The sequence below is a fragment of the Hoplias malabaricus genome, chromosome 3, assembly GCF_029633855.1.
Source record: "Hoplias malabaricus isolate fHopMal1 chromosome 3, fHopMal1.hap1, whole genome shotgun sequence".
Taxonomy (NCBI): Eukaryota; Metazoa; Chordata; class Actinopteri; order Characiformes; family Erythrinidae; genus Hoplias; species Hoplias malabaricus.
The window spans coordinates 67,600,250-67,722,145 of NC_089802.1; the positions used below are offsets into that span (position 1 = coordinate 67,600,250).

Below are 121,896 nucleotides of genomic sequence, written 5' to 3' on the forward strand. Positions count from 1 at the left end.
GTTCCGTCAAATTTAATTAAAATTCATTATAAAAGGTTTATTTGAATATTCAAAAAAATTGAATGGCTTGCGAATGGAAGTAAAACAAAAACACTAAATTGCATATTATGACCATTTGCTTACAGAACATCTTTATATTTTCCATTTTATGTTGAATAATGTGATACCACTGAGATGTTCATTCATTCATTCATTATCTGTAACCGCTTATCCAATTCAGGTTCGTGGTGGGTCTAGAGCCTACCTGGAATCATTGGGCGCAAGCAGGAATACACCCTGGAGGGGGCGCCAGTCCTTCACAGGGCAACACAGACACATTCACTCACACCTACAGACACTTTTAAGTTGCCCATCCACCTACCAACGTGTGTTTTTGGACTGTGGGAGGAAACCGGAGCACCCGGAGGAAACCCACACAGACACGGGGAGAACACACCAACTCCTCACAGACAGTCACCCGGAGCGTGAATCGAACCCACAACCTCCAGGCCTCTGGAGTGACACTACCTGCTGCGCCACCGTGCCGCCCCACTGAGAAGTTAAAAAAAATAAAGTATTAGTCAGACAATACATGAGCTATGAGGTGGATTAATATTTGTGCCCAAAAACACTCTGTCTGGAAGTTAGAGACTCATTTTATAGAACTGCAATTGTCTCAAAACCAGTAACCTTTTTGTTTCCCAGCAATGTAATTGGAGCTGTTAATTTTTTCCACATATTCCAAATATTTTCCAGTATTATTTGTCAGCAAATCAACAAATGATATATATTTCCAATATGCACTGATTCTCCATATTGAACCTGGTCATTCAGTGTTTTTCTTTATTTAAATCAAACACTAAGTGCAGCAAGAGTGTTACTGAGGTCACATTTTTATATGGGCTGATTATGTTGATTGGTTCATAAGATTTATACAGGCACGGATTGGCTGGCCTCACATATCCTCCAAGTTCAGACATATTTCTGTGACCATGTCTTGGTGTTTGATGCAGGATGAGATCTGAAAGTATGATGAATGCTCTATATTATAGCACACTTCTCATTCTGACATGTATTTATCAGCAGTTATCTTGATGGATGAGGTGTAGATTTGATCATAAATTTTCCTGTTAGTAATTTCCAGTCACTAAGAAAGATAGTAAGAAAATATTCTTCTTTACTACATTTCATTTACTGTTTGAACTGTGGTTAAACATTAGTATATGTGAAAGGAGCTTTGGCTAACTAGGCACAATATTAATATATTGTAAAAATACCAATTGTATAAAAACAATGTATTGTGGATTACAATATTGATCAAAATTATGAAAATGCTCACAAAATAAAAAAAGGTCATTAAATATGTTAGCTTAATAAAAATAGGTTATTACCTACATTTGTAAACACTTTTGCTTAAGCTTTTCTTCCCAAGTCAGACAAAGCATGTCTAATCTCTACCACTTTGAGATTTAAAACCATATTTTCTTTAAATTTTACCTCAAAGTAATCCTTTACTTAAAGGACAGTTTTACCAAATACTACTGTACAGGATAAGGGCACTTATCTACACTAAACTAACCTGGGAATTTTGACCAGGGAAGTAGCAGGATAACTATAGCAAATACATTACATATAATAATTAAATTAGCACTGGGTAAATCTACATTGAATATTCACAAAAATACAAGCACACACTCAAAAGCCAAAACGTATGTGGTATCACTTTAAAATGAAACTACACTCATTAATCTTTCTCTTAAATGGTTATTAATTAGGTTGTAAACTCCTTAAAAGTTTAATAAATTTTGAAAGACATATATAGAAAACCAACATTGACATGATGTTTATATGTTAAATAGTGAAAGTGGCAGAAAATTAACTAAAAGATCTAAGTAAAAAATCCTCTGACACTTGAGAATGTGAATTCATTAATTTCGTATGTTAAGGTGCCCCACATTATTATTAGTGTCTAAAAAGACAAATTTGTTGGTGGATCATTAAACCTGGTGGATAAATGGTTAAACTTATCAATACTTATGTAAGGAATCTGACAGGCTTAATGTTAACTGATGAAGAAGAGAAGAAAGGTATGTATTCTGTGAGATCTGAAGTCTAGCAGTGGGCTCACTATTTGGCAAACAACAGGTCACTGTTGCCCTTTCTATGTGTTGTGAATAATTATTAATAACATTTAATGTATTTTCAACATAATTACTAAGCATTAATAAACACATTTTGCACAAATTTTGCACTTTTATAAATGTAATCTTATTCTAAAGTAGTGCCCAGTATTCCTATTCACAACACATAAATTTAAACAGAACAAAGCTATAGTGAATGTAATTTATCAAAACAGCATTTGAGAAGCAAAGAAAAAAAAACATACATAGACTGTAATACTGTTACTACTACTAATAATAATAAATAAATAAATAATAAACTAAAATATTCACAACCAATTTCAAATAACCAAGAAAATATAACAATATCGCGGATTACAACACAAAATGCAGTTCAGGTTAAAACAGTGGCTCATATATGTTGGCATCAATTTAGGCTGGCTGTGAGGAGCTCAGGGAGTGGGCTTCTATGAATAAATCCTAGCAAGCCACAGCCATTGTCAAGAGATCTCTTGGTGTGTTGTTTAATATTTTTATTGTTTTGCTGCAGAATGCAGTGTGGAGTTGTGTTTAATTTGTGATATCATGTTGTTTGGTGTGCAGGGATTATGGTTAACCTCTAAGTGGTTACCCCCCCTTTCCCTATGTTTTGTGTTGTTCACCTGCTAGGGTGGAGACTTTTGTGAGCTCTGTTGGTGAAATGGCCATACAATAAAAAGCATTCTGGCTAAAAGCACCATGTTGTCATTTGATGCTGAAAAGGCTTTGCTCTCAGAAGTGGGAAGTCTCTGAAGAGATCGAAATTGCATTATATATGCTATTACTAGGGCATATTATCTGTGGTATAAACGTGGTATAAACTTTCACTGCTATGTCAATAACACACAATATATTGGCTTAAATAGGCAATTAACCCATTTAATTCATTATGACTAAGTACTGTGTAGAATATAATAAAGATGGAATGTCATCTGATCGATTCAGAAAATATACCATAAAATATATTTATGTTAGTTCAAACCATAAATATTTATTTTAGTTCAAAATCATATTATACATTAGTCAAGAATTTGTTGGTATGTCAAAACAGTGCTATGTGAATTTAACTGTGAATACTAAAACTATATAATGTTTCTGGTTAAATTCCTCTCCAAGTAAACAAAACAATTAATTAATAAGTTGTGTGGCTCCAAAATTTTCAAAGGGGAAATCTGGGTACCCAAGTCTTTTCTTACCATTAATCCAGAGACTGTAACATTTAAATCAAATGTTACTTATTGAAAATATGCTGTTTCTTTCCATTCTCTTTTTCAGGTTCAATTTAGCTGGTTCACCATCTCCCAAGGAGTTCCAAAAACCTAGCCAAGGAATATATTTAATATGCAATAGAAACTGCACAGTCTGCAGTGATGTGAAATTATTCATTTTGATGTAATTGTTTATTTCATCTTCTACTAAAATCCTGATTTATCTTTTGTTTCAATCAAAATTGGGACCCTATGTAAAAGGTAAATGCAAACAAAGTGCAATGTTCAAAAGGTTTACAACATTTCCCATTTTGAAACAGGAATTTGATTGTTTTTTGGAAAAATATATGCCTATTTCGAATTTGAGGCTAGCAACATGTTTCAACATGGGACAGGGGGATTTACCACTGTTTTGCATTACCTCTCAGTTAAAAAACATTTTGTAAATGTTTGGGAACTGAGGACATATGTTGCTGTAGTTTTCAAAGTAAAATGTATTCCTATTCTTGCTTAATATATTATTTCAGCTGCCTAAAGGTTCAGGAGTCTCCTTTGTAGTATTCTTCATTTCATTATGCTGATTGCAGGCCAGTTTAGATCCCAGACTCTAATTATGGAGACATACTGTTGTAAATCTTGCAGAATGATGTTTGGCATTGTCTGGCTGAACTAAACAAGGTATTCCCTGAAATAAATGGCTCCTGGAAGGCAGCATGTTGACCCAAAACCTATGTACTCTATATCCTTCAGCATTAATGTTGCATTAACAAATGTGCAAGTAATCCATGCAATGTGCATTAATGCACCCCAATAGCATCAAGGATCCTGTGTGCTGATAACAAGTCAGAGGGTCCCTCTATTATTTAGCCTGGAGGTATTTGTGAATGCAGTGATGAACTGTGTTCGCAGACAATAGATTTCAGGAGGGTTCCTGAGCCCAGGCAGATTTCAGCTACAGAATATTGTCTGATTTTATTGCAGTGCGGTCTGAGGACTCAAAGGTCATGGTCATGCTGTATTGGATTTCAGCCTTGATTCTTTGGATACAGAGATTCCCCTGTTTTCTCTTAAGATTCAATGATCGTATGTTCCATGATGAAATTCCTAAGTTCTTTGCTGACATTGAGAAACAGCCTACGGATTGATACAGCCTCATTATTTGGAGTGAATCAAGAACAATATCTGGGTACTTTTAGCATTCTTGCTGCTTGGAGCATACATTCAGTGGATGCAAGAACACACCAGAACCCTTACTGAGAAGCTTCAGCCTCTCTTAGATGTTCTTTTAAATGCAATTATGTCACAAACCTGTAACCAGTAGTTTTTTTGGTGGTCCTGTCCCAAACTTTTTGAAATGTGTTGCAGGCATCAAATTAAAAATTCTGAATGATGCATACAAGTTTTGGAACTACATGCTGCCATTCAGACAATGTTGTCAATGGAGTAGGCCTTGCTTATTTCAGTTTGACAAAGCCTGTTCGCATTTTGCATGGATGTTAAATAAGTTCACACCTGCCACCCATTGAACTGTGACTGCATTATGAAATGAAAAAGAGTATAATGGAGACACTGAGCTGTTAAGCAGCTGAAATCCTATATCAAATATAGTAAAAATGGGGGAAAGATTAATTTTCAAAACATCTACAGAATGAGTGTAATAAGGTACCTTAATCCTGTTTCAAACGAATGTCCTTTTTTTTACTATGAAAAAGATATGGTCAACTTTTGTAGGGCATACTTTACAAACTGCTAAAAGTCAGATGAGATGCAGAAGTTGGCAGATCACTGAAAGGGAATACTGTCCCACTCAGTGTGAGAGTCATATGACATTATACTTAGCCTGCTTTGTCCAGACAGACATGTTACTAAAACCTCCCAGGATCTGATCACTGTTGAGAGGAAAGAAATGTGGTTTCAGCTTAAAACTTAAAGGTCACTAAGTCCAAGGCTATGCAATGACCAGACAGAAGGGGTCATAAATGCCACTAAAGCTCTGACCCCACTCTTGGCGGCTTAGTCTTGCATTCACATAGAGTAAAATAGTGGCAATTTTATATCTACTATGTTTGGGCCATGACAGTTAGAAGGGAAATAGTAACAAATAAGGTCAAGCGAAAACAAAATGAAGAACTATATAGGCCAATAATGGCTCAGTGATGTTCAAATGGTAGAAACTGACAATTGTGTGTGGCAAAGCCCAGCTGGATATAACTGCACAATGTCTGGCACAGAGACGCCTTTGAAGAGGGGCAATAAAAAAATGATGGATCCTCTGATGAAATGCTCTGAGACACATTAAGTCAAGTTAATGATTTCAGCAATCCCTGGGATATGATGGCAACACTCAAGTATAAAAAACTTAAACCTTCAGGACAGTGCAGGAATATGAGTCGTGTTCTCAAGTCATGCCCAACAAACTGCAAATAAGCAGAATGCATTGATAAAGCATGTAACTTGCAAAAGCCAATGTGAGCAGGTGTGCAAAATCACTACTCAAAATGGTTCTATAGGCAGAGCTGTCTTTAAAGCAGAAGGAATGTAATTGGTTAACAGCTAACAGGCAGGGATTAATATGATTAATAACAGTTATTTTCAAGTGCTAAGTTGAGTTCTTTGAAGTTTCAGTTCCACCTTTAAAAGCTGCCACAACATTCACACAATCACACTATCACTAACACAAACAGCGAAGCAGTTATAGGTGCCTGGACAAAACTACTGCATCATTTAAAGTGACACAAAGCTGCAAGCTGGAGTATAAACAGCTACATATGCTTCTTACTCTTCTATTCCACCTTAAGGATTGCAGCTGTTACAGAATCTGACTTGGATGCTGGAGGGTTGATCACAAAGTTAATTATGTTAAAACTGTGTATTTATATGTTGTTTGTTGAATAAATATTGTTTGTTTACACCTCATTTTGTTCTATATGTATCCTTAGCTACTCGCATCAAATTTAAATCACTAATGATGGCCTTCAGAGTATTCACTGGTTCTGTTCCCATCTACCTCAATAGACTCTTAAAACCATACGTTAGCGCCCGCCCTCTCCGTTCCTCAAAGGAGCGCCAACTAACACGGCCAACCCCCCGTACAGGTCAGTCGAGGCTATTCTCATCTCTGGTACCACGCTGGTGGAACGAGCTTCCAAGCACTAGCAGAGCAACAGGAACCCTCTCTGCATTCAAGAAATCCTTGAAAACCCAGCTCTTCCGAGAGTATCTTTTGCACTGAATGTCTTTCTTTAATGCACTTATTACTTCCTGGCATATTGCACTTAATGTAAGGCATTTTGTATAATTTGGGCTGTAGTTCGAATGTTAGATCCTCTTTTGTAAGTCACTTTGGATAAAAGCGTCTGCCAAATGCATAAATGTAAATGTAAATGTAAATGTATGTGGCTGGCTGTTTATTCTTAAGCCAAAAAAGGAGGGAGAGTAGTGGAGAGTCAGGTGCAACTTTCAGGTAGGAGGGCCCCTTATCAAAAGTTTACTTAGGGCCCCAGGAAAGTCTGGACCAGCTCTGGTGGTAACAATTCTTCTGCCTCAAAGGCAGCGCTGCCTTCAGAAACATTCTGAGTAGTGATTTTTGCATACCAGCCCAATGTGAGCAGTAAGATTGTCTTAAAAGTGAAAACATACAATTCCATGCTCTCCAGTGGCCCACATTGTACCCATTATGGTATCAGTGGTTTGGAGGTTAGATGCAGCTTGCCTGCACATCTCAGGAAGCAGCATATTAATGGGAGTTTACCTTTAACGGCACATCAAAGTCCATAGGACTCTATGAAACTGAGACCTTGGAGACTTTGATAGCGTCAGATAGACTGCCGTCAACTTCAGGTGCTCACAGACCTGCATAACAGAAAAGGGTCAAGGCTCCTTTTACAGATATTAAAAGTAATTTCTCTCAGCCACAATCTTTCTGAGTAGCACAGTGCGACCAGCAGGAGTTACAAACCATTTTCTTGCACTCTGCCCTGAAGCACAATGGTGTACACACATAGAGGGGGAGTGTTCCATCATGGATGGTTGAATGCATCCAACCCCAGTGGGGCATTTGTAGTCTGTTAGTGAGAATAACAGAGGGCAGTGTATATTTTCATGTGAGGCAAAGAGATGACAGCTCTGCCGTGTCTCTCCCAGATCTGCCCACATGGGATGGATTTGCCACTCTCTCTACAGGGTGTTCCCCCATTGAGAGGAAATCTACACCAACATTCCTGTGGGTTGGAACATGAGTTGTGGGCATGCAATCTTGTGTAACTGGAGGGAGAGGAGACTGCCTTGGAAATGTATGTAGGACATGATCAGCATGGTGAGAGAGCACAAAGTGTCTCAGGTCTAGAAACACCCCCAGCAGATCGAGGAGGTTTATCTGCTTGCAAAAATTATATGGCCAGTGAGTACAAAGTACAGGTCCTGAATGGGACTAAATGTCCTGTTGAAAAGAGATACCTGTACCTGAAAGACAGCAATCATAACTCTGACAGAATGGCAAGAAAGAAACAGAATTTATCTTTTGCCCCAGATAGGTGACCTTCAGGCTGGAAACTAAACACCTCTTGGAATGTTTTAAATTCTAGTTCAAGCTCAAGGGACAAAACCTGAATATCTCTGACGCCTGCTCTGCCTGTTTCTAAGCAGGGGAGCAGAGCAGTTGTCTATATAAACCAATAAACCGAGGCCTACTTCCAATAATGGAGGCCACACATTTGGTTAAAAAAAAACATGAAGTGAAGTCCAAAGAGAACCCTAAGAAACTTGCAAAAGCACATCCTTTTTAAGACAAACCTCAGGTAGATTCTGTGGGTTGCATGGACGTCTATGAAAATATGCATCTTCAGTGCAAACAGAACCACACTATTCTTGGGAGTAAAAATCCTGTGTAATTTCTCAAGTGTGTGTTGAGAACAGTCTTTTTTTGAAATCCAGTCTTTTTTATTTTTTTTGCAATGAGGAAATAACATGGATAGAAGCAACCCTGCTTGTCTTCTGTGGCTTAAGAAGGAGAAAATTTCCACTTCAGCCACTGGAGACATCAATTCTTTGAATGCAGGGAGGCAAACTGGCGTTTGTAACCATAGGTAAATAGTGACCTATTCTTGGAGTGTGCACCACACGGCTTCACAAGCAGAAAGAGTGAAGCTCTCACTCTGACTGATGGGGACTGGTGCCCTCTGTTGGGCTGAGCTTGAATAAACTCAGGTTCATTTTGTACGTTTCTGGCTTCAGACTGGTCTAACACCGTGGGATGGGGCATTTTGTACTGCGAGCATTTGTGGCTCATGGGGCATAATCTCTAGGTCACTTGTGTCTTCTTGAGGTAAGTAGCTGGTGGAAAATTTGCATAGGTCATATTATCTCTAGACTTCTAGACTGACCTGTCTGGCTGAGTGGCATCTTCATCCATCTTGTGAGCCAGGTTCACAGCAAATTCACCACTGTTAAATCAACACTATTAGTTTTAACTTAACACTGAGAGTGTTAAATTATTACACTAACAGTGTTAATTTTACACTAATAGTGTTGATGTAACACTGGTGAATTTGCTGTGTTCCAGGGTTTGGTGGGACTCTCAGAGGAGCTCCGTAAGCTGGGCCTTGCATGTGTTGTTGCCGCTAGGCAAGGAGTCAGGAGGTTGATGCATTCAGAGCCCTGAACCGTAGGGTAGAAGATTTCTGTAGTACACTTAGAGGAATACAGATTTCTCTCTTGCCCAGGAGGTACAGGAGAATCCCAGCTCCCCCATGTTACAAATAACCAGCTTTCACACAGTGGGAGAAATGCTTGTCCAATATAGATTCGTTACTGAAATGCATGCTGGAAGTACAGGGAGAAGGTGTTTTGACTCCTGGGCTACCCTAAATGGGCCAGTCAATGTTTGGATGAACCCCTACCACTTGAATCAGGGTTTATCTTGCCCCTTGGAGCTGAGTTAAAGTTGTAGATGTTAAAATATTCCCCTATATTCATCATAACAAAATATAGCAGCGCTTTAACGGTGCTCTGATGCTAATCCGCAGTGATGTCAGAGCAGTGCTGCCAGACATTAACGTAGTTATATTTAAGGTGTCATATGCCTTCAAAATGTTCAACAATCCTATATTAACACCCAATCCAAACGCGCAATGATATGAAGCTGAATTCAACTGTTTATTCAATGGCCTTTTGTTCAAAACTTCCTGTTCCACCTGAAATGTTGCAGTAGCCACAGGTGCTAGAATGTAATTGCTTCACTGTTTAAGATAGAACTGGAAATTTACTAGCTAACTACTGAGACATAGGGCACGGTGGCGCAGCAGGGAGTGTCGCAGTCACACAGCTCCAGGGACCTGGAGGTTGTGGGTTTAGTTCCCGCTCCGGGTGACTGTCTGTGAGGAGTTGGTGTGTTCTCCTCGTGTTTGCGTGGGTTTCCTCCGGGTGCTCCGGTTTCCTCCCACAGTCCAAAAACACAAGTTAGATTAGCGACTCAAAGGTGTCCGTAGGTGTGAGTGAATGTGTAAGTGTGTGTGTTGCCCCTGTAAAGGAGTGGCGCCCTCTCCAGGGTGTATTCCTGCCTTGTGCCCAATGATTCCAGGTAGGCTCTGGACCCACCACGACCCTGAACTGGATAAGGGTTACAGATAATGAATGAAAGAATGAACTACTGAGACATTGGTATACTACTAGTGATGTTTTATTTTTAAAGGAGAAAATACTGGGATTTGCGGCTTTATTTGGTCACATGCGTGGCCATATTTCCAGTGATTTACAAGGCGTTCTGACATTTATTTGACATTTGAGCATTCATTTCACCAACAGAATTGTAAGCTTTCATTAGCTTTTGTAAAACCATTAATTCCAACATTCATTCATTCATTCATTCATTCATTCATTCATAGTCTAACCACTTTATCCATCTCAGTAATAAAGGATCTGGAGCCTACCCAGATTCATTGGGCGCAAGGCAAGAACTCACCCTGGACACCAGTCCATCACAGGACATTATACATTCACTCACACTTATGGACATTTTGAAAAGCCAATTCACCTAGCAGCATATGTTTTTGGACTCCCATGCAGACACAGGGAAAACACACCAAACTTCTCACAGACAGAGACCCAAGGTAGGGTTTGAACCCACACCCCAGAACCCTGGAGCTACAGTCATTCTATCTGCTGCGGCACATAGTAAAATTACCTGATGGAAAATATTGTTCCTGTGCAGTTGAGATAGTTGAAGTTTAGAAAATGGGTTAAAATATGAATTTTAGCCGGTTCTAGGAGAAATGTTGTGACTTCATGGCCATTAACGTTAAGAACTGTGGCAAACTGGTTATAAGGAGCTGTATGACAGGATATGGAAAATTAATCTAGAATTGTCTCTTGCTCCCTCTGGTGGCTGTTTTCGAAACAACATTTAACCAGACGCCTAATTCTCACTTAATAAATACTGTACAGATATGCTGATTCTGGTCTTCTATTCCTAGGATTAGGCTTTGATCTATGGACAGCAGGTCTTTTATTGTTGCATTAATGTCTTTTATCCTTCCCTCCCTGGACCCCTACCAATTTGCATATCTGTCCAATCGCTCAACTGATGATGCAATCTCCACTGCCCTCCACTCAGCCCTCACACATCTACAAAGGACTCTTATATTAGAATGCTATTCATTGATTTCAGGCTGCGACTGAGTACTACTTTGTGCAGCTGGCTGTTAGATTTCCTGACTGGAAGACCACAGGCAGTAAGTGTTGGCAATAACACGTCCAGCATCATCACACTGTACACGAGGGCCCCCAAGGACATGTGCTGTGTCCCCTTCTATTCACCATGCTGAAGCACAACTGAATACCAATCTCTTCAACTTCAAACTCTTCATCAAGTTTGCAGATGACACCTCTGTGGTGGGTCTCCTCAGCAACAATGATGAGACAAACTATAGGAGTGAGGTGAACCCTCTGCATGGCAGGAAATCCTTGGTACCCATTACACAGCTTCTTCAGCCTTCTGCCATGAGGAAGGAGACTGCGGAATCTCTGGTCTAGAACCAGCAGACTGAGGAACAGCATCGTCCACTATGCTGTTAGTTTGCTCAGAACCCCCTGTCAGTATGTACATATTAAGAGTACACTCTTAATTGTATAATACATTTTAAACTTAAGCAGAAATACGAAGATAATCCCATACATCCTGCTAATACAACATTTGAGAAAGGAAGAAAAGTATTGTTCTGGTCTCTTAAGATTTAGCCATCTGTATCCAACAAGGATCTGATTTGTTCCGACGCTAGAGGTCAGACTAGAGATATCACAATGAATGGAAGCCTGCGGACCTTTTTGCAAACATGTCATTTGTAAATGGTTAATCAATACCGTAAAAACAAATGCCAAAAAAATCAGAGTAGAAAATACATTTCTAAATGAGTTTCATCTTCAGTTATATGACTTTTAGAAGTGTATTATATAGATTCATGACGCCAATATTTGCAAACTTTATTGATCCACTTATTGCTCTACTCAGCCTGCCAACATACCACCACTCATTAGCAGTATTGGAAGCTAATGGTATATAAAAAACAAAGAAGGAAGGTCATTTGTCTTTTGTGGTAAACTATTGTGCACAGACTATTGTCATTTCAATCAAGTACAACTTAAAAAAGTACAACTTAAACCTTTGTAAGCAACATTAAAGAGGAGAAAACAAATATTTAAAATAATATAAAATAATAAGTTTAGTATTTAGACATGCATTATAGGAGCACTATGTAAGGTTTGGTGTTTTTGCTTCTGTGGCTCCCTGTTGTGTAATTCATTTTTTCAGCACTGTACTGAAATCAATAGGGGAGTATCCTACCCTCCCTATTACAGATCAGTGGAGCATCACAATGATTTTGAAGCTGTAATTTTCAAATATTACATACTATTACATACTGTTATATTAAAGTCCTGTTTTTCACTTTCTTTCTTTCCACTTTTTCAAATGGATCATCTTATGTCTAGTTCCTAAAGTCCCTGAATTTTTTTTTTTTTATCATTGTTTATGGAAATTTAAAAAATGAAGGATGTCTCTGACTTTTAAACAGTTCTGTGCATTAAGTTGCTTTTCAAAATTAAAGGAAATTCCACCATGAAACACTAGATAAACCTTAAATCAAATATTCAATCTCTTTAGCTCCATTTTTTCCCATTCTCTGAGGACTCGCATGCTTCTTGGTGTTTTACAGTCATGTTTATGTTATAAGGAAGGAAACGGAAGTGGTTGTGTCCAACCTAATGTGCAGTGGACTTCAGATGGCACTATCTGTGCCATCTGTAAGCAGAGCATTTTAAACCTAATGTAGGACAAACACAATTTCCAGAGAAGTTGGGACATAAAATGCCATAAAAACGTGAATTTCTGATTTGTTAATTCCCTCTTGTACCTCTATTTAACTGACAATAGAACTGACAATCTTGATTGTATTTTTGAAATGTTTATAGATAATTATTAGTTACACTGTTTTGAAGCATTACACTATGAACAGGTAAATGTAAAAGGTATAAACGGAGCATTCACGGAAATGTGTTGCTCCTCAATTTATGGCAAACTTCATGTCAGTTCACACCAAACGTTTTTCAATGCAAGATTGCAAAGAACTTAGTTCTTTTACCATCTACAGTATCTAATATCATGAAAAGGTTCAGGGAGTCAGGAGAAATCTAAGTGCACAAGGGCCAAGGATGGAAACTGCTGTCTCTTTTTAGTTTTCTTTAATTTGTAATGATCTGTGCAAAAGCCTTTCTGAGGTGTTGGATATTTGGAATAAGTTGATTTTATGTTTGAAAAGTGCTATAAAAATATAATGTATAATAATCATAATAATTATTATTATTATTAATATTTCATAGTAATAATACATTATATAAATATGGCTTTAGGGTTCTTAATCTGCCTCTGCTGATTACACAGAGCCTGTAAACAGATAAGGCTTACACTCTGTGGAAAGTGGAAAATGAATCAGCCGACCTTCCGTATTCATCAACACATCAAAGCTACAGGTCAGTTAAACAAAGGACATGCCTTGTTCATTATTATTATTATTATCTTTAGTAGTAGTAGTAGTAGTAGCAATAGTAGTAACAGTACACCACCAAAATATTTATGAAACGTCCACTTTTTCTGTCATTAATGACTTTTGTGTGTGTGGTGCTGGCTTTCCATTCTGTCTTTCTTCATTTAGATCTGACCTCTAAGTAAAAATGGTAAAGTAGGGCCCTGGACCATTACAAAGGCATGAAGATTTTAGGGAGGCATCATTATTAATAGATACCAACACAGATGTACCAAAACAGGCATAGGAGGTGTTTTTATTAAATTTCTGGTGGAATCCAATGCACAAACAAGAGAGCGGGCAGTGAATGGTCTCCAGAGGGTGTTGACCCGAGCCAAATACACCACCCATCCTTTCCCTGTTTTCCAACATCCTGCTCAGAGCCAGGTTTCAAACACAATCGTCATGAAGGTTATGGAACTGGTGATTGCAATGGATGGTACTTTTGTCAGTTGTGAGTAAGAAATTAATATTAAAATGAATGAGTGAATGAATGAATGAATTATTATTAATTAATAATCAGTTTAGTTTTAATGCTGTCTGCACAAGTAAAAAATTATTAATATAATATTACACCCTCTGAAATTAACTGAATTTTCATTCAACCAAATGAAAAATTAAACCCAAAAATTACTTCAATAATGTCTCAATGGTTATACTTCTATCTGAATGAGAATCCCCTAAGTAGCGGTTACATGGCCTAATTAAATATTTTTATACATCAGTGTCCTCACTTTAGATCCCATAACCACTGGAATGGCACAGTAGGATATCCTTTTTTTTCAAACTAATCATTTACAATGACCAGCTAAAGATTACAGCAGAAACTATGCAATGCTGTCAAACAAAAAAGCATTGTCATGAAAGCTAAATATTATGGAAACAGATTTAAAGAAGGCAGAAATATCTGTTTCATTGTCTGTAACAGCTTATCCTGTTCAGGGTCGTCATGGGTCTGGAGCCTACCCACTCTCGATGAGGTCACCAGTCTTCACAAGGCAACACACACTCACATCAGGCCCGTCACTAGAGCTTAATAATTAGGGAGGTCAGATTTAACCAGGGGGGTCTGGGGTAATTGCCTCATAGCATTAAGTGTCTTTGATGAGGTACAGATTAAGTAAAGTCACATGGAGATGCTGCCTTTACAAAAACATTTTTGAATATCCATCTACAGGTGGGCGGCACGCTGGCACAGCAGGTAGTGTCGCAGTTACACCGCTCCAAGGTCCTGGGGTTGTGGGTTCGAGTTCCGCTTTGGGTGGCTGTCTATGAGGAGTTTGTTGTGTTCTACCTGTGTCTGCGTAGGTTTCTTCTGGGTGCTCCTGTTTCCTCCACAGTCCAAAAACACGTTGTGATAGGTGGATTAGCAACACAAAAGTGTCCATACGTGTGTGTGTTTGTGTGTATGTTGCCCTGAAGGACTGGCGCCCCCTCTAGTGTGTGCTCCTGCCTTGTGCCTGGTGATTCTGGGTGGGCTCTGGACCCACTGCGACCCTGAAGTGGATAAGCAGTTACAGACAATGAATGAATTAATGAAGAATGGATTCACACCTGCGTTTCATTAACTTCCTCTTTAACCTCCTCTTTTTTGTGACCTAACATTACATGGTGTTTTTGCACCTAGTCCTGTAATACACAACCTTTTGAATTGCGATTTTTCATTGGAAGGAAGATCTCTGTCTGGAAAACTACCCCTAAGTGTAAATTGCCAACTGAGGTTACAATATATTTAGATCTTTTCTCAGTGGGAGATGAATACTGAAAAAAGTATTAATTTATCGTTGTATGTTACTATATTTAATAGGAATCAGCAATTTATTGCAGGAATCCAAGTAGGTAATGTCCTTGTGATGTGTATATATATTAGTATAGTGACTATACATTCCCCTCCGCTACTCAAACAAGGGCTTGGTAAATAATTGCCTGTAGGTACAGCCTCATTTAGAACTATTTTTCATCTAATCCACATTTGCATATCGTCTCTGATATTATCATCTGTTCTAATTTAACTAACTTTTAACAATATTTCTCTTACTTCTGACGGCTGGAGATGAATATCATATGTCTTTTTATTGCAACAAGTTCGGTATAATTTGCACAAGAATAACTTTGACATAGCCGTATTCATATATAATAATAATAAACAATTATATAATGTCTAACACAACCCCACACCATCCCCCCTCCACCAAACTTTACACTTGGCATGATTCGTCACTCCAGAGAACACATATCAACTGCTCTAGAGTCCAGTGGCTACGTGCTTTACAGCATGGCATCCAACATTTTGCATTGCACTTTGTGATATAAGGCTTAAATGCAGCTGCTCTTTCATGGAAACCAATTCCATGAAGCTCTCTATGGAATGTTCTTAAGCTAATCTGAAGGCCCTGTGAAGTTTGGAGGTCTGTATCGATTGTCTCAGCTGAAAGTTGGCAACCTCTGCTCACTATGCACTTCAGCATCCACAGACCACATTCTGTCATTTTCTGTGGCCTATCACTTTGTAGCTGTCGTTCCCAATCGCATCCACTTTGTTATGATAGCACTGAGATTTCACAGACCGTGGAATATTTTGTAGCACGTAAATTTCACAATTGGATTGTTGCACAGCATTGTACCATGCTGGAATTCTCTGAGCTCCTGAGAGTGACCCATTCGCTCACAAATGTTTGTAGAAGCAGTCTGCATGCCTAGGTGCTTGGCTTTATACACCTGTGACCTTGGAAGTGTTTGGAACACCTGAATTCAATTATTTGGATGTGTGAGTGAATACTTTGGGCAATAAAGTCAATTTGGGGAACATTACAATTATAGCCTAAAAATTCAACAGAAAGTTCATTTTTGGATTATTTACAGTCTTGTTACTTTACAAAGTCTCTTGTTCAGATTATTTTTAACGCCCTCTACAGGCGACAGAATGTAATTGTGGCACATTTCAGGCAAAATGCAGTGTAAGACTTAAATCTTTCACTGCCTGACCACCGGAAAAACATGGGGCTGACCAATTGCTTGTGTGTATCAGCAGATTGTGCACGACTCCTGTGGCCATACAGTAAACTATAACTCTTTTCACATATGAACTTTGGAGAAACTCTGGGGAATCAGGCCCGTATATGTTCAATAGTTGTCCTTTCACACATGTAGTGCAGTGGGAGACTGTCTTTGTCAAACAAAGTCTTGCAGCTGGAAAAATTCTGCACACTTTAGACATGGGACTCCATTTTAATACTAAGACTTTTATTTTGCTGTAAAACACAAAGTGTACATTATAAAAATTTAAACTCAAAAATATGTCCATTAAGTTAAAGGCAACATCTATGATTCTGGTGGACTGCTGCTCTAATCTGATTTGTTTACGTTTAGAAGCTCCACGTCTTTTAAGGTGGAATGTAATGTTTGAGGGGAAAACAAAGATTGTTGTTTGTACGTGGCTGAAGTTGAACTTTTCTGTAAATCTTTATTCACTGCTAGAATTATCACTGAAACTTATATGTAACTCGAGTTATTTAGTTTTGTACTACTTTCGGTCTGAGATTACTTTCATGTAGTAAGCACTCTCCCGAATTTACAGTAGAGCACATATAGAGCAGGAATAGAGCATCCTCATCTTGGTTTATGCTTTTTACAGTTTGAAGGCCTCTTCACTGTCTAAACACCTCCAGATTGCCACAAGCAGAAAGAGAAAGTCTAGCATATCAGACAGAGACCCCTTGTTTTTTTTCACCATTTATTGACACCAGGTTCCAGCACACAAACAAACTGGAGAGATAGCAAATGATGAGGAAACACCCACAGAATTTTATGAAAAATTAATCAAAATTGTGAACATTGCCTTTAAATGACACCCAAGAAAAAACACACACACAATAAACAACATACAACACTTGCCAGGGGATTGCAGGCCCTCCTCATAGACCCACACAAACAAACTGCCAATATGTATATATTAATATGTGGTGTATTTTTCCTTAGTGTATTATTCAGTTTATTGTCCAGTGGTGCATATTTTTATTCATATATTTATTTATTTTCAATAAATTTAAAAGGATAAAAAAAGACGACGGTTTTGGGAGGTTTTGGCACGTTTGGCCTTCCATAGGCCCCTCCCAGTAGAACTTGCGTGTTACGTAGAGCGGCTCCGTTAGCGAAGTCGCTAATGCATTTTCTTCAAAACCGCTACTGATGTCCGCCTGGCTTCATGGAGTAAAAGATCTCTATCAAAGCGAACGTGGGACATCCTCCCTTTTTACTCTGCCAGTAACCGAATTCGGAGTAGCAGCTTTCGCCAGCACATCGAGCAGTCCACGGCAAGTATCAACACTAGAGATCCACCCAGATTTCTCCAGTAGGTGGTTTTGGATGGAACATGTGGGGGTAAAGGACGAGAACATAATTTATTTGGTCCATATACTTATCGGATTTTGCGGCGCTGTAGCATAGCAGCAGTGGTCCAATGCACAACCAGTAGGATAAACGTAACGTTACTTCTTGTATATGCCTACACGGTACCCTTGTTTTCCTGCAACTTTCTTCTGCGTGATAATACAATCCCCTCTTCAACATGCAACTACTTTTTTTTTGTTGCAACATGTATTGGTCCAGCAGTTTTAGAAAATGATGTGGCGAATCGTCGAGGAGTCGCAGAGCAGTACTAAATGTTTTATGATAAATGTTTCGAGATGTGATAAGATTCCTAGGCGAGTGAAGGATGTGCCGGATGTGCTTTGCTTCGTGTTAGTAACATCACGGTTCCTAAGTTGTTTTAATGTCTCCGGCGTGCGGATGCGAATTTGTTTTCAGCGTTCAGTTTATTCTTAGTAACAAGACCCGCATATTTAGCCTACATTGTGTTTACACAAAAATTGCATGTGTTGTGCATTTTCAAAACACAGAGGAAACTTACACCCACCTAGGATTATTTTACAGTGTAATTATAGTTTTTTATAAAAATACCTGACCTTACACTCGTTTAGTACCTTGATGAATCATTGGTAAAACATGCTCAGTTGCCCATATTTACGTTATTTGATGAAGTTTATCTCTGAGCTTTATTTTGAATTACACCGAAAGGCCAAAATGTCTTATGACATGCTTTAACATCATCATAAATGTTATGTTTCTAAGTTCAGGTATAAATCAGAATGCTGTATAGATAGAAACTGATATGTATGCAAAAGGGACATTTATAAAAGTACAAATTATACATCAGAATTGTTCTGGCCATTTGTCCTTGGAAACTGCAGTGGTGTGGACAATAAAGTTTTAGTGTTTTGTGACTCTCCATGCACTGTAAATATTTGATGATGTGTGCCTCGGTAAATTAAGGTCATTTCTTGCTGTCTTAGAGACTTACCTTTAATGAACCGAATAATAATTGTGTGAGTATTCATCACATCACACACAGGCACCCTTGTGTTTGCAGAGATTTCCAGAGTAAAATTTTATTTTTGATTAGATTTATATAGCTGACCAGCAACCACAGGCAAATGCATGTCTTGAACATATGAAAATAGCAGATCACTACCCTGACCTCTGCAGATTTTGGATAAAAAAAAAAGACATCTTTCTCTTGCTTCTTTGGCAATGAGATCTGTTTTTTTTTCCTTTCTTTACAGTGATATGAGAAGAAACCTGGCTGCAGCTTTGCAGAATAATTTGTGCCCTCTCTCTCTCTCTCTCTCTCTCTCTCTCTCTCTCTCTCATGTTCTATAATAAATATTAACATTAACATTCCATACACAGCTTAGAGGCAGATATTCACACAAATGTCATCAACTGAACAGGACTTTAGATAATTAGAGCATGCCTTGTTGATTTTTTTTTTTTTGATGGCAGTTTACAATATCACTTTCTCATATCTATAATTCAGTCAAGTTCTTCAATGACTCAGTGATTTATTTTTTTTAAGTTTTTAGGGAGATATATCAGTAGTAGGCAGACCTCCAAAAAGCAAACATACAGCACAAGTTACAGGAAGTGATGTCACATGACTCTTCACCAATGTGGGGTCTCCAGGACAGGAAACTCGCTCTCTGTGTGTGTGTGAGTGAGTGTGTGCGTGCAAGGAAGTCAGTGCAGCCTGGTTACTCTTGTGTGCTACTTTCCTTGCATTGTTAGAGAGTGAAAATGAGGATAGTGAGTTGTAGATTCAGCCAACATACACAAAACAAAACTTGCAACAAACTTGCCTGGCCTTTTCTTTTTCATGGTAATTTGTGCAAATTTGTTGAAAATAGTTATGAATGCAATTACAAGATTGGATTTGGTGATTGAGTTTTCTCCTGTATAAAATAATACAATTTAGACTAGAAGTATTACAATTTGGTGGCACACAGGTTGTAGGGTCGCTGTCACACAGTTTAGGGTTCTGGGTTCAAACCCCACCTCAAGTCACTGTCTATGAGGAGTTTGTGTATTCTCCCTGTGTGTGTTTGATTGAACGTTTGAGTGTGTGGTGTCCTGTCCAGGGTGTATTTTTGATCTGATCCCAGTGATTCTGAATAGGCTCCAGACCCACCGTGACCCTGAACCTGATTAAAGATTACAGAATAAATGAATGAATGACTGAATGAATATAGGCGGTATACGGAATACGGTGGTGCAGCAGGTAGTGTCGCAGTCACACTGCTCCAGGGGCTTGGAGGTTGTGGGTTCGATTCCGGGTGACTGTCTGTGAGGAGTTGGTGTGTTCTCCACGTGTCCACGTGGGTTTCCTCCGGGTGCTCCGGTTTTCTCCCACAGTCCAAAAACACACGTTGGTAGGTGGATTGGGGACTCAAAATTGTCCGTAGGTGTGAGTGTGTCAGTGAATGTGTGTGTGTCTGTGTTGCCCTGTGAAGGACTGGCGCCCTCTCCAGGGTGTGTTCCCGCCTTGCGAACAATGATTCCAGGTAGGCTCTGGACCCACCGCGACCCTGAACTGGATAAGTGGTTACAGATAATGAATGAATAAAAAAATGTTTATTGATCATTTTATATCAAATTATTTTATATTAACTCCCGTTTTTGAAAAGTTGAGATCTTTTTATATTTTTAAAATATATTCAGAACATTTTCTAACCAGTTACAAAAACATTTTGGAAGAAAACCGCATCAACTTTACTGTAAATTCAGTATAAACGCATTTGTTTGAAAGTCTCTACTAGGGTTAATTTGTCCAGCTTTCCAGTCAGGCAGGTGACTGGAAAGTTCACTGTCCCAATCCAAATGTTTACTGCCCCTTGAATATATTTGTATATTACATTGTTATTCAAATATAAATATGCACACATTAGCCATTTTTTTTATTTATTTTTTTTAACATTAGAATAAGTTTTGTGAAAATATATTTTATTTAGCTGTTAATAAGCAAATGTTTAACAAAAAAACATTTCATAGCAATGGTTTCACAAAGTTTTAATAAATAACAAATTTCACTTTAGTGTTAATTTTTTATACATGCAGTGTGACAGAGATTTGTTGTGACACTTCAGCAACCTTTTTCCAAGTTGTACTTTTAGCGGCCTTGTTAGGACATTCCCTAAAAGCTTTATACAAAGTCTCAGGTACAGGTCAGCACAACTTTCTCTGATGTCATTTGCCAACTGATAATATTGGTTTATTTTGAATTGATGCATAAATGGATGAGCGGGAGAAGCAAGCTTGGGACTGATAGGTTGCGGGTTCGATTCCCAGGAGCAGCAGGATGAGCTGGGTTATGGGAGTTAAGGAACAGCGCTGCCCTTCTCCGTCAATCCACAGCCCTTGAGCAAGGCCCCCAGCCACCTATTCCCTTGGCAATTGTTGTTGTTGAACCGTGCTCTAGTATAAAATGAAACTTCTTTGGAAACCTCTTTAGAAATGTTGAACTTCATGCACAAACATGTTCATACTAAATTGTGAATAACCCGTTTTTTTTGTTTTTTAAATATATCTCAGCAATAACTTTTAGGGATGACCACCTTTTTCAAGTGTTCCAGAATTTTCCACAAATTTGTTGCACTTTTAGGTTGCTTTGTTTTCACCCCTTTGACCAATTCATTGCTTGATGGTGTTAACATTTGGAAATAGTGCTGGCCATTTTAGGATTTGAAGCCTGAATCTTGTTTTTGTCTTCTAAGGTAGCTTTGACATAGCCTGGTGGTGTGTGTTTGGCTCATGGTCTGCACAAAGTGGAAATGTGTGGGTCAAGAGGAAGGACAATGCAGGTGTGTGTTTTTTCTGGAGATGAGTGACCAGACTTTTTCAAAGATTAACTTGAATTTCTGTTGTTGTACACAAAGGAATGACAGGAATTCTGTGTCCCAGTCTTGACTTCTCTGTTGGGCTCAAAAATTCCTCTGGACAGTTGTAGCACTGACCACTGACCCTTTTCTCTGCCTATGCAGATGGTTCAATGCATGTTTTAAATGTTTATTCTCAAGGTTTGAGTGCGTATTATACACTAGTAGTAGCAGGTGAGAAACCATGTTTACAGCTGGTTAGAGGAAGTAAAATGGGAATGATGTGCTGATGTGCGTTTTACACAAGAAAATATAATCCGATCTGACCTGGGGTTCGTATCCCAAAAGCATAGTTGCTAACTACATTAGCAGCTTACATATTTGGAATGATGCAGTTGCGATGCAAGTGTTTCTCAAAACAGTCGTTGGAACTATCGAGGTAACTACGTTGGTAACTTGCATAGTCCGAACCATCGTTAAACGGCACAGGTGTTTCTCAAAACCGTAGTTCAACCGAACGTTTGCAACACTGTTGTTAAATTGTGTAGTTGGAACTACAGCTTCAGACCTGTGGTTAGAAGCTTAGTTCCTGGTGACTATATATATATATATATATATATATATAAGTTTACCTAAGATTAATACAGTTCCGAGTTTTAAACTATGAAATAAAAACAATATAGCCTATACATAAATTAAATGTTATTATTATTAATGTTTGTTTGTATTTCATTTAATTTGATAACAATTATAAAAATGTTTGAAAAATGTATATAAAAAAACCCTGGTATTAATACACAGTCATCATTTAAACCCTCATTTTAAAAACCTCATCATGAAGAATAAAAGGAGGGTGACGCGGTGGTGCAGCAGGTAGTGTCGCAGTCACACAGCTCCAGGGACCTGGAGGTTGTGGGTTCGATTCCCGCTCCGGGTGACTGTCTGTGAGGAGTTGGTGTGTTGGTGTGTTCCTCCCACAGTCCAAAATTATTCTGTGGTCCAGGGGACAGCCCAGCCCTGGGGGAGAAACGGTTCTCTATAGAACCCTAAACACTTGAAGAACCTTTGTAAGATTAAATATGATTACAATTTGAGTAATTGCGGCCACAACTCTCATATTTTCAAATATACAAAGTATGACGGTTTGGAGAAACGGTCGGACTTCAGATGTTGGTTAGTTTAACAATGCATCGTACCACATTAGTTCAATGCTAGCTCTGTCGTTGTACGGGAAACGCACCCCTGGTCAGGCTGGAGATGTAGTTCAAAGACAAGTGTAAATAAAATCCAGTCAAAGTATACCTAGATACTATCTGGATACAAAAACAAATGTTATGGACTAATATCAGAATAAAGAAGACATGTAATTTTTACTTATTTGACTTTTTTAAGCAACATATTTACTCACCAACTTCATTGATTTCATAAAACAGTATTTTATTCAGATTTAGACACATTTAGACACACACAGTAAGAAATGGTTCAGCATATGTTTGTCTCTGGTATTTTGTTCCCCCACCTGTCGCACCTTTTACACTGAGGACAGCTGGCTTCCACTGGAGGAGTCTGGTATCTCTGGCTTTAGTTTACCAGTTTACCTCTATAGATTGTTCACAGTGGGGCTAGGCTATTCAATGAATATTATTTAAAATCAGCATTCAGACATTCATATTCAGTGTTCATGTATTATCCCCTTAAAACCATACTCCTGTACTTCTAGTCACATGATTCTTTCTCATCTGGTTTGCCACATGCAAGCAACATGGAGCTTATAAATAAATTAAAATGTTGTGTCTGTCATTTGGACTTGTTTTGGCTTTTAGTGAAGACGACACTGAACATAAAGAAGTCCAATGTAAGCACAGACAGAAGCAGTTTCAGTGACCCAAGTTAATACTGACAGTCTGCTTCAAAACTTGAAGCACAATCACATTGTGAAATATGAACAGTGCGTGGCTCAAAAATTAGAGGCTAATCTCCCAGCAACATTAGGGAAAACATATACCAGATTTAAAGCTTTAAGCAAAAGTCTTGTCATTGAACTGTAAGTGCAAATAACAAAATAATCGTTCATTAACCGTAATTAAATTAAAATATCACGAAGCACATATTCACAGTGACAAACTGTGAAAATTCAGCTTAAGAAATTAATGTAGTTAAATGTTTATCACCTCAAAATTTATTGTGTAAACTTTGACACCGCAGTTTGTTTGTATGACAAGTTTGACTCCTCGCACATTTTATGGTTTTGGCATTTGGCAACTCTAGATGACAAAATAGTGGATCTAAATGTGTGCTGTTTCATGACATGACCATAAAATGTGAAGTGGTACTTTTGATACATCATTAGAAAATTAATTGAAAAACGAATAGAACATTATTACATTTAAAAACCCAGATGGGTGGCACGGTGGCGCAGCAGGTAGTGTCACTGTCACACAGCTCCAGGGACCTGGTGGGTGGGTTCAAATCCCGAACCAGGTGACTGTCTGTGAGGAGTTTGGTGTATTCTCCCCGTGTCCGCATGGGTTTCCTCTGTATGTTCCAGTTTCCAAAACACACTTTGGTGGTGACTCAAAAAGTGAGAGTGAATGTGCGTGTGTTTTGCCCTGTGAATGTCAATGTGTGTCTTGCCCTCTGAAGCACTACTGCTTCGGACCCACCGCAAGCCTGAACTGGATAAGCGGTTACAGACAATGAATGAATGAAGATCCCAGATGTAGGCAATTAAATGTTTATAAATGGATTTGTAAAACTGACAGCTTTCAGTGTCAATGTCCCTGTCATACTTTGGTGTCCCTGTCCTGATGGTTCTTAGCAATTAATTTTTTTTATGGATGGTTCAACAATAACAATTGCCCAAATGACTAGGGCAAATAAACAGCGATGTCAGGACAGCAGCACGAAAAATCCGTTGGAGTTGAGGGCAATAGAACAATGTAACTGAGGCCAGCTCTATTTATATGAATGTTTAAGCACTCGTTATGCAAAAATGGTCTTTTCCATTCACAAGTCCAGTCATACCAACTAAAGATATTATCTAACGACAAAAAAAAAAAAAAAAAGAGTCAGAGCGAGGTGCACAGGAATATTTTGATGTAGCGCGAATATGAAGCAAAGCAAGTCCGAGGAAAGTTGTCTCAAGTGTGGTTAAATTTTTCAAAACCTGACGCAGACAAAGGTCTCCGCAGTATGTGTAATGCAAAACTGTTGCGAAAGTGGCATGTTCCACGTTTCGCTTTGCTGTCATTTTGCTATAGTGTAAATTTGGAATTGGAATCAGTTCCAACATAAGTAAGAACCACAGCAAAAAAAAAGTAAATAGAGGAGGAATAGAACATCATCCTCATCCCTTTACTTTCTTTTTAAAGTTTGGAGGTTCTTCCAGCACCCAAATGCCTTCATAGCTCACCCAGCACAGTGAGTCACATTGATTCCCCACATAAAGAGTTAGGGATGTGTACAAACACCTGAGGATTTTCCAGCATGCAAACTGACCAGAGAGCTAGCAAGTGGTGAAGAAATATCCTGAGAATTGTATAAAAAGAGATGGTGTTTATATTTAGGTAGCCATATGGGTTGTGCACAAGTGCAGAAAAGTGGAGCATATATGACAAGTGTGTTTTTATTTGCAACACCTTATTTTTAAACTGTTTAAGACCCAAATTTGATGCCATAGTCATGAACTTAGGCATAAAAATCAGTCTAAGTTGAACTAATTTGTCTCTGTCGTCAGTTGGCAAAGCTGTGAGAAAATAGCAATTTGTTGTAGATGTGTGGTCATTCTGTAACAAAAAAAAAAGAATTGCAGGAATCATTTAAAGCCCAGTGCTTCCATTACGTTTTTTTTCTGTTATAATTGTATGCTAACTTTTCACCACAACGAAATGAAATTCTGATAAGTTAGGGTTGGTAATTTTATTCTCGATTGACTTCCAGAAACAAGACAACTGAAATAAAACTTTATTCACACCCATTTCCTTGACAGCGGTGCACTTTTGACACTCCCAAAAAGCCCAAATTACTCTATTTATTTATTTAAATATATCTAAATATTTATATAATAATTTAACACTGCGTGGGTTTTCTGTGGGTGCTGCAGTTTTCTCTAACAAGTCAGAAATACATGTTTGTATGTCAAGTGGCAAATTTTCCACAGGTGTTAGGTTGAGTGACTGGGTGAATGTGTGATGCCCTGCTATGAACTGATATCCTGTCCAATGTGTTCCTGCCTCGTACCCTGTGGGTCCAGATTCATCGTAATCCTTATCAGGGTGAAGGGGTTACAGAAAATGAATGAATGACATATATTGTTGAACGATATTACTGAGATATTATTTGTGTCATTGTTTTTAAAGATTTTTGATGGTTAATAAAATATTTTTTCCTCATTTTGTAAGTTACCATTTTAAATAATTATAACCTAAGTATTGTGCAAGATAATAATGATTTTTCTTGACATTAATAAGTAGACTAAAGTCTATTAATTAAGAGATTATGTCCATATGTTAACTCTGCTATAATTTGGCATGCACAGAATCTTTGAAAAATGAACACACTGTACTTGTGTGTGTGTGTGTGTGTGTGTAGTAATTCTGGCATGTGGTTGCTGATCTTCCAAAACCAAAATGGTCATACATTTTTCCTGTATCCCATACTAGCAGTGTCAGCCTGTTTTTATTTCCTGTTAACCCTACTGAATTGGATCTATAATTATCATATTTTGTGTTAATACATGTTTGTCACATAAAAAATCATTTTGACAGTATTTTCCTCATATTATCTCCATTATCTTACTAATTAATGTTTAATTACATTCTAAACCTCTGTCTAAATAGCCTTTCACCACCTCTTTTGTACATAAGGTTGTTCCTTTGCTCATTTCATTCACTTGTTCATTCTGCGACTTGCTGTAACTGGCCTGGTTTAAGCTTTTAACAGGGGAGACAGTGACCTAGAAAGAAAAGTGACAGAAGGCATTTGCGTTCTCTCTCTCTCTACTCTTTGTCCTCTTTCTACCTCTCTCTTTTTCTCTCTATCATGCCAAATAGGACAACTAATCCACTGTGAATTCAAGATTTCATAGGATGTCTGAAAAAAGGATAAAGACAGAGGTATGAAAGTTCCCTCTTCCAAAGTACAGAGAGTAATGGCATATTCGCCACATATGGTTGTTGATCTATAGGTACTTTGGAAAAACATTCAACATTACTTGAAATATGTGTCTGAATTAGTTTGGTTACTGCTATAGTTTCATCAGTACTCATTGCCACTGCATTATCAAAGATCATCTAAAATAGAGAGTTAAATTCATTTAGGTATCAGATGCAAGGGAAATATTTTATTTTTTCCAAATTTAATTTAAAGAGGTTTATTTATTTATTTATTTATTTTAAGTTGGGGTGTAAACAAAGCAATGTCAAGGCTATAAAAGTTATCCTTTTCCCCAAAAAATAAGTGATAAGGCCTTGAAAAGATGCCTCAACATTTTGAACTCTGAAATATTTAAAACAAATCTTTGAAGCTTAAATGGCTGGCTAGACAGGCATTCATATAAGAAATGTGAGTAGATGGTGATGAACAATATTGTGATGAATATCTGCCACTGCTGATGCATTAACTTTTATAAAATGTAGAACCCAGTCTAAATTTACCTGGATTTGTATAATAACAATAGCATAGTCTTTAAAAAGTGCACTCCTCCAGAGTATTATAAATATATTTTCAGATGTATTTTCAGATGCACACTCACAGACAGACTTTTCTTAATCCTTGTTTTGCTTTTTGTTACTCATGCAAAATTGCAGGAAATACATAAACCACTACCTTCCTGTGTATCTACGTCTGTTGTTATTCAATAATGCTGTTTCTAAGTCAGAGATCCCCTGTTTTAGAGGCTACACAAAGGCGCAGCATTTGATTATCAAAAAGTCGAGAAGTCATCTCACAAAATCAGCACAGAAAAGACTTAAATGTGTCATCTGCCATCATGGCCTAACAATATTTATGTGTATTTTTTCAAAACCTTATATAATTCCTAAATTGAATGTTGTGGAGGAAAAATTTAAACAAATGTGGCAAAAGTTTATCTATTTGTTAATATGTCGGCCTCTAAAGGTTTCTTCAAGCTAGCTGGTATTTTCAAGCTAGCTCTTTCCCTTTATGGAATTCTTTTGGTTGGTTCATAAACATTTTTAAGTTGTCTTGCATGCACAGCATATTTTAGGATCTAATCACAGATTTTCAAAAAAATTTAGTCTGAGGGTAGTGTTGTTCATTTCAAAACCTAAAAAAATTGCTTCTAGGAAATGTTATTATTTATTGGTATAATTCTTCCCCAAAATAAAATATTTCTTGTGCTGCTGGGTGTCACAACACCAAAGCATATGCAATCAAGTATTGTTCTTTTTTTATTATTTTCCCCATAAGACCACTTTAATAGATTTCTAAACACCAGGCCTTTAGTTTTTGTTGTACATACTTCAAATGTTGACTTGTGATAGAATCTAAGTTGTTTTTCTTCAAATAACATTTTCATATGTATTTGTTTGTCAAAGAAAACTGTACAAATATCCAGTGCATCACTATTATAAAGTTAACCCATATAGTTACTGAGTGTATGCATTAACACCCTGAGCGGTTTGAAGGGTCACATTCTTGTTATCACTCAGTGTACAGTACAGGAACACTATTGCCACCAAATGTGTTGTAAGACAATTTTTAAAGGTACAAGAGTTCTGTTTTGTTCCCTAAAGGTACATTACATTCTCTTCTTCTGAAAGAGAAGTGAATATAGCATAAAGAAATATCTGTCAACAAAACTTTTTTTTTTTTTTTTTTTTGGCTGTTGACAGTTTTTCCAGAGTGTGGGATCATACATCTGCCTTAAAGGGAACGTCTACCACTGTGGGGCGAAAAGCAGTTCTGAACTTTGCGTTTTTTTTAATGTGGAACAGTGTGTTTGGGGGGGAAAATGCTATTTGTAGTTTTACATGTCTGTAAATTTTTATTTACTGTTTGAATTACCATAGAAACTCATTTGTAACTCGAGTTGTTTGGTTTTGGTTTGTGTTTATTTTCATGTAGTTTGTGCTCTGCGAAATTTAGTCAGAAAATCTACAGAAAAAATAATGAAATAGGACTTTTGGCTGTGTCCTGAGATTGGAGATATTTCCACTTTAAGTTATCCAAAACAGCCAAAAAAAAGCTAATATTACCAACTAATGGAGCAGGAATGGAACAATCCTCATTAGGTCTGTGCTTTTCAAAATTTGAAATTCTCTCCATTGTCTAAAAAACACCAAGTGTCTCTTTCATGAGCAGAGAGAGAGAGTAAGAGAAAGTTTAACATCATTCTGGACCAAGACGGTTTGTTTGTTTACTCATTTACAGACACTCTCAAATCAAACAGATTGGAGAGCTAGCAAATGGTGAGGAACCACATATGAGTTTTTTTTTTATTACAATAGTAAACAATACCTATAAACATGGGTAGGTGCTATTGTAGAAACCAGGACGTGTAATACAGGGTACGGTTTTGAAAACAATTTCACTAAAGAAGTCCCACCTGCTACTTGCAGTCCCCATTCTAAACCCATTCCCCTAAAACACAGCTTGATTAATCACACAGAGCAGCATGTCATTTTCAAAACCAATGAGGGCCTTTCTCTGCCCTCAGTTTCCTCCACTGTTGGAAAACTACACTGATGGTCACTCTTGTTTGCTCTCATTTTCCAGCCTTTATGTTTTTTTTTGGAAGCATTTCCTACCTCCATCTTTAGTCTCTGCACGTGTGCAAGTGAATACACATGCAGTGAGCATGCATATGTTCAGGTTATGTATGTTAGTAGACATGTGGCTAAGCTGTCCTGAGCTGTATTGTTTGGTCCAAATGAAATAATTTGATGGAACTTTTACAGTTCTGTGATCTATACAAAAAACTGACTTTTGCTATTTATGTTGTTAGAGCATTTCATTTACTGTTTGATGTTGGGATGTAAAGAGTATTTTAAGAAATATTACAAAACTTTTTCCTAAGGCAAGTCACACTACTCTGCCTTTAAATCAAATAATGCTAACTCCAGTAGGCGCTGAGACAAACAAATAAAACTGCATTGGACTTAATGTGAACATCTACAACTGTGGGGAAACACGGCTCTAAGCTCCACGTCTTTTAAGGTGGAACAATATGTTTGACTGAAATGGCGACTTTTTGTTTTTACGTGACTGAATTTTAACTTGTCAAAGTTTTAATAGATTCTTTGAATTACCACAGAAACACATTTGTAACTCAAGCTGTTTAGTTTGTAGCACTTTTGGTAATGCAGTTAGCCCCCAGCATTTTTTTTTCATATGAAAACCCACAACAATAATACTTTTAAAAAGTTGAAGAGATAATGATGAAAATATATCACTGTGCCAGCAGTTTTTAACAGTCACATCTCTTGACTAAGCTGAGACACTTAGTTTTCCTGTCCACCACATTACCAAATGGTCGAAACTAGGTCTGTGACATATAAAATTAGCACACTGTGCTTGTAAGAGGGTTTAACTCCAGAATGCAACCATGAAAATCGAGCCAGAAGTCTCATTTCTATTCAGACGAGAGATAGACTTAATGTTCTTTCCTATTTGTGTTTAAATATTCTGCAAGAAATGCTGTTAATCAAGAATGGATGACTAAATATTAATTAACTGACTTTACCAGAACATAAAGGATAAAGTCTTGGTAATGTCCGGTATAGTGCTGGGCGATATGAGCGCAAATCACAATTAACTGTACATTTTACCACAACTGCAATTAATGGATGTTTTTTTTTTGTTGATTTTGTATTTTTGACCCTCATAGTTAAGTGATGAAGCTTGTACTGTAAATATGCTCCAGTATTAAATATGGGATATTTTTTCTAATGTTGCTGGGAGCTTGTTCCTCTCTTGTTTTCTGAGCACTGTTTATATTTGGTGTGTGATTGTGCTTGGGTTGCTGAAATAGTTTTTTATCAACATTTACATTTGACTTCTTTTTGTTCAGTGTTGTCTTAATTATAGTCAAAACACAGCACATCCAAACCACAGGCACTGTGTTTTTCTTTGGTACGAGCTGCTCACATCGCTTGGTCAGCCTCAATGTTTAGGTTGCTTCCATGTGTCAGACGGGAAGAATCACGTGACCACAGCTTGGTAGTGTGGTTTTAAAGGGGCTGTACATGAACACACAGTGGGGACATAACATAATAAAAAAATTGATGTAATCGATATAAACAAGATTATGTCAATTAGAAGTACTGAATGTCAGTTCTTGATTAACTGCCCAGCTCTAGTCCAGTACAAATATAACAGACATTTGCATTATACACATACAGCTCCGAAAGATGTGGCGCTTCTGAACGTAAACAAAAAAACAGAGGGCAGTTGTTCCCCCAGAATCATAGACATTGCCTCTACACACTGATATGAGTGAGTGTTGTCAGATTATAATAAATTGTTTGAGCAGCTTAGTGCACATTTCTTTTCAAGCATCTAGTAAAACATAACATTCTTCACTCCTAAAAATAAAGGTTCTTTTAAGCTCTAAAAGAAACATTTTTGCTTATATGTTTAAATGGGTACAGAACCTTAAGATTGAGTGATGGAATTTTCAACCTTAAGGTTCTTCCCAATTTCTGTAACTGAGGATCAGAGGACTGGCAGACTGGGGTGGTGGTTCCCCTGTTTAAGAAGGGGGAACGGAGGGTGTGTTTCAACTAAAGGGGATCACACTCCTCAGCCTCCCCGGTAAGGTCTATGTGGGGGTACTGGAGAAGAGAGTCCGACTGATAGTCAAACCTTGGATTCAGGAGGAACAGTGAGGATTCTGCCCCCCGGTCATGGCACACAGGACCAGCTCTTTACCCTCGCTAGGATCCTGGAGGGTGCGTGGGAGTTTGCTCAACCTGTCTACCTGTGTTTTGTGGATCTGGGGAAGGCATTCAACCCTGTCCCTTGGGATATTCTGTGGGGGTTGCTCTGGGAGTAAGTGGTTCTGGGCTTTTTGCTACGAGCTATCTGGTCTGGTCCGTATGGCTAGCAGTAAGGCCGACTGGTTTCCAGTCTGAGTTGGACTCCGTCAGGGCTGCCCGTTGTCACCGGTTCTGTTTATAATTTTTATGGACAGATTTTCTCGACGTAGCCAAGTGGCGGAAGGTGTCCGGTTTGGTGGTCTCAGGATTCCATGTCTGCGTTTTGCGGATGATGTGGTCTTGTTGGCTTCATGGAGCCAGGACCTCCAGCTCTTGCTGGACCAGTTTGCAGCCGAGTGTGAAGCGGTAGGGATGAGGATCAGCACCTCCAAATCTGAGTCCATGGTACTCGGTCACAAAAGGGTGGAGTGCTCTCTCCAGGTTGGAAGTGAGATCCTGCCTCAAGTGGAGGAGTTAAAATACCTCGGGTCTTGTTCACGAGTGAGGGAAAAATGGAGCGGGGGATTGACAGGCGGATTGGTGCAGTGTCAGCAGTAATGCGGGCTCTGTACTGGTCCGTTGTAATGAAGAGAGAGCTGAGCAGAAAAGCAAAGCTCTAAAGTTACTTTTCAGTCTACGTCCCAACCGTCACCTATGGTCACAAGCTTTGGGTAGTGACCAAAAGAATGAGATCGCGGGTACAAGCAGATGAAATGAGTTTTCTCCACAGGGTGTCTGGACTCTCCCTTAGAGACAGGGTTAGGAGCTTGGACATCCGGAAGAGACTCGGAGTGGAGCCGCTGCTCTTCCATGTCGAGAGGAGCCAGTTGAGGTGGTTCGGGCATCTGGTCCGGATGCCTCCTGGACGCCTTCCTAGTGAGGATGGCTCCCCGTGTCCAACGGGGAGGAGGCCCCGGGGCAGACCAAGAACACACTGGAGAGACTACATATCTCGACTGGCCTGGGAATGCCTCGGCATACCCCCAGCGGAGCTGGAAGCAGTGGCTGGGGAGAGGGAGGTCTGCGTTTCTTTACTCTGACTGCTTCTCCCACGACCCGGAACCGGATAAGCGGTGTATAATGGATGGATGGATGGTTCTTCCCCACTCCCACATCTCTTAAACAAAAACGGTTCTTTGTGGAACCTAATGTGGTCCTTCTATGGCACCGTTCAAAGAAGCCTTTGTAGCACCTTTAATTTTAAGAGTGTAGCATTAAATGCATCATTGTGACTATCACAGTACATTGCTTTGAAAGAAGCAGTGAATTATACCCTTTAAGAGAAATATGTCCTAATTCTGCTCTAAAACATTTCATGCCTTAAACTTTTTCTCCCCTTTGGATTGCCTTTTTACAACATTATAAAAGTGCACACTTTACAAGCCTGAGGACATGGATTGTGACTCCAGTGTACATTTGTGAAAGTGGTTTTTCTATTCTCAGGTTTATGAACACTGATCTTTGTGTGACGTCTTGCACTGACCGAGGAAGTGGTCAGGTTTGCTTGTAAGTTGATGGGTGTTTGGTGGAAGCGAGTAAATATGACATCCTGTGACAAGATGTTTTTGGCCTTTCGTGTACAAATATTTCATTTTGGGTTTGCTTATGATTTTGTCATAGTAAAAAACATGCTTGGGCTGTTTATTAAAAAGCATAAATGATTAAACATAAAAATCTACTGTTGTAGATAATGAAAAGTTTATAATTTCTAACCCTCATCTGCTTGTGGTTATTCTTTTCTCTTTTTTTCTCCATAGAAGAGAAATGGACTGTCAAAATTTATCATCCTGTTAAGAATGTGGCAGGATGTGTCAGGAGAACGGGATTTCCAGAGAACTGTGCATTGGTACAGTTTACTGTGAACTCACAGCAGACGTGATGCGTAAGCACAAAGTAAGTGCCTCCAGTGAATACTGCTTCAACTCATTTTAGATGGTAACAGAAGCACTTTTTACTATTAAGCTTTCTCTTTAAACAGTTTTGTCTTGGTATCATCATGTCTGTATTGTCTGTGCTCTGAAACTAGTATTCCAGCAAAACCATAATGTAACAGTACACTATAGAAGATGTTTCTCGTATTCTAATGCATGTTCATGAATCTTAAAATGCATTTTCTCATATAACTGCATTGAAACTTGTTGACAGTTGAATTCTGTTTGATCAATAGAACAATATTTAGAACACAAGCAGGCTTACAGAGTGCTCTTTTTGCATTTCTTGATTGCATGTAGCATCTACTTAGCTCAGCACGGATCAACACACTTTTTCCTGGAAGTTTTTTCACTACCACAGCCCCCCTGCAAAATATAGCCTGTGTCCTGTTGGAGATGCGACTTTGCAGCATCACTGGCTTCATTTCGCTGGGGAGCTGTGCTACTGTGAAAACTTTTAGCTAAAAGCAAGCAGATCCCATCCAGTGCAGTGGAGAAGCACCTTAGTACCTACTAGGTTTTCTTTGAACTGGCAGCGAGTAGAGAATTAAAAAAGTACCCAGTTCCATGTACCATTTGCCTAATGGTAGGAAAAAAAAAACAAGCCAAGCCGAATAGATAAGATGCAGTGGAAAAGCACCGTTTAGAAAATGGTCATCAGAAAAGCATCATTCATTTATCATAATCGAAGTAAAAGTTTAGTTAATCATGATATTTTAAGTCATATCACCCAGCACTAATACATACCTTCTATAACCACATGTTATGAGTATGTTATGAGGTAGAGTGAAATAGCTGAACAATGAACAGTTCTAGTTAAAATAAAAGCCCAGTTAATTTATGGCATAGAATTTGAGACACTTTGGCAAATGCAGATGAATCTGTGATCAGTGAACAGGAAACCTCTAATCTTGAAGCTTGTTTGGGAGGAGGTTGTGGAGGGTGTATGTGCTGCCCTGTGGTCAAAACAAAACATAAAATAAACAACAGACTGAATGTTTCAGTTGTGATGTCTAAAAAATGTTTAAGAGATGTGATATAGCCAGAAATGATAAAGATTTAGGCATGTCTGTGTCATCAGATAAACATCAGATAAATGGTTAGGAATGACTTGTAACTTGAGCTGGCTACAGACTGCCAACATTTTCAGTTGTTTTTAAAGCTTTTTAAGCAGCTAATAGAATAGATGCTAAGTAATGTGGCTCAAATTAAAACAATGTACTATAATGATAGTCAACAATTACTCAAAACCTTTGTGTTAAATGTGTGCATAATTAAGTTCCTTTTTTACACAGCTCACTTATCTATATTTATTGTCATAGTGCACTGGCACAATTTGACCAGTCATTGGTCTGTATTGTCATTAGTACTGTACATGTATTATCAATACACACGAACAAATTGGTAGTAAAAAATAGCAGCTTTAATTATGATCAGTTGTACAAACAATCTGGTGAACTTTGGCTGGATGTTTTATAAATTGCCTCTGTTTTGGAATGGTATAATAGTCTTTGTACAGACATGCCTTATACACTGTTTGTTGTAATATTCCTGGCTGGCAGGAAAATGTGACAATTGAAACTTAATATTAGCACAATACAAGAGCTTATTTACACTTAGAAATATAGGAAATGCACACTTTCTTAAACAGCATAAGTTTTTAAAATTGGTGAGACCAGGACAAAAATAATTCTTGTACTTGTGCTTTGCAGTGAATGCAGCATCCAGGAAATACTTGTTCCTTTATTTTAATATAGTCCAGGCTCAGTTCTTTGCTAAACATTCTTTAGAAAATAATCCATCAGTTTAAGCACCGTGACATGTTGTAGGACTTTTAAGTGTTTAAAACACACTCTGTATGTTGCATGATATCATCAAAGTGTTGAGGGAAATTGGAATTCTCTGTAAGGGTCTGCAAGCAAAATATGGATTTGAAATTGCAATTATATTGTTGGTCAGAAAAAAAAAACAGATGTTTTTCAAAAAATGTATTTGTCAGTCAAATCATTTGATTTGTCAGTCCTTGTCACACCATCTGCTAGAGTGCTTTCAAGTTATGTGGTGCTAAGCTTGCAGTAAGCTGTTAGCTACTTGGTATTTGAAACTATGCAAGTGTCATATTGTGCTGAAGAGGTGGCAAAATGATGCAGCATATAAGGTGCGAAAAAAAAAATCTCAATAATACAAAGAGTAAAAAAAAAAAGGATGATATCAATTTGCATAATCATGTAACATCCTCATATTTAAAAATTTAGGATACTGTGTAAGTAATGTGTCTGTAAATAAAAACAGAATGCAAAGATTTGCAAATCTCATAGACCCATATATTATTTAAATTAGAACGTAGAACACATTAAATTTTGAAATTGAGACATTTTACCATTTCATTAAAAATATTAATTCATCTAGAACTTGATGGCAGCAACTCATCCCAAAAAGTCCTCCTCCAGCATAATTTCCATTTCTTCACATTTTACACAGCGTCCCAATTATTTTTGGAATTGGTGTTCAATTTTAAAGCCATTGGCGAAAAAATATTATAACAAATGGTATCAGTGTGCTGGTGCGACCATCCCTGCAAACTGTCATATATTAATATGATATAATAATATATCTGATATATTTTCTTGCCACAGTACATGTTTCACATGCATTACAGGGTTAGCCTCCAGTAGGGTCCAGCACTGAATACAGAGCAACTGTGAATGGAGATATCAGAACAGCAAACTCTGTCTCCATCTGACCATTCAAACCTTGTCAAACTAAAAAAAAAAACTTTTTAGACTATTTTCTGATAACTTTTTTTTTTTTTTTCTCTTATCCCTCTCCATACAAGAATGTAGGGAGACAGAAGTTCCCTGGGCACAGCTGATGCCATAAAAAGCATAGAGCACCTGTCATAGTAAAATCAACCTGTCAAAACCCAAAACAACTCTCTGGTTACTAAATTTAAATGACACTCAAAAAGGATCATTTAAATAGGAAAAGTAAAAGAAAAGATAAAAAAAAGTGGTGCCTCGTCCAGGGTTTGTCCCTGCCTTGCGATCAATGATTCTGTGTAGGCTCCTTGAACACATAAAAGCAATTATGCATAATAAGTAAATGAATTAATGGAATGTAAAAGATATTTGGATACATGGATATGCATGACAACTGGCAGGACGTTTGTAACTTGGTTTTCTCCTGTTATTCTTTCTTTCTGTTCCTGCAGGTAACGTATAATGGGTGAAAGCTTGACAGCAGGAGCTGCCCACACTAGTTTATTCTTATTCTTCAGTTTCAACATTCTGTCTGTGGTCTCAGATTTGTAGCTCACCATGACCAGTCAATTCGAAGTGTTGACTGAATTGCAACAGCTGGACAAGATGCCCAGTCTGGAACGGCTGCGAGCAGCTCAGAAACGGCGTACCCAGCAGCTCAAACGATGGGCTGTCTATGAAAAGGAGATGCAAAGCAAGAAACGGAAGAATGAAAAACGTCGTGGAATTGTAAACCATAGGAATAGTGCAGCGGGTCATAAACGTGTTTCCTTTGCCACAAATGTGGCATTATTGGAGGCCTCAGCCAGGAATGATTTGGATGAAGGTAAGAAAGTTGAGCACTCATTGAAATTAGAATGACTGTCTGTCATTGTTCAAAGCTGTGTAAAAACAGATTGTAAGGATGCTCACTAGTAGTGCAGCTGTATAAGCGGTAGACCTATCATTCATAGATCACAAATTTGATCCCCTGGGATACCATGTGTAGCCCTTAGTCCAAGACAGGTTAAAACAGATTAAATATTTTTAAGTTAATTTAGTTTATTTATTAATTATTTTTTTAAGTATATACAAATATTATTATGGTTATAGGCCAGTTAATTTAGTAAACACAAAGCTCAGCAGTAATGAAAAGTTTGAAGAGTGAGTGAATTTTATATAATGGGTACAATACATACACTACAAAATCATTTAAAGATACACTTAGTCATTGCCTCTGTTATATTCAGTAGTGAGCTCTGTACAGCGTGCATACAGTTATTCATCTTTAGTTTAGTCCATCAACTAAACACAGTAGCTTTGCATATTGTGTGAAAATTTCATGTTGAATGGACCAATAGAAATGCTTCAAAATTACCTGGTAATAACATTGACTTCCGTTGAAGGTTAAGGTTTTTTTCTTTCTCATGTACTTACTACTTTGGGTGATGCATATTTGGATCGGACAGCAACGATATATTACAACCAAATTAAACAAGGCACCCCTTTGTTCATTCCACCTTAAATTTTATAACACATCATAATGACCTGAAACAACCACACACAATGTTTTCCATTCAACCTTACATGAACGGAAATACAGTGGCTTGAATTTACAAACCTATTTTAAGAAAATGTGGCATACTGTATTGCATTACATTTTCTTCTACCTACTTCTTTTGACAACACTCTGCAAACATTTGGGGAATGAGGAGATCAATTGCTGTAGGTTTAAAAGTGAAAAGTTTTCCAATACTTGCTTCGATTTTAGCAAATATTAAAAAAAAAAAAATAAACAAAAAAAAAAAAACAATTACCTTTCTCATATTCAACATTTAAAATATTGGTTTTTGTAGTATTTTTAATTAAATAGAGGGTTTAAGTGATTTTCAAATCATTGCATTATGTTTTATTTACATTTTTCACAGCATTTCAGTATTTTTGGATACGTGAATTGTAAAGGTCCCATTCAACCTTAAATAACACCAGAGAAAACGGGTATCTGATCTGATGTAACCACTTTGTCATTTCTTCCAGTTCACCCTAAATTGTATTACAGCTCTCAGAATGAAAGGAAAGGTGAAGCTGTTTCATTCAAACTTAAATGCTGCAATGGGTCCAGCTTATTTTATTTTATTTTTTTTTTTAAATGCAGCAAATTAGTGTCTATGGCATTGTTGGTGGCAGTTAAAGCCTCAATATGAATATTCTGTCAGGTCTGATCTATGGACAAATGTTTAACTGTAAACATATAAACCACCTGTACCTAGCACACCTCTGAGTCATTTGAAATGCAGTTTGAACATCATGTCATGAATAGGTCTTTGATAGCTTTGGCATGTGTATGTAAACATAGAGAAGTGAAAGAGGTGTCAGGTGGAAAAATGAAACTGAGTAAATTACCTCAAGTTCTCTTTGCAAAGTATAAAGTCCATACTATCCTCTTCTAAACACCAGGAACTGGTCCACAATATTTTTTTTCTTCTTTATGGAAAACAAATCTGCTAGGCAGCACACTTGGTGTGTCTATAGCCATGATTGGCAGTTTTTGACCCGCCTCCAGGTCCGTGTCAAATGTGTAGTGTTGCCAGTCTCAGAATCGGATCCCTGCATTGAGTTCCAGTTTTACTACTTGAAAAAGAATTGAACTAAATATTTATCTATTCTTATTACATTAAATCAAGGAATAGAAATAAGTTGAATATGCACAGTTGGTCAGAGACTTGGCCCTAAAATCCAGCCATCCATTATCTGCAACCGCTTATCCAGTTCAGTGTCACGTTGGGTCCACAGCCTACCTGGAATCATTGGGTGCAAGGCGGAAATACACCCTGGAGGGGGCGCTAGTCCTTCACAGGGCAACACACACACTGTATTTGGACTGTGGGAGGAAACCCACACAGACACGGGGAGAACACACCAAACTCCTCACAGTCACCCGGAGTGGGAACCGAACCCACAGCCTCCAGGTCCCTGGAGCTGTGTGTAACTACCTGCTGCGCCACCGTGCCGCCCTGCCGCCCTGGCCCTAAAATATTTCAGGGTATTTTGGTGATGATAATATTCTTGACAAATAATAATATAATAATATCCTGACAAAACACTGAAAAATAATTGTATTAATTTCAAGTACACACTATTGAGACATTAAATTGTTTTTGTTTTAAATTAATAATTATTTAATGTATAAATATAAAATTGTAAACATTTGCTTATTTTGTAAACAATCATCGCTATCAAGATTCTGACATTCTGGGGGCTGAGGGGCCCTTGAGCAAGGCATTGGACTTTGTACAATGAAAAATAATTGCAGAAACTAGTGCAGAAAAGTTGTGTGCGCACTTTATCTAAGGTAAACAATTATATTAAAATAAATACCCTTAAAACTTCATATTAAATAACAAAACAAATACAGAATAGATGCTAAGCTGAGTCAGTATGGTCTGTCTGCTTGTGTTAGAGCTCACATTGTCTGTAGAACTCTCCCTGTGGTATTTTTGAATTTCCTCATACTCAGCTGGGTGCTTCTGCTTGAGGTGGTATAACTGATTAGTTGTGTTTCGCCATTTTGTTGTTACAGACTTCTTTCTTATCTTAAAATTATCATAGCTTATTGGACATCTGATATTCTGTATCGAAACCATTTCCACAGTACTGAAGTCACTCTTCTTTTGGAGCAAATTCTTCTGCCGCAGAGCAACTTTCCACCGTATATGTCACTGTGCCTAAATGAATCATGTAATGAAAGTACGTCATGTTAAGCACAACTGCATGACATCATTACGTTAACAAGTCAGAATAGTTTCACAATATTGATCATGAATGATACAATATGCCCTTCTGTATTATTTAGACTGTACTTCCAAACAGACATTAATATTTCTAGTTAATTTAGCCTTAATTTCTTTTGTTTTTAATTAGAAGGCACAAGTTATAATTGTATTAAGGAGTTAGCTATTATTTAATAGCTTTATATAAATCAGAGCAAAAGGTTTTCGCCCAGCATTAGTTAGTTTTAGAAGTTCACAAACTTGGAATGTTATTAATAAGTTTGTAGGAAAAGAAGTGATGATCTGATACTGCCATACTCTGTAGGAGAGTGAGGGTTTATTTTCCACTGAGAGCAAGGTCCAAATTAAGTTTTCAGTAGTGAGTGGACCATATTACTTTTTGATTAAGGTCAGTAGGTGAAGAATAGCTACAAATGTTAGTGGATACTGTTTTTATCAGGATAAATATAAAAATCTTCAACCTTTTATTACTTTATCAGTGAATGTTAATCATTCTGATAGAAAGTCAACATAAACAACTGAGGAGGACCTCTTGACTGTTGTTGGTAGAGTGGGGCCTTTGGGGAGAACTAATTGGGGACTTTTGCTCTAGATTTTCATTCATAAAAATACCATTATTTCTTCTTTACAAATTTAAACATTTAATATGTAATTCCAGGCATTCACACAGACATTGACCAAGACACAATGCAGGATTGGTGATGTCACCACTCCCAGTATATACAGATAAGTGGCAGGGCACGTGTGTTAAGCTTAAAATAGTTATTTCCTTAATGCTGATTTTCATACATTTATTATCCAGAATAATGTTATGCAAAATCATGTTTTTATCGTTTGAGAAACAAGTATTCTAATGAAAATTCTTGCAACCTTAATTTACACAATCCTTTACAATGGGCATAAACCATTTCTGGATAAATTAGGTTACTTTTTTTTCTCAAGTCACCTTTCATTTTGCTGCACACCTTTTCTAGAAGTGGCCAATGAAGGTAGTCATAGTGTAGAGTGTGGTCTCCAAAAACCTTCTACAGTGTTGAGTTTCAACATTTTATTTTTCTCTCTATCATTCCCTGTCTTGAAATATGACTAAGTGATGGGTGTGGGGGGGCTCTGCTTCCTACATCTGATTGTTGGTTTATGTTTTATCTTTCTGGAAGCATCTCTTGTCTCCTCCCGACATTGGCATGAAGCTGCTCCACCCAGGAAGTTTTTTTAATCTGCAGAATTTTATGGAATGTGTTTTCAGTCTTTTATGTCTGTTTAGGTGGGGACATTGCAAAATCTGATAAAGTCTGGTGGCCTTTTTTAAATTGATGTCCATAAAATTAGACAGAATAAATGGTTAATTCCTAAATAAAAATCTTAATTATAACAACAATAAAATCAGCTTGATATAAAATATTTTCCATGCCTCAAAGAATTCAAACCTGATGAAAATCAAGAAATTGCTAATTAATTACAGATTATTTGCCCTCTTATTAATCAGCAAAAAATATGCCATTAGGGTGGCACGGTGGCACAACAGATAGTGTGTCGCTGTCACACAGCTCCAGGTTTGTGTGTTGAGAACCCTGCTTTGAGAAACTTTCTGTGAGGAGTTTGGTGTGTTCTCCCTGTGTCCGCTTGGGTTTCCTCTGGGTTTTGATTGTTGTTTACACCCATGGTCCATAAACACACATTGGTAGGTGGATTGGCTACTCAAAAGTGCCCATAGTTGTGAGTTTGTGTCATCCTCTGAAGAACTGGCACCCCTCCAGGGTGTCTTCTGGCTTTGTGCCCAGTCATTCTGGGTAGGCTCTGGACCCACCAAGACACTGAACTGCATAAAGCGGTTACAGAAAATTATTTTATTTAGTTTGTTTGATGTATCTTTTGCAAAGTCAGGTATTAAACAAATATTAATTAGTGTGTCATGTCTGTAATTTGTTTTTTTCCTTGGGTGATTCCATAATTTTTGCCCGATATAGTAGTAAGTAATTTTGAATAAAGAGATGCAATATATATTTTTAGTTTTTAACTACAGTATACAGTTATCTATCTACATCTACAAAAAAAAGATTATGTATTTTTACATACTTTTATCAGTGAGATTCCATGGTGCTGAAGATGAACCCTGCTGCAATATTTGCTGCTGTTATTTGTTTCACAAATATAAGAAAATGAAGACATCATAGAAAACCTGTTGAATATAAATGACAGTACTGTTGCTTTGTTATATTGTGATGTATGCCCATGAAAATGCAGTTTGTTCACTGTACTCAGGCATTTCTCCCACTTACTCCCATACACTCAGTCATTTCTGTGGATTCCCTGCTCACACACTGTTATGTCATTTACACCGGGGGTTGCTGGCTCGCCCTGGCCCAAGATTAGTGGTTAGGCCAGTACTGCCACCAAATCATCATGGGTCATATTACAGGTTTTAGGCCTGTGCTGGTTTTAGGAAAATGGCCACTTCTTGAATTATACTGTAGAGATACATTTCCCAAAATTTTCAAATCACTGCTAATTCAAAAAATATTCTAAATTACAACATAAAAAATGTAAATGTCGCACTTGAAAAGAGCTTTTGTCAAAATTGGAGGACAGTAATTATTGTCTACAATAGACCAGAAATACAATTTTGAATATGCCAAACAATTTTGTGGATTGTCTCTCTCTGTCTCTCTCTCTAATCTCTCTCTCTCGCTCTCTCTTTCTCTCTCTTCTAGTGAGATATCTATTGAAGAACAGTGTTAATCCTGATCTTTGTAATGAAGATGGCCTCACAGCAATGCACCAGGTAAGACTTTCAAAATGTGACAAATTTATCATGTGGCTTTTTATGCAGTGAGTAATCTAGGTTGTAATACATGATGGCCAGTGTGACCTCTTTATAATCATTGCATTGCATTTCAACCTTGCCGACAATTAGAAATTCTGATGTGTTACTCTACATATAACAATATAATAATGAATTTCTATCAGCTACTTGCATAGTTCACATTTTCTGTGTTTATACAGGTATATTGTAGCAATCAGTAAACTACATCGGCAGTAGATTAATGAAAAACCCTGGTCACGTGCTGAAGACATGCAATGATCAACTATAATTTTATACCCAATTAATTTCTCTCAGTTCCACTGACCATGCAAGAGCACTTTGTAGTTCTACAATTAAAGACTGTAATCCATCTAGAATTAAGGGCTAGAGTCAGTCATGTCCTAGTCTCACATTGCCAGACTATCTACTCTCACAAGTCTGCTATTTTGGCATGGCATGTAGAAGGAGGCAGTCTCTATGATTCAGCCAGGACAAAAGGAAGTGTGTATATGCATATGTACAGAAGGCCAATCAGAATGTAACTGGAATGCATAATATATGTGAATGTTCACATTCATTATGCTAATATTATTATGCATAAAATAACCTAATGATTTGCCAAGTCACTGTGTTCTGTGTATTGATTTGGTGATTAGTGAGTGGGTTTCTGCTGTTTTTAAGGTTGTTCCAAACCTGTAGCATAGAAGTTTATGCTCATTGTACTTCCTGATAATCCACATAAACTCTTAGTCTCTTGTCTTGTACAGTGTAATATTTCCACAGGGCAAAAAAAAACCCGTCAATTGTTGCCTGACCTTCCAAAACACCACATTTTGAAGTTGGCATGTTGTGTAAAACATACATAAAAGCAGAATACAATGATCCTTTTCAAACTATATTCAATTGAATACACTACAAAGACAAGATATTTAATGTTCAAATGGATAAACTTGTTAAAAAATTTTTTTTTCCAAATATTCACTCATTTTGAAGAAGTTTTACATAACGTCAACAACTTCATTGGAATTGGGGTTGTATAATGACTGAGCTTATAAGGATGTTTAAGGCATTTGACAGACATTCTTATTCTGAGTGACTTACAAAAGTGCATCTCTATGCACTTAGAATATATCCTTGTTTGTATAGGCTAGAATTCAAAGGTTAGATGCTGTCATATACAAAATCATTATGGTTAGCTAGATACACAGTGCTTACGTGCTACAAAAGGTTTCATATTTAATAAAGTATTAAAATATTAAATAGTATTAAAATTAATTCCAGTGGAGTCTGGAAGCAACAGATGTATGTGTGTGTTGCATCTGCATAGTGGGGTACTGCAGAAAATGTTTGCAAAAAAAGTCGCTCAGATGCTGTTCTTATTCTATAAACAATAGAAATTATAAATTTTCCAGAATTTGTAGGTTTTAATCGTTGGCCCTTGCACTTAGCACACTTATCCACTTTTTATTATTACTGTTTCTGATCCAGTTGTACCATCACAACACTCATTACCACATCACCACCACATCAGGGTTACTGCAGCACTGATAATGATTCACCACCCAAATAATACATATTCTTTGGTCCAGTGGAGGTTCTGACCATATAAAAAACACTCTCTTTACCTGTCTGTCTTTCTTTCGCTCTCCCTCCCTCTCCAAACTAGTGTTGTATAGATAACTATGAGGACATGGTTCGGCTGTTGTTGGGTCGAGGTGCGAATGTCAATGCTCAGGATAATGAACTGTGGACACCACTTCATGCTGCAGCTACCTGTGGACACAATGGTCTTGTCAAGATCCTCATCCAGCAGTGAGTGACTATTTTCTTTCACACATGAAACATTTAGGTGTAATTTTCTATTAAGGAACTGTTTTTAAATATCAGCAGATCATACCTAACAATTTGATAGCTGAAACAATAGATGTTTCTATTCAATTCCGAGATAAATGTGTGCGCTCTGATTCTTCTCACATTATAAATGCGGGCTTGAGTTCTGTGGTATTCGTCACAAACAACTTTCAGATGTCATGGGGAGTCCACTGGTCTACTTGCACAGACAGAGATCATGCCCCTTGGACTCCAAGGATCTCCTGTGGTGTGGTGAAATTCGGGGGAGAGAGCAAACGCTCGGAAGTGCTAGAAACGGGTCTAATATCTTTAAGAAGCCCAAGTGCTAGGCTTTCTCTCTCCCTAGACTACAGTGATGACAAAGATGTTTTTGTATTTCTTTAATTCTTCATGATTTAGTATGACCATTTACCCATCTTCACCAAGGATGATAATGATTAAGCTGAAGGTTTTTATCTGTTGTTTTTGTTCTTTATTGCAGTGGTGCTGACCTTTTAGCTGTCAATTCTGATGGTAACATGCCCTATGATCTTTGTGAAGATGACCCCACCCTTGACATTATTGAGACAGCCATGGCCAACCGGGGTGAGTTTTGATTGGAGTGACATGATAGCAACCTAAAATCCTGCTTGGTGTCGCACTCTCTGTGCAAGGGATGACGGTGCTTGGAAACCTTACTGCTGTTGCTAGAATTTTTATTCTTATTATTACTATGTTTATTAGGGGTTCAGTCACACAATCCTCAAACCCAGTGTAAATAATTTGAATATTTACAGAATATTTATATTTGAATTTAAAAAAAATGTAAATAGTGGTAAAAGTCAAACTTTAATTTTTTGCTCTTTTTTTCTTATTTTAAGACCTAAGTTGAAATCAAAGAAGATAATTTAGCAACATTGGCTATTAAGGCGATTGAGGACATGACTTTATGTAGGGCTGTAACACATGGCCAGGATGTGTATCAAAATGTATTTCTTAATTTCCGTCTATGATATATAATTAGTCAGCCTGTGAAGGACTGGCGCCCCCTGCAGGGTAAGTCCCTGCCTCGTGCCCAATGTTTCCGGGTAGGGTCTGGATCCACCACAGCTCTAGTTTCCTCCCATAGTCTAAAAACACGCTTGGTAGGTGGATTGGCTACTCATAAGTGTCTATAGGTGTGAGTGTGTATCGCCCTGTGAAGGACTGGCACCCCCTCCGGGGTGTGTTACTGCCTTGCACCCAGTGATTCCGGGTAGGCTCCGGACCCACTGTGACCCTGAACTGAATAAACAGTTTCAGACAGTGAATGAATGAATATATAATTCCAAAACCAATATGAACTACATAAAAGCCACAAAAAACTGCCAAGAAAAAACGAAACACCATCAAACACAATCCTTGAGATTTATCAGTATTAATCATTTTAAATTAACTTAAAAATTGAGTACAATTAACTGAATCTTCATAATTTAAATAATAACCAATAATAGTACTTAATTAGCTTCAAAAGGGAATGAGCTTTCCTTTAATTTCTTTAATCTTTTATTCAGTAATGAACAGTTTCATGTCATTTGCAGGAATTACACAGGAGATGATTAATGAGACACGAGCAGCTGTGGAAAGGAAGATGCTGGAGGATATTCAGAACATTCTACTTAATGGAGAGGACCTGAATCAGCATGACTTACATGGAGTTACTTTGGTAAACCTCAGTTGCAATCATAAACACAAGAAAACTTATTGGCTGTATGGAAGTAACATGATTTTCTGTAAAATCTATTTATCATACACGTACGATTATATGTATATGCCATGGAAGCACTAGGCTCTATTTATGGGCAATAAAAAATATCTTTATTACAAAAAGTGTTCACAATTTGATGCATAAAATTAAATTTACTGAAGGTTTTCTCAGTAATGTTTGTATCAATTTAATGAAAATGAATGTATTGATACTAAATTAAAAAGGGGTGGCACAGTGGTGCTACAAGTAGAGTCTTTGCCACACAGCTTCAAGGTCCTGGGTTTGTGGGCTCAGTTCCTGTCTCGAAACTCTGTGAGAAGTTTGGTGTGTTCTCCCTGTGTCTGGCATTGTTTTCCTGTTTCTTACCACAGTCCAAAAGCACACTTTTGTGGGTGGATATGTAATGCAAAAGAGGCCTTAAGTGTGTGTGTTTGAATTGCAAATCATGCTGCCTGGAGATTTTATTGGCCGATTTATGGTTTGAAGCCTATTGGTTATGTCTTCCAAGGTAGTTCTGACATAGCCTGTAGGTGCTTTTTGGATCACTGTCTTATTGTAGGAAGAAAAATTACCAACTAGGTATTTCATGGCACTGCATGTTGTGATGACCATTTTGATTCAGGATTCCAGTCACTCACTGCACATCAATGACCCTGAATCTATCAAAAGAGCCCCAGTTCCTCAGACCTCCACCTGCATGTTTGATATCTGATGTTACATATTGGAGTCATCATGTCGCCCACTCAGTGCTGTACAAAATCCTTGTGAGATGGATATTAATTTTGATTAATAAGTTCTTTCAGTCTTAAGGTGTTCTACATGGTGGTGCTATGTGGCCCAGCCTCTTTTTCTTATTTTGTCTGATCTCTTTCAGTTTTTGTACTGTCAGTCAATCTATCAAAGCTGCAACTCTTCACATGTGAAACTGAGACTTGTATACTTTTGACATCCTGGGAGCTGCCTAATTTGCGAGCTCTCAACTTTCAGATTCAACTTTTAGATTTTTCTGATTCTTTTGTGACTTTGTGATTGGTGGAATGTCAGACCACTCCATATCAGGTTGTCCTCCATTTTCCAGGTGTCTTTTGATATTGTGAGACATAGTACACCCTGACTTTATTTATTTAGTTTTGCAGTTTTTCTAAAGGAAAGACAAACTTGTAAGAGTTCAAATATTCTGTCTTTCTTCCTTTTGTTAATCACGTTTTTCTTTCCATTATAATAAAATATTAAACTCTGCAATCCAATAGGACCCAAAACTTCCCAAAAGGCAATGCAATGGCAACATTCCACTATTGCTTTTATACAGGACAGTCATTTAAATGTAAGCTGCAGGAGTTGGGACATGTGTAGGAGTTTGCATCAGTCCCCATTGCTGCAGAACAGCTGTAAGTTATTAACCAATGAAAGATGCCAGAGGACTGGGCTGTTTTACAGGATTTGGGTGAGGCTCTGTGGTTCTTGTGAAGGGTTATATTAATGCTACTACATACATAAGGACATTTTAGACAATTATAGGTGTGCAAAATTGTGACATGAAGCAAGGTTCATAAAGACACAATTTTACCCCACTGAAGACCTTTGGAGTAAATGTAGATTTCCACACCTTCTCGGCCATCAAAATTGCTTGACCTTAAAACTGCTTTTTTTAAATGATTATATAGAATGTCCTACTTATTAGCACCCAAGGTTTTGGAATTAGCTGTCTAGGCAACTTTCACAAAAAGGTTTCCTTACCATTTGTCAGCTCTTCTGTATGTTTGTATGCTCTAAACTGGTCTAATTTGTTTATGAAGTCCCAGTGTCAGTAAATAAATAAAGTGGCTCGGTCAAAACATGCTAGGCTTCTTCTCTCAGCTTATGGAAGAAAAACAGCAAAGAGCCCTCCAAACAGTGAAAATCATGAAAAGAGATTAGGATATTGCTTTATTCCTGCTCCGTAGGTGAGTTATGTTGTTATATTTTTGCTGTTTCAAATTATTTACGTAGGAACCCACTCTAAATTTGGTAGACTACTAGCCGCATGAAAGTAAGCACAGACCAAAAGTGCTACAAAACTAAGCAACTCGAGTTGTAACATCAGATATCAAACATGCAGGAAGTCTGAAGATCTGGGGCTCTTTTGTTACATTCAGGGTCCTTGATTTGCAGTGAGTGACTGGAACCCTGAATCGAAAGAGTCATCACAACATGCAGTGTCATGAAATACTTAGTTGGTCATTGTTTTTCCTACAATAAGACAATGATCCAAAAAGCACCTCCAGGCTATGTCTGAACTACCCTGGAAGACATAACCAACAGGCTTCAAATCATAAATCAGCCAGTTAAATCTCCAGGCATAATGGTTTGTTATGAGCTGGAAAAAATTGTGAAAACAAATCAACCTAACAAAATAACAATTTAAGCTCAAAGAGTAATTCAAACACTCACACATAAAGCCTCTTCTGCATTACATATCCACCCACAAGGTTTTTCTCCTCAAATCTACCGTTCTACCTTACAAGACACTGATCTTCTAAACATAAATAAACCTGGGATAAATGCAGTTCACCACAATCGTCTTTAAAAAACGCCTTTAGCCAGTAATGCTGAAAATTGAGGCAGTTTTAGCAGGTTAGCTTGGTTTATTTGATGCATGTGAGATATGAACTGTCATAGTTTACATAGATTTAGCATAAAACGTTAAAATAACTCACTATGCCATCACAATTGTATTTCATCTACAGTAGAATTTATACTTGGAGCACTAAGCTCCATATCATGAGAAACAGATGTTTCCATGGCTGAAAGTTACAGCACAACAGTCTCATGGGATCTGAAAGAAAAACTGGATGAAAAATGGAAAAAGGAGAGAGGGAAAACAACCAAACCCACCTGAAGTATGACTATGAAAAAGACTGTTGGAAAAAATAGTTTATTTAAAAAAAAATATATATATATATATATATATCCATTATCTGTAACCGCTTATCCAATTTAGGGTCGCGGGGGGTCCAGAGCCTACCTGGAATCATTGGGCGCAAGCACGAATACACCCTGGAGGGGACGCCAGTCCTTCACAGGGCAACACAGACACAAACACATTCACTCACACACCTACGGACACTTTCGAGTCGCCAATCCACCTGCAACGTGTGTTTTTGGACTGTGGGAGGAAACCGGAGCACCCGGAGGAAACCCACGCGGACACGGGGAGAACACACCAACTCCTCACAGACAGTCACCCGGAGCGGGAATCGAACCCACAACCTCTAGGCCCCTGGAGCTGTGTGACTGCGACACTACCTGCTGCACCACCGTGCCGCCCATATATATATATATATATATATATATATAAAAAGCTAATATAATATATAATAAAAAGGCTGAACTCCCAAAACTGAGAAATATTTGCTTAATTGGTTATTAAAATCTTTCTGGATATTTCTGGTAATTTTATTCATGAGTGTTTCATAATTTTGTCTGTTGATGTGTTATCTATTTTTTTGTATGTGCATCTTTTTTAGCTCCACATTGCAGCAGCTAATGGTTATATGCAGTCAGTCGAGTTATTACTGGAGAGAGGTGCCAGAATAGACCTGAGAGATTCTGATGGGTGGCAGCCGTTACATGCTGCAGCTTGCTGGGGACAGGTACCCATAATCCCTATATATATGTCATTGAATGCATTTTCTAATAAACACGCACACATGCACTGTCAATTTTTCTCTTTCTCTCTAGATGTATGTAGCTGACCTGTTGGTGTCACATGGGGCGAGTCTAAATACCAAGACCTACATGGAGGAGACACCAATAGGTATCAAGTTATTTGATGTTCCCCTATTACTGCAACTCTAATCTACTTTTTATAGCTCCACAAAACAAGTATATCAATTACATAAACTCTTTTTGTATTTGGTCATCGCATGATTAGATCTATGTGAAGATGAGGAATTCAGGAATCATCTTCTTGATTTGAAGCACAAGCACGACATTATCTTGAAGTCACAGCTGAAGCACAAGACCTCACTGTGTCGCCGCACAAGCAGTACAGGAAGCCGTGGGTATGCTTTGAGATGCATTGGTCTTTACAGAAATACACAAACCTGTTCCTTTGTCAAAGTGAAGAAACTTTTCTTAAATAAGAAAAGATTGACAGATAATTTGATGAGTTTAATTATAATGTTTTTATACCTGCTCCAGAATCTCTACCAAAACCTACAATGCATGTAAACAATTCAATAATAGGCACCAGTTAATGGTTTGTGATTGGGGAATGTATTGTGGAAGCTTGTGTCCCTGTTAATGTTTCTGTGTCTGTGTGTGCATGTGTTTGTCTGTACAAATGTTCAGTAAAGTGGTCAGGAGAGCTAGTCTTTCAGACAGACACAACCTGTGTCGCAAAGAATATGAAACGGAGGCTATTGTATGGCGAGGAGGGCGAGAGGAAGAAGAGGAGAAGGAGAGGGAGTCTGATCAGGAAAACAGTAATTCTGTAAGTTTTTGTCTGCTTTATTTAATTGTAATTAGAAATGGTCCTATTAAATGGTCCCATAGTTCTTATACAAAACACGACTAAACTGGTCACAGTCAAAAAGAGGTAATAGTGGTATAATGGTTAGAAAAATGGTTAGATGCTTTTTGAGCAATTACTTATGTAGCAAAACAATGATACAAGATAAAGACTAAATTAATTTCTGAATTGCTCAAATTAGGTCAAGTTTATTAAACTACTCCCTTTAAAAGAATGCTATATTTTTCTTGACCTACTTTGAGCTGCAGCTTTTATATGTAAAAATATTGTCCAGCTTCTACTGTAATACCCATATACTATCTGGCTTTTTCTGTTTAGCTCATGTTCATTTACCTTGTTCAGATTTTTTTCATCTGTCATGTTATCCTCCACTCATTTTTTTCTCTAATCTGTTGCTCTCCCAGGTGAAATCAGTGAAGCATCATGGGGAACCTCTTTTTGTAAAGGATAAAGAGCTGCAGAATAATTCCTCCACAGCCTCAAGTACGCCTCCACCCAAGTTTAATTGTGAAAACCCCTTCCCTACAGAGCGTCCTCAGACACTTTCTGAACTCAAAAAGCAGCGTGCTGCAGCAAAACTTCTTCTCAATGGTCATGTCAGCAATGGTTCTATGGCAACAACAGAGACTACTGACATATTTAAGGACCCATGTATGCCATTCATGTCATCTAATGGCACTACAATATTTTTTACTCCTGCTAGTGGCGACCCCCCTCTTCTCAAATTCAAGCAGCCTATTGAAGAGGAGGATACCAACACCAAAAGTCACGGATGCTGCTGCATATCATAAGTCAATAGTTGCCATGCCATAGGATTTATGAGCACCTAACTGGTTGGGCACCAAGGAGAGGACAAAAAGGCTAGCAATAACCTCACCCTTAAATTATTTCACTCATACTGGGATCATTGTCTTTGGTTCATTCTTTGTTTTGTTTGCTGGCACACCTTCCAGGTTAAGTCCGAACATTTACCAGTTTATACAGGTTTTTTTTTTTTGTTTTTTTTTTATGCAGTTAGTAACTGTATCTTATCTGTTCCTATGCACAAATGTCAGCCACACCCCACCACTTAGACACTCGTCCACTTCTTGACTGTTAGGCCTTGTTAGCATGTTTAAGTGCTTCCAGCTGAAGCCAAAAGAAATTATAGAAGTCAAAACGAGTAAATTGACAATATTTTGTTTTTTATTGGTACTCCAAACAGACACACACAATAATTTTTGATGCTATTAAGCTAATCACACATCATTCAATCAATCTCAAAATTACAATGCAAAAATAAAGACATAGTATTTGCAAGATCTACTGTAGAGCTGCATATGAGAGGCACACAGTCAGGATAGTACAAAAAACTGAGACACATTTGCAGCAAATCAAATATCTGCAAATTTAGGAAATCTAATTTTAGATCTCTAAACATATAATACACTTGCAAAAAAAAAAAAAAACCACACAAATACAGGGCCATTAATATACGCCTGTGTTCACTGATTCTTTCAAACAGACCACTGCTGCACAGCATGCAATCTAACCTTCAGTGATTAACCTGCATGGAAAATGTCCACATTTTATTTGCCACATTGCTCAGTGAAGATGATTTTAGCTGTGAAGTAATGTGCAAGGAAACTGTAGAACAATTGCAATAGTTGTAGTTTGAACCATGAGGCCCCCAAGTGTTCAAAATCATAAGTTCATCTCAATAATTTCTAGGCTTTATTAAATGCAGCCTTGGTGATTAAAAACAAAAAAAAAAAAGAAAGTCTTGCAGGGGAAAAACTCAGTTTTCTTCATTATGGTGGATCTGTAGCATATGATATTTATATATTTATGTTTTGAGAAAAATATTCTCAAGTTATTCCCAAGAAAAGAAAGGTTATAAGTGCAGGTGCTTTGCATGTTGATTAACATTAGTTAATTTCAGTCCACACGGATACGGATATTTTTAACAAATTTATGTTTTGTCTGTGTTTTGACCTGTCCACACCGAAAACTCACTGAAAGTCATTCTCCAAGGTGGAGATTTACTTTTTGAAAATGCCGTATTCACTGTTGCCCTCGTGTGGACGAGGGAAAGAGCGTTTCGAAAACGCTGACGTCACACAGCGTGCTGAAATTCAAATAACTCCTCACTCCCTGTATAGTGAAGTACATGCGTCATAAAACTACAATGTACACACACAGATAGCACTAGATTTCCACATATAAATGGTGCTGTATTAGAAATATATAATGCACTTTTAACATCTACATTCTTAAAACTGAATACTTACATAGTGCACTACAGTACCAGTATAGTACTATAACCCCCTACAGGACTGATATGATATTGCATCCATTTTTCGTATTTGTCAGGACAGGGATACATGTTCAAAGACGAGGGGAGGAAAATCTCAGTTTTTACAAATATCTGGATCCGTGTGGACAGGGCCTTGGTCTTACCGTAGCCAAAAATACATTAATTCATAGAAAGTTACTCGTATGATTGTTAAATATTAAATACTGATATATGCTATACAAGGACTTTTTCTAGTCATAACTTTTTCACATTAGGTGTTAAACACCATATTCAGTGTTTTTATTGCATTTGTTCTGTACAGTATTTATTTAGTTATAATTATGACTGCTGTGAATATAAATCAGTGTTTGGGAAGATGTGACAATATTATAACTGAATTCCATTATTTTTGGAAAAGATCCGACACCAGAAATTGGATTCCCAAATGCAACATATGTCATTTGTACCTTAGTCAGAAATATTATATGACAGTATTATTTACAAATGTGTCTCAAATGTGCATGTGAGTATGATTTGTTTATTAAGGCCAAATTCTACTTGTAATGATTCTTTTTTTTTTTTTTTTTTTTGTTTTTGAGAGTAGAATATCATTCTGAACAGAGAAAATTTACTGTATGTTTTTGTGTATGGATGGAAGATAATTAACATTATTCATGTTATGTCTTTTGGAGCCAAGAACATAGTAAAAATAGAGGAAAATTTATACGAAAATTGGAACCATTATTTCACAAACACTGATAAGCCATAATGTTAAAATGACCTTGTTTTAACACTCCATTTCGTAGTTCTACTTCATAGTTCTACAGTTACAGCTTTGTAGTCCTCTTTCATCCTGTTCTTTGATGGTCAGGACACCCACAGGACCATCACAGAGCAGGTATGATTGGGGTGATGGATTATTCTCTGCACTGCACTGGTGGGATGATGTCATGTTAGTGAGTGTTGTAATGGTAAGAGTGAATCAGACACAGCAGGAAATGTTAAAGAACCCTAATGTCACTTCTGGATTGAGAACAGTCCACCAATCAAAAAATATCCAGCCAACAGTATCCTTGGGCACCGTCCTGTCTCCACTGAAAAAGGACTAGTCGATGACTAACACAAACAGTGCAGGAACAATGAGCTACTGTCTCTATACAACAGCACAACCCACACAAACATGCCAATGCCCCGTCAGTGTTACTCTAGTTTTGAGAATGATCCACCACCCAAATAACACAGCTGCATATGGGTCCTGGCCATTGGAGGAACAGGAGGAAAGGGAGCTAACAAAGTATGCAGAGCAACAAGTGGACTACTGGCTGTAATTGTAGAACTGCAGAGTGCATGTATATGGAAAATGGAACTGATCGAATTCATGATAAATTGACCAACACCTTTGCAAACTTGTATGTTGGTAAGACTGTAATCGTGTTTGAATCACCAATAAACCTAAACCCTTATAACTTATGTTCTTAATAGGTCCAAAGCAGTCTTCCAGTCAAGACTTGAATTATGAATTATGGCAGACTGACATAACAATCATTAATTTATTTTTTATTAATTTATATATTATTAATATTCAGAGACGTAATGAAAAAACTGTAACTGTATTGTCTTTTTTTATATATTTTTTGTCCTAATAATAACATGCAATAAATTACTATGTGTGTTGCAAATACTGTGAGACAACTGCTTTCTAACATTGTAAAGCCAGAGACCAAATAAAATTTTTGGCACAACCACATGTACATTTTTAAAGAAACTGTAATTCACAATGCATAAAGCCAATGTATGTGTCATCAATCTTCCTTGTATTGTGGGTGTACTGCATTCATTGCTCATAGACAGTGAGCTATCATTTAAAAAATGAAACAGTTTCTTGGTGGAAATATGTTGGATACGTCATATATATGACCATTATAACTACTGATACGTGTTGTAAGATACAGACTGTTGAACTAATACCTTTTAAATAAAAATATTTTGCTTAGATAATTACTAATATGGATTTATGTTTCATATTGTATCTCAATTATTGCTTGTGTAAAGCATTGCCATATTTATGTATGAAAAATATTCTGAAAGAAATAAAATGAGGGTCAATTATCAGTGCACAGATTGAAGGAAGGACTGGCTAGTGTTTGAATTAAGTGCAGTGTTTAACTGACACATTTTGATAGATGTCTCTGTGGTAATGACCCCCAGTTTTAAAATTGTGGTGAAGACAAATTTTTTTTTATTATTATTCATATGTGCAAGTTCCAAATGAGAGGCCACATGAAATACAGAACAGAGGTTGCTCACGTGAATGAGAATGTTGTACCAGGCTGTCATCAGACTGAAGAATTCATCAGACATTACTTAAAGAGGAATATTACTGTAGAGTTGCAGTGAAAACTACATACTTGACAAATTCATCTCAGAATTTAGAGCTAAGCTTTAATTTACTTTGGCAACATACAATCAATTTTGGCAGTCAAATCTTTGGAAGTCTTTTCTTTGTACTTTTGTCAGTTAAATAAAGGTCTGATGGAACAGATTCTTGGTTTTACTCCATTTGAACAAAAAACAAACAAAAAAACAACAACAGTAACTTCTTTAAATATCACTATGTAGATCCCAAAGGAAATTGCAGCACTTCAGAAAAACAACATGGTGACATAACACAGTGGTTTCCAAAGTGGGGGTGGACATACTGTGGGTGGGGGTTTTGCAGCAAAGCATATGAATAAGATACGTAATGCATGTGATTTGTAATAATTCCACTGTATCTGTCCTCCCACAGTCCAAAAAAAAACCACATTGGTAGGTGGTGAGTGAATGTGTGTGTGTTGCCCTGTGAAGGACTGGCGCCCCCTCCAGAGTGTATTCCTGCCTTGTGCCCAATGATTCCAGGTAGGCTCTGGACCCACCACGACCCTGAACTGGATAAGTGGTTACAGATAATGAATGAATGTACAAAAAGTATAAAATGTCTCTTAAATATTAGCTATCCATAAAAGAAAAAAGCTAATTTCCAATATAGAAATAAATAAATAGCTTAATGTATTGATCACATTGCCCTGGACCTCATCACATGGGAACGAGGAAGGTAATCCTTGACCACAGCTTAATGCCCATCTGTTATGCTCATGTGGGTGACTGAATATTTCATCAAGGTTCCAAAACAAATAATATGCTTTTGTCCAAAAATTATGGAACCTATAATGTGTCATCCAAAATTAAATATAAATAAATATAATGAATCATTAAACAAATAAATAAAATTATACAAATATAAAGAAATATTGCAATATATAAATAAATAAATAACATTTGTCATGAAAAACTGCATTTCATTGAATATTCATATTCCATTGAAAATCATTTTGGCTTACTCATCTCTTTCCCACACATTACTAAGTTGTGACAATGACTTCATTATCTTGTTCCTACAACGTTTTATGTCATGGCCAAGCGTGGGCCACATAAGATTTAGAAAAAACAAGAGTGATTTTTTTAACCACTTGTGCAAGAGAGTGACTTGACCAGCTCACAAGCTACACATTATCAAGACCTGATATTGCATCACTAGTGGAATGACTGATACTTAACAGAAAACAAAAAACCCACAAATCATTTCCATAAGCAAAAAATAAATTAATATTAATAATAATAATAATAAATAAGCCCTATGAAGGACTGACGCCCCCTCCAAGGTGTATTCCCGCCTTGTGCCCAGATAAGCGGTTACAGATAATGAATGAATAAATAAAGAAAGAAAGAAAGAAAGAAAGAAAGAAAGAAATATTACAAAAATGTGCCAAACTCTTACTTAAAGGAAAAATACATAGTAAAAGGATTGTTTCTTTACCTGTGAAATGACTATGTAAATGAAGGACAGACATGCAGTGTCTTTGCCAAATAATGTAACATTACACCTTACTGTTACATTTATTAGAATCATACACATTATAAGATGTAAAATATCCTAAGCCAATCCATTAGAGCATCACATAGGGCCCATGCCACTCTTCCTCCCTACAGCCACAAAAGTTCTGTTATCACCCATTTGTTCAAATCCTACACCTATAGGTTGCTGTGCCTGTTATGCTAGATCAGTAACCAACTACCCTTAACCACTATGGTTACTCATGGAACCCAAACCACCCACAGCATCACTAGCTCTTCTCAGAGGTCATCAGAGATAGTTCTGTACTGAACGCAGATACTTGACTAAAATTTATATTTGATGACGTAAAATATAATTTACACAAAGACAATACATTTAAACACACATCAATGTCACACAGCTCCAGGGGCCTGGAGGTTGTGGGTTCGATTCCCGCTCCGGGTGACTGTCTGTGAGGAGTTGGTGTGGTCTCCCCGTGTCCGCGTGGGTTTCCTCCGGGTGCTCCGGTTTCCTCCCACAGTCCAAAAACACACGTTGTGTGTGGTGGATTGGCGACTCGAAAGTGTCCGTAGGTGTGAGTGAATGCAGGTGTATTCCTGCCTTGTGCCCAGTGATTCCAGGTAGGCTCTGGACCCCCCGCGACCCTAAATTGGATAAGCGGTTACAGATAATGGATGGATGGATGGATTCATCCTCCTGCCAAATCTCTCGGGGGCCAATTGTGATGACGGCTTGTTCAGTGGGTAAATAAAGAGCTAGCCATCTAGACAACTGGCACATTGCCCTGTACAAATTAATCATGTTATCTAACTTCACAGCGTCATCTAACGTTGAAGAGTTTTATTTCTGTGGTCACCTCATATAGAAATACCACCGGTAACCACTAGATTCATAACGCTTTCTCTTTATCTACATACTGTACAGTATTTATGGAGAGCTTCATCCAGGAGTTCATTATAAAGGTCTTCTTTAATAAAGTTACCTATACAATGACTGAAAAATAAAACTACACGGCTCGTGCTGTTTTTATCCGTACAGGGTCATGCCCAAAATTAATCAGTGCTCTATTCACTATATACTTCACTACATAGTGAGCAATGTAGGGAATAAAGTAGGGGGCCATTTGGAACACACTTCAGATTGTATATGACGAAAGTATGTTGGGGCGAGCCCTCCCGGGACCCACTGAGAATGTTCTGAAAGCCCTACAGCTCGAAAAATCATTAGAGTTTATTAAAGAGGTCTGTGGCAATTTTCCACCATCTTGAAATTGCCCATAAAAGATGCGGGACTGTGCGGAACAAAACCTAACGCTGATTGGACTGTGATACTTAGAGGTGGGACAAACCGTCTGGCAGAGCTTGGTTAATACAGAGCCTTGCGTTTTTACTGTAGTAGAATGTAAATCAATCACTGTTGAATTTAATTGAATGTTTCAACAGTTAAATATTTAAATTTATTATTATTTATTTATTTATTATTTATTAGGATATCTGCAATTGCTATTATAAGTTCACTCAGTCTGAATGAAGCCACACGTTTTACCTTATAAGCGGAATAACCAAATAAACAAGAATTTTTTTTTTTTTTTTTTTTGCTTATGAGGATTGTACTGGGACAGGCGCCGCTGCAGGCCGCTTACTAGTAGTGGATGAATGCGACGTACAGGAGAGCAGGCGTCACACTCTCTCAGAACTCCAACTCCCAGATCCCCCAGCGCTAATCAGCACTAACTGGGTGAACCTGCTAGGCTCTGTATAAAGGACCATCCAAACAGAGGCTTGGCGTCGACCTGCAGCCATGTTTCTTATTGTGCCTCATCCAGTCGATTAAGATGTAATTAAAAACCTGTGTGTTTTTCATAGGTAGTTCATTTGCATACCGGATTTTGATTGGTGACTCCAGTGATTATGAAAATAAGAGGCGTTCCCAATGGAAACTGTAGTGTGCTGAGATGTTTGCTCATGCTAATTGTGAAAAAATTAATCATTTTGGGATTTTGCATAAAGAAACCTTTATTATGTATTAATTCTGATAGTGTCTGTCCTACTAAATATCAGTTTTTAGATCTAGATTTTTTTTTATAACTTCTAGCATGCAGTATATCTATTGTATGTAAATGAGCACATGTATACAGAGACGTGAGTTCTGTTCACTTGTGCTGCAATATATTTTGTTTTTTTTTTCATGGTCGATAATGAATGGACTTCATCGAGAGCCCCCATGAATATATTCATTTGCATGGAGGTAAATCTCATACACACTGTAAAAACAATTATAAAATATATCCATATATAACCAATATATAAAATAAAAAAAACAATTGTTTAGGGTTTAAGAAGAGTGTTATTTCCTTACATTAATTCCCTCCTATTGATATTACCTCGCCATCTAGTCACGGGACAGTCACCTGCAACAAGTATAAACGCATGTGCATCTTAAGTGCACTCTTACCTACAATGACATCTTTGAATATAATTCACTGCTTTATACATTTAAAGTATATATTTCATGTCATTCTTGTAACAGTGAATGTTTTAAATTAATAGCATATATGCATTTTTATTGTATTTAAAATATACTATACGGTTTTTTTTCTCATCGGTGATTTATTTGGTTGTTGTCCCAGTAAACAATTAGCCGTTGATTCAACGTTGAAATGACGTAATGACTGCCGTCTAATCAACGTTCTCTTAAGGTTGAAAATGAAAGTTGAAAAGACGACCAAACACAGACATTGAAAAGACGACTATTAGACGTATTTTGGACGTCCATTGACGTTAATAATTGATCCCGAAATAAATTACTTGTATAAAACGCGTTTTGGACGTCCACTGACGTTATCGATTGGTCACCATTTAACTAACTTATTAAGATGGATTTTGGACGTCCATTGACGTTTAAAATATGTCCTTGACGCACAGACTATTTTAGACCTATTTTGAACGTCCAGGGACGTTCCTTGTTTACTGGGTTTGCTTTCTTACTAAAAAGGGAAAAGGGTTATACATTTTTAGATGGAAATCGGGAACCTAAAATGTGGATCTATGGTAAGATTCCGTAATACTAATGACATCTACGTAGTGACGGAGGTTCTTAAATTAATTGCATCATATCCACTATATATATCCTACTGGAATCTAAAAGATCATTGAAAGCTCGCTGTTCGAATTGTACTCTGTTAAACTGAGCAGGCTTGTCACAGAGAGAGGCGTGTCTTCGCCAAGTGGAATAGCTTTGGAATAAGGAAACCGCTTCCATTCCAGGCCATGACTTGCAGTTTTATTATCACAAGCTGTGGGGAGTCTATGGTGTGCTGTTCCGTCGCCATTAAAGATAGGACGCGAAGCGACAATGTTTCTCAGTCGAGGAGCGAGATCTACCGGGTCTCTTGCATGCAGATTTCATTACAACGTGGCGAGAACCGCAGAAGTTGGAACAAACGTACAACAGGACGTTGCGTGGTGGGACAGAATACAAAGACTATGTTACGCTCGTGTATATGAAAGAAATAGCAGAGCTGTATGTCAGGCTAATGAAGCGCAAAAGAATAATTTTGTCAAAGGCACTGGGTGCAAATTTAGTTTGAATCCGGAACAAGTGTCCCGGGCTCAGTGGACTTCGTTGTTTACCTTGCAGTCGAAGTCAATGTCAACACCTGAGTTCATTTTTCGTTTTCCTTGGATGAGCAAAGAACGCAAAATTAACAGACTATTTGCAACAGAGTACGTTTGTCCTACAGAAATGTGTACTCCCCATTTCAGTTTGGTGCTATCAAGAGCTTTTTCCAGTGCTTCAAATCAGGAACAGTCGAAGAGAAATCCAGCCGCTGAGGTGGTAAAGGTAAACTAGTTTTATATAAACATTGCCTATGTTACACGTTTGTTTTCACTTCACAAATCATTTGTTAAAATTAATTTACTCTGATGTTCTGTCAGTGTTGTGCTTAAAGCTTCTTTCCTATCTCGCTGTGCGGGACAGTTGAGTAAAGGGTGTAACTTGACCCCAGTGTTGTGTTCGTTGCATGGCCCTAGAGATAAAGGCAAAGCTTATCGTATTATCAATAACTTAAAAAACAGTAAGTAGTAAAACAGTGGTAAGCCTGAATAAAATGCCAGTTCAGTTTAAGCTCCATAATCAGTCACTCTCAATATAAACTGGGTTTACCCCTCCCACAAATGTTTTTTTGTTTGTACTGTGCGCCTATATGAGAGGGGTCACTGCCTTTTTAATGTCAAAATAAAAAAATTACTTAGTCCTACCCTCAACAGATCCATACTGATCGATAGAATGTGTAATTATCTTTATATATGAAATAAGCAATTACTGAAATCATAAGTATACATTAAAATACTTTGTTACTTATATTAAATATTATGCAAATTATAATTTGTTCATTAATAAAAACATCAACAACTTAGTCTTAAAGAACACATTCTTGTGTGGGTAGAAAAATACTTGGAATGTGGAATGAGAGCCTTAAGTCAATGTTTTCTGGAAACTGTACTACCTTCTCCAAACATGAGTGACTCTGGTTTCTACTGTGAGGATTTGGACTAACAGCATTGCAATATTCTGTACTTCTGTATGATGGAGATACATATTTACATATTGCTGCTAAATAGCATTGTTTTAGATATGCATTTTTTTTTTATTACAGAGGTTTAAAAAAATCATATTTAATACACTTTAATTACTTACAATAGGTTTGTGGTGTATTAGTATGAAATAATAAGATTATATTTGTGTTTAATAATATTACAGGAAAAAGATTAGGTCTTGAATAAATAGTTTTATAGCAAACATAGGCATTATGTTGGTTTGGGGGAGGTCTTCAAGACTGAAGTCTTAAAATATTACCCTGTAGTATTTAGGAGTCAAATTTTGTAAGACTTGGAAATGCAAACTTTCTTAAAAAGCTTGCTTAGTTAGAATGCACCTGGGTTGCCTTTCTCTAAACAGTAGAATAGTTTCTTGATCTAATTCATGATGTGGCTTCAAGTTTCCTACCTGTAGCAACTACCTCAGATAATGTACACATGTTCATTTTGTTTCCATACTCTAGCCGTCTTCCATTTTAGCAAAAAATAAGATCTAAAAAGGATGCCATTTAAAGATGATAAAATAATTTTTAGGCACAAGTATTTTCTGTTCTCCTAACTGGCTACCTGGCCTGTTTATTGTTCAAGGTATTGCCCTCATGGAAAAGTGTAACAGCAGGTTTCATGAGGGTTGGCCATTAATATGATGGCAGCATACACAGTTGATCACAGTCATGCCATTTTCAATATGCGAAACGCAGACTCTACATCTACACTAAGAATCTACATGTGTCTGTGTAGCTGTGTAGGGCAGAACATGTACAAACGTGCAGGCAGACCTGCTTCTTGTGAAAAATCATAGATATTTGATTACCAAAAATTGTTGTTCATGTGGTACGAAAACTAAATTCAAGTGTGTGCAGGTCAGAATTATGAGAACTGGTTTTTACTTGCCCACTTTTTCAGTTTACTAAGGAGGAAAAGCCATTAGTAAGACATCTTAACTTAGGAGAGCATGCTCTGAATCAGCCCAGCTTTGGTCAAAAGAAGATAATTCTGGGTCTAACTCAGTAATATTTGTATCTTGAATTTTCTTGGCAGTGCTTATCAGCATTTCTTATTTATATGAGGCAGCAGAGCTGAAACACTAAACATGCGAAAATGGAAAAAAAGTGTATTTATAACTCTAAAATGCTACAGGGTCCTAATAATTGAATTAAAATAATAGCAAGTTACTGAGCTTGTCAAAACATATATATTGTTCAGCAAAGGTGGTCAGGGATCTGAATAATTTTCAGATTTGGGAAATGGCTTATCAAGCAGCTAAATACGACAAATGTTACAATAGAGATACTGGGTTTGGGCTGCTATAGGAACCTGTCTGGTCCTGACACTGTGAAATCCCCTGTTAAACAGACTAAAGTGGATAAGAATGTGGATTTAACTTCTCTGCTAGTTTCCCACATTATCTCTCCAGGTCAGTCAGACATGGTTTTAAATCCAAATGAGCTCAGCTTGGTGTATACAACACTACACACAAAATGTTGACACTGCAAAATAACTACATTGGCAGCTATTTTGGAATCAATGGGTGCAAGGTGGGAATACACCCTGGAGGATGAGCCAGTCCTTCACAGGGTGACGCACACTCACATATTCTCTCAAACTCACACTTATAGACATTTTTGAGTAACCAATCCACTTACCAACATGTTTTTGGACTGTGGGAGGAAACCTGTGCACCCGGAGGAAGGGGAGATCACATCAAACCCCTTACAGTCACTCAAAGCAAGGATTCAACCCACAACCATATATAGTCGCTCTATCTACCTGTCTCTGACTTCGACTGCGAGGTGGTTTTTCCCATTCCTCCATGCAGAATTCTTTCAGCTGTGATATTTGAGTTGTTTCTTGAATGCACAGATCACCCCACAGCATCTCAGTAGGATTAAGATCCAGGCTCTGATTTGACCATTCCAGAACTTTCCATTTCTTACTTTTGAGCCATTCCTTGTGAATTTACTGCAATGTTTTTGCTCATGGACATGTTGCATGGTCAGCTTCTTTTTTCCATCGTTGTGTGTGTGTGTGTGTATGAGAATATTCTCAATTTCAGCATCAATGCAGTAGTTTTAAAACTGCTCATCATTTTTTAGCATTTTTCTGAATATTCACATTTTTGAAGAGAATCATATTCCCAGTCAGAAATTATTTTAAAGATGAGGTTAAGCTGTGCGTAAGACAAGGATAAAACCCCCAATGTATGGGTAAAAATATTCTTTTCAACATGATTCCTCATCTTTTAATCCAATCCTTTCTGTGTCCCAGTTGCAGTCCTCCTCATCAAGCTCAAGAGAACTTAGTCAAAGAATGACACAAAGGAAATAAAAATTTTCAGGCAAAGGAACTACATAAGATTAAATATTAGGCTGACAGTCCTACAACACGTACCACAAAACCAATGAGATTAGATCTCAACAGAATATTTTCATATACACGAAGAACATCTTGTTTTGAGTGCATGTAAAATGAAGATCATTGGTTATAAACAGGATGTGTCTCACAATGTGTGAAAAATAAAAACACTAATAGCACATCCTGTGTGAGCAACATCTTTCTACAGCAACAGAAAACTACCCAAACCAAAGCACAAAGCACTGTGAATACAGAAGGTTTTATTCTGACATTCTAACATTCAAGCACAGATAAATGTGTGGTTTTTTTTCTTTGGATGGGGATAAAACAAATAAATGTGTAGAATGGTATATAGGACAAACTGGTTAGAGGAAACTGTCCTTTTTACTTCAGTATAATATTTCAGTGTAGATTTTATAATATTTGAATTAGAATCTCTTAATTTTCTGAGTGAATGTTTCAGGGAGAGAGAGTTATCAAATTATCATCAAACACAGCAAAGCTCGGTTGACAGTATGTAAAAACAGAAATGTAATCTACCTGCTGAACTCAGCAGGAGCAACAAAATCACCTAATCCGCTAAAATATATCACTAGGCTTGGTAAAATAAGTGAATTATGGGAAGAAGTTGTGGCCAAATTTTGTAAAATTATTCATTTGTATAAAAAGTAAATAATACATATTAACATTAGCACCTTCACAAATAATTGCACTTCATTAACCTATGTTAATTAGAACAGTTTTACTGGACTTCCAACATAAACCTAACTTCTGCTGATGCCCTTTAAGGAGCTGTTTTTGTGCTGCAGAATAGAGTCACTGATAACAAGAGGTTTGCTGGTATGATCCCCACAACCGACAGGGAGCATGGCTAGCTTGTATTAGATCCTGCCATCTTTTTCAGGATCAATAATATGTAATCTTATCTTAGTGTTAGCTTTTGCTCTGCAATTATGTCACTGAGCCCTCACCATTTGCCCCATATACTGCCAGAGTCAATGGCCTCCGTGAAGCAACTGGATCTTCAGCATTGTAACTCTGCACTGATCTTCAATTGCAGTCAGTTAAGAGAAGGAAGTAATGGTCTGCCATAATTTTACTCATATAATTTCAAGTATGTAAGTTCTTTGTTCAATCCCTATATGTTTTGAGGTCTGTCAGGGAAAAATGCAAAAAATGTGTTTTTAGTTACACTACTAGTGTTAAATCTTGTGGAAAAATGTTTTTCCTCTTTAAGAAACAGGAAATCTGTTACAAAACATGTCAGCTCAAATGTGTGGTGTGTTACAAAATTTCAGTCAATTTGGTTGCTCTGTGCTATATCAACTGAAGGAGCCAGTATGTGAAGCCTGTTTTAACCCTGTATATTGGGGCTTCTCACTGGTTTGCAGACCTGCTATCTATAGCAGACCTACTGCTACCTATGCTGTTTTGTACTTTTATTGTCTGGGTTTTATATATATATATATATATATATATATATATATATATATATATAGGCTGTTTTTTGTATCCCTATCTTCATTCAGTGAAGCAACCTTGTGTATAAGAAAGGCACTATATATTCTAGACAGGCAGTGTGATGAGCTATACATGGCAAATTATGCATAACTGAGCTGGTTAAACCTGGCAGTACAATTCTTTGTCATTATTTAAGTCCCTTAAATGATTTTGTGTTTACACTCTCAGTAGTTGTACAATGTAAGATAATTTATTCACAGTGATAAAATTAAATAGTTTAATAAATAAAAATGAATATTTAATGTTTCATTGTTTATAATACTATTCTTACATATAATGTTTTGTTAAATCTAAAAATATAAAATTATTTCTCTTTGCTGGTACATTTGTACGAATATTTGCATGAACAGCTTTTAATTCTCCACTTCTCAGGATCAGCAAAATAAAGGCCCACTAGATGAGGGGGAAGAACAAGACCCAGAGCCTGAAAAGAAGCAGAATAAAAGGACACAGCTGAAGAAGGTTTTTAAGGAATACGGTGCTGTTGGTGTGTCATTTCATGTTGGAATATCCCTTATATCCCTTGGGATATTCTATCTGGCTGTGTCTAGGTGAGCTGTTTTTTGTTTTTGTTTTTTTTTTAAATACGCATACCTTTAATTGTAATCAATATTTTTAACTATGCTCTTAAATATTTTCCCACTCTTTTCAATTATATATGATAAAGATTGCTAATGCAATGACAGAAATATCAATTGTCAGAGTGTCCTACACTGGATATGTGAGGGTCAGAACTGGGACTTAGATCTGATCTGATTATCACATTTTCTTATACAAAATATGGATGGCCTGGTACATGTGTGTCACTTACCTGGGGAAGAATATTTGACCATGGTGGACTATGGGAAATTAAGAGGAGAAAAGTAAGTGGAGGCAGTGTGATGCTCTGAGCAATATTTGTATATTCATGCATAGTTTTAGATTGAATGAAAAACATGTCTAGTCCATGTTGCTGTCTTGGTGAAAACAAAAGATGTCCTGGGGAAAAAAAAGAGCAGTATTAAACAAACTCTATAGCAACTCTGTAACATAAAACAAAAAGATTTATTTAAATCCTAATGTAGAGTTTCTGTATTATTTATATATATATATATATATATATATATATATATATATATATATATATATATATATATATATATATTTATCTAAATATTTTTTAAATAATGCTGTCTTAAGAATGTTTTAAGAATAATAAATAATTAATAACAAAAAATGAAATTTGTTAATGTTAAATATTAATTTTTCCAAATTTGGCCACAAAATTCATACTTTTTTACAAAGCTCTGTGATGTATTGTCAGTTTTTATTTTATTTAATTAAAATGAACATACATCTTTCTGTTATTATTCCAGTTTTTTTTTTGTGGATGTTGTGAAGTAGCATCAGAGTCACAAGAAACAACAAGGGCATCCACCCCTACAGTTCCAATTGTATGAAATGAACTACTATGTCTAAGTTGGCTATAAGATTGAATTTAACAGAGAATCATAACCTGTTCAGCATGGGCTACGTGGGAAGAAAATATATCACACCACGCTTTAGCACAGCACAGTTGCATCATTCAGAATGTGCTTCTTTGTTTTTCCACTGCAGTGTGTAGGGGGTGTGATTCATTGTTCATTATGTCAAGCAGCTTGACATTAGGCAGAAGTGTGGAAGGAACATTGATGTTGGCTGAAGTTTAATGCTGTGTTTCATTTGAACTCAGATGTAGGAGTTTCTGAGGTGAAAGTAGGACGTTTCAATTAGAACTCCCACCAATCGTATTGCCTACTTGGAAAGTCATGAGAACCTCACCAACCCTGAGTTTAGAATCTAAAATGGTTACCCACACAGTGTAAAAGAGCAGTAGTATCATACAGTATATCACTGCTTTTATTTATTTGTGTCTCATTAAATCAGTTGTACACATACAGTACTCACCGCGACCCTGAAATGGAAAAGCAGAAAAGAAGATGAGATGAGATGAGACATACAGTACTGTCCAACTGCTGTATATGGACCTGTTTCCATGGTGTTTGGAAGCATAACATTGCATTATGCACAGTTATCTACTGATATTTTTAACAATGCTAACTGAGCATAAGCTAGCAGTGATAGCCTAGGCCTTAGGGTTTTCTGAATATTTACTGGAACACGGTCAGCTTCGACATCCGAATTATGAGGTAAATGTAACACAGTATAAATATTTGACATTGAGGAGGTCTGGGCTGTGAACAGTTGCGACTGTTGTTGTGCTGAGGTATTAATATGTGAGACCACTGGAGACAGATTATAGAGGGCAATGTGGCAGAAAGACAGTCATTGTAAACCTTAGAAAAAACTGGTTTAACTCATTCTCCTCAGTTGTTCTGGAGATGCGTAGGTTGAAGTCAACGATACCTTTCATGATTCTCCACATATCACATTCATTGTCTTACTCCCTGTTGTTCTCTAACTTACTCCACATTCCTTCTTGTTTTCCTTAATCCTCATTTTACACCCTCTTTAGCGCATGCCTTGAAGGCTTTCTCCTGGTTCAGGGGAGATTTTAGTTTACATGTAACTTATGGCTTGTTATTGGAGAAGCATTGAATAGCCTCGGAGGGCACAGCAGTGTCCACATAGAAGTTGATGTGTTCCATGACACATTTTGTTATTTCATCAGTGTCCTCAATGTGTGGGGTCACAGAGACCATCCCACTGTGTGCCTCAAAACGTCCCTATGGTGATTCCACTGCCCCAGCTGGCCACTTCCTCACTGTCCTAGTGGATGGAGGCTGTCAGGCTGGTGTCCAAATCAGAGCAGAATGTACATCCATATTATTGGACAATGGATTCTCATGATGACCTTCCTAGCTCCTGCTGCTTCTTTCCGGCTATGCAGCCAAAACAATGCCGGCTTCTTCCGAAGTGCTAACAGAAGATCTTTTGACTAAACAATGCAAGGAGGCATGGGACAAGGGAAGTCCCAAAACTTTGTAAAAGCAGTAAATTCAAACCAACCAAGATCTCAAAACATACATAATTTTTCCATAAAAATGCTAGAGGTTCACAGAAAGACACAGATTAACTAATCAAAATATGGAGCACCAGAAGTTTTAACGGGTAATTAGGTACTGGATCCAACATACACTGCCTGCCTTTGAATGGGCACAAGAAAATTGGTCACAGCCTCTACGTTCCCTGGGCTTGCTTTTCTCACACCAGCTTTTTGAAAAAAGCTATTTTCCATTCCACCAATAAAAGTATCTGCAAGAGCATAATTCCTCATGTTGTCACCCCAAATATCCATCTGGAAATGTGTTTAATAAATAAATAAATGAATTAATTAATTAATTGGTAAGTAAGTCCTCAGAAAAAATGTACGGTAGATGTACATTTAAAAGGAGTTTTAAGCAAGTGGCTATCACTGTTGGAGGACAGAAACACTGGCTGATTGAATTACACAATGGGACAAAGCATCTAGTCACAAGCAGATTATAGCATCATTCAAAAATGTATGGTTCTGAAAAGGCAGATTTAAAAGTAGTTATTTCACTTTAAGAAGGACTTAAGTGATTGTTTTAAAGCAATACATTACACTATTAAATGAAATAAAACTAAATGCTTGAAGATTGACAGAGTTAAGTGTAAGAGTTTATTAATGGAATTCGTTTATTAATTTAACATGTTCATTTCTCTCATCAGTGGGATCGACATGGCTGCTGTGCTGTACAAGATGGGCTTCAGCGAATCTGTTGTTCAGTCGAAGATGGCTGCTGGCACTAGCACATTTGTTCTAGCGTATGCTGTTCACAAGCTGTTTGCTCCAGTTCGGATCAGCATCACTCTAGTGTCCGTACCTTTTATAGTACGATACCTCAGGAAGACTGGACTCTTTAAAGCTCCACCACCTAGTCTGTGAACATTTTACTTCTGTCTAGCTCCAAGAACATTGGTCTAGAGTTAGTGTTTGATATTTCAAAAGATTTTTCCACTACAAAAGAAATCTATTAAATATTAATATTGTTAATTTGCTTCAATTTGACGGGTAAGTCGCATACAAATGTGTTTTATTCCGTTTAATGAAACAATCAACATAAGGCATAACTCTATTTTTACTTCTTTTATATCAAGTTCAAATAACATTTAAGTTGAATTATTTCATCTCACTGTTAACCTTTACCTTGGAGCTTGAGTGAGACATTGTTACAGTGCCCTACAATCATTAGAAAGATTTTGTACTTTTTGAAAATCAATGTGAATTTAAAAATCAGCCATTTTAGTGTAGAATGGTGTAAGCTGTGACTTTTCTATTGGTTCGTAATGTGTGTTAAGCTGTTCAGTCTGCCCCAAGAATTGTGATATTAAATATTCTGCTATTGTGAGAGTCCCATGTGCATAAGTGTATACACAAGTTTGAAGGAAATGCTTGTGTTAATTTCCAGAAAAGGCATTTCATCAGGTTTATATAAAATTAAAAATATCAGATTAACCGAAACAAATTAAAAGATCAGTCAACTGATGTGGTTAAGGAAATAAAATACAATGTATATATTTATAAATATTTTTATATGTACTGATCTATATTCTACATTTGGGAACTTTTGGCCACATATTATTATTTTTTTAATTGAGAAATAATCTATGTAAACCTATCTTACATATAACAACATTTTCAGCAAAATATTAATGCTTTTACTGTCTCTCTCTCAGAAAAAAATATAATCAATGTGGCAATGTGAAAGTTAAGTTAATTTTACTTACATTATTATTCATTCATTCATTCATTCATTATCTGTAAGCGCTTATCCAATTTAGGGTCGCGGTGGGTCCAGAGCCTACCTGGAATCATTGGGCGCAAGGCAGGAATACACCCTGGAGAGGGCGCCAGTCCTTCACAGGGGATGTGCATACTTGGACATCAATATTAATTATCATTAATCACCACATTGCAGAAACCACACAATTTTTTTTAGCTAGATAAGTCTTTAATTTGGGCAGCACAGTGGCGCAGCAGGTAGTGTCACAGTCACACAGCTCCAGGGACCTGGATGTTGTGGGTTTGACTCCGCTCAGGAGTTGGTGTGTTCTCCCTGTGTTTCCTCCGGGTGCTCCGGTTTCCTCCCACGGTCCAAAAACACATGTTGGTAGGTGGATTGGAGACTCAAAAGTATCCGTAGGTGTGAATGTGTCAGTGTGTGTTGCCCTGTGAAGGACTGGCGCCCCCTTCAGGGTGTATTCCCGGCTTGCGCCCAATGATTCCAGGAAGGCTCTGGACCCACTGCGACCCTGAACTGGATACGCGCTTACAGATAATGAATGAAGTCTTTAATTTGTTCATTATCTGTTACTACCTTATCCTGTTCAGGGTCGCGGTGGGTCTTGAGCTTGCCTGGATTCACTGGGCACAAGGCAGGATCATACTTGACAGGGAGCCATTCCGTCACATTAATAATGTCAAACTTGACTTGGCTTTCCTCTTATTGCCTTCCCCTGCATTGTTTTCATATATCAATGCTTTTGCACAGGCCAGAAATATTTTTTATTAAATGAAGGATTTTCTGAAAATATTATGATTAATTAGCTATTAAAGCTGTGTTTTCTATTACTCAGGTAAATAATAATAATGTCACATGGTTGATGTTGCCCAGTCATTTGCAAGGAACTATATTCATGCCATTGGATTTTTTATATATATATATATATATATATATAATATGTGTGTGTTTGTGGTCAACTACTGAATTGCTCTTGAAGCAACAGCTATAAACACATATTTCTGACCTCTGCCGTGGTATAAATGAGAAAAGCAAAGACAGATGAATTTTGAAAATTCTGAAAGCTGACTTTTAGTTCAAGTGGAGATTTTCTCCCCACATGGAGCACTTATAGATGGAGTACTCAAGAAATATTTGGGTATTATTTGAAGTGACGTTTCAGATCCCGCCTTAATCGGGCAAATATAATTTCCTTCCTGCTAATTGAAGATAGTTTCTCAAATCAGTGCTTCATATTGAATGTAAATGGTCAAACATGGAGTTTGCTGCAGACTAGGAAGCTAAATCTGTGATAATCTCAATGTTTGATTTCATGAAAAAAAAATTAATAAGATTAAAACATAAAGAATTTGAAGTGCTGTGGGGTTTTTTTCTTTTTTCCTTTCTTTATAATGGGGACCTCTGTCAGAAATGTGCAAGGCTTCCATGGAAAAGGTTTGAAGGAGCTTTTGGATATAATAATGTAAAATTTTATTTTTTTATTAAAATGACTTGCAGTTGCTCTGGTTTATTAAGCGAGACTATTTGTAATTTAATGAACAATTAAACCATGGTTTGTAACTCTTGCATCCTGACTCTTTGGCAATCAACATTTGAGTTCATTACCATTATTTTTCAGTAATTTTACATTTATTTTGGGAGATGGCTTAAAATTGTACTTGAAAGCTTTATGAAAATAAATATCTGTTAATATTTCTATAGATTCATATGTCGTCTATGGAGTTGTAGATCATATATTGAAGGAGCACTTTGTATTTCTACAGTAACAGACTGTAATCACCCTGTTTCTCGGCATACGCCTCTTCAATAGTCAGGAACCCCACAGGGCAGATATGATTTGGGTGGTGGATTATTCTCAGCGCTGCAGTGAAACTGACCTGTTGGTTGTGTTAGTGTCATAGATAACAAATAATATTTGGCCTAAATGTGGCACATTTGTCGTATGGACCACATTTGGCCTGAAATGACGCCACTGAGACAAGGTGAGTCTGGCTACTTCAACTCAGCTACATTTGGCCCATGTCTGCCTCACACAACAATTTCCAGTGCCAAAACTGAGATATATTTGGCCCAGATGTGTCTTTTATCAGTAGCAGTAGGGCTGCGCTTGATGTGCCATTGTCAATTAATGAGCCAGTCTACATAAGAAGTTATGTAGCATTAGTCCTCAGTCGGTGCATCGAGACTTTGCTGCCAGCTCCGCCTCCTGGTTAGAAATATGTGAAATCTTTACGCCCTCTGGTGGCTGGCTGTAGTACAACGGTACAATTTAAACGTGCCCTTACATATATTAAACTGGTTTTTACTACCATTCAGTCAAGGGGGTTAAGAGAAATATTTGGCAATGCTGGGCCCAAATCAATATTAAACCCAGGAGCAACAGGGACATAGGATTTTTAAAAAATAATTTATATTTAAGATTTAAAATTAATATACACCCGCAGTCTGTCCATCTCCATAATTTGTAATAAAACAAATTCAGTTAAAAATGTGTAATACCCTCTACCATCTGAAACAAATTTAGGTCATCATAGATTTGGCAAGTTGGCCCAATGTGGGGACAAAACACAATTCCCCCTATAATCTTCCCCTTATATTTTTGCAAAATGTCCCAACATTTTCAGCAGTTGCTTGTTATTTCAACGCGCTGGAGCTGCATATTCTTCACTAAAATATATTTGTTCTATATGGGTTTCATATATATATATATAATTTAACTGCAATATTTAAATTCATATATAAATATTATTTTGATATTAATAACCTGGCCCTTTGAGAAAAGAAACAGTTTCGTATGTTCTTGCTACATTCCACTCCAGTAGGTGGCGGACATTCACAGTTCAGTTGTATGATATCCGCCACTTGTCAAAGAAGAAGAACAACACCAAAGACATATGTGAAAGCAATGTTCTTCTGTTTGTGTCCAGGTAGATTATTAGTCGTATTTACGTTTATTTCCCTAAAGTGAATTTAATGGTAAGTTATATTTTTCGTGTAATTGTCTTTTATTTTTTAAATGTTTTTTCAAACGTTAAATAACTTAAATAACGTTATTGAACTGATATTACATCCTTGTTTTAGAGCAGTAAAGCTGAAATATCCTGGGTTCATGTGCCCCTTATCATTTAGAATTTAGTTTTGTATTTCTCAAATTGAGAAAAACTGGAACACTTATTTCTGTGTTTAAATATTCTTGCTCCAGAGAAAATGGAAATTAAATGCGTGTTTGAGACTAGTTTATTTTTGGTATACTGCTTTCTGTGGTGATGGACTTTACACTAAAACGAGGGGTATCTTTCACTAACCAGCCAGCACCCCTTAGTGTGGCCCAGATGTGTAGAACATGAGTTAGCTGGGTTCAGGATGGGCATGGGCTCTGGGTTGGTTGGTACAAAAGCTATTATTGGGATCCAATAAAATAATTTTTTAATTGTGTTTGCATATATATTTTTGTATCTGGAGATTGTGTTGCTTCTTATGTGTGAGACTTGAGCATTGTCCTGCTTCCTCATCTGAGTCTGTCCGATCACAGCTCTAGACCTGCATTTATGTGTGAGTGCAAAGAAAATGTTTAACCAAGTAAGATAAACACAAGAGCCATGGGGAAGTAAGAGTACAGATAAAATAGGCCAAAAAAAACAACGAGAATTGAGCAAAAATGTCTTGAAAACAACTTCTGATCACATGCTTCTCATTCCTGCTGCTTGTTATTAAGTCAACTGTGGTATGTTCTCATTTAAAGGAACAGGCACTGAAACCAGATGTTCAGAACAGGGCTGTTTAGACAGTATGAGAGAAGTGCTGTCTTGTTTGAGCCCTGTGGTATTTTGACATATCTGACAGATGCCAGGGTAAAGGGCTGTAATATGTCCTCTTTAGCTCTTCTTTGTCCCATCATTGACTTTGGAGGTGGTTGCCTATATCCTAAATGTGCCCTTCATAGCTGTGTTGGCTAGGCAACTATAGGGTGTGTTTTTACATCTATGCTTTGATCTGACTAAAATATATCACAGAAGAATTAATTCATTCACTCATTATCTGTAACCGCTTCTCCAGTTCAGGGTCACGGTGGGTCCAGAGCCTACCTGGAATCATTTGGCGCAAGGCAGGAACACACCCTGAAGGGGGCGCCAGTCCTTCCACACAAGAGTTATTTAAGTGAATTAATAATAATAATAATAATAATAATAAGGATATATTATGAGCCATTGTTTGTTGTCCACTATTAAAAACTGAATGTCCCATTAGCGTATCTTTAGTAGTAGTCACACAGTCTACCCCCCAGGGACCTGGAGGGTTGTGGGTTCGATTCCCGCTCCGGGTGACTGTCTGTGAGTTTGGAGTGTCCTCCCCGTGTCCACGTGGATTTCCTCCGGGTGCTCTGGCTTCCTCCCACAGTCCATAAAAACACATTGGTTGGTGGTTTGGCGACTCATAAAGTGTCCATAGGTTTGAGTGTTTGAGTGACTATGTGTGTTGCCTTCTGAAGGACTGGCGCCCCTTCCAGGGTGTATTCCCACCTTGTGCCCAATGATTATAGGCAGGCTCTGGACCCACCGCGACCCTGAACTGGATAAACCGTTACAGATAATGAATCATTTATTCATTCATTCATTCATTATCTGTAACCGCTTATCCAGTTCAGGGTCACGGTGGGTCCAGAGCCTGCCTATAATCATTGGGCACAAGGTGGGAATACACCCTGGAAGGGGCGCCAGTCCTTCACAGGGCAGCACAGACAAACACACACATTCACTCACACCTACGGACACTTTTCGATTCGCCAATCCACCTACCAATGTGTGTTTTTGGACTGTGGGAGGAAACCGGAGCGGACACAGGGAGAACATACCAACTCCTCACAGACAGTCACCCGGAGCGGGAATCGAACCCACAACCTCCAGGTCCCTGGAGCTGTGTGTAAAAAAAAAAAAAAAAAAGTACATCAGTATTTGGATGAACCACTGCCTGCATATGTAGAGTCCATCAACTCAGAAAGCTGTTTAACAAGTTTCAAGCATGCCTTTTAACTCAAATGTTTTTGTGTTGACAGTGCTGGGATGAATCAAATGGCCACCTTAGTCAGACGGGCTTTGTCAGCCCGGAGACTTAATGTCTCACATATCACCTGTGCTATGTGGGTCCATGCACATCCATGCCATCATCATACACGGTACCTGGCTACTAAACAGGTAAAAGCATATAATGTAAGAAAAAAAGGGTTAATATTTAGAATGTTTCTTTATGAAATTCTGTTGCATCCTATTCAGTAGACAATTGTTATAATTCAAAGAGTTAAATGAAGAATAATAGGAGAATACATCAGAGAAACAAAATGTAACAATGAAATAAAAACCCACATTAAGAGGATGTTAAAGCTAAATTAAAGGAACAGTAGGTAAATTTTGTATTTTGGCTCTTGATCTCCCCCGACTGTTATGCAGAGTGTATTTCACTTTTACAGCATTGTTGTTTTGAGTAGTGTTGCACAGTATACCGATACTAGGAAAGTATCTCATTTCTTTGTCATAAAAAAGGTTCAATACCCTATAAAATGAGTACCAGTATATTAAGGAGTGTTTTCAACTAAGAACGGTATTTCCAACGAGTGCCACACGGGGGCAGTGTGTGCCTGCAGTGCTTGCCTCTTCTTCCTCCCTTAATGATTTTGCTGCTAGTTTTAGCGCCTTTTCAGACCTTCTAGAAAGTTATTTAAAAAACAAAAAACTTGACAAGCACCAGCTACATTCTGCACAAACATTAGCTACTTTTTATAGAACAGAATCACCGATAATACAACTCGTTAGAACACCAGGACTGACCGTGAGCGGGAGAGACAGCTCTCTCTGCGGCTTCTCTGCTCCCGGAGACACAGTTCCCTCAACACGGCTTGTCTGCCCCAGAGATAGAGCAGCAAACTTGGTCCGCATGGCAGGTCACACACATCAGTAGAGCTGCGAATATGCATAAAGTGCTGCCAAAGACAAAGAATTCAATGCTAACACCACCATGCTTCACATTTGGGCTAAATGCTTTACATTTTTCTCTAAAGAACATGTATGAAAATACAAAAATGCTTTTGTGTGTCCGTGTAATAGCCACAAACATCAGTTAAAAGGATTTAAATGAACACTAGGTACCCGAGTGTAATTTAGTATTTATAGCACTACAGCACAGTACTGAAATCAATGGGGACGGGAAGGAATGGAGTTAGTTACCTACCCTCCTCCAAAAGTTACATAGTCTTTGACATTATTTGGTCAAAATATTACACAGATTAAACCCCACCACACACCACATGCTATTCTCACTCTGTCTAAACATCCCTATTCAGAATAACAGGTTCCAGTGCCTATGGAGAATGAGTCTCTATTTACTGCAAATTTCAGAGCCCAGCGGTGAGGCATGAGTAGCGGTGTGTGTGTGTGTTTGTGTGCGTCTGTCGGTGTGAGATACACTGCAGATTTATGTATAATATATTGTTTATTACATATTTTCAAAAAAGTCTGGATTGTTGTAATAAAACCTAACTTAACAGTTGTCTACAGATACATAAGTGCTTGAAATAGTAAAATTACACCTAAATTAAACTTTTTAAAGTGCTTCCTTATTTTCACACCAGATGAGGATTTAACACTTTTTTGTGGTCCAGGGAAGAGGGCATGGCAAAGACCACAGGACTAACCAAAAACCTTTGAAAATGGACAAACAGGAGAAGCAGGAGGTGGAGATCAAATTGTCTATGACAGTATCTGAACTTGCTCAGGCTATGAAGAAAGACATAGGTCAGTGAATATTGTTATTTATTTATTTATTGAATTATAATTTTAAATCTTCAAGATGTTTATTTCTACTTATGGAATAAAAACACATACTTCTAATATATTGGGTATGTTTAAAACATTTTTTGTGTATATTGTCACATCTCTGCAGATCATATATACGAAGCCCTGCTCAACACCTCCATAGACTTGGATAATCTTGAGCCAAACACTATGTTGGGAGAGAAGTGGATAAAGGAGGCAGTAAAGAAGTGTGGGATGAAGTACAAATGGGCCAAAGTAGTGGAAGCTAAAGTCAGAGAAAACAAAGACATCATAAGACAGTAAGAACTTGCTTCAAATATCCAAAGTTTCAGCATTCTCAGGAAAACAAAAATAGATTGTCTATTCTCCTGGGTCATAAATTTGCCTTAATGTGGTTATTTGATAGATATTAATTAGTTGTGAATGATGCAAAGCTCTGTATGAGAATGATGACTTTTAGACTAATTTTCTTTTCTTGGCAGACCTCCTCCAGATGTTGCTAGTTTAGTGAATCGACCTCCAGTTGTGACTATAATGGGACATGTGGATCACGGGAAGACTACACTGCTGGACAGTCTTAGGAAGAGCCAGATCGCTGCACAAGAGGCTGGAGGCATCACACAACACATTGGCGCGTTTCTAGGTAGCAGCCTTCAGGGATTATAGACTTTTCAGATATTTGTAGTCCTTAGCAGCAACACACATAATGCAATCATTTATCTTTCTGACATAACTGGAGGATACAAGTTTTTCAACGTGAATTCAACTTTATTTTTCAGTCAAGCTGCCGTCTTCTGAGATGATCACATTCCTGGACACACCTGGACATGCAGCATTTTCTGCCATGAGAGCCCGTGGAGCCCTAGTTACTGACATGATCATATTAGTGGTTGCAGCTGATGATGGAGTCATGAAACAAACAATTGAATCTATACAGCATGCAAAGAAAGCTAAAGGTAATAAACATAAACATAACTATCATGAATCAACAGGATGATGCAATGACTGTTTGAAATGGAGTGTTAAAGAAGCAATCTGTAATACTGACAACAAGCGTTTAAAATGGGAACTACAATACAGATTCAAAATAGTGTCTGCCCCTCCCCCACGCGAAGCTCAACCAGGTTGCCAGTCTGAGGAAAACTGAACCTACACGATAGAGTGCAAGATGAGTTTAAGAACTTGGGAGCAGAGTAAGGCAAAAAACTGAATGAGAGGTTGCCATTTTTTCTGCATTTACAAGTATTTACTATGTAAATCCAGCTTAGATTTAGGAACTAGACAAGGCTGGTGTTATCTTATTTATCGATTTTTCCCCTTCACCATAAATGTCATTTTAGGAGGCAGTTCTTTGCTTCTTTTTCACAATTTTCATATTCAGACATTTACTTCCACCTTAGGTGGGTCAGTTTATCCATTTAAAACACAGAAACAAAGTGTACATTATGTCACTAGAACATTTATCTACCTTAGTGAAAGGTTAATATTGGTATTATTGGCCAGCTGGGGCATTTGAAACACAAACCGTATCAATTATTTCTTTAAAACTCACACACACACACACACACACACACAAGAATTTACACACCTTAATCTGCCTCAATTATTTAAAACACAAAAACCAGTGTTTATTCTTTTCAGTCTTGTCGCTATTCACCTTCTTTTTATAAAACACCTTTCAACTTTCACTATCCCTTTATATAACACTCAAATTTTAAACCTTTTGGATCTGGATCTGTCCTGTAGTATTGTTACTTCTAAGCTCCCGTCATCTCACGAACACATGGCCAGCATTTCCTCTCGATTTATTCTGTCCCAGGGCATGGAGATTTTTAGAAGGGCAATGAGGCTTTTTAGGTCAGGGAGAATCTAACATTATTTCTTTTTACTTGGTCACTTCATAACTGCAGGATGCATTGCTTTTTTCAGCTGTTGTGTGTACCTGGCAGTCTAGGGGTGTGAACTGTACTGATATTGGACAGAGAGCAGGCTCTCAGGCCAAAACTTGGTTATGCTCAAGAATGGGCATTCCTCAAAGAAGCATATATAGCTGAAACACTGCTCAGACAGTGCTTCAATTTAGCTCGGTTTCATAATATTTGATTAAACACCCTGGACATTTTATTATTAAGTACAGTAAATATATTACAGATTGCTCCTTTAACAATTCATATGTTGGCACATTGCTAATTTAATGTCTATGAATGAAATGTTTCTGCAATGCAGAATCAGTAAAATGTTGCCAATATCTTTTTCTGTAGTGCCAATCATTGTAGCAGTAAATAAATGTGATAAGCCTCAGGCAGACCCCCAGAAGGTTAAACATGATCTGCTAGCTTATGATGTTGTGTGTGAAGAGTTAGGAGGAGATGTACAGGCAATCCACATATCGGCTTTAAAGGTGTGTGTTTATTTTATGTGTCCTTAAAATAGTGGAATAGAAAAATTATCATGTAGTAAAGTTAATTTTATATATTTAAAGGGAGAAAATCTTTTAGAGTTGGCTGAAGCTATAGTAACACTTGCAGAGGTGCTTGAGTTGAAAGCGGACCCTTCAGGCCTAGTAGAAGGCACCATTATAGAAAGCCGAACGAGTAAGGGCAAAGGGTAAGTATCTAAACATATTTACAACTTTAAAAAATACATCAGTAAAATTGATTATCATTATATTTATGACTGTCTTGTTTAGAGTGTACATGATACAGCCAGTAATTAAATGGTTAATTTACATACTTATATTTTTAATTATATCTTTCCTATTTGTCTGTGTTTACATAGTTTATGATTAGAATTCATTGCACATTTACACTTTTATCTGATCTCTGCTGTGATTCTTTTTTTTATGCAAAATTTCTATCATTTTAAATCTATATACAGATTTATATATCTATATGTTTATGTATTTTAGAAATATTTTATTAATCAGTATTGCACTATACTGTTTACTGTGTGCAGTGACAGTGAAGGTCTAGTCTTTTGGTCAGTAAGCTCGAAAAATACAAATAAATTAATCAAAATATTTTTTTACTTCTGTACCATTTTAATACATTTTTACATCTAAAATACATTTAAACCTAATGAACTATTAATCATTCATTATATTGAAAAAGTTTTTAATGTACAGCTTAAGCAAAACCTAGTGTGTCAGGTGGAATAGAATGCAATTACAAATAGATACTGTTTTGGTACTGTTTTCACACACAGTTAGTTTTTAGTTTACATTATAGTCATATGATTTTAAATTCTTCTTCTTTTTGTGTGTGCAAATTTGCATCCTGTTTCCAAACATCATGTCCCCATTTGTGTTACACAATGTATTAATGCAAGTGGGTTAATTTCTAAAAGTTAATTTCTAACATCAGGCTATAAACCACATTCTAACAAGTGGAGCAGAATATCTAACTGTTCTAAGTTACTTGTGAAATGCAAGAAATCAATATCACTTTTTTGAATTAGGTTGTTACAGAATGTTGCAAATGTCACATGCCCATGCTTCTGAACATATACCAGTAAACCGAATGTGCAAATTAAAACTAGAACCATTTGTGTGATTTTTCAGGCCAGTAACTACAGCAGTAATTCAACGAGGCACTTTAAAGAAGGGCTGTACTCTGGTTGCAGGGAAGACCTGGGCTAAAGTACGCTTGTTGTTTGATTCGCACAACCAAGCAGTGGCAGAGGCAAAGCCAGGCACTCCAGTGGAAATTGTTGGTTGGAAAGAGCTACCTTCAGTTGGCGAGGAGATTCTGGAAGTGGAGTCAGAGGTCAGATTTGTAGTTTTGTGATTTACTAATGCAGAACTGCACTTCAAAAGTTAATCAGAAGGGCAAATTTTGGAGCAAAAGGTCAACAGATGTGTTTAGTTAAGGACATATTTGTAAACAAGGAGACGGATGAGAGATAGGGTCAGTCAATTAATAAAAATCATTGAATTGGCAGATATATGGTATTAGTGTTTACTGGACATCTATTGATTTGAAGTAGACTAAAGGAATATAATTTGAAAATTTCCAGTAAGGCAGTTTTACAAGACATATACTTATCAGTCATAACATTATGAACACCTTGTTTCTACACTCACTCTCCATTCTCATAGCTCCAATGACCATACAGGATCATTTTGTATTTCTACAATTACAAATGGTCATACATCTGTTTCTCTGTATAATTTTTTGCTCCCTTTCATTCTGTTGTTCAATGGCCAGGACTATGGTAGAACAGGTATGATTTGGGTGGTGGATTATTCTCTGTGCTGCAGTGACACTGACGTGGTGGTGGTGGTGGTGGGATGTATGTGGGTGTTTGTGTATGTGTTGAGCTGGTACAAGTGCATAAGACACAGAAGTGTACAGAGCAACAGATGGGCTACAGGCTACAAAGTGTTCCAACATGGTCAATGGAGCTGAGAGAATGGACAGTGAGTGTAGAAAAACGGTGATGTTCATAACATTATAATACATTAATTCAATAAATGCTTATGGCAGGACATATTGTTTCGTTGTCCTTGATACTTTGTGACAGCAGTTCCTTGAGCAAGGAAGCTAGGAATTTAATATTATTATTATTAATTTTTCTTTTGGCTTTGTTATATATGAGTAAGATTCACACAATATATATTTTTACTGGCAAATAGAAAACATACTAATGAATATAAAAATAATAATGTTAAATATACAGACAAGCGTATTACACCTACAGTAACTTTGATGAAATCTCATTCTAAATCCATAGTCATTAGTATGGATTTGGTCCCTTCTTGGCACATATAAAAGCTTTACGTCTTCTGATAAGGCTTTCTACAAGATTTTGGAGTGTGTCTGGTGGATTCAGTCCCCTCTCAGCAGCTATAAAGGCTTAAACTCTTCTGATAAGACTTTCTACAAGATTTTGGTGTGTGTCTTGTGGAGTTTTTGCCCATTCATTCAGAATATAATTTGTCAAACACCGATGGTGGATGAGAAAAACTAGCTCTCAGTTTCTGTTCTAGTTTATTTGCAAAGGTTTTTGATATGGTTGAGGTCGGAGCTCTGTGTGGTCCAGTCAAATTATTCCACACCATGCCTTTACAGACCTTGCTTTGTGCACTGGGGCACAGTAATGCCAGAAGAGAAAATGGCCTTCTTCTAACTGTTCCAAAAAATTTGGAAGCATGCTATTGTCCAATATGTCTTGGTATGCTGAAGCATTAAATTTTGCCTTCACAAGAACTAAGGGGCCTAAGTCAACCCCTGAAACACCTTGGCATAGTAACAGCATTGCTATGGACATGAGTTTGTTCATATATAGTATAATCAGTAGTATGTAGCAAGGTTATAACAGATTTATTAATGAAGCTGTTCTTTTATAAACATTTCTTTGTATTAGCAAAGGGCTCGGGAGGTGGTAGACTGGCGTGTTTACATGGAGGAGCAGAACAAACTGAAGGAGGACCAGAAGGTTATTGAGGCCAAACAGAAAGAGCACCAAGAAAGCTACAAGAAAGAGAGAGAGAGTCTGGCCCATCTCAGTTGGAAGCAAAGGAAAGCCACTCTATACAGAGTCAACAAACATCGCATGGCCTGCAGACCAAGCGAGAGATTTGAAACTGAGGACCTCAGTTTTCCTCTTATTGTGAAAGGTAAAATTATCCACCAAACAGTTTTATAGAAGAATGTGTTTTTCATGAAATTTTGAACTTTCATGTACTGTTTTCATAACAGCTTGTATTAAAAATAAATTTGCTTGATGACTTTAGGTGATGTTGAAGGCTCAGTGGAAGCCATATTGAACATCCTTGAAAGTTATGATGCACATGAACAGTGTCAGATGGACATAGTTCATTTTGGGGTTGGCGACATCTCCGAAAATGACATTAACTTGGCAGAGACATTCTCAGGTGTGACTTAAACAAATGCTTATTTTTAATACTTATTAAAATTATTATTTATTTTAAGTTGTCTTTAAAGTATTGCACTGGTAAAAACTGAATACTAAGATACTCATTACTCGTTTACACAGTTGTTGTTTTTCTTTTGCTTAGTTTTATGTCTTTCCTCCATTTACCAGGAACTATATATGGATTCAATGTTAAAGCTAGTAAATCTATTCAGGATATGGCTATTAAGAAGCATATACCCTTAAAGATGCACCATGTTATCTACCATTTGGTTGACGACCTGAAAGAAGAACTTAGTAGCAAACTTCCCCCAACTACTGAAGAGAATGTACTTGGTGAGCTGTTGACACCTTTTTATCACAAATGTATTTTTAGGTATTATCATACTAAATTAAAGTATTTATAACAGCAGTTTTAACTTGTATAATTTGTTTATATTTATTTTAAACTATTTTTTGTCTTAGAATAATAAATTGCTTTCACTTTCACAGTATATTAATATTGGTTCTGAATATATTACAAGTGAGATGTTAACAGTGGATTGTTTTATTTAGACCTGTTTTATGCCAAATCATCTATGGAAGCACAGATTATTCCTCATGCAATTGCACAGTAGTCAAGATCTTATCCCTGCAAAATCAAATGACACTTGATGCAGTAATTTAATACAAATGCCATGCTTATGGTGTGCGCCTAGTTGTTAATCTTGTGTGAAAAGTGCATGGAGATGTTGCTGTTTTTATCAAGCATGAGTGATGAAGGCATTTGAAGCTTTGTAGTACTATAGGAAGGTACATTTGAAGTTATAAGTTTACATATACTGGCTGAAGTCATGAAAACTAATATTCATCCCCTACACATATACAAATATGTTTAGAATATCAACTGTGGGAAAGACATAAAGAATTTTACCAACAATTGTTTATAAACAGATCATTTTGTATGTTGTATTTTGTACAATAATTTACTTTTGAAGTTTAATAATCCCATGAGGTGTACCTTTGGAAATATTCTAAGGTCTGCCTTTAAAGACTTTTAGCCTTTTAGCCTGGCATCATGGGAAAATCAAAAGAATTCAGCCAGGGCCTTGGAAAAGCATTATGGAGGTGGCAGAATTGTGTTGTTGATATGCTTTGCTGCAAAATGCAGTGGTGCCTTTCACAAAATACTTTTTCTGAAGTATGTGGGTGGGAGCTACTGATTTTTGGAGGAAGTGGAACTAGTGAACTAGTTTAGTGTAAGCGGGCAGGAGCAGGATTACAAAATCTGTACCATAGACAGTAGATTTTATTTGATGAACGTATTTATTTATTATTTCTAAACACTTCAAATTGTTTTTCTGTATCAATTAGCATTTCCCAAAAAAAAAAAACATTTCTCTGTGTTCAGGCGCTCAAAGTGTTTACACATTGTTTGCATTCTGCTACTGGCAGTCATCTAAGACTTATGGAAACTATTCCGTTTAGACTATTGCTTTTCATTATAGAAGTCTAACCCCACTCATTGATGTATAGGAGAAGCTTCAGTTCTGGCCACATTTGAGGTGACAGTAGGGAAGAAGAAGATACCTGTGGCTGGCTGCAGAGTTCAGAAGGGCCAGTTAGACAGGAAGATGAAATTTCGACTTATCAGAGGAAAAAAGATTCTTTGGGAAGGTATCTTACAACCTTTTTTTCCCCATTATTGCACATTACTTGCCAAGCATTTGTCATGTTTTGCATCTCGATATTGTCTTTTGCAATGGATTCTAATTGTTCCTAGGTGTTTCCTCTTCTTGACTACATGCTTTTATCTTTTCATATACTTCCAACAGTTTTACACAGCCAGGTGTTTGTTCTTGCTTTGGTGTTTTACTGTTGTTTTGGATTTGTTTCTCATCAAAAACACTATGATCATTTATGGGTCACTTTATCAGTAGTTAACAAGTGTGTTTTTTGTTTCTTTCCAGGATCTCTCACTGCACTAAAACATCACAAGGATGATGTACAGAGTGTCAAGACAGGCATGGAGTGTGGTCTTTCCTTGGACAAGGGTATTGATTTTAATGTTGGAGATGAAATTGTCTGTTATGAAGAACTTGAAAAGCCACAGAGAATATCCTGGGATCCAGGGTTTTAAAAGACTGTACCATAACAAATAAAATGTTCAAAATATTCAGGAAATGATCAATGTGTTAAAAATCAATACTTTTCTGTTACAGCGACACAGACATTCTATTTCTGTAAAGTGAAGGCAGAATCAGGGTAGGCACTTCTCTATTCATTTAATGAATAGAAGCAATATGTAAAAATCAGCAAATAAAAAGTCTAACTATGAAAAAAAAGTTATAAGGTTTAATTGCAAGTTTGAACCATTTCTGTTCACAATACCGCATCCTCTTGACAGATCAGACAACACTCGTTTCACCGTCAAATCATGATTGCTTGAGCGTTGCATAATCCAAGTACCATGATATGCCATCAGTACCCAGCATAAACACCACCTTAACTTTAGCTTCAGTTACTAGTGCAACTTGCCAGTTGCCAACATAAAAGCAAAACCAGGAGGTGCCTGTAAGCCAGTCGATGCAAGGCACAGAGTAGGAGTCAGACTTCATAACTGCAATATGTCTGTGGTACATCAACAAATAACTGCTGGATGTCATCTTTCTTCATCTCCAACACCAAGGAAACCACCTATCATGTAACTGATGACTGAATCATCCCTACTACTTCCTTCTTAATTTATGCTTCACTGCCTGTGATCCTGTAATCTGGGAAGCACTGGATATTCATTGAAGGTAAAGTCTTTTGAAGCATTAGGAGAGAATACAAATTAATGATACAGACCCTCTTAGACAGCATCTAAGAAACTCAGGTGCCAAGTGTTTGAGTGTTTGCGTGGGCCTGGTAAGGAAGTCTTAGCAGAGCTAAAAAATGAAGAAACAAATGTGGTCCAGGAGCTTCATGCCAGAAAAGTTAAAGAAATACGGCACATGGATTCCATTACCAATGATCATAATTGCAGGGTATGTAGAATATAAAATTATGACATTCTCTTTCTTCTTTCTTTTTTTTTATGACAGTTGCATGGTATTTAGAATGACAATTGCCATTTTATTCACCAATATTAACCTAAAAATTAAGCAGTTTGAAATGGCAAGCAGGAAGAAGTTATTAGTCATGGCATTTGTTATAAGTTCCATCAAAGCAAAGTGCTGCAAAAGCATGTGCATTGATTTGTTCTGTTCTTGGGTATAATAATGTATCCATCATTTCTAGGGTGACTCCGGGGTTTGAAAGCACAACCCCAGACCCCTGAGGCTGTGTGACAGCAACACTATCTATTGTGAAACATGATGTTACCATTATTTTAAGTAACACCCTTATTACATTTTGTGGCTACACAATATACAGATTCTCTTGTGCATTTGTTAAAAAAATGTATCTTCTTAAAATGCAGCAAGGTGCCATGCCACAGGATAATAATAGAGGGTAATAATTAAAAAACATTATTTAAATCTTAATTTTATAGTTAACTGTATAGCTGTGTATTAGCCTGACATTTTAATATTTTCCACCCACCAACTGACTGGATTCACCTGCTTCACACTATGCAAGAGAGACCCAGAATCTAGAAAAAAAGCCTAAAACTCATAAGATTATTTGGCAATGAAGAACAAAATAAAAAAAAATATTGTTAATTGCAGTCATTTGGTTTATGCGAACTTCCTTTAAAAATAAAAAGAGAAAGTGTATAGATCTGCTTAGTTTTGCACCATTCGCCTAAACTACACTCTTAGATATTCCTAATTTAATATGACATTTTCTAGAATTGAATGGTTCAGAAACCACAGTTGGGTAGCTACATGCTCTTACCATTATTTTCTGTGGGCAGGGAATATCAGAATGTTATATAGTTGTAGGGGTGGGCGATATCGCCCTAAAATAATATCATGATATTTTAGTGTAACAATGTTTTTGGCAAAATAAACAGCAAACATAAACTATAATAAAAATATAACCTTAAAGCTTTACAGTAAAAACAAATACAAAATATATGTTATTACTCTTTGTGAATTAGAGCTCATTGTCTGTTGAACTCTTCTCACTGCATTTTTGAATTTCCTCAGCCTCAGCTGGGTGCTTCTGATTGAGATGATTAAAAGATTAGTTGTGTTTCCCTCTTTTGTTATTACAGGCTCCTTTCATATCTTGCAATAACACTGGTTTGTGGTACATCTCATATTTTGCAATCAAACTACCTTCACAGTGGAAGCAAATTCTTTCGACTCAATCAACTGGTTCCAAAGAGTTAGGTTAGGACCGCCCACCCAATTCATATATTGATGCATTGAAAACGCAGACATAAATTAATGTAGAAATGCAAAAATAATTTCAAGACATTTTATTAATTATGCATTTTTAATGACAAAAATGTATATATTTATTTATTTATATATTACATTTATATATTGCACATTTCTGTTTTTATTGAATTATACTTATGTAATTTTTTGTGCTTCATATTAAACACTTGTGGTAAGGAAATATGTATTTATTATGCCCAGAAACTGAGCAGCCTCTGCATAATTGCCTATGTCGTATTTAAGGACATAATATCTCACAGTAACAACATACTTACTCATAATTATGCCTATAGGTCTATTTTTGTTTGTTCCTTTTTTTATTTGCTTGGCAGCAATATGTTTAAAAAATATCAGTGCTATGAGAGAGGTTGCATTTTAAGAAACATGATGATGAATACCAGAGCTTATGGATGGATATCCAATTTGTAAACAGTATGATTCAGAGAGCACAAAAAGCAGCAGCACCCAGTGTGATACCTGAGTGCTTAGCTATTCGTTTCTTTTGCAATTACCTTTTAAAAATGATAAATTTATGATTTAGCATAATACATTTCTATTGTTCCATTCCATGAACGACATAAAGCATCTGCTCTTAATTTTGAATTGCAAATATGCAAGCTTTAATGTAACTAGAAATAAGCAGCAACATTCTCCACTGTGTCTAATGTCAAGAATGCAAAATGGTCTTAGCAGATAACACTCCAGTGACAAACAGGGAACAGACCACAATAAATATGTTTCAAATCACAACAATAGATTTGTACATATTAATATAATTGACAGTAGTTTACTTCTTAACAGTTATCAAAATATTTTAAAAATATTTGAATATGTCCAAGTTACAAGGAATAGTTGGAGAAAACATTTATATGCCTCATCAGTCTAACACAGTGTCCACTGTGATTCAGTTTTTTTGTCCATGTTTTCTCTTCTTTGGGTACAATAACTGATGTCATCACTTTTGGCTGCCACTGCTCTGTAATCTGTTCATGGTATGTAGGCCAAGCTCTTGCTCAGCCACCTCTGAGGCTGCAGAGAATACCAGTGGGGTACTGGTTGATCCCCCCTCAGCCTGATGGCTCCCACTTTGCTTTTGGGTATCAGGAGTCAACCAAGTCTCACTTGCAAGAGGACTGGTAACACCCAAACTGGTCAGAGCATCCAGAGAGCCATCGGGATCCAGCATAATGTCAATGACTGAGAATTGAACATTGAAAACAGATCTACTTACTTCAGGAACAATTCAGTCATGCTGTGAATAAGAGCTGTATTTTATGAAAGAATTGAACTATTAAATCCAGCTAGCAATATGTATAAAGATAAATATGGCATATTGAATAATTTTCACATGTAAAACACAAAAATATTTTTTTACTAACCCAACAGCTGTCTCTCTACTCTCTTCAGGTCTTGGAAGATTGAAAAGATATCCTGTCATACATTAATGAAATAATAAAGTTCAAATCAAATTCAGTGACAACAATCTGCTCAGGTACAGTTTTCAGTTACTTGAATGTTAACCTACACAACCTACTGAATAAATATGTCCATAAACAGTAATCCCTCGTTACTACGCGGTTCATCTTTTGCGGATTCGCTACTTCGCAGATTTTTTCAAGGGGGATTATGGCCGCTATATCGCAGAATAAGTGCGAAAAAATGACTAAGACTAAGAATAAAAAATGTGTTTCTATCTTGAGGTAATATTAATATTTTGCATGCATTTAGATTAGCAAGTCTATACATTTAAGACTAGTAAACCTGGCAATAATATTTAGTACATCACATGCCTACAAAGTGCAGAAAAAGGAAACTTTTTGCAGGAATTTATTAAAAATCTTTCTTTTTCCAACTTGGGGCAATTGAATTTTTGGGCTGTCTATCATTCATTGAATCATATCAAATTTGTGTGCATGTCTGATTTAAAGTTTTGCTTGCATGTTTTATTATTTTGTGCAAAATCTTTGTCACAAAATTAACAGATAAATTTATTTTTTCATTTTTTTTTTAATGAATAATCATAGAAACCAAGTGCAATCACCTGGTTGGACGTCTTGAGGAGTGGCTCCTCATTCTGTTTTTGCAGTAAACTCTCAAGCTCCATACACCTTTTGTCCTTATCTTTGAACAAAAATCTGTGGAAAACATCCATGTTACATATTCAGAACATCACAAATAACTAACAAGGATGAGGAAAGTTTCTCTGTAATACACTAATATAATGTAATACAATAATATGTACATTTTTCATAATTTGACCAACAAGAGTCAGTACCTTTCCTGTATTATATTAATTGCTCTGCCCACTGATATGAACTGTGCATTCCAAATCACCATATAAAATTAAGTTCCATGAATTTCAATAAACACTGAGAGCTGAATAGAAATGGAAAAATATGGACACCTGATTTTGCTGGCTGTCTTGTCCACTCCTTGTCTGATTTTAGCTGAGAGTTGAGAAACAGATGCCAGTACATAACTGTCTAGCACAGCCTGTGTATAAAAAAGAAGTACACTACTGTCTTTAAATTTGAACAAGAAACTTTTATAACTTTCATATCTTAATGTAACTGTAACAGTAAAAGAAAAACATTTGCTGGGGACCTAGAAAGTAAGGGGAGTTGGAAACTGTATGTGTGTAGATGACACACCAAACCAAAGGTTCCCTCAAATAGGGTTTAACCTGAAAAGGTATGGAATGATAAACCTGTGCTCTACCACAACCTTTGAGTGAAAAATATGAAATAACCAATCTGAGAAATTCGGATACTCGAGTACCCACCTCATCCCTGTTCCAGGTCTGACGACGAATGGCTCGGGGTTCTTGATTGCTGTTTCTTTGAGGTCTCAGTTCAACAGCTGTGCTGCTAATATCTGGAGTACTGCTTAGTCCACCCACAAACACGTGCTCCTGAAACTCACACAGATAAATAAAGGGTAGTTTCTTAATTTAAATAATTACATATATAACATATTGCTTTCTTTTTTTATTCCTTTATAGGACTGCATACTTGAAAATAAAAAGTGGCAGAACATCTATACCAATGACTACAAATGGGGAAAATAAATTCACCTCTACCAGCATCTTCATCCTTAGACATGGCCTAAATTAAATCTATGCTGTTTGTATTATTATTAATGTAATTAGTAATTACTATTAATATAATTAGTTTAATTGTCATTGTCTAGTGCATAATTGGCTTGGGCTAGAGCATAATTAGTACTGTCCCCTGACCTTGTTGTAATATATATATATATATATATATATATATATATATATATATATATATATATATATATATAATTTTTTTGTTGTTGTTTCTAGTGTGTAGGCATTAGTATCTTACCAAAGCAGAAGGTGCAGAGGAGGGACTGGCTGAGTCAATTTCACCTGCTACATCATGAATTTCTTGGGCTAACATTGCTAGATCTTTAGCTAGGTCCTGGCTGATTCTGAAAAGAAAAATACATCAGATAAACCAATGAGTTTGTCACCCGTATCAGCACAAAGTTTATATAGAAGACAGATAATTAATGCCTTTTTTGCCGGACCTACTACCGGGCCGGCCTAGAAGAGGCATTTGCACTTACTGACTGACGGACTTTACTGAAAACTAATGTTGAAACGCGCATGCGCGTGTAGGAACTGTTATTTCAGCCGTATTTTACAGCGAGAAGGTAAGTTGGTGCCACTACGCCGTCTGTTGTTAGTTCAGCCATATTTTACATTCCAGTTCGTGAACTAAGTTTGGAACTGTTTGGCGGTGACCAGAGGTCCTCTTTTTACTGGACAAGTACTCTTTTTGGGACCAAAAATGTGTATACAAGGGGTCAGTGTTGAGAGCTGGATTGGGACACACTCGTGCCGCTTCAGCGCTGTAGATCCACCGCTGTGAGCAGCTCAGTGTTTTACTGGAGCCTGGAACAGAAATGTGTTGAACGTTGTTGAGGTAATATTTATCATAGTCTCTTCTTTATGTTTGGACAATGTTTCTGTGACTCAGCCTTTTGTTTTCTACTATATATTTAACAAACAGAAAATCATCTTCTCTGTCCCTATAATGACACGAATACACGGACACATCTCACCATTACTGACCATGGTAAAGTTAGCTAGTGATAGTTTTCTTTTCGATATTCGGTTTTCCGGCATCAATACCTTTTCAAAAGAAGGTTATATCTGCCACAGGGTTACATATTCTGAATGGTACGAACACAGAGAACATCGCACGCTTGGAGATACTTGTAGTGATAGGGAAGAATGCACACCAAATGGGTTTTCACACTAGCCTCTCATTAACAGTTAAATATAAGCTTCAGAATTTAGCTCTCGCTCTCTCTCTCTCTCTCTCTCTCATTCTCTCACTCTCACTCACTCACTCACTCTGTCAGTCTTTCTCACTCTCAGTCTGTTTGTCTGATCTGATTCACCCAGTGATTAGAAAGTTACCTGGCTATCTCCTCACTGTGGGTGGTCCAGTCTCTCATGTAGTCCTCTTGTTCTCTGCTTGATTGATGTCTAAGCCCAGGTATACCCCCTGAGCTAGGTGTTGCAGGACCTGATCCCCCCAACTTGGCCCCCCGTGAGGCTATGGGTCGTGGCCGTGTGTGTTTAGTTGGGTGACGGTTGGAGCCAAATTCATCTTCTGATGTAGAAGCATATTCAATAGGCACATGTCGCCACCGGCCAACAGCTGCAAGAATGATATCTATTTAGACTGAGCTACTTTGAAATTTATGCAGTGTATTGATACAGTGCATTTAATGTTTTCTTTCTAATTCTTACCTGCAGTAGTGCACTGACCAAAGGATTTTGCAGCTGATTTATCAGGTAGTTGGGAAACACTATTTGCTCTAACTCTGGATACAGGTACTGAAGAGGAGTGGAAGCCTAGTTGTTGTACGCTGTTCGGACCTGAACGTGAGGCAACCCCTCTGACCCTTCCTAATGTGGCTTCTGAGTCACTCCGTGCTGAAGGAGAACTAACCCTTGGCCTCCTTGGCTGAGCAAGTGTCTCTATCCGAGACAGAGTCTTCCGTCCAATTGAGGGTCTGGAGGCAGAACTGGCAGTAGATGCCTCAGATGCAACAGATAAACCATCCATGTCCACTAGGTCTGCGTCAGATGTACCAAGTCGAGCACGGCGAAGCAGAGAGGCACGAGTTGGCCTGGGCTGAGACACAGAGGCAGGTTTGGATGAAGGAAAGGTAGGAACTGCAGTCTTTACCTTTGTCTCTTTGGTTTTGCTGCTATTGGCCTCTCTTCTCATTTTGATAGTTTTACCCTGACTGTGAAACTGCGCAGTGTGTGTTCCTTGTGCAAAAGACGAGCTCAGGTTTTCTTCTGTTAGATCAAGGGAGGTCACATCATGTGTATTTGAACGATCCGGGATACATGGATGAGATTTAACTTTTGTACCACCAATCACCTTAGATGTAGCACGCATTGGACCACTGCTTAAGCGTTTCTTCTGGGCTACTTTGCATCCTCCCTCTGCCCCAGCTTGACTCACAGTGCTGGTGGTATCTACATCAGACTCTGGGGAAACTGAACCTTCTAGGGAAAGACTTGGTGGGTCAGCTAGGTCTGAAATAGTGGTATCCAGGAAGGCTGACACAGCTTCTGAGTCCTTCAGCAAAGTGGCAGCATCAATGCCCTCACTGATACTGGCAGTTTCCTTTTCATTTTTCCTACCAGGTCCATCAATGCATGGAATTCGCTCCACAGGCACATTGGCACTTGGTCTCTCCATAGTGAAGCTCTCCTGCCTTAGCAAAGTCTTTCCTGATGTCTCTCTTCCCTCTCCTCCACTCTTCCCCTTCTTATCCTTACTTGTTTTGTCACTTCCTGGACTGGTGTGGGGAGTCTTTTCACTGACCCTATGCTTTAAGTCTTTGGTTGTACCATGGTTACTCTCCCTAGTCCGGTCTATTTTTGATGGAGTAACTCTCGTCACTCTGTGTCTAGCCCTGGACATTCCATGAAGTTGGCCATCCTTGTCCTGGATCTCTAGATCCTGTCTCTCAGATGAAGACCATTGTCCCTCAATGGCTTCTGTATCCATCTCAGAAGGTTCTGTGGAGTCCTGTGAGAGGGCCTGCTTATGCTGTGATTGATCTGGTGAGACAAAGGAACTTCTGGGAAGCTTTGCCTCAGTCCTTTTACCTGAGGAAAAATAATATAAATGTTTGCTTTGAATATTCAAATCGTTATATCTGTAAACCCTTAAACATACTCTGAGATACGGACCGCTTTCATGTTTGTCCATCATAGTACATTCACTCCCAGAGCCTTCAGGATCTGTCCGTATGTGATTTGCAGCTAGACTGGCCCACTGAGAAATCCACCTTGGACCTCCAACAACAACTAGGTCTTCAGGCAACAACTAGAATTAAAAAAAAAAAGCTACCATAAAAATTTCTACTGAAAAACACATATTTTGCCCAGATATTAAACATAAAGTATTAATGTTTATATTAAGATATTAACAGTCAAGTAGGTACCATGCAATGGAAACATGCCATATGATGTTAATATTATGCTTGCAATTTGTCAGTTTAATCAAATCAAAAGTTTAATAAAGATTAATCAGAAATAAAATGTATATATATTTACACCAGTGTGGCCAATGTATCTGAATTCTGTGGCCCCAGTCTTTGGCCATACACTCTCTCTGTTACCCTGCTGCTCTGGGTAGCGTAACCTTGTCAGGGCCTGGCTGTCCTCCACCCTAAATTCCTATAAAAATATAAAAATGCATTACAATTCATTAGACATTAAATAACATGCAAACACAATGAGAATGAAAACAATAAAGCATTTGTGAGGGAGGGATTTGGTAAATTAGTAGTGTATATTTTGTCTTAAAAAAATTCTACCTAGTATACATCTAACATGCTAACACCTAAAGTGTATGTCAATGGGAAATTAATGAAGCTGTAGGGGCTTGTTAAAGAGCTGGATTTTCTAGTTGTGTAATTGATTTTACACTGAAAAGTAAGTGATGAGAGCCACTGACTTTAGTCAGATAACTCTGTTCAGTTCATGGTTGACTTTTATGCAGCAATTCCAACACCAGAGAAATTTTTAGGTAACACTTTATCAAAGGGTTTCATGGCTCTCCATCTGAGGGTGGCCCGACTTGTAGATGATTCCTCTGCATAGTGCAGATTGAGAACAAAGTCATGTATGATGTGCCTCATCCTATAAAGGGGCATAATACATGTTAGATACCCTCTATTCCTTCTCATGTTTCTACTCTCCTCCAAAATTACATAGTACAGTTTCTGTAGTGCTGAGCTAAGATCAGCCATGGTAGAGGCTCTATTCTCCCTCGTACAGGTCAATGAAGAATTACAATAATTTAAGCTGTAATTTAAAGATAAATATATTAGAAAATAGTGTTCATTTAAGTGACAGTGATTTTTCCAATGAACTCCCAAGCCCACATGGCTATGTCCATTACAGTAGCATGACTGTTCTTCCACCAATATTACCTGAGGACTCAATGGTCACAACTTGTGATGCAGTTATATATTGATATATACAGTACTTTTCAAAGGTTTTAGGGACCAGAAAGTATGATGAAAGTAAGATTTAAAAAGCTATTTATCTGACCAGTTAGTGTTGATTTGCTAAAAACAAACAAACAAATAACAAATAACGCCCAACGTTAGAATAAAACCAAGTGAGTAAGTAAGTGTGATATTCTGTGTGTGAATGTGTGGGTTTAACTTATTCCAAATCTCTCTTCGTGGCAGTCGGTATTATGAGGTTATCATCCAACCTAGTTTTACATGTAAATGAATCATTATTTTAAGTAATGCGTGTTTTTTGTATTTCCAATATATTAAATATAACTTTATACAAGCACCACACTTACTGAGAAGGAATTAGTTTAAATACATATAATTATTTTAGGTGACTAAGACTTCTGTACAGTGTGTGTATATATATATATATATATATATATATATATATATATATATATATATATATATAATACTGTTGTAGATGCTTTTTTTTTTTTTATAATTTTGTGAAAATGTTTGGTTGCTATAAGAGTTATATTAGTAATATTAGTTTATATATATAGAAATATTAGTTTTTTCTTCCTTTGAAGGCTGAACTGTGCATGGTGACTTGCCAACACACAATAACATAAACATCCTTAACAAGTACAAGAGACAAATTTGAGGCAAGATTTGAGACTTGTCACCCGCATTTGTGAAAAACGTTAACTGAATACATACAGCAATAGAGTACATGCAGAAAGTGATGAGATTGGATCTCCATATATTGTTTTCATTGGGTGGTGTACATAAAATAAATGTAATCAGTGAACATAATAAAATAAAAGTCCTCACCACATGACTTGAAATAGACAAGAAGACATATGCAGAAAACAATAAGAAATCATGCATTTGTTGTTGTTTGTTTATGGCCTGGCGTTGAATGCTAAGAGCACAAATTATGGAAAATTGATTTGAAATGATGATTCCACGTTGCTGTAGGTTTACTGATGTCTCAGCAGCCAGATTTGCATTAAATTATTTAGCCTCTTTTAACTGTGCAAATATATTTGAAGCCTACAATGTAATTAACTCTATTGTACCTTCTCAATCATGTGCCTGGCCTCTTCCTCCTCTTCTGTATTCCTATTCTCCAATTTAATGATGTATGTCCCCCTGTCACTTTTATCATCAGCCTGACACCTCCGAGGACCTTCCTGTTGTTCCCTGTTGTGTTTTTTGGTCGCACAAGGGGAGGAATTACTCTGCCTTTCCTCATTCCCCACTTGAAACAAGATTTTTGAAACAGCTGAGGGTTTATTTTGGAAATGGCCTCCTCTGCTGTGCAGTGCTGGTTGGCCTTGGTCCTGCAAAGATTCCCTGTGGCTTCTGAGCTGCTCACACAATATATTTTCAGAGTCACTCTGAGTACCATCTTCATGTTTACTGCCTGAGGGTGAACAAAAGAAAGCAGGAGACAAGAATTAAGAAAAAACAAGTTGTATGACTTCTAGTTTTACTGCAGATAAAAAACAATTATTTTTAAATAGGACAAGATTGTATTAAAACACTGAAAACACTGTTCACTCTTTCCTTCTCCCAGTGAACACCAGAGAAAATGTACCTCTGAGGCTCTTCAGCTGGACAGGCACATCACTCTTCACACTATCTCCATCACCTTCAGGTACAGATTCAGACAATGCAAGTGGTAAATCATTTTGTGCAAGCCAGTCTGCAACCTTCACCTCTGCTGCAACCATGGCAGCCTGCAGGGCACTTAGCTCTTCCCCCGCTCGTCTTTTGGGCCGTGAATGATGACCCTGGCCACATTTAGTGCTCCGTTCTTTGATTTTGCTTGAAGCACTTGTGTTAAACTCAATAGTGAATGAGGCATGGCCATGAGGGTTGCCCTCATGTGTATGACTGATGGATGTTTCTGGGGTTCCTTCCTCAGTTACAGTGTGATCCTCACTAGTGTGCTGCATTGATGGAACAGCTTCCTTAGAGGAGATGGCATAGTAACTGGGTTCTTGGGCTGCAGAGGTTTGTGCCATTGCTCCAGGAACTACCTCCTCATTCAGGTTATTGCCTGTAAAGACACAGAAAGTATACTTAGATAAAATGACACACATAAGATGCAGTTAAGGGAATTGACAGTCTTTTCAGACAGATTTTTCACCTGTTTCACACTTGAATTCTTTGTGATGAGAGACTTTGATAATATGCTTCTCAGAATTCTCATCATCTGCATCACCCCACCATGATGGTTGTCCATATAGAGGAGTTCCCCTGGGTACCACAGCAATATCTCCTGCTAAAGAAAATTGTACCCATTAAATAACTTCCTGTATGTTACAGATGTCATTTAGCAAAGTGAACAATAGAAAACACTGTACTGTACAATTAGTAAACATTTCATTTCTTACCTGCCACTTTCTCTTCCTGTGTGGATGATGGTTCCAGATGTTTTAGTGCTCCTTCTTTACCACTCTCATCCCTATCAGCTTCAGTATTTCTGTAGCTGTCCAGTGATGATGATGATGGTTTGTTAGTCATCTGAAGCTGACTAGAAAATTTTTTATGCTGAAACAGCAAAGAAAATTAGAATTAAATTATTATTATCAAATTATTTTACTGTAAAAAAAAAAATCTAAGAACGTAGAGCTACATTCTGCTCCTTGTGACCCACTGCAGTTTCAACTACTCCCTCCCCCAACTCATCTGATACTTTACATAAATTGGTTATCAAGACCTATTGGATAAGGGACTGGTTGAAGTCAAAGCAGTTGGTCACTGAGACCAGAATTAATAATATAGTTTAGCGAATTATATTCAGCTATACCCTCAGTGCTTCTTCTGGTATATGAAGTTCTCCGCGAACAACTGTGAATAGGTTGGTATGTGAGTAGAATTAAGGGCTTTGTTATAAAATAAATATCATGTAATAAGCATTTCCATTATCCTTTGGGATTAATGACACACTTGGTAAAGAAAAAAAACATAAAAACCCTTTGTATGTAATTTATACATGACATTTGTCCACATGAAAAATTGTTCAAATGGAACTTAAATTTGTGCCGCAACTGTTATGTTATGTTATGCTAGCTCTGTTTGCTAGGTTTGGATAAGTGAATACTTGTCCAATTGTTTTAAAGCAACATATGTTCATATTGCTATGGTAACAGACAATTTATTGGCCATGGTCGCATTGTGAACCCCTCAAAAAAATGTTTTGTTTTGTTTAGCTTTGTTTTTGATCTGTTTTTTTTTTGTGACAATTGTACTGAATTTAGTGTTCATATGTGCAAGTAACTTAATCCCTATATTTTATTTGAACAAAATTTTAATTTTTTTAATTTTAAGAAAAACGTGTAGTTTTTCCACGGTATGGAAGTTGTGTTCGTATTTTGCCATCTAGCAGTGACAGAATGCAACTAGTGCAGCATTTAAGGTGAAACAGAAAATCCAAATGAATCAATTGCTTATCCTTTGTATCCTGGATGTGTACTCTGAATTTTTTAACTCGTATTTTGGCGTCTGTATTTGTCCTATCAAATTTGAGCAGCTTGGAAATATATTGTTTGAATTTTTTTAAGCTTGAATTTTTTTTATCTGAATTTATTAACGTTGAATAATAACAGTGAAAACGTGTTCTTGAAAACTCACGAGTTCAATAGCAATAATATTCAGATGCATAATTGCGAAACAAAATATTCAGAGGTGGAAATTTTAAGACTTAAATTCAAAAGCAACAAAATTCAGATGCGTAATTTCAGTGCAAAAAAATCAGTGCTTCAAATTCAAAGGTGGTAATATTTCAAAGTCTGATGAAACAGATTTGTATCCATATATAACAAACAAAAAAAAGTTTCCTCATAAACATTACACCAACAATAGCCAGATAATTCCTCTAAAAGTGACCTGGAGACGCTTGCAGATATGGCCTTATATTGTCTTAACTTAGCAAAATTAAATAACTAATTACTGGTGTCTTGTTGTTTTTCATTCATTATCTGTAACCTTTTATCCACTTTAAGTTTGAGGTGGGTCCAGAGACTACCTGAAATTACTGGGTGCAAGGCAGAAACACACCCTGGAGGGTGCTCCAGTCTTTCGAAGGACGACAAACACTCACACATTCACACCTATTGACAATTTGGGGTAGCCAAAGGAATGTGTGAGGAAACCCATGCGGACACACCCAACCCCTCACAAACACGTTACCTACTGCACCTCCATGCAGCCCTAAACATATTATGTATAATTATTAATATATTATTGTATATTTTGAATAAATACACTAGATTGTCAAATGTATTGACTTGTTATATGCCTTCGCACACACATGAATTTCAATGACATACTATTCTTACTCCATAGGGTTTAATATCATGTCAGCCCACCCTTTACAGCTAAAACAGCTTCAACTTTTCTGGGAAAGTTTTCCACAAGGTTTCAGAGTGTGCTTATTGGAATTTTTGACCATACTTCCAGAAGTGCCTGGCACTTCACAGTCTGTGCTCTAATTTGCCCCAAAGGTGTTCTGTCGGGTTGAGGTGAGGACTCTTTGCAGGCTAGTCAAGTTCTTCCACACCAAACTTGCTCATCTATAGCTTTATGAACTTTGTTTAGTGCACTGGTGTGCAGTCATGTTGAAACAGGAAGAGGCCATCCTCAAAAAGTTCTCACAAAGTGTGGAGCATGAAATTGTCCAAAATCTCTTGCTATGCTGAAGTATTAAGAGTCTGGAACTAAGGGGCCAAGACCAGCTCCTGGGACAAAAAACCCCACACCATAATCCTGCTCCACCAAACTTTACACTTGGCACAGTGGAGTCTGACAAGTACCATTCTTCTGGCAACTGCCAAACACCACTGCATCCAACACTTTGTCTTGATGATATAAGGATTGAATGCAGTTGCTTAGCCATGGAAACCCATTCCATGAAGCTCTCTACCCATTGTTCTTGAGCTAATCTGAAGGCCACATGAAATTTGGAGGTCTGCAGCAATTGACACTGCAGAAATTTTCAACCTCTGCACACTATTCAGTGGGGGGAGTGGGAGCGCTGTCATTTTATGTGGCCTACCACTTCATGGCTGAGTTGCTGTTGTTCCTAATCGCTTTCCATTAATATAGTACCACTGACAGCTGACTGTGGAATGTTTAGTAGTGAGGAAATGTTATGACTGGACTTGCTGCACAGGTGGCATCCTATCTAGATACCATGCTGAAATTCACTGAGCTCCTGAGAGTGATCTATTCTTTTACAAATGTGTGTAGAAACAGTCTGCATGCCTGGGTGGTTTTATACACCTGTAGCCATGGAAATGATTGGAAGACCTGAATTCAATGATTTGAGTGGGTGAGTGAATACTTTTGGCAATGTATATCTGAGTATGAGAATATGTGCCCCACAATGAATAAAAACAATTTGAACAGATATGTTCTAGGATCATTCTATAGTGTAAAGGATATCATAGCCAAATCTAAGCTTGTCATCTATTTTTAGAGTGATGTACTGCTGCTCCTGTATCCTCACTCCATTCACAAATGTCTGTAGGGGAAAAGAGAAAACAGTCATAGTTTAATTCATGATCAATTGTATAATTCTTATTCTTATTATTAATTGTGTACATGGACTTTTTTTTTACCCCATTAAGACTGCCCAGATCCTTCACTTTATGTTCATCTGTAGCTGGATCGTAGTTAATAACAGCATGCTGCTTGTCCACACTACGTGACTGCAGTGACAAAATGAAAATTACAATGTCAATTCTTCTGCTAAACAAGTCTCCTTTTTACTGTGCAATAAATCTTGTCACTCCTGTACAAGTCAGTAACAGTCAGTAACATTTATGCCCATCAGATATACTTCCCCATTATACCTGTCAAAATAAGGACAAGTAAACCAGCATCCTGGATGCCAAATTTTATTGCTGTGTTTGTGGAACTCTTACACAATAGGCTTAGACAACATTCACAATTTAGGTAAATACTTAAAACCAATTAGTTAAGAGTACTTAATAATATTGAGTACCAAATGCATATTTTTGAGTTAGACACTTAAAGTAAATGTGTATGCATAGTTCTGACATTTGAATTTATTAAATTAAGCAACTTATACATATGTTGTTAAAACATATGCATAAAATGTTTAAAAGTTAAAGCTGGTTGTGGAAGAAAAGTGTCAGAGCACCCTCTGCCTCATAGTGTATGTCATGTTGTTGCATACATGATCACATAACCACAAACAGATGAGAATACTCATGCTGAACCCTGCCCACTGCTGAAAAGCCTACATTGGGTTTGTGAGCATCACAACTTAAGATATGGCACCAGATTGCACTATGGAAAGAACACGACCGCAGAAGCAGTGTACTGCCCTGGGCAATGTAGACTACATTAAATATTTAGTTAAAATGCTTATTGGTACTTAATTGTATTGAGTAGAAGAAAAAATGTTTGAGTTGTATCAAGAATTAATATGGGTTTACAGTGTACTTACACACTGATGCAGATAAATTATCTCCTTGCCACGTTGCAAATAAGGTTTATAAATGTTTTGAAGAGCATTGCACAGAGTTCAAGATGTTGACTTGGCCTTTATATTCCTCAGATATCAATCCACCAGAGCATATATGAGATGTGCTGTAAAAATCTTTCAGATCCACTTAGGCATTGCAGCTTATAGGACTTAAAGGATTTGCTTCTAATATCTTGGTGCCTGACACCACGGGACACAGTCAAAGGATTTGGTGAGTCTATATTCTGATGGGTCAGAATCTAACAGGTCAGTACTAGTCACTTGAATTTCAGGTTATGGCTGATTAGTGATTAATTCATAAACAGGGATGAAGTAATACTCTATAAATCTTCAATGACAATGAATATCAATAGTATTAATGAAAATCGTAGATGTTTCATAGAACTGATATCAGTGGTCCCAGCATTTATTACACAAAAAGATATTTACCTGAAGCATGAGCTCACAATCATCCCGTCCCACAAAGATCATCTCCTTGGGGAGGCGGTGCCTTGTGCCTCCGCCATTCACCAGGAACCAAGAAGTCAAACTCATTTTGGATTTTCTTGCCTACTGTTTCTCACTCCGATTACATTCTAAAGGTAAGAACATTTTTAAAAAGACACAATTACTCAAATCCTTAGAAGGTTAAATACATTACATTTAAAACAACATCAATAAACACAGTGCAAAGCAATACAAACTGGGCATTTCAAAGTAACTACATAAGTGTGATTTAATAGAATTTGCCAAGAAATCACAGGACAGAAAACTACCATGATAAAGTCCTTTTGAGTTTATATAAAACTCTTAGTAATTTTCCTGGAACAAATTGGGGCATGCAGTGATGATCATGACACATTTCATCAGGACAATCTTGGACATGGAAAAGCAGTAGCAAGAGATGTGGAGCCCTTCTATTTTGGCATATTATTGCTGGATATTAGAAAGCGATGTTTCCCTTTATTGTCAAATATAGGCTAAAATAATACACATCTACATTTTAGAAGTAAGTTTTTACATATTTTAAGATTAACAACAGCCTTCTTGTATTAGAAAGCAATGTACATGTAACGTGTATACACCTGATTTCTCTGTCCCTTAATAACCACGTCTTAATTTGACATAAAAAGTACTAGTGATAGAGACAAAAAAAGGACAAATATTGTTGCCTATAACCTTCTCACTGATGAGAGAATCAGACATATCTAAGTTGTTTATATATATTAAAAACCTATAAATTTAGGCAGATATAAGTTTGAGATATCATATAACTCACATAAAACTGAATATACTTTTTAATTTGTATTGTTTTATTATGATGATAGTGATTATTTCTGTATTATTATTATTATTATTATTATTATTATTTAACTGAGATGGACTGGCGCCTTGTCCTGGGTGTGTTTCTGTCCTGCACCCAATGTTTCCGGGTAGGCTCAGTACCCACCATGACAATGACCAGGATGATCCAGTAACAGAAACTAGTTCTTGTTGTTATTATTAATAATAATTAATAATAATAATAATAATAATAATAATAATAATAATAATAATAACAATAATAATAATAATAATAATAATAATAATAATAATAATAATGAATAATAAATGAACTGGAATATATGTATTTGAAAAAATTAGTCAGGAGAATTTAGAAAATAATGCCATTAATGGTGTTCTGCTTTGTATATTCTCCATTTTTAAATATTCAGGTACTTCGGGTCTGAGTAGGACATCTGTATAAGGAGTAGAGTACTACAGGACATGAACTGAATGTTATTCTTAAATGATGAAAAAAATATTATTTGAGAGCCATATTTAAGATCCGCGGTGTTCCAGCTCGTTCTGTAGTCATCTGAGTGTCTTGGTAGCTTAGACGAGTTGACGAATATGTAAAATGACAATCGTCCACTATTAAAAAACCATTAACAACGAACGGAGAAAATCTAAATTCAGCAGCGCGGCCAATGAAAAACGTCTACACTGACAGTAATGTTTTATATTCTGAACGTATGATGCACATACAGACAAAATAATAAACTGACATTTGGCGTGTTCAGAGATATGGCCTGATGCTGCTATGATCATGCATTTGAATAAACCCATGTCACAACAGGCCGAAGAGCCAATCACAGCTAATTAATCGTTAAATAAAAGAACGAGTGGATGAAATAGACAGGGGTGCGACAGGAAGAAAAAGACTTAAGGGTTTCACTTACCATATATGTTTTTAGTATTATTCCATATCGCTTTCGTTTACTGCAAGGACCACATCTCTTTTCCCCGCCCAGGTTTGGAGGCTGGAAGCAGGATGGCGCTGCAGAGTTAAGAATGGAGAAGACACACACAGACACACACACACACACACACACACACACACACACACACCTCGAATCTGTTACACAGAAGAGGGCTTGTTTAGAAAAAAACTGCATACTGCAACATCTGTATAGTTTGTTTATAATTTGTTTATAATTGTGTGTATGTGCATGTGGTTTAATTTAGTGCTGTTTATTGCTTTGTGCTATTTGGGTGCTAGGAGAGTGAAGTCATTTCCCTTGCATTTTCATTAATTTTGGAGATCACCTTGCTCTTTTGGGGAAGGGGAAATTTTCTGGGCAGGTCTTTTATCTTTTTAAAGACATTTGGAGTCTGTATCCTTACGTTCAAGAGCAAATTTATTATTGGTGTCATGGGATAAAACATGATTTGCGTTAATCACAGTGACATTCTGTGATTAGTCACAATTAATTGCAAGTTAAAATGCTAGCATTTATTAATTTGCTGTAAAGGCTTATCCAGTTCAGGGTCGGGGTGGGAACGAGGCAGGAACACAACCTGGAGTGAGCGACGGCCTTGCCTTGCCTTGCTTTTGCAGGGCAACACACACTCACACATTCACACCTATGAACACTTTTGAATAGCCGTATCGTAATAAACGTGTCACTAGGCTCCATAAAATGAGATCATTATGGGAGGACGTTGTGGCCAAATTTGGCACAATTTTGAATTGTTAAAAAAAAAAAGAACTAAAAAAAGAAAGATGCTATAGAACAACTACTTTTGGTTCCATAAAGAACCATTTTTGTTTTAAGAGATGTGTGAGTGTGTAGAACCTACACTGTTGCATTGGTAGTTAAAAATAGGTTTTCCTATTTTAGTAAATTATTAACAAAATTTACATCAGTGTGTGTTGGTTGGTATTACTGAGGGTTACCTCTATTGGCCTATGTGTTACGACTCGATCTGCACCAATTTATTTTTCCCCCATATTTTATTATTCTATTGTGTATTAGCATACTTCTTCAAACAAATGTTCACATTTCTCTATGAGAGTTATTATAGCTCTGTATTTAAAAGCACATGGCTGCTATGACAACTTAATTTCCCTCAAGGGATTCATAAAATTCATAACAACCTGCTGGTAACTTATTATTAAACTAATATATATGGTACATATGATAAGTAGATGTATTAACCACAGTAGACAGCGCTCAGCAGTCATCCAGTCTGCTCCTGTGAACATCATATTCCTACTAAACATTATACATAGATATTCATAGCTACCCATAGATATTCATACCCACTTCAAAACAACAGAAATATCCCTTTAATAGTAAAATGATGTTGAATAGGGGCGGCATGGTGGCACAACAAGTCCCACTCCAGGTGACTGTCTGTGAAGAGTGTGGTGTGTTCTCCCCGTGTCTGCGTGGGTTTCCTCCGGGTGCTCCGGTTTCTTCCCACAGTCCCAAAACACATGTTGGTAGGTGGATTGGTGACTCTAAAGTGTCCATAGGTGTGAATGTGTGAGTAAATATGTGTGTGTGTGTGTGTGTGTGTGTGTGTGTGTGTGTGTGTGTTTGTGCCACCCTTTGAAAGACTGTCAGCCCCTCCAGGGTGTGTTACTGCTGGACCCACAGCAACCCTGAACAGGATAAGTACTTACAGACAGTGAGTGAGTGAATTAATTAATGATTCCAACTGTTTTGAAAAATATATCCGCGTGTCCTTTTTACACTACACAGGAGTGCAACATTTAATTCACAGTGTCAACATTTTATGTGTAATACTTTTATATCAGCCCTACTCATTATATCTCACAGTTGGTAGCTAATATTTGTATTAGTTTATTTTCCAGAATAAAAGTCTCTGAACTTAAAGTTTGAGGAGATTAAACACTAGATAGATCTTGTACACAGGACAGTAATCTGATTGGTCCGATCGTCAGCGGGGTGCATTCTGCCACCACAAGAAGGAAGAAACGAAGGTATGGAAGGGAAGGGAGAACTCTGAGCACACAAGGGGTTTGCTGTGAAAAGCAGCACGAAAACAAACCAATAACAGACCAACATCGCTACATAAGCCATGTCTGAGGATCACCTAAACTGATGAGGTCTATATATGTGTCTGCTGGGTTTGCAACTACTACTTGTCGTGACCCAAACTGTGCTGTGAAAAGGCCAGTTGATGCTTTTTTTTTTTTGGCTGTGAGCTGTTCATAGTTAGCAATACCCCACCTTACCAGCAGAGGTCTTCCTCCCCTGAGTACTAGATCTGTTTCCATGACAACCCCTCAGCTCGTTTCCACAAACACACTGCACCAGTCTGAATTGTTTCTGTTTTTTTCACAGCAATGTCTGTTTGTCTGCCTAATGAACATTACTAGATACTGGTTTTGCTTCTGTAGTGTTTTAAAACTTTTTGAAAACGCCTGATTTTTTTCCCTTCCATTTTTGCCCTTGGTACATTTGGTTGTACTATGGACTGGATTCCTGTGTTGAACATTTTTGACTCTGTATATTTTATAGACTTGTTTATTTCAAATCTAGCTAGTGATAGGTGTCTCAGTTGTCATACTGAAGTTTCAAATTTTGAGCTTGTGAGGAATAGCACTTTATATCAAACCTGAATTAATTTGGTCAAACCACATGAATAATACTGTTATTTGAGCAGAAATGGAAAAGAAGAATAAAATTGAATATCATCACTATCCAAAGAAAAACATGTATCTCCAGAATAGTAACTTTAAAGGAAAAGAAACAAAGTTTTAACTTCGATGGAATTCAGTAATAAAGACAAATTTATTCCAAGTAGTTTTGGAGCATTTCTATTGGTCTATTCATGATGACATTTTCACACAATGTGAAGATCATCTGCTGGCTAAAAATGATGTAGCTAATAAACTAAGAATTGACAGAAATGGAGATGCATGCTATTCTTTGGAAGGTGACGATAATAAACTCACCATTAATGTTATAGCTTTATTTTTGGAAAACGGTCAGTTAACACACACACACACACAAATGTACTTATGTAAGAAAGAACTCAAAAAGCCCATGAAACCAGCAGACAATGCCAATGTGCACACATTTTTGATTGATTTAATAAAGTACTAAGAGGAGTACATAACTCTAATGGAATTGCAGCTTTCTCCAGTTGAAATTCACTAAGTTTGAACAGATTCAAGCTAAATGAATGGTCTTCAGTAACTTCTCTGAAAGGTTGAAAGGATGCTTTATTGTAGACTATGGGTACTAGTCCCAAGAATTAGATCCATGGATTATTGCTGATGATGATCACCATTTTCAGTCTAGAAAATACTATGCTTACAAGCCTTTGGAAATGGAATAGAGAAGTCTTCCTTATAAACTGAGACATAAGTAGAGGACCATGGCTTAGAGCTGCAATTCTGATCCACTCTCTGGCACAGTCTTGATTATTGATTTGGCAAAGGCTCTGATCACGTCAGGAAAAGAGGCCTAAGAGCTGCTACTACAGTACAGGAAAAATATATTAAAATGTGTCTCATCTACTGTTCTGTAAACAGGATAACTATACTCTTAATTTGAGCTCAGAATTCAAGGATAAATGTCACAGGAGTAAAACTAATTATTTTATTTATTATTTATTATGATTAATTAAAGCAACTGGAATGTGCGACGGGCCGTTTCAGAATGGGCTACACAAAGTCTCATATGAACTGGGGTCTTACAAAAAGTGAGGTTTCACTTTCACCAAGAACATGTCCATATTGGGGCAGGCCATGAAGAATAATTTGTTGTTTCTAACATTCCAGTCAGAAATATAAAAATGTGTACAAGAAATGCATTTTTAGGCCCACAGGTTAGTAAAAGAATTCCAAAAACAATTCTGTGAAAATGTAACACTTGCAAAGGAATAGGAGTCAGCTTTCTGTTGTGGCCCATGAATCAAGAAAAGACAGTTATCTTCTGAAATTTGGTATAGTTCTGCTCCTGTCTTTCCTTGTTTTGTGCCTGTTTTGTGCTTTTCTTCTGGTTTTATTTATTTTACGTTTCCCGTGGTTTTAATTCTGAACAGAGTTTTAAGTGTTGTTACAGCAGTAAAGAGCCAGGGCCATAGAAAACCTCCCTCCTGCTTTGGTATCATTTGTGAGAATATCACAATAAGTCAAATGTTTTGTTTTAGTGGCATTTGTATTGTAAACAGGCTACACAAACATTGTATTTTAGAGTGATATAAGGAATTATAATGTAATATCCATTTCAGGGTGGTGGTGAGCCTAACCAGAATCATTGGCGCAAAGTGAGAACACGCCCTGGAGGGGGCGCCAGTACTTCACAGGGCAACACACACCTATGGACACTTTTTTGAGTCGCCAATCCACCTACCAACTTGTAATTTTGGACTGTGGGAGGAAACCGGAGCACCCGAAAGAAACTTATGGCGACACGGGGATAACACTATTCTTATATAAATTCATTTAAGTGGTCTATATAAAGTTTCATTACAAATCTGATTTTATATTTTAAAATATTGTGTACTGTCATAGGTGTATATTGGGATTTTTCAGGTAACAGTACAAGCATTTCCTGAATTCAGATAAATCATTTAAAAATCAAAACAATGCAAAACAATTTTTAAAAAGATGTATCCACATTAAGAATAAACATTAGGAAAAGTCAATGAGCCATTTTAAGAAAATAGACTGTCCTTGATAAATGTGAACCTGATAGTACACAGCAGTATCCCTTTAAATAATAGGATCTGTGTTTTTTTAATATAAATATTTATGGACAAATCCTAGCTGTTATAAAAGCTTTCAACTCAGGTGTGTGGGGGGGGGGGGGAGAGCCCCTGTGCCAAACCAAGCAGACTTTCAATTACTGATCCAGTTGCACCATGAGAATATTTTTGTTGAAATAAAATTTATGCATATCATTCATTATTAATAACATATGGAATGTAAATCTATACATTAACAATTAATTAATTCTTACTATGAGAACTCTATACAGTTGAAACAATGACTGTGACGGCAAAGGACAAAGAAAAAGAAAAAAAAAAACAAAACAAAAAAAAAAACACCCCATTCAAATATCTAAGCAGCTTTAGAGCATATAACTTTCCAATTTCTGCTCTAGAATGTCCTTCACATTTAACAGACATAAAAAGATCATTGCATAAAACACAAACACACAACAAAAATAAAACAATGACATGATAAAAAGAGACTGAGCTAGTAAGTAGGAGAACAAGTGTGTATTTGGTTTCCAAATGCCTAAAAACTAGGTCATAAACCACACCCCTCTCTTTTATAGGCCGGTTATTGAAGGGACTTGGAATGTATTTATCAGGAAAAATGACTGTAATTGCACATGTATATTTGTACCCGTAGTCACAAAAAAATTAGACAAAATGGGCTTGTTACAATTGTGATACCTTACTTTCCCATGAATTAAAATTACAAAATATCCCAAAGAAACTGATAAATTCATATCAAGGTTGCATACAGTATGTACTTCTGAATAAGCTATAACTTAGCAAAGTCTTCTCATACATATTTAATTACATACACAATTCTTCAAAAAACATGAAAACACTTTTTGAAGTTTCAAGGCCAAAGGCTGAAATGGAAATGGTCATTTTCCCCCACAAGGAAGGATCAGAGTTACTTTTTTATTCTTTCTTCTACTTGCATGCTTCAGGCTGAGCTGGAGACAGCCAGTTTCTTTAAATGGTCCATAAATACTTGTAGGCTGACGTCATCTGTGAGAATGGGTGCTCCAGTCTCCTAATAATGGTGAAAGTGGATAGATCATTGTAAGTGTTTAGAAATATCAATAAGTAGTTTTAAAAGAGTATATCAACATGCATGACAATATAAGTATTAAAAGACTTCAGAACCTTTGTTCTACACAAGTGTAAAAATATTTTGACATATACCTGTCCCCAAGCATAGAGGTTGTTGTGTGTTTGGGATGGGTTCACTTTAGAAAGCAAGAAGCGGGCCTGCGAGCCTCCGTGCTCTGTGTCAATGTAGCGAGGCATGGGAAAGCGTGCTTGCAGGATCTCCTGAGCATCATCTAAAGGAGCTTGCAACAACTGCTTAAAGTTTTCGTACTCTGGCATGTCTTGGTAGCCTGCTTTCCGCCACTGAGCAATTGTCTAAAAGGAAAAAAGGAAAGATTAAAAACCTTACTAAACTGTAAAATGCAGCTAAAGTGTGGAAAGAGCTAGTTCTTAGAGGTGTGGCAATATAAAGGAGATTAAAGACTATAAACTTACCTCTCCATGGTAGATAACCAACTGAAAGAAAGTGTCCATTAACAGAATACGATCTGGAAGGATACTGCTGCTGTCCAGAAGTACAGGCTACACAACAGAAACAAGTGACATTTTGTGTTACAACCATTAGCTGTTAAACATAGTACATATTCCTTTAAATTTTTTATGAAAGCAGAATGCTAAATGATGAATTAACAAACCTCTGGAGGGCCATAAAAAGAGTAGGAGTAGAGGATGGGCTGGATCATGATCAGTGACTGTGTTAGGTCCTGGCGCATGAAGTGATGTCTGTAATAGGACGATTCATCAGGACTGTTATTGAACACTTGCAGGAACGGTGACCTCCTCAAATGGAACATGAACTAAAACAGAGAGATCAGAGAAAAATGTTAAATAATGAACTTTTTAAAGAGAGCATTGGACATTAATTATTAGAAGACTAAGTTGCCTTACCTGAGGATAGAGAGACAGGGATTCCGACAGCCTGAAGGAATTAGGGTCATCTTTATTGAACTGACCAAACTTCTGACACTGAAATAAAAAAAACAACACAATTTTAGAGAATGCCAAATGTTAACATAAAATTACTCTTTCAAGGATAGCAAACAACAGCTGTATAGATGGTTTTCCTTGTTACGTGTAGAGTAAAATGTTTAGAGGATTGGGATAAAAATCGCAATGCGTTAAATCAGTTATTTGATTGTGAAGAATGAGTTTGAATTAGCACTCAACTAAAAGTCACTGTTTTGGTTGTATTATATTCATTTTAAGACACCTCAAAGGAGTTCTATCATAAGAATTAGGTCAGATGACATACTTGGCCAGGGAATGGTGTCAGTTTCATCTTTGAGAATTTTTGAATACCTTTTATAATTAATTAATCTATTAAAGTCATCTGCTCTACACCTCCCATAGGTATACAGATTCACAACACGTGTGCAACATTCACTGTAATTGCCTGTTCAGGTCCATGCCAAACATACTCCACCCCATCTGACACAAACCCACAAGAAAATGTTCTGTATTAAAGTATTACTAGTATGTACGCACACTCTGGGCACATTCTAAGAGGCCAGTTTGTTGAGATAAAACACGTGTTAAGTTGATACCACTGGCTTATCTGCTAATGCTAGATTCTGTAAACATATATGTTATGTTTTGTAACTGGAAATGTTAGTGGCACAAGCTCTTCTGATATGTCCTAACATTTGCTCCAGGTGTTTTTTTGGCTTATGTTTTGTAGTTTGCAGTATCAGTTTTTGTTTTGTTAAGTTCTGAAAGTGCACAGGTAGCACTTAAATTAAGAAACCAATTTTAGGAAGACAGTGTCAGTAAATACTTTGAGGGTCAAGGGTGTAAGAAGGTTTAAATAACCATAGATAAATTCACTCTTGTTTCAAATTACTAGTCTAACTAGTCTAGCTAGCCTGGTTGTATTTAATTAAACAGTACAATATTAATTCCTTCACTTGACATATTTAATTAATTATTTTAATTGTTAGATAAGCTTCCAGAGCAAGCCAAGGCCATAACTCACCAAACGAATAAGCTGTCTGTCAAGCCAGCGGAGCACGTCTGGGCCCTCCTCTGACTCTGCCCTGAACACACCCAGCCTTGCCATGAGAACAGCAGCGGCTTCCTGGTCAAAAGACGACTCTATGTGCTGGATCTGCGACTGTGCATCTGCCCAGCTGGGAGGAGCACAGAGAACAAACCAGTTAGGGGTGATGCACACATTCTTTTCGCATGGAAAAAACTATTTCAAGACTTAAGATTACACCCACATTTTTTGCGTCAGTGAAATGCCATGAATAGGTAAAGCAGATGAAAGGACACTGAACTGAAAGGGTTTCTTCTCTGCTAATTCTTCTTTATGGCTTTGAGCCAAATATGAACATTATTTGGGGTGGGGAAATATACACAAATATTCAGATATAAAATTACAGCTTACTTTCTTGCAATGGTGGTGACACGGATCCTCTTTTGTGTATTAGAGTGTTGGTATTGTGTGACAAACTGGATGGCCCCTCTGCCCCCCTGAGGGACAGGAGAATTGTGCTACAACAAAAAACATGAACAACAGAACAATGAGCACAAAAAAAAAAACACAGGTCAGGGATTTTAAAAAGGAAATACATGTTTTTCCCTTTTTCTCACCACAAATTTTCAAACTTACCTGATTAACTACTTCAAAATATAAAGCAAGTGTCGTGGATGGATTGAGATTACAAATTTTCCATTGGCAGGTTCCACCAACACCCACCTCCTACAAAAATAAAAGAGCATACTGGTTTTAATACATTTGTTTCACAAGCAAATGTTCTGGCAGCCATGAAATTTTATACATTTTATATATAGTAATGGATTAACTGTATAAAGAAACAAAATGTCAGATTTCTTACATTCTCTGAGACTCCAGATCCCTTGCTGTTGAGAGATACACAGGGTCCAATGGCTCCTGACACTTTCAATTCTCTTGAAGTCTGAGGCAAGAATGGCAAATTTTTTGTTTAATTCTTCTTATTATTTTATTTTTTTTACCAGAAAAAATTGTATTTTATATATATATATATATAATTTTCAAAGTTTACCTTGACTTCTAAAACTCCTCCAAAAGCCATGCGGAATTCTCCATTGTAGCCTTTACTGAAGACCCTCTGGAATGTCTGCTTGAACAAAGAGGTGTTGAAGGAGTCTCCCATGACAATATGCCCCCTGGAACAAAAGAAGGGTTAAAATATAAATACAGAATACTGTAATAAATGTGCCGAGCAGTAAAAGGAGAAGGTAGTTTTAGCATTAGAAACCACATGCATTAGTGAGATTAAGAAGTAGAAAATATTTAAAAAGAAGTACAAGTTTTATTTTTCTCACACACATACCCAGTAAGGTTGGACAGACACTTCATTTCCAGTAATCCAGTCTGGTCCAGAGCACAGGCATAGATGTCAATGCTGTGTCCATTCACTGCAGCACGGTTTGCTAGAGCCTCATAGTACTACAATGTTTCAGAAAATATAAAAAGTTTAGCACAGGGATTTATTGTCTAACTGGCATAAGCATTTATGTCTTTTAAGTTAGTAATAATGATTATCTGTCCACATACCTTAATGGCCTTTTTCATATGACGGGCACTGTCCTTTTGAATGTCATGCCATGACCTGATGGGAGTTTTCAGTTCATCTCCTACCACCATGCCAGGACCCTGGGTAGGAGGACCACCCGTGAAAAGCATCACACGAGCTCCAGTATTTGGGAATGTACCCTAAAATTAAAATAATACTTCGGTTAGTATTCTAGTAAAAATGAACAACCACATAACCATACACAAGTGACTGCAACATTCACTGCTAGTGTAAATGGCATTTGAGACATTTAAGACATTTAACCAAATGTAAAAATGCAAGTGGGATATAACACGTCTGCTAAAATAGTCTAGGTACAGGTTTTCGTCCCAGGTATGCGGCAAACCAGAGAGAGACTGCATAAGTAACTGAGCCAAACTAACATAATAACAATTTGAAATATTTTATTAATCTATTAATTCATTCATTAATTCATTTTTATTAGTCTATTAATTCATTTTTTATCCCCTTCACGTTATTATGCAAAATGTTATTATAAAACGGAAATATATGGCACTTCAAATCATAATTCTACACTTTTAGACTCTTTTAGCATATTAAATGAATGGAAAAATTTAAGGTCCAATAAAAGGCCATGGAAACTTATTCTAATGATTCAACAAAAACTATGTCATGAGGATTGGGTCTGCTCCTATATCATAGCTAGATCATAGATACCATGTTGTTATGGCATTAAAGTTCACCTCGCACTTTTGACATTACAGTCAAGTTTACTTTTTTGATAACAGACTGCTTTTAGTACTCGCTGTCCGTCTTATCTTCTCTGATAATGTCTGTAAACATTTTCTCTCTTTGGGGATGAGTGGACTAGAATTGGATTGATTAGATACCTTCTATCTACAGGTAAAATGTTTCTAACCTCCAATAATCCTACAGCAATGGACAGTGCAATGCCTGTGGATCGAAGTGGTCTCTTGCCCTGTGGAACAGGCCAGGGGTCCCTCTGCAGCTCGCCAAGAAGGTCAGTCAGGTTCATATCCACTTTATGCACAGGCTGCAGGAATCTGAGAAATATAAGAAGCACAGTGTGAAGCTAGGCTACTTTCAAAATGGCAGCTCAAGCTCAGTAAGAATCCAGAAGTATCCCTTTGATGATCCAACTCCTAAAACCTAGAGTCAGTCTGCTTTATTTGTAATATATGATATATTTAATATCTGATTATTTTAACATGTTTCTCTGTCCTGAAAACCAATAGAAAAATTGTAGAATTTTTGTGGAAATCAATTGCATGCTACAGGCAGGTAGAGAGATTAGGAATGTCTAACCTGCAGGAAGTGACACCATCTTGAGGGGCTAAAGGTCGTCCTTGTGGGCCTGTGACTTGTGGCTTCATCAAACCCAGCATCTCCTGCAAAAAGAACACAACTCTTTCAATATTACAGAATTCCTCAAGTCAGTGAATGTCTTTGCTATTTGTGAGTTTGGCACAAACATATTGTCGTTGTCCAAAGGAAAACAAGCAAGCTAAAAAACCTTCTTAACTTTTGATGGAATTCTATGTAAAAATATTTTATTCCAAACAATTGTGGAGCATTTCTATTGGTCCATTCAGTATGGAGTTTTCAAACCATTTGAAAGACAGCTGCTGTGTTCAAATGATAGTAGTAAATAAAAAAAGGGAGATGCATGTTTTTCTTTGAACAGCGATGATATACAGACCGTATATGTTACTTACTTGTATCTGTTTGGGAGCAAGCTCCTTGGTCCCACGGAAGACATAACTTTTGGAAATGCCCTCGCAGCTGAGCTCATGAACCTGAATCATGCGCCCAAATGTGATAAGCCCCACCAAGGCATTTGGTGGGAGGAGGCTAAGAGACATCTGTAGAGACTCCCTTAGGGCCTGTAAGTCCTCTTCCTCCAGGCAAGTGTCCACCACATACAGGAATACAAGTGGAGTTGGGGGACCACGCTACAAAGAAGCACACAGAGAAATTACAATATATCCAACAGTATTTTCTGTTATCTACAGTTTGGAAAAAGCAGTGAATCTGTGTATAGTGTGGACAATACTGAGAAATTAGAGAGTATTTACCTGTACTATGTACTCAATAGTGGAAAACTGAGGCATTAGTTCTGCAGGTTGATTCACCTCTGAAATGCCTGCATACGATGGAGGAAACTAAAATAAACAAAGCATAATTAGAATATGTGCACTCACAAAAACAATCTGATATAAAATCATAAATATAAACCATATTAAGACCACTTGGAATGTGATATATATTTTAGTGAATGTGTACTTACAGGGTTTCTCTGAAAGCAGAAATTGCATGCCCATATCTTAGCTCTGAAGTCCACTTGACTATAAGAGGAAACAATATTTCATAGTTATTGCCATTGTGAAAGCACCAGACAGATATGTCACAGGGCAGGAATCACTTCACCAAGGCCCAATACATAAAACCAAGACTGCAGAACTAGTTAGGCATAGTAGTTTTATCCAAAACCCAAGATTTTAAGTAAACTGGAGAAATGAGAACTCATGTTTGTGATTGTATGAAAACGATTTGCATTCAACCACAGCCATCGCCAGATGGACCAGGGCTTTTGTGTTCAAATGAATGAATGCTTAACAGACTAATATAAATGAGCTGTCATATGTTTCAAATCATGTAATAGGAAATCTGAATGTTATTTTGAATATGAATCTTAACAGCCTAGACATCAATTTCAAAATATATTAAAAAAAATAAATTAAATTAATTCAATTCATATTTATCTTTTGATATAGGTAATTGTATTTAATATTTACTGCTTAAAACAGTGCCTTACCTGCTAGAGTAAAGAGCCAGATTAATTACTGCCCTGTATATTCAGTTGTAACAACTATTCAGCTAGTATGAATAGATTAACATGAGGTGGTTGATAAATAATTAAAATGATCAATAGAACATTGAGGTGAAAAAGCTGACTAGTGATTTGCATAAAATACATTAAGATTAATATTAACTGATTAACACTCACAGAAACAAATATGAAAACTTTTTTTGTTTGTTTTTCTATGTTTCTAAATAAAATACAAGCTTCCAGCAATTTCCAGCCTGCTAGTAGTGGGCTGCCAACATGTCCCAAACACAAACAAGATTTGTCAATACTGATCTAAGGACCTTGTGACTTACCAGAGAGGGTTAAGCACGGCTTTGCAGTTGGCTCGACCGCAGAGCACAGGTTCATACTGCACAGGAGGCAGGTCTGGACGCTCTTTAAGTGGAGTGAAAAGGCAAGAGACTGGTACTACGAGTCGTGTGGCCTCCAGCCTGCTGAAGGGCCAGAGGTTCCAGCTGCATCGTACTCCATCGCGATCCTCGTTCTGTTGAATAAACTCGTGGTACGTTGCCATTACAGCTACACAGGGACACTGTAAGCAACCAGGGAAAGAGTATAAATGAATGACTACTGCACTGAGAAGTCTTTTAAAGCTTGAGATACACCTCCAAACTGGAAGGACAACATACCAAAAATGCTCTTATGAACTCCAATAGCGTATTCTATGCAAGCAAGCACGTTCATTCAGAACATTGTTTCCTCTGGCTGTTGCTTGAACGAAAGATTACATGGGAGGTGCGGGGAGTAACTGCGTCATAGAAATTTGCCTTGCTATTTTAAATCAACATCAAATAACTTGTCACACCTCAAATACAAACACCACATATCTAAACTTTGTAGGCTGATTAGTGCTGGGTCAAATAAGGCATCACAGTATTTAAAAATAAATTAATAAAAACTAAATTAATTTTTAAAAAAAAGGGCAGAAAAACCTGAAAGTGGACTTTATACAGTTTAGCAGATGACACGACACGTTGCGTACCCATTAGACCCACTATATCAGAGTTTATTACATCATACACCTTATCTCTCACTGGATGTCATAGGCCATCAGAATGAGTTATTCTGATTAATAAACAATTTTTTGTGTGTACACAAAATCTCCTGGTTCACCACAAATTTACCATTTAGCTTTTTGACGATTTATATATATATATATATATATATATATATATATATATATATATATATATATATATATATATATTTGATATCTGATTTGATATCTGAAATATGGTGTATATATATATATATATATATATATATATATATATATATATATATATATATATATATATATATATATATACACACCATATTTCAGATATCAAATCTGGCTTCCATTGACAGTTAAGAATGTAATTTCTCTTCTCTTATAAAGTTAGTTTTGAAGATAAAGATTTTTCATTGGACAGAAGTGATGTATTCTTGTAACTAGATTTGTGTAGCACTTGGAGTCTACACACATGTATGCATTTCGTCACTCGCCAAATAAAAACATGTATTTCAATTTTTGTCAATTTTTAATTTATAACATCATTTGACCTTCACAATGTGTGACAACTGCATGATGAATTAACCAATAGAAATGCTTCAACAATATATTGAATATAATCTTTTTACACTGACTTCCATTGAATGTTAGGAGGGTTTTTTCATTCTCCTGCAAAGTTACTATTTTGGAGATACGTGTTTTTCACTGGACTACACCTTTCATTTCACTTTCACTACCTTCTGCACAATTTGAAGAGAGTACCCTTCTTTTTCTGGTACTATACTGTATCCATGGCTATGGAGAATGCAGTTACCTTATTTTTATCCTAAATACTGAACCAATCTTATAATGTGAACCCTTACTGTCCTATGTTGTATTTTTTTTCAATTGATGGCTAGAATTCCTTCAATATCAATAAAGTATTAGTCTATCTGTGAAGTAAATCTATCTCTCAGATAATTTGGACGACCACTTATTTGTAACATCATCCAAAAAATAAGTCAATACCCACCACATGGTTAAATGTTGGAAATTATGTTGGTATTACACCATTCAAAGAACTAGAGATTGAGTCAATTGCACATGTAGTAGCAATATTATTACACGTACGTTGTTTAAGTGGTGACGTGTGGATAACGGAGAACAAACTTAACGGGGTTAACTACGTTAAGATAACTTAAATTTTATTAATTTTCTTGCCGTAACTGAAGTGACAATTTCTACTCAAAATTTCTACTCAAAATCAAAAAACAACGTTAACAAAGCACTAGTTTTAAAGGAGTAACCAAGAAGTCCTTGAACATCTGAAGAGTGCGCAGGTTTTATAAGTTGTGCTTCAGAAATTGTGAAATTGTGTTGTTTCAGAGGTAACAAAACGGTAATAATAATGCTATTATGTACCTGGACCCTAAAATCACCGTCCCGAGAAGAGACAGTGGCAGGGCTAACAGACGTTAACTAGCTAGGACTTGCTAACTTAGCTGTTTTAAAATGTACAAATTGACACTGGGTCGAAAAACCAAGGTAGGTAATGCAGCCTCGTTTAAGATATATAAAATTCCCCACATATGTAGATACAGTTATACTTCGATTGACACAGCTGTTCCCGTATATAATTCAATTGCTCTAGCTAGCAGCTTAGAGACCGGCTGGTTACCGGTGTTTCAGTCTCAGCGGCGGGGCCTGGGTTAGTTTCAGTAAAGATCATTCGACGGTACCTACCTTCCAGTTGGATCCTGTTTATAATCTCGAGGTCTATTAAAATATTTAAAAAATAATCTTATTACATCTACTCCGAAAATGCTGCAGTATGTGTCTGTCAGGTTGATAAATCAACTTAATTACGAAAAATTGCTGTATCCATCAGTTCTTTTACCGACGTAGAATGACGTGTTACTTTACATCCGACACATTACAATTGGTCCGTCCATCTGACGTCATTGTCCCGCCCCAACTCACTCAAACTACTCCAACTACTTCACTATGCAACCTTAGATTTCAAATGTAAGGTCCTACCAGACCTAACGCCATGAGCAAATATTACAGCAGAGTAAAGGAACACGTACAACACTAAAAATGTACAAGACCGATTCAAACAGCACCACCATGATAGTAAATCCTGAGGTTTTCAGCAGTATGGGTGGTTTTCACGTTTTACATTCTCAAACACGAGAAGGGTAACTTACACAAATCTTTAAAATGTGGATCACAGCTGGTGCATTTTCTTTAATTATTATTATTATGGTTTGTTTTTATCTCATTGCACAGTATAGAAAAAACCAAGTAAACTCACTTCAACGTGAATGAATGGAAAGTAAACGAATGTGCAGGGAAAGTTAAAACATTTTTTAAAAAGTCCAAAAAGGTACCTTCAAAGCACTTTCCTTCAGGGAGAAAATAAATAATAAAGAACAAACAAATGATCCAAAGATTAAATAATACTGAAATATTAGAGAAAGAAAGTCCTACTAATAATTTTTAAAAAACCCTGTATTTATATGAACATATGCATGCAAATGATTAGGCAAGTACATATGTACACCTGCATAAATTAACATGGGTGAAGATAATAATAAAAAACAGTATTTAACAGTATTTAAATTATACATATGAGTCTGTCAGTGAGAGGATGTAACCTTTTGAGCTGTTCAAAAAATACTAATTAAATAATTAATTAACTAATTAAATTACTAAAACATTTTACCTGGCTGGTAAGCGCAGACTCTTATTTTGAAAGCGCCTCTAGTAGCAGACTAGCAGCAGCGTTTGCAGAGCTGGACCGCGGTGCAATTTGTGAGAACTGTTAGTTGCCCATATAAAGTACTGTAAATAAACGAGAAGAATATGTCCGTTGATGCTGTAAAATGGAATAAGCGTGCATCCTTGCTGTATGCAGTGGGAGTTTGGACTTTTTTCGGGTCCTATGGATTTTACAGATATCGACACAGGAATGACCCTCAGGGTAGGTCATTCTGGGTTAATTCTGTAATTTCAACACAATTCTAAAAAGTTCTCATTCCATTGTGTAAGTAAAATATAATAACATTCCAAAGGATGTGTGTGTAATTATTATCACTTAGCTGCACTACACACCATTGATTTTAGTTTTGTAATTAAAGAGGTTTCAAAGCTTTTGACATGTGAAATGGCAAAGCAAATAAATACATAGCAGGAATTGAATTATATTCAAAGTTTTTATTTCATTACTACCACTTGGGACATTCCTAAATTTAAGTGCCTTTTGCCTTCCCTTTATTGATCAAATAATAATTGAGTTTCGATTCTGTCATCTTAGCACTCCCAAGAATCTGTTTCTCTTGATGTTTCTCCAAATAAACAGAGATTAACATTATCCAAAGTGTTTAGTCTTGGCCCATGCAAGATGTGAACATTGGAAATGGCTGAATAAAGCTGTGGTCCAAAGTTTGTTTGTTATGGAGAAAACAAAACACCAGTGTAGAGGGAAGAGGTCAAGATCATGAAGGAGGTTTTTGGAGCTTGACTGGCATGGAGAACTTGTCATTTAGTGGATGTGTACCGGTGGGCACAAAAGACTGCAGCTTTGGTGGTTGCAGAAACAAAGTGTAGGCCGGGGGACGACTTTGCAGAGGACATGGAGAATCCTTTGGATAGACAAGCTAGGGTAGTGCCAATTTTTATTATTTTTTTTAAATAAAAGTGGGTGGAGAGACAGTGTGTGCATAGTCGAAGCATCACTCTTCTTAGCATGAGAAAGTCTGCGCCAAGGTACTTGAAAGGAGCATCCATCTGATTTTACCTTCAATCTACCTTACCTTATCTGATTCAAGAGAAATAAGGAGGTTATTGTCCTGGCAGTGGAATGACACATCAGCTATTCACCGTCTCATGGATTATTGAGGGAGCCCTGGACTTTGGTATTTCACTGTACATGTGTTGTGTGGATTTGGAGATGGCATGTTTGAAACCCAAAATCAGAATGCGACTAAATGTTCACTGTCTTAATATGTGAGAAGTGGTCAGACAATTGTCATTTAAAAGTCTTTTCAGGATCTTCCCAGAGAGGTCTGATTCATGTTTTAAATGTCATGTCATTCATTTTGCACCTGTAATAAAATTAAAAAGGTACATATAGCCATTCAAGAAATTCTTGATATGCAGTTTACTTTTTCCCCAAACTATACCTTGTTATATGGACATTTAGTTGCTACATTTGACAACATTAATAGACAATTTTTATTGCAAAAAAAATATTTTACTTGTTTGGTCTACCCCCCATGTCCCATTACTAAATTTATGGCTCTCTCACATAGCATCTTTTCTTCCTCTTGAGAAGCTGATCTTTGACTTACATCAGAGATCTGAAGAGTTTTGGGGAAATATGGTCTCCCCTTTGGAATTACATTGGTAATCTGTAAATAATTTTAGATACTCATGGCTTTCCTGTACTCCTTCCTTGTTTCTTTTTGAATATCTACTGTAAACTCTGTTGTTATTGGTGGTATTCAATGACAGTACATTTACTCTCACATTTGATTTTTTTTTCTCTCCTTTCCTTTTTATCCAGATGAAACTCCATTTGTAAATGTGCATATGTGCACTATGTAACGTATCTCAATAAACAGTAAAAATATATATATTTTTTCAGAATATTTTCCATTCTCTAGTGTATAGTTAGCATTGGTCTATGTTCAGTTACTGCTTTTTACATGATAATATATTTCAGTTTCCTTCTTAATATTTATTATATTTTCAGTCAATATTAGAGCTCTCATGAGTCAATCCTAGTTAATGAAATGCAATAATAATAAAAAAAGTCTAAAAAGAGCTATATATGTCCAATGAGAATTACATATTTCCAAAATATTAGCTTTACAGGAGAAGGAAAAATCTTTCACTTTCAGTGGAAGTCAGCGTAAAAACGTTTTTTTCCACGTATTTTTAGAGCATTTCAATTTGTCCATTCATGAAACTTTCATACATTGTGAAGGACAGCTGCAGTGTTCACACTAAAAATG

The 121,896-nt window shown here is 37.0% G+C and overlaps 5 protein-coding genes across 11 annotated transcripts; 3 read left to right on the forward strand and 2 right to left on the reverse strand.

The window, feature by feature from the left end:
* Window positions 1-8,601: 8,601 nt before the first annotated feature.
* ppp1r16b (protein phosphatase 1, regulatory subunit 16B) lies at window positions 8,602-55,636 on the forward strand. Of its 3 annotated transcripts, none has more exons than XM_066665905.1 (12): window positions 8,602-8,669; window positions 33,322-33,457; window positions 36,707-37,080; window positions 42,736-42,806; window positions 44,494-44,639; window positions 45,160-45,263; window positions 46,238-46,362; window positions 49,911-50,036; window positions 50,125-50,200; window positions 50,318-50,447; window positions 50,737-50,878; window positions 51,322-55,636. In XM_066665905.1, exons 3-12 carry the CDS (start codon window positions 36,813-36,815, stop codon window positions 51,706-51,708), a joined length of 1,575 nt encoding a protein of 524 aa, XP_066522002.1. In that variant the 5' UTR covers window positions 8,602-8,669; window positions 33,322-33,457; window positions 36,707-36,812; the 3' UTR covers window positions 51,709-55,636. The 3 variants fall into 3 exon arrangements, with proteins under 3 accessions (XP_066522002.1, XP_066522001.1, XP_066522003.1); XM_066665904.1 differs by lacking the exon at window positions 8,602-8,669 and adding an exon at window positions 17,577-17,732; XM_066665906.1 differs by lacking the exon at window positions 8,602-8,669 and adding an exon at window positions 17,577-17,732 and having other exon boundaries at window positions 50,318-50,443; window positions 51,322-51,458.
* Window positions 55,637-60,234: 4,598 nt separating this feature from the next.
* On the forward strand, window positions 60,235-71,959 carry fam210b (family with sequence similarity 210 member B). The gene is made up of 3 exons (XM_066664887.1): window positions 60,235-60,930; window positions 65,937-66,115; window positions 69,237-71,959. Exons 1-3 carry the CDS (start codon window positions 60,442-60,444, stop codon window positions 69,451-69,453), a joined length of 885 nt encoding a protein of 294 aa, XP_066520984.1. The 5' UTR covers window positions 60,235-60,441; the 3' UTR covers window positions 69,454-71,959.
* Window positions 71,960-73,141: 1,182 nt separating this feature from the next.
* On the forward strand, window positions 73,142-85,234 carry mtif2 (mitochondrial translational initiation factor 2). 4 transcript variants are annotated; one of them, XM_066665820.1, is made up of 14 exons: window positions 73,142-73,236; window positions 75,363-75,501; window positions 76,962-77,094; window positions 77,243-77,414; window positions 77,598-77,758; window positions 77,895-78,071; window positions 79,377-79,516; window positions 79,598-79,722; window positions 80,675-80,879; window positions 82,480-82,732; window positions 82,850-82,990; window positions 83,161-83,325; window positions 84,505-84,645; window positions 84,939-85,234. In XM_066665820.1, the coding sequence occupies exons 2-14, from the start codon at window positions 75,370-75,372 to the stop codon at window positions 85,106-85,108; spliced, it is 2,115 nt and encodes a 704-aa protein (XP_066521917.1). In that variant the 5' UTR covers window positions 73,142-73,236; window positions 75,363-75,369; the 3' UTR covers window positions 85,109-85,234. The 4 variants fall into 4 exon arrangements, with proteins under 4 accessions (XP_066521917.1, XP_066521914.1, XP_066521918.1 ...); XM_066665817.1 differs by having other exon boundaries at window positions 73,184-73,285; XM_066665822.1 differs by lacking the exons at window positions 73,142-73,236; window positions 75,363-75,501 and adding exons at window positions 76,161-76,231; window positions 76,644-76,707.
* Window positions 85,235-87,459: 2,225 nt separating this feature from the next.
* cep170ab (centrosomal protein 170Ab) lies at window positions 87,460-105,932 on the reverse strand. The gene is made up of 20 exons (XM_066664165.1): window positions 105,905-105,932; window positions 103,599-103,696; window positions 101,827-101,972; window positions 100,505-100,594; window positions 100,326-100,407; window positions 97,693-97,748; window positions 97,277-97,433; window positions 97,030-97,164; window positions 96,475-96,939; window positions 95,954-96,300; window positions 93,955-94,077; window positions 93,589-93,724; window positions 92,125-93,504; window positions 91,789-92,032; window positions 90,686-90,791; window positions 90,121-90,249; window positions 89,743-89,831; window positions 89,380-89,473; window positions 88,718-88,769; window positions 87,460-88,535 (listed from the first exon to the last, which is right to left on the reverse strand). Exons 3-20 carry the CDS (start codon window positions 101,929-101,931, stop codon window positions 88,294-88,296), a joined length of 4,032 nt encoding a protein of 1,343 aa, XP_066520262.1. The 5' UTR covers window positions 101,932-101,972; window positions 103,599-103,696; window positions 105,905-105,932; the 3' UTR covers window positions 87,460-88,293.
* Window positions 105,933-107,332: 1,400 nt separating this feature from the next.
* On the reverse strand, window positions 107,333-118,766 carry sec23b (SEC23 homolog B, coat complex II component). Of its 2 annotated transcripts, XM_066664166.1 has the most exons (19): window positions 118,622-118,766; window positions 116,199-116,437; window positions 115,324-115,381; window positions 115,112-115,198; window positions 114,752-114,988; window positions 114,342-114,424; window positions 113,935-114,079; window positions 113,036-113,194; window positions 112,812-112,927; window positions 112,521-112,644; window positions 112,332-112,412; window positions 112,106-112,195; window positions 111,881-111,987; window positions 111,467-111,620; window positions 110,383-110,460; window positions 110,130-110,291; window positions 109,930-110,016; window positions 109,588-109,809; window positions 107,334-109,435 (listed from the first exon to the last, which is right to left on the reverse strand). In XM_066664166.1, the coding sequence occupies exons 2-19, from the start codon at window positions 116,417-116,419 to the stop codon at window positions 109,346-109,348; spliced, it is 2,301 nt and encodes a 766-aa protein (XP_066520263.1). In that variant the 5' UTR covers window positions 116,420-116,437; window positions 118,622-118,766; the 3' UTR covers window positions 107,334-109,345. The 2 variants fall into 2 exon arrangements, with proteins under 2 accessions (XP_066520264.1, XP_066520263.1); XM_066664167.1 differs by lacking the exon at window positions 118,622-118,766 and having other exon boundaries at window positions 107,333-109,435.
* Between the last annotated feature and the right edge of the window lie 3,130 nt (window positions 118,767-121,896).

What these genes read in the sequence shown, in the direction of transcription:
- sec23b (XM_066664167.1), bottom strand. Translation starts at nt 116,419, where the DNA reads ATGGCAACGTACCACGAGTTTATTCAACAGAACGAGGATCGCGATGGA. An exon ending in GCCGTGCTTAACCCTCTCTG is followed by an intron (nt 115,382 to 116,198) that starts GTAAGTCACAAG and finishes TTCCTCTTATAG; the next exon opens with TCAAGTGGACTTCAGAGCTA. An exon ending in ACAGACAGCTTATTCGTTTG is followed by an intron (nt 110,461 to 111,466) that starts GTGAGTTATGGC and finishes TTTTTATTTCAG; the next exon opens with TGTCAGAAGTTTGGTCAGTT.
- fam210b (XM_066664887.1), top strand. Translation starts at nt 60,442, where the DNA reads ATGTTTCTCAGTCGAGGAGCGAGATCTACCGGGTCTCTTGCATGCAGA. An exon ending in CAGCCGCTGAGGTGGTAAAG is followed by an intron (nt 60,931 to 65,936) that starts GTAAACTAGTTT and finishes TCCACTTCTCAG; the next exon opens with GATCAGCAAAATAAAGGCCC. An exon ending in TTCTATCTGGCTGTGTCTAG is followed by an intron (nt 66,116 to 69,236) that starts GTGAGCTGTTTT and finishes TTCTCTCATCAG; the next exon opens with TGGGATCGACATGGCTGCTG.
- ppp1r16b (XM_066665905.1), top strand. Translation starts at nt 36,813, where the DNA reads ATGACCAGTCAATTCGAAGTGTTGACTGAATTGCAACAGCTGGACAAG. An exon ending in GCCTCACAGCAATGCACCAG is followed by an intron (nt 42,807 to 44,493) that starts GTAAGACTTTCA and finishes TCTCCAAACTAG; the next exon opens with TGTTGTATAGATAACTATGA. An exon ending in GACAGCCATGGCCAACCGGG is followed by an intron (nt 45,264 to 46,237) that starts GTGAGTTTTGAT and finishes TGTCATTTGCAG; the next exon opens with GAATTACACAGGAGATGATT.
- cep170ab (XM_066664165.1), bottom strand. Translation starts at nt 101,931, where the DNA reads ATGAGTTTGACTTCTTGGTTCCTGGTGAATGGCGGAGGCACAAGGCAC. An exon ending in ATCTGGGCAGTCTTAATGGG is followed by an intron (nt 100,408 to 100,504) that starts GTAAAAAAAAAG and finishes TTTCCCCTACAG; the next exon opens with ACATTTGTGAATGGAGTGAG. An exon ending in AGACCTGGAACAGGGATGAG is followed by an intron (nt 89,832 to 90,120) that starts GTGGGTACTCGA and finishes TTTTATACACAG; the next exon opens with GCTGTGCTAGACAGTTATGT.
- mtif2 (XM_066665820.1), top strand. Translation starts at nt 75,370, where the DNA reads ATGAATCAAATGGCCACCTTAGTCAGACGGGCTTTGTCAGCCCGGAGA. An exon ending in GGTACCTGGCTACTAAACAG is followed by an intron (nt 75,502 to 76,961) that starts GTAAAAGCATAT and finishes TTTGTGGTCCAG; the next exon opens with GGAAGAGGGCATGGCAAAGA. An exon ending in TCCACATATCGGCTTTAAAG is followed by an intron (nt 79,517 to 79,597) that starts GTGTGTGTTTAT and finishes ATATATTTAAAG; the next exon opens with GGAGAAAATCTTTTAGAGTT.